General features: G+C 44.1%; 6 protein-coding genes across 14 annotated transcripts in view; 4 read left to right on the top strand and 2 right to left on the bottom strand.

Moving 5' to 3' along the window:
* The first annotated feature begins 14,960 nt into the window (after positions 1 to 14,960).
* LOC309438841 (uncharacterized protein C4orf54) lies at positions 14,961 to 28,844 on the top strand. Of its 2 annotated transcripts, none has more exons than XR_014183882.1 (2): positions 14,961 to 20,036; positions 25,057 to 28,844. XR_014183882.1 is itself a non-coding variant. In XM_082050758.1 (2 exons), exon 1 carries the CDS (start codon positions 15,519 to 15,521, stop codon positions 19,920 to 19,922), a length of 4,404 nt encoding a protein of 1,467 aa, XP_081906884.1. In that variant the 5' UTR covers positions 14,961 to 15,518; the 3' UTR covers positions 19,923 to 19,931; positions 25,057 to 28,844. The 2 variants fall into 2 exon arrangements, 1 of the variants encoding a protein (XP_081906884.1); XM_082050758.1 differs by having other exon boundaries at positions 14,961 to 19,931.
* Positions 28,845 to 31,679: 2,835 nt separating this feature from the next.
* On the bottom strand, positions 31,680 to 62,384 carry MTTP (microsomal triglyceride transfer protein; the record flags this gene model as incomplete). The annotated part of the gene is made up of 18 exons (XM_082051200.1): positions 31,680 to 33,322; positions 34,251 to 34,421; positions 34,710 to 34,834; positions 38,799 to 39,026; positions 39,748 to 39,869; positions 39,971 to 40,068; positions 40,705 to 40,916; positions 41,565 to 41,777; positions 42,745 to 42,852; positions 43,257 to 43,425; positions 44,313 to 44,470; positions 47,703 to 47,853; positions 48,645 to 48,784; positions 49,478 to 49,594; positions 50,095 to 50,202; positions 52,086 to 52,229; positions 52,792 to 52,979; positions 62,327 to 62,384. 18 exons carry the CDS (start codon positions 62,382 to 62,384, stop codon positions 33,154 to 33,156), a joined length of 2,679 nt encoding a protein of 892 aa, XP_081907326.1. The 3' UTR covers positions 31,680 to 33,153.
* A 31-nt stretch (positions 62,385 to 62,415) lies between these two features.
* Positions 62,416 to 88,252, top strand: TRMT10A (tRNA methyltransferase 10A). 3 transcript variants are annotated; one of them, XR_014183971.1, is made up of 11 exons: positions 62,416 to 62,514; positions 64,173 to 64,474; positions 65,475 to 65,637; positions 67,532 to 67,603; positions 68,080 to 68,154; positions 69,104 to 69,253; positions 70,462 to 70,567; positions 74,282 to 77,211; positions 78,009 to 78,494; positions 82,005 to 82,207; positions 88,158 to 88,252. XR_014183971.1 is itself a non-coding variant. In XM_082051817.1 (8 exons), the coding sequence occupies exons 2-8, from the start codon at positions 64,254 to 64,256 to the stop codon at positions 74,458 to 74,460; spliced, it is 966 nt and encodes a 321-aa protein (XP_081907943.1). In that variant the 5' UTR covers positions 62,416 to 62,514; positions 64,173 to 64,253; the 3' UTR covers positions 74,461 to 77,694. The 3 variants fall into 3 exon arrangements, 1 of the variants encoding a protein (XP_081907943.1); XR_014183972.1 differs by lacking the exons at positions 78,009 to 78,494; positions 82,005 to 82,207; positions 88,158 to 88,252 and adding an exon at positions 77,726 to 77,985; XM_082051817.1 differs by lacking the exons at positions 78,009 to 78,494; positions 82,005 to 82,207; positions 88,158 to 88,252 and having other exon boundaries at positions 74,282 to 77,694.
* Positions 80,611 to 85,964, bottom strand: LOC309439071 (uncharacterized protein C4orf17 homolog; the record flags this gene model as incomplete). Its single annotated transcript, XM_082051199.1, has 4 exons — positions 80,611 to 80,771; positions 81,134 to 81,255; positions 84,114 to 84,333; positions 85,865 to 85,964. 4 exons carry the CDS (start codon positions 85,962 to 85,964, stop codon positions 80,611 to 80,613), a joined length of 603 nt encoding a protein of 200 aa, XP_081907325.1.
* On the top strand, positions 88,248 to 103,175 carry LOC309439345 (alcohol dehydrogenase 1-like). 6 transcript variants are annotated; one of them, XM_082051814.1, is made up of 12 exons: positions 89,529 to 89,926; positions 90,172 to 90,265; positions 92,441 to 92,564; positions 93,304 to 93,385; positions 95,522 to 95,623; positions 96,617 to 96,755; positions 98,295 to 98,382; positions 98,491 to 98,710; positions 99,408 to 99,668; positions 100,144 to 100,279; positions 101,361 to 101,499; positions 102,644 to 103,175. In XM_082051814.1, exons 4-12 carry the CDS (start codon positions 93,368 to 93,370, stop codon positions 102,675 to 102,677), a joined length of 1,137 nt encoding a protein of 378 aa, XP_081907940.1. In that variant the 5' UTR covers positions 89,529 to 89,926; positions 90,172 to 90,265; positions 92,441 to 92,564; positions 93,304 to 93,367; the 3' UTR covers positions 102,678 to 103,175. The 6 variants fall into 6 exon arrangements, with proteins under 6 accessions (XP_081907936.1, XP_081907938.1, XP_081907940.1 ...); XM_082051810.1 differs by lacking the exon at positions 89,529 to 89,926 and adding an exon at positions 88,248 to 88,290 and having other exon boundaries at positions 92,441 to 93,385; positions 95,130 to 95,623; XM_082051812.1 differs by lacking the exon at positions 93,304 to 93,385 and having other exon boundaries at positions 89,528 to 89,926.
* A 1,329-nt stretch (positions 103,176 to 104,504) lies between these two features.
* The window catches only part of LOC309439347 (alcohol dehydrogenase 1), a 5,703-nt gene continuing 5,084 nt past the window's right edge, over positions 104,505 to 105,123 (top strand). Inside the window, exon 1 of the mRNA XM_082051816.1 lies at positions 104,505 to 104,848. Within this exon, the coding sequence (XP_081907942.1) occupies positions 104,831 to 104,848 (18 nt within the window). The 5' untranslated portion in view covers positions 104,505 to 104,830. The remainder of the gene's footprint in view (positions 104,849 to 105,123) is intronic.

The raw sequence follows: 105,123 nt of genomic DNA, 5'->3' as shown, positions 1-105,123 counted from the left end.
ATGATGTGGCACGTTTTCCCAGGCTGTGGGGAGAGAAGCTGCATAAATTCCACGTGCCACGTGTCTGTGGCTGTTTGCACTGGCATTAAATTCCAGGTTTCCTGTGAGTGAAGAGCACACGTGCAAGGGAGCAGGGTGTTGAGATACTGAAGTTAACACCAGATAAGCTAATTCTGGAGTCAGAAGCAATATAGCCACCGCACCAAAGCCCTGTGCTGGAGGTGACTGCCTTGGCCGAGATGCAGGTGGTTACAGCCCGATACGGTCCTTGCTTCTGGGGTCCGTGCTGCTGTCCGTGTGCGAGGTGTAGATATCTGTAAGGATCAAGGGGTTGGTCTCATTCTGCCCTGCCTTGCACAGCGTGGGCACGTTCTGGGTGTCCTTGCATGTGTCTCGTTACGCATACTGTTCCTGTGTCCAAAGCTGGAGCTTCTCAAATAGCCCCCGAGAGCCGTGCACACACCTTGTGCTCCTGAACCGAGACAGACAGCTGCAACTCGTCTCTCTTCCCCTTTGCCACCTACACAGCGAGGCACGGCTGGCAAGGGTTTAGCTCTCCTTAAAATTCCCAAATGTCTTCTGCCTTGAATGAATGTGACCCATGTAGACCTTGATTAGACATCTGCCGCCCCCGATCCCCTCATGCGCGGCATTTCAATATGATTGACTTAAACCCTGAGGGCTTCGAACCTACTCTTCCTGACATGGATTAGTGCTGCTAAAATATGGGCACAACAGATGTCTCTCCTATCCCACAGGTGCCAATATGCCCCTTAGGTGCCTCTAAGTGCATCTCTATATGGCATCAAGGGACTCTGCAAGGGACTCTGCAAGACACTGGCCCTGTCTTAGCGAACTACTAAAACTACATGATTAGGCATTAGCTTGTTTAAAGTGTCATTGCACCATGTGGCATTGCAAGCATTTGCCTGTAAAAGGTAAACACCTAAACTGAACGTAAGCCGTAAGGTACAGCTGGGAGACAAGAAGGTGTTGGAGAAATCTGCAACAACCTGAATTTCTATGGGAGTTCCCCATGAGGGTATCAGACCAGTTGGAAAAAGTTCAAATAAAGCACACTGCCGTCCTTACCCAGCAAAAGCAAAAGGAGCTTGGCTTTGCCAAAAGTAGCCACGCTTTTGGGCAGAGGTCATTTCTAATCCCTCAGTGGGATGCGGCACCTTCTGTCTTTGTACCGTATGGAAAGTTTTATTGTAATTGAACAAAGGACTCCAATTTAGGCCAGCACAGCAGAAGGGTTGCGACCGGCTGATGAAGGATGCTGAAGCCTCACTGGGACCTCCTAGATGGAGACATTTCATCTCCCCATCTTCTATGACCACACGAAGGACCCAAGTGTGGCCTGGCCACGTTCAGGTGGGAGAGCAAGACCAGCCGTGCTCACAGCCTTGAAATGCAAAGACGGGTAATTACGCTGATCACCGGAACAGGTCCTGCTACTGTTTACAGATGCAGATGGATCTTTCTGGATGAAATGATGGAAATGTGCAGGAAGCTTCAGAATCTGAGAAAATCGTATTTTGCCTGAACACAACGTACACTATTGCAGCCTGCTGCTCAAACCAGCAGAAAAAGCTTATTTTCTTCGAGTGGTTTAAACAAAACTGTGTTTCTTCTTTTCTTACAGGCTTAATTGAAAATGACAAAGGGAGGAACTGTGTCAGACATATTAAAGCCAAATTTAAAATAAAATGTCCTCAGAGCTGGCTGTTTGATGCCTGCAGTCCAGCAGGACATTTGCCGGGTTTACTCCGATCATTTTCTCTCCTCACCGCCTCCATCTCAGCCCTCAGAGCATTTTCTGGAGCTCTTCTGTGATGTTTGGGCTCTGGTTTTACAGCACCTGGCCTGGCTGAGACCCTGTCCTGAACAGAGCCTCTGGCAAGGACCACGCTATGGGCAAGGACCACGCTATGGGCAAGGACCACGCTATGGGCAAGGACAACACTATGGGCAAGAACACTATGGGCAAGGGCAACTCGCAGCAGAGCACCCATTCTGCTTGAAACAGCAAAGATGCTTCATTTCAGAGGTCTGCCAGCTTGCCAGTTGCTCATCTAATGTGCAGAGATACTACATGAATTTGATACGCTGCCATTCAGGTTAATAACTTGTAACAAAAAGGAACAGAAAATCGTACACGGCGTTTTGCAAAACGCCAAGTCTGCGTTTTAGGCATCACAAAACTCAGAGCTATTTGGACCCTGTCTAATGACAGAATATTCTTCTTGGTGGTTATCTGTGCTGCTCGTCAGATGTAATGAGAGAGAAGTGAAAGCACAGGCTCTGTTCTGCTCCACGTGCTAAACTGAGAGTGGTTAAGGTATCGTAGCAGATATTTCCTCCCATCTGGCAGCTCTGAGATCATGATTTCTATGGAGAGCTCCCTTTCCACGTGGAAAGGTCACCTGAACTTCACACTTACTAGGTTGTATTAGCCAATTTTTGACATCCTTCCTGATGGCTCTGCCGCATGGCTGGCTTGAATTCCTCATCCTTCATTAGCAGCGATAATTATGTTCACTTTCACTCTTTGCTCCCAGTTACTGTGAAAAACCCTTAACCCTGTAGATGCCTGGTGACTGCTCAGCCTGCACTACTTACACCTGCGTGCAAACATGGTGCATATGCTTATCCTTTGGATTAAAGCTCTCTGAAATAACTTACTGCTTAGACAGTTCACCCTGGAGATTAGGTGTCTGTAGCACCCATAAACAGGTCTGGGTAAAATAAATCCAACCTCAAAGATAAAACCAATAATCTCGCTTTTATACTGACTTTGGTGAAACTTGCCTTGGGAGTATTTTGCAGACAGATTCTCACTGGAATGTGCCTTATTTTCAAAGGGATACTTTGTAATTTTGTACTTGGTGTGCATTTTAGCAAAAACCCACAGCTTCTTTTTAACTTTGCAGTGAATCACTGTTGTATTTCAGTTTATGGGTTATTTTTCAGTTTCAGCTTTTATTTAAAAAATTACCTCTGATTTAATAGAATCTGAGAGTGACCACTGGAGGCTCCAAATCAGTACATCCATCTACACTGTTTTCAAAAATCTGATTACTTTTGAATTTTCAATGCTTGGGATTGGCAATACGATTGGTTTTTAATCTAGTGCTGCTAATTTAACATGTGCCGTGTCGTTATGAATTACTGACAGCTTTATGACCTTTGGCTGCTTTTACCACACTTTGATGTCTTAAATTGATACTGATCAAAGACAGACACTGCCCACTGCATTTGGACTTAAACAGCAATTAGCCTTAAGATTGGTAGAAAACCTCAATAATTCAGGGCTTTTATTTTGAGTTTCTGCATTATAGTTTTTTCTAATGCTCCGACTTCTCTAGTGGATTTTTTTGCAAGTAACCATTGAAGTACGCGGCTGTTTTGAAAACATCTATTGATCTTTATACCTCTTTATGCCTCTATAAATGGCCGGTGCAGCTATTGCATCCTCATCTTAATGCTTATGTCAGTATTAATATGACAAAAAATAGTGTCTGTGGACAATACCAGGTTCCTAAGGCAGAAAAATTCAGATTACTGACTTCACCTTCCTGTCTCCTACTGAGACACATTTTAGTCCTGTCCGGTTGACAAGGGCTGATGGGGATTATTGCTATGGTGCGCTGCATTAAAATTAGGATGAGGAAAGCTGTTAATATGTTTGATCAATACAAACCCAGCGTGGCATGTTGCTTAGAAACTTGAAATCCTCTTCTGTTTTTGGGGGGAATGTCCATCTGGGAGGAAATCTCCATTTGTGGCTGGTGAAGGTGCTGGAGCAGCACTGTAGGTTGTTCAGCAGGTAGAGCGAGCCTTTGATTCTGCTTTCATGCTGGTGTAAACCCGGAGATACGCTGTAAAGTCAACAGGCCAGCTGCTCCCCTGGCCAAAATGGGAGAAGGTTCACCTTGTACTGATGTGTCAGTGGCACCCAGTCAATGGGAAGTGACCAGATATGAGCTCAGGACCTGGGTTTATTTCTCTAGTTTCGCAAATAAAAAATTGGGCAAAGTTCTTGTCAAAAGGACGTTGCCTCCTCTCTGTGTGTTTTACTTCTAAATACTCAACCAATTGTGTGTTATTTTAAACATTAATTTTTATTAACAAGTCTATTTTGTTCTGCCTCGCTGACCGGCGGCTACAGCCATAAAGTACTGACAACCACCTTGTGTTAGAGAAGATCAGATAATCTGTATTCTGGTAGGTCAGCTGATTGGTCAGGAAAGTACAGCCTTGTTCTCTCGGGTGTTATTGATATTCATATCCACATGAACAGCAGCAAGGTTATACAATGGCAGAAAAAATGGTAAAGCATTACCAGGAATATTAATAGCTCTGCCGACTTTCTTATTGCTAATGGTGGGGGGTGTTCCCCCTTAAACAAAGCCACAGTATTCAACTTAAGTCATATCCAATATGATCTTACTAAGTGTTTATTCACTGCTTCCACTAAAATTTATAAACACGATGTCTGCAAATAAAACGTATGCAGAATGCAGTAGAGGACAAATATGTGTTCATCTCTTGCAGCAGGGTACTGTGACAGTACTGAATTTTCAGCTACCCAACCATTTCCTGAGTAACAAAGCCTGGGTACCAAATTAATTTGTTAAAAATGAGAATGTAATGGACTTCCTCCACACTTGTACTCAGAGACCCAGCTCAGCGAAAACCCGGTGTGACTTGTCTTCAGAGGACATTGACACGTGTGGGGGCGAGAATGATTTTGTACGTGTATCTATGTCTTGTCTGTTTGGCTTTTGTGCCAACTTCAAAGCCATCTGCTCTGGGGTGGAAAAGCCTGCCTAACAGACGAAGGCAGCTGCCATGAGAGTTTTAGCGTGCTGATCTCTCAGCTACTTCTCCCGTAACCTTGGATGACCATCTCTTCTAGGTAAAGAGAGAGAACATGAACCTCTGGGTTGGGATCTGATAAATCGTGCCTTTCCCCTAAACATATGTGATTAGTTATATCGCTCCTGGTAAGCAACAGACTAAATCGTGTAACTTGAGAGCCTGGCCGCGTACATTAGGGATTGGCATTGGTCTGCTCAGCTCGATCTATGGGCTATACTCTTTGCATCACCACACAGATCTCGGGTTGCCACCATATCCCTGTAACTGTTTTTTGTTATATGTGACCACTAAAAACAACTGTGTAGCCCAAACAGGATATGTGTTAACTAGGGCTTTATTGTCAAGTGGTGCCTGACTTTAGCCCTGATTGCTTTAAGTGCCCACCCTCTTCAACACATTCCCAGCAGGAGTTATGGAGGTTTCAGCTGAGAGCAGTTATTTGTCCAAAAAGATCAGCATGTGCTTCCTTTTATTATCCAGCAAAAGAAAATCACTGCTCTGTGTCCTCTGCCTGCTTTATGTTCACTCCATATGATTTACTGCATGGAAAATCGAGTGGCTTGGACTGCTGATGTACCAAAATAAGACCTTCATGGACTCCTCTTTTTCCAGCATGGAGATGAACGTGCACTAGTTGAACACACTCGAATCAGGGCTCAGGAGTTCGTTCAAGCTAAATATATCATTGCAGTGCTGTTCAAGGTGTCAGGCACTAAGCTTATATATAGATCATTTTTCCATACAAACTCACTTGAATGGTTCCCTACTCTTCACAAAACCAGCCCAAAGCACAAACTGGTTTTCATTTGCTTTCCCTTTCACCAAACAGGCTCAGCAAGACCACTGGTCCCAGTTCAGGTGGAGGTACCCACCTCACAGATCTTTTCACTGAAACCCAGCAGTGGGTTTCTAGCACATCACATACCTCTCCAAGTCCCTAAAAAAGACTTGGGGCAGCGGTCCCTCTGGAAACCTCACTTGCTTTTCCTCGTAAATGGGAAGCAAGGCAGTTCTGTTATGGCCAGGTGGGGAAGTTTGTGCTAAAATACAAGCCTTTATGAATCAAAGTGACTCACCTGAAGTAAGAAGCTAATTAGTGTAGGCTGATGACAGAGTGACTGGGACTTTTGGTGGGTTGGATTCCCCCTTTGCTGGCTCTACAAGGAGCCTGTGCTCCCAGTCTGAGCAGCCTGAGTTCCTGGTGTGAAGTGGGATAAATTACACACCGGTGAACCTGAACCTTTGACCAGAGAGGCACTAAAGTGGAGGAGTCTCCCTGGAGTCTTTTCAGCCTTAAAAATTGAGCTCGGAGATTTCTTAGGACATGATACCCGTTTGTTTTGAATCAGACGATTTTTGGATTTAAGGTTTGGAGAAGTGGTTGTTGTTTTTGTCTTTGTTTTCTGTTCTTCAGGTTTTGGGGAAGAGCCTTATGCTAGAAGCATTTTCTCCCATGAAAATACACACAGTCATTGTAAAGGGATAAAACTCAGAAAAAGTTTCAGCTTTCCAGTCTTCTAAAACATAGAGCAGCAGGGGAGAAACAGGTGTTGTGGAAGTCTAGGCACTTTTTTTCCCCCAGTCTTTTTCATATCACAAATGCTAAACCAAACAAATAAAAGCACTCTGACAAGGAGGATGTTGTTGGGTTTGACCCTTGAGGGCCTTCGCTGTTGCAGAAGGGACTGCAATGTGGTAATGAGACAAAAAATCCCACAAAGGTACCTAAAGGTGAGATGTCCCAGCCCAACTTCACCTCTGTGCTTTTGCAGATGAATGAATGGCCAGTATCTCAGCTAGCTAATTTAAAGCTAGCTCAAGTATCTCTGTGCTACATGGTACCCTGCAGCTAATATAGTTGTTACTCATGTCACTGCTTAGCAATCTTTGGTGTCATCTAGGCTTGTACTAATAGTATAGGAAAGAAAACAATTCTACTAGAGTGTGACCAAATGAAATTTCCAGCTGGTTGCTTGTTTACTGAAGGTTTCAGACCTATTTATTAATTTGGGTTAAATTCAGCAAACAGTTTAAGTTGGAAAAAGAGGAGGATAAAAAGTGGTTAGTGTTTAAATTTTCTGAAAGGGATGGTCTTCTGGATTGGTTTTCTCAATCTCCATTCACAGTGAGGCTTGGAAACCATTCACAGACAGGAGGGGGAAGCCTTTCCCTCTGATTTCTCTCAACCTAGAGACTCATCCAAAGCAGAAAACGATCCGTGCCCATTTGTTTGATTCCTTGGGCACAGTGTGCCACTGTGGGCAGAGGGGTAGGAGGCTGGGGAGATGTGGTGAGTGTCTGCATGGCACAGGGATCTGGATCGCAGGGATTTCAGAGAGCTGTGGATCTGAATCGCAGGGATTTCAGAGAGCAGGGATTTCAGAGAGCTGGGGATCTGAGTCGCAGGGATTTCAGAGAGCTCATCGCTTCCCGGGAAGCGCTCAACACCTCGCAGGACCCGGACCGCGGGCTCGGTGCACAGAGCCCTCCTAAACCCAGCTGAAACACCAGCCGCGCTTTCGACATACTGCGGCAAAGGGAAATAGCAGACCTAGTCACAGAACCTTGGGCTGCTTGCAGAAAAGGGAATAGACAGTTTTTACATAGAAAATATTCCTATTATTCCTAAATCACTGTCCATGAAAGGAACTGTAGGAAACATGGAACTATATAAGCAAAACCCTAGCATAGCTATTGATAGATATATACTATGCTATAACGTATCTATAGCTCTGTAAAACACAGCTACGGTATGTTTTGAAGCTGAAGCTTGGAACTGCAGTTTAATGGAAATGGCATTATGCTTTGGCATGACAAGAACTGCCTGGCTGATGAAGGATGTGTCCAAGGGCTTCTTACAATCTCCTAGAGGCTGAATTAACTCATTGCACAAAGATTAGGACACAGTCAAAAAGAACCCAAACTGGACATTGACCCTGCTTTTTGAAGAAACAGTATTAAGATAAGAAAGATTATTCCGTTGCAAACGAAAAACTACTTTTGCTCTGGTTAGATACACAAGTGTCTGTTCTTAGTGTGCGCAGCTAAAGTTGTGCAGGTTATGTTTGTATGCATCTCTGTTAAAAGGGTATATTTGGCTATAAACCCTTTTGGACAGGCTGCCCTCTCGTACTGCAACAGAGAAATGCAGTTTCTCGAAGTTAAAACTGAGTTAAAGTTTGTGTAACAACCCTTACTATTTCTGTTTCTGAGGCTATCTATTAAGAATTGATGATTCATTAATATTTTGCGAAGTATAGACTCTGAAAAGTTCATATAACCTTTCAATTATATATGCTGCAGAAAAACATGTAAAAACTTTGGAAGATAAGATTACAGAATAATGCCTCACATAAATAACCTTTTCTTGCCTCAGTTGTTCAGCTGAATGTGGGAGGCTACTTACACAAGTAAGGATTTCTCATCTCAGTGAGATTTGGCAGGATCAAGGACAAAATTAAAATTAAAAAAAAAAAAAAAGTCCAATTTAAATAAATCCCTTGCTCTAGTATTACTCGGCTGCAGCTGAGCTATCATCTTCCAACCTCATAAAACTGTCATGTCATTAGCGTTTTGGGATGGTCTCCTTATAAACCTGACCTTTACAATGGATTTTACACCTGGTGTAAAAATCTCATTCTTACTCACCCCTCCAGTTGCCTCTTGTACGGACTAAAGGGTTTGTCGGACGGGGGCTGCTTGGATTTATAACTCATAACGTAGCCAGCTTCTCACCTGGAATTGTTTAATTTGTAAGCTAAGCAAGAAACATATACAAGAGTATATACAAGAGTATGTATGTGACCTTAATTCTGGGCAGGCGTATCACTTGTGGTTCATAATGGTGTTTATTGAGCTCCCCTATATATAGAAACCCCAGGTCGAGAGAGGCTTCGCTCCGAGGGCTGCTTGATCCTCCTTTTCATCGCCATGCGGTGGGAGGCACTTTAGCTGCCTTTTACTGTAAGCCCGGGGAGAAATACCCACAAGACATCTGCCGCGGGAACTTTTGGGTGACCAAACATAGGCCCCGCGGCGGGGGGACGCGCATAACCAGCGGGGATCGCTTTTCGCGGGGCCCTCTCAGCGTTACTTATCGAACGCCGCGAGCAAATCAATCCCAATCCAGCGCTGGCTGCTCTCCAGAGCTCGGCGATTTCACCCGACAGCCTCGCCGGACCACGTTTGCAATTTACTGCTTGGGCAGGAGTTAGTCTGTAAGAGAATTTCTACATCAAGAAATTGTTGCCAGAATCCAAAACCCCTCTACAAAGCATAAAGACATGGCATTATCCAATATAAAACCCAGCCTGGCTGTTTGTGTTTCTAATCCTAAAGTAAGTAAAAAACAATGGTACCGCTTTATGTTTTAATGTGGTGGCCCCCGGACAGTTAAAAATACATTATTTTTAAATAGATTTAAATAATAAAAATAATGTCATGAAATCTATTAATAAAAATAATACAGTAATAAAATAGTAAACTATGAAAAAATAATTAACATTGTTACATATAAATAATAAAATCTATTTTAAAATATAATACAAAACATAATACAAATACAACAAAATATAATCCAGTCATATTCACATTACTTCAAGAGAGACTTCCTTTTTTTCTCATGTGCAAATACCCTGAACTATGAAGAAGCCAGGTTTTGAGCCTGAACCTTTCAGCTCAAGTCTACCTCTATAAATAATCAGTTTCATGTAATTTTCATGAATGGTCATAAATCAGCTCTCTTGTCCCCCCACCAGCTTGGCTGATAACACCTCAAGGAAAGGTCATGGTTTCGGGTTTTGTGGTAATCATGTCCACAGTTCCAATAATCAGATACATCTGCAGTTCTCAGGTTACCTGATAATACTGTACAAAGAATGGGGTCACTGCAGAAAGTTCATTTCCAAAGGCAGGCCCGTCATGGGAGGCTTGAGCAGACCCAGTGACCTGGGAGAAGGTGGTCCTGGGCAAGAGGGACCTTGCGAGACCTGGGGGAAGGAGCAGCAAAGTTGAGATCAGTTGGCATGACTTCAGTTCCTGGGGAAATACTGGCATAAACGTCCAATCTGTAGGCCCTCAAAAGATAATAGATAAATAACAGGTAATATGAGTTGGGTGACATTTGTTCTTGATGAGTCCCTCTAACTTTCTTCTAAAAGAAGGCAACGGTATTTGTAGTGAATTCATGGCAGTCAACACTGTTGCTTTTGTTCGGTATTTTCTTTAAGAACTGGAGGATGAATGGAAAACGTTCTCACAGTAGGGCTGGAGCTCAAGGACATGGTCATGCCAATGACAGCAGATGGTACTCAGGGGTGTATGAGCAGGACACAGCCATCCCTCCCCTCTTCTCGCCAGGGGTGAGGTTCCACCTTGTGTCTTGTGGTCACTTCTTTGTGCCACACACAGAGACTTGCCAAAGAAAGTCTGAAGAGCAGCAATGGGAGATCTAGCAGGTATGTCCCACAGGTAAATTGAATTAGGGCTATTACACCTAATGAAAAGATGGAGAGTGAGGGAAAAACACTAGTCACCCTTAAATATGCAAAAACTTGCAGCATGGAGGGCGGGAATCATCTCTTCTTCCAACCTGTGGCAGAAATAATGGCTTTAGAGCAAGAAGGACTCGAAAAGACCTGAGAAAGCCTCTTCTAATGGTATATGGATAACTAGGTACCAGGGAGGTGGCCTGGGGAACCTGTGAAGTCTCTGCAAGCAGACATTTGTCAGGACAGGCTGGACAAGCACCTGCCAGGATGTTAATGAAGGCAATAAAGTGTTTATAAATAGTCTTATTCAACATGTTCCTGCAGTTTCCATGTGCTATTGCCATCTACATGTAACAGCCACCAGAATATTCTCTTGTATCAGTGACACCGTAGACACTGTTTAACCTGACATATGCAAAATTCAGCAAGTATTTAATTTATTCGGTCTGAGTAGCAGACTCCCCATATAAATACACTAACTCATATTTAGACTGTATTTACAGCACGACTGAAAAGTACCAAAGAAATCTAAGCTCGTTCTGGGATTACATTCACGCCTGTTTGTTTTGGCATGAAATTTTGGGGTCTGGAAGAGAAGGATGGGTAGCGAGGGGGAGGATCTGTTTTAAAAATATATGCATCTTCTGCAGACCTTGTAAGGCGTCCAGCGGGAGCTGCTTATAGCGGGGCCGGAGGGAGCTGCGGGGTTGGGTTTTTTTTGTCATTTAACGAGCACTTGAGCCACTGATTCTCACAGGGGCTCAGTTACACAGGAGCTCACTGCAGAGCATAAGGCAACGGCCAGAACATGATCCCATCTCATCCTGGAAGGAAAAGTGGCCTCCCATTCGGAGCGCCGCACCAAGGCCTTTGACTCCTGCAAGCTCAAACACTCAGGTTGAGGTCCCGAAATCCACCCAGCTCCAGAGTTTCTTTCCTTTGAAAGGTCTGACTTTCACCAAAATGGGTCTGCCAAGAGGGAGCCCACATATGGTTTACATTTGCAGGTTGAGGGTTTAGAAGAGCCCCTCAACCTCCCCAGCAGGCTCAGGGTGGAAAAGGAAAGATCCCTGGACTGGTGTAGTCTTCTCTGTGCAGGGAGGGATTGACCTCTCCAGGTGTTGGGTTTCACTTAGGACTTTGTCAGCCAGGCCCTTGCTAAATCCCAGAAGAGATACTGGGTTAGTGCAACCTCTGAAAACCTCATTTTGTTTCTACTTGGGCTCGTTAGAAAGTTTCCATACCATAGTGCATTCGTGGGTATTATATTTTCTTTCAGTATGTCTGGTAGCACTCAGAGATTTATAATGTGTGCTGGGCTTTGCTGTTTATTGCTAAACCATGAGTGCTATTCTCCTTTACCAAGGTGGCTTTTGCTCCCCCCTTCTCAAGCACTATTCCTGAGAGCAAATCAGGGTGCTGGTTATGATTTTCATTTCTCCTTAACACACACATCTAAAGTCTTGCCAAGTCTTTATTTGCTTTGATTTCAAATACAATGTCTACCACAAAGCTCACTTTGACAATGCGTATTATCAGAAAACTAGACAGAGAAACTGCATCCAGCAGTATTCAAATATTATTCAAAGGCGAGTAATTGGCCAAAATTAAAGCTTCTTCCTATGACTGTATCAGTCTTCATCTCTCCCTGAACCTATAGCAAAATGAAGCCTTTTGCTGTGTGCACAGAATGCAGCAGAACCCTTCTGCTGTTTCCTTATTTTCTGCAAAAGTCATCATTTCTTTCCATGCAAAAAGCCTAAACCCTCCAGCAGCCCATTTTAGTTATTGGAACCATGTCTGTCCTCTCTGTGCAAATAATATTTCAATTTTCTTTCTGTATTGGCCTGATTTTATTAACTTCTTTGTGATTTTTTTTTTTCCAACTTCAGTGTTTAAAAACTGTGACCCAGCACCGTAAGAACAGCAATGTGTATCGTGGTGCTAATGTTCGTTAATGTTAATTAACAAATTAATAATTTCCCTTTCCCTAGTCAGAGAAAGCTCGACTAAATCCTTCCCCTCCTGGTATTCCTCTACCAGTTATTCACTTCTCTGTCCACGTCCTAAGTAAAGGAAAAAACTCTTATGCCTTCTTCTGCATGGTTTCCTATGCAGACTATAGTTACAGTCTCCTTAACCTCATCCTTAAGGTCTTTATTCTGCTTTTAAGTCCTTCTTCTCAAATCCCTTTTAAATCCCACTTCCCTGCTGCTTCCTTTGAGTGACATATTTTAAGGTGCACAGATAATGCAGTCTATCTGAATTTTTCCCATCACCTTTACCTGTCTGATCTAACCTTGTGTTAGCAAAAGGCAGAATGTGGTTAAACAGTGTGTTGTCATTTTCAACAGTAAGACCTTACAAGTAGAGTTCCTGTTATGTTATGGAAGGTATTCAACATACAGATTTTATACGGTTGTCAGGACAGCTTCAGTTACACTTTGCGACAGATTTGAATGCAGAAATCATAGACATCAGTGGCTTTACTGAGAGAGATTTAAAGGTGGAAAACACAAAAAAGTAACTGCTGTTAATGAATGCCTCAATGGAATATTACTAGGAGCATAAGGATGACATGCATTTGTTACCGATTTCCAACATTATTAAGTAAAATGATATTGATCTGATTATTAATCAGAGATGCTTTGCTGGAATAGAGCAAGAAATGGCGATTTTCAAGAATGTGTGATGAAGCCACAGTTTTCCTGTGTACTTTTGGTTGGGAGCCAACAGGTCTGTCACTACTATTATTTGCTGTAGGGTTTGTCTGGCAACAGTAATAGATGTAGAAAAAGAAGCATCCACACCTTTGCAAAGCTGTTGGAGAACTCCGATCCATCGCGGGCAGCTCAAGCTTTGAATACGATATATGGAGGTTATTAGGCACCTCTGAAACAGGCTCAACAAAAGCCGACACTAAGGTAGCTAAGAGGAAAGGCTGAGGAGAAGGAATTAAGGCTAAACCCCGGTGGAATTTTACACTTCGCTCTGGGCCAGACTCGCAGCAAAGCATCTCTGACGGGCTGGCACCACGTCAGGGCAGAAATTTCTGATTAAAAAAAGAGGAGGAAATCCGTCTCGGTTTTTTCCCCCCTCCTCCAACACGCGTGCAGTGATTATTAGAGCACTTAAGCTGGATATTCCAGGTTCACTGTTTTCAATGGGCGTTAGGATTTGGGTGGCTCTGTGCACCGTGGTGACATCTCAGTGCCGTGGGAAATACGCTGATGTGACTGCCTAAGGCAGGCAAGGCCTCTGGGGCCAGCTGTAACTGAAGTGGAGATGTGATTTTCTGTATGTATTATTCTCATCATAAACATAAATTCCCTGTGGTGAGGATATAGATATGATATAAACATAAATTTATGAGTGCTTCCAAGGAAAAAACATCTCTGGAGTATAGCTGGAAACTAGATCGTGGAAATAAGTAAAGAGTTAAGTTTCAGTGCTTGTTTTGGTGGGCATCTTGTCTGGGGATCTTGGCAGGAATATGTGGACAACTGTTACAACTTTAAAAAAAAAGCACAGCACTTAATTGTTGGATTTCATGAGCAAAGATTTGATTTATTGTGTTATTAATGCAGGAAAACCAAATACTATAGAGGAGAGTATGTAATGAGAGACTTGACACCTGAGACCCTGGTTTGGTGGATCAGAGGGTGGGGGCAGTGAAAATGTGGGGTGGAGATCTTGTTTGGGAGGAAGTGTCTGGTAGAAGAGAAGCAGTGCAGAAGGCAGGGATGCTCCTGCTGCTGGCGCTCACAAGGTTATCCAAGTAAAATGAATGATCAGGGGTTAAAATCTGTCTCTGCATCCCAAGCGTCTGGAAAGGACTGTATTTGAGGATCTAATCTTGTCCCATTGCCAATTAAAACCAAGATCTCTCTTTCATAAGGCATTAAAAATATTGTCTTTTTCCAGTAATGGCCTGTTTTTGTTATGGATGCTTAGGACAGAGGGGCAAGTCTAAAATGTGTGTGACACAAAACTTGGTGAAGTTGTGTTTAGGGAATGCTGGTGCTATTTATCACAGCCCCAGGGAGGACTGCACAGTTGCTGCGTGTACAGGGAGAGTAGAAGCTACATTGAACTTGAGCTAAGGAATTATTAAGGCTGGGTAGGCCTGGTACTCCCGAGAGCTGGTACCTAGTTTCTCATTAAAAGCATGCTGGATGTAGGACAGCCCCAGCAGCTGCAAATTTAGGCTTTTACCTGCATTGTATACCTGACTGCTGCTCCTCAACATTGGTTGCTTCTCTCTGTTTCTCCTCCTTGGTGCCTAACAGCTCAACTTTTCCTCCCGTGGCTCTGGGGCAGTGTTTGGTGTGGCATCTTGGAGATTGCTCAGTAAAGCCCTTGGCCACCAAAGGTCAGGTGTGCCATAGAAATGCCTATTAATAGGTCTTAGGTGCTGGTTATGTTTAAAACGGTGTTTCCTGGAAAAAGGCAGCTTGGGTCTGCTGGCTGGTGTTTTGTGGGCTGTAGCAAAGGCATGGGGTGCCCCCCTGCACTGCACCTCTTGCGAGAGGGGACATGGGGCTGACGGGGGGTGGTTTAAGGAAGAAACAAGCTGCTTAGCCACTGCTGCGTGTAAGACAAGGGTGCATTTGGTGTAGGCAAGCCTGCATGTCAGCCTTGGGAGCTGCCTCTTCCAGACGGTGCCGCTGGCCGGCAGCGGCGTTTTTGCGGGCAGGGACGGCTCTCCCCTTCCAAGGGGCGGCCGGGCGCCTTTATTCCGGCAAACACAGACGTTTAAAATAGGATTTTGTTCAACCGGCCTAAGTGACGCCGTCTCTATGAATAGTTCGTGCCTGAGGCCGGCCAAGTGACGCCCTTCTCGGAAAAAGCCGGAGCGACCAGGGACCCTCTGCTGGGCGACTGGCCACCCCCCTCCTGGCGACCAAGCGGGCGTCCGCAGTCCCGGGGCCGGCTGCGGGGCGGGAGGAGCCGAGCCCAGCACGGCCCGACCCCTCCGCCCCCCGGCGGTGATGCCCGCTCGGGCCGGGCGGAGGAGGGGAGGGAAGGGGAGGGCAGGGGGTGGGCGGCCCGCTGCCCCCCCGTCCCCGCAGCGCTGCCCGGCCCGGCCGGCACGTGCCTGCCCGCCCCCTCGGGCCACTGCCGCGCCCCGACGGCTCCGGCATGGACGCGCCCGCTCAGCCGCCCGCCGGCCCCCGAACCGGCCCCGAGGGCGCGGCGGCGGAACCGGGCCCGAGCCCGGAGGCGGCCATCGAGGAGGAGAAAGCGGCGTACGTGGAGATCCGTGGCTCGCCGCAGGGGCCGGAGGAGAGCCGCCAGCCCTCCGAGCTGGCCCCGGCTAGCGGCGCGGAGCAAACGGCCGGTCCCGCACCGGAGAGTGGAGCCGGCGGGACCGGGGATGTTGGCGGCTCAGAGAGCGGCGGGCCGCCGGGCGGGACCGCGGGATCAGCATCCTCGGACGGCGGGCGGGATCGCCCGCCCTCCCCGGGCGCGGCGGCGGGATGCGGCGCTGGCTCTGGCCCCGGCTCCCGGGGGGCAGCGGGGAGCGGCGAGCCGCCGGAGGCGGGGGGCTGCCCGGAGTCCTCCTCCTCCTCCTGCCCTTCGCCGGTGAGCAAGGCGGGCGCCTTTCCCGCAATGGGCGACCCGGTGTCGACAGAGGGCAAAACTTCCTCATCCTCCTTCGGCTACGAAAGCGAGGAGGACGAGGACGCGAGGCGCAAGGCGGCCCCCCCCGGTGCCTCCACGGGCATCCTCCCCGGCGGCGGCCGCGACGAGGCGCACTATATCAGCACGCAGGAGATCCAGCTGAGCGAGGTGGACCACGACATGGACTTTGACGCCGGGCTGGCCGCCCGCTGGGACTTCGAGGATAACAACGTGATCTATTCCTTCGTGGACTACGCCTCTTTCGGAAGCGACGAGACCCCGGGGGACACGGCGACGGAGGAGGAGGAGGAGAATAGCTGCTACCTCAGCACGACCACCAGCGACCCGAACAACCAGACGGACAGCATCGACAACACCAGCAGCACCGAGATCGTCAGCGTTACCTCCGAACACGACACCCCCGGCGGGGACAAGCGCGCCAGCTCGGGAGAAAGCCGGTCCAAGCAGCCCGGCCGCCCCGGCGGGAGCCCGGCCGCCCAGCTTCTCCTATCAATCAAAGCCTCTTCCCGGGCTATAAATGAGTCTAGCAACGTGCGCGGAAAGCAAAACACTATTTACCCTGCCAAGCATGAAGGCGACATGAGCCTCCGTGCACCCGCGGCTCCTGAACGCAATGAGAGTTTAAAACCGGACGCGGTCCGCGACCACGCGAAAAAATTCATCGCGGTCCCCGCGCGGCTGCAGACCCGGTGCGGGGCCGCCCGGGCCGGGGAGCACTCGAGCGGCGCCTCCAGCGCCGTCAGCGAGCTGGACGATGCCGACAAAGAAGTGCGAAACCTGACGGCCAGGGCTTTCCGCAGCCTGGCGTACCCCTATTTCGACACACTGCACCCCGGCTCCCGCGCCTCCTCCGCCTCCCTGCCCGACAATGCCCTGGGCATCAACCGCTGGTCCACCTACCTGGACCTTAAGTGCGGCAGCCTGGGGCCGAGAGCAGAGCCCAGCCTGCTGCGCTCCGGCCGGTCGCAGAGCAAAGCCCTCGAGTTCGTGGTCAGCAAGCTCGACGGGGAGATCGCCCACATCGAGGCGCCGCGGCGGCTGCGGGCAGGCTCCCGGGTGGTGACGCTGCTGGACCTCGGCGATGCCCCCGAGGCCGGGCAGCCCCCCGAGGCGGGCGGCAAGGAGCCGCCGGCGGTGGAAGGCGCTGGAGGGAGGTCCAGCAAGATGTCCAAGTTCGCCTCCAGCCTCCTCAAAAATGTCATCTCCAAGAAGATGCAGCTGGAGCACGAGTTCAAGATGGAGCGGGGCGAGATCACCGACACCACCTTCACGGGGCTGAGCACCGGCCGGGAGCCGGAGCCCGCCGGCGGTGGCGGCCGGGAGCGGCTGCGGGAGGGCGGCGGTGTGCAGCGGCAGAGCTCCCGGCACTCGGAAGGCGGCTCGGACAGCACCGCGGCCACGGCGGAGGAGGCGGGCGAGGGTGGCCGGTCGCCGGCCTCCAAGGCGTCGACGCCCCGCGAAGGGAGCCGCAGCCTGGACCAAGCGCTGTCGGAGGAGATGTGCGAGGTGAAGCGCAGCGCCTCAGAGGCCATCAAGGCCACCTTCCTCCGCAGCCAGAACAGCGCCTTCAGGTCCTGGAAGGAGCGGGAGGCGGAGAGGAAGGAGGAGAGGGCGCCCATCGGCAAGCTGAAGCTCTCCCCCAGGCACGACTGGCGGGCCAACCTGGGGGAGATCTCTGCCGGCAAGTCCACCAAGATGTCCCGCCTGTTCGTCCCCGCCATCCAACACACTCCTCGGGAAAAGGAGCCCGGCAAGCAGGCGACGAAGTGCTCCGCCGCCGCCTCCTCGTCCTCGCCCCCCGCCGCCAAGCCCAAAGCCCCCGAGATCAAGATCAGCCTGGGCAGCCTGCAGCAGCCCCGGGACGCCGCCTTCAGCATCGCCCAGCTGCTGACACCGCAGATCGCGGGCCGGCCGCCCGAGGACACCAGGGGCCAGCAGCCCAAGCCGCTTAAAGCCGGCGACGGCCCCGACAAGGTCCCGCAGTTTCTGGTACGCGACGTGAGGGAGGGCAAGCACAGAGCCCAGGGGCCGCTCCACCAGGTGCGGGACGTGCGGAAGCTCATCAAAAGCTCCTACAGCTGCGACTCGGGAGATAACAGCAGCGACAAGGGCAGTGTCGCCTCCGACCAGGGCGGCCCCGAGCAGAAGCCCCGGCAGCAGCTCGTCATCGCCGGCGTTCCCAGGTCCCTCTCCCCCGTGGTCATCACCTGCCAGGCGGTCGGCCAAGCCAGCACCAAGCCCACCGAGGCGGGGCCCAAGGCGGCGGGCAGAGCACCGGCCTGCCCCCCGGAGGGCACCGTCCTGGTGCACCGCACCTCGGGGAGGCTGCCAGTGGCCACCATCGCCCCCAACAAGAGTGACCCGCGCCAGCCCGCCGTGCTGAAGATCGTCTCCAAATCCGCCGCGCCCTGGCGGCACCAGCCCCCGCCGCCGCCTGCCGAGAGGGGCCGGGGGCCCGAGGAGGACCCGCGGGAGGAGGGCAAGGCGGCGCCGGTGCAAAACGCGCTGGAGAAGCTGACGGCGGCGGTGCGGAGCATGGAGGAGCTGTACAGCTTCAACAAGCGCGAGTGGAAGCGCAAGAGCGACCCGCTGCCCATCACCGACAGCCACGTCCTCTCCCTCATCGCCAGCCAGGAGCGGGGCGTCGGGCCCCGGCCGACCCTGCCCGCCACCGCTCCACCCCCGCCGCCGCCTGCGGATAAGGCGGAGGAGCCGTCGGGCAAGGGGCCAAGCAACGAGAGGCTGCCCCGCCGCCCCTCGAACAACGCCGCCGATAAGGTCTCGGCCAAGGCGGCCGCCTTCGAGAGCCTAGCCCGGCAGCGGCAGCGCGGCCCGCCCCCCCGCACCGAGCCCGCCGCTGCCCCCCGCGCCCTCCTCACTCTCCGAGGAGCCGGAGGAGCCGGAGCTGGAGCCTCCGCGCCGGCCAAGGCCGCCTCCGAGGGCGGCCTGCGGGGCCAGGCGGCGCCGCGCTCCTCCCGGCTGCCTGCGGGTGGCAGCGATGCGGAGCGCGGCCCGGACTGCGGGAACTACCTGGCCCTGCCCCTGAAGGCGGCCGCCGAGCCCGGCTCTCCCCCCTCCCCGGTGCCGGTGTCGGGGGCGGCCGGCGGCGTCCGCCCCAGCCAGGTGTCGGCAGCGGCGGCGGCGGCGGCGCTGTGCAGCCTGCAGCCCTTCGGTACTTCCAAGCGTCCCGGCAGCCCCGGACCCCCGCCCGGACCCCAACCCGCCGAGGAGCCACCCGCCGCCGCCCCGCCGCCCACCGAGGGTCCGCCCGCCGCTCTGTACCGCCCGCCGCTGCCCTTCGCCGCCCTGCCCGGCACCGCGCCGCCGCTCTTCTGCTTCTCGCCCTCCGTGTCCGCCACGGCCACAGCGGCCGAGCCCTTCCCGCAGACGCAGCGCAAAGTGCTGCTGGACGTGAGCACCGGGCAGTACTACCTGGTGGACACGCCGGTGCAGCAGCCCCTTAAGCGGCGCCTCTTCGACCCTGAGACCGGACAGTACGTGGAGGTGCCGGTGCCCCAGCAGCAAGCCATCGCCTCCGTCCCGCTGCCTCTCTCGCCCCTGGCCCTCAACGCTGGAGCCTATGGCACCACATACATGCTCTATCCCGGCCTCCTGCCCGCTGCTGCCATGCTGCCTGCCGGTGCCCTGCCACGGCCGCTGTCCCACCCGGGGAGCGATGCCAGTGCCCCAGCTGAGCCCAGCAGCCCCGCAGCAGCAGAGGCGGCCTTCACCGAGAGCCCCTACTACGTGGCCACCGGCAAGGGCCCACCGCCACCGGGACGTGGGGCAGCCGAGGCAAAGCCGGTCATCAGCATCACGGCGCCAGCCACTGGCCCACGGATCGTCGCGCCGCCCTCCTTCGATGGCACCACCATGCGCTTCGTGGTAGAGCACCGGTGAAGAGCGTGGGTGAGTGAGTGCGGGCTGTTAGGCGTGCCGGTCGCCGGTGATGGTTAAGGGCCAACCAGGTTACCTGCCAATTTAGAGCTATGCCACAGCTTCTCCTTGAGGGGGGTAAGTAATGGGCTTGGGGCCACAGGTGGGCCCTTACCAGGACTTAAAATATAGGTGTAAGAAATGCAAACGTTACACAGACCCGTTGGTGCAGTTTGGTATCCCGTGGAGCAGGTAAATAACTTGGTTTTTTTACTAGGAGCTGGTTTCGGTAGAAGCACAACTTAGTTCCTTGTCGTGCAGCCTGTATTCTCACAGCCCTGTCTCACAGAATCACAGAATGTCAGGGGTTGGAAGGGCCCTGGAAAGCTCATCCAGTGCAATCCCCCCATGGAGCAGGAACACCCAGATGAGGTTACACAGGAAGGTGTCCAGGCGGGTTGGAATGTCTGCACAGAAGGAGACTCCACAACCCCCCTGGGCAGCCTGGGCCAGGCTCTGCCACCCTCACCATGAAGAAGTTTCCTCTCATATTTAAGTGGAACCTCCTGTGCTCCAGTTTGAACCCATTACCCCTTGTCCTACCGTTGGTTGTCACCGAGAAGAGCCTGGCTCCATCCTCCTGACACTCACCCTTTACATATTTATAAACATTAATGAGGTCACCCCTCAAGTCTCCTGCAAGCTAAAGAGCCCCAGCTCCCTCAGCCTTTTGAGTGCAGCCAGGAACCTCCTCTGGACACACCTTGCAAGCCATGAGCCAGTTTCTCCACCTTGGCAGCACATCCCCTCTTCCTCACCTCTCATCTCTTCCCTGCAAGGGGAGGTAAGCACCCATCTTTTTGCTCTGAGCCCCTGTTTCTCCTCATCCTTGGGAAGAGCACCCTTATTTTGGGTGCTTCTTGTTGGTGGGAGGAGGGAGCAGGTTGCCATCAGGTAGACCCCGGCGTGTTCCCCTGATGCCGTGGGGCTGTGAGCAGGGGCGCCGCAGCTGCCTGCGCCGCAGGAGGGTTGCGGTGCAGCCTGCGGGCACCGCTGCAAATCGCGATTTTGCACGGCTGCTCCGAGCTTGGCCCGCTGCAGTCTCGCCAGTGTCTGGTTACCCAGGGCTGGAGCCTGGGGCTGGCCTCCAAATTTGGGGATGTGCGTGTGGGGGCATTGAGTGCTTGGTCTGGAGCAAGGAGGAGGGCATGGTGCAGGGTGCATGGCACCCATCAAAACCAGGGTGCAGAATGTCTTGCGAAAAGTAACCAAGGAACAATGATATTTCATTTAAAAATACCTGAAATTAAGAAAGCATCTTCAGGATCAGTGTTGCGGCTCCTTTTGCCTCTTGCATTAAAACACGTCTCCTCTTTATCGAGTGCAGTAATGCATAGAGCTACTAAGATCTTTCATGGCTTACCAAAGGCTCATGGAGTTTGTTCTTGGTGTGTGTCAGGAGGTGAAGAGGAACAGCAGTGACAGTTGGAGGTCTGGGTTTGTCACCAGTTCGCGCTGAGTTTAGTTCCATTGTGTGCTCGAGGGTAAATATTTTCTTCCAGCGTTTGGGTTGTCTTTCTTTGCTCCTGCAGTTTTTCCAATTTGCATCATCTATGAGCCATAGTAGATTATTTATTCATTGAAACCTTACTGAAATGATTTATGCACTCACTTCTTCTCTGTTTGTAAATATTTTCTCTTGAAAGTGCTATTCTTTTACCACGGATATAAATGAAGTTGTTTTCATTGCCCCTTATGGGGTCACTCAGGACACGCAAAGTACCAATTAAGTTGAGCTCTGCTATGCTACTCAAGTTGATTTTGTCAGTAAAGTCTTCAAAACAGAGGACTAAATGGAACAGAATCTAGATAACATGGCAAAAGCAGTTTGATTTTTCCGTTTGCTCTCAAGGCTGGATTCAGACTGCTAGTACAAGGAAATCAGTCCTTTGTGAGATTCAGTTAGGCACTTACCCTTTTAAAAAAGGAGATTTCTATCTTACAGCAACTATTTAAACAAAAAGACCTAGTTTCTCAATCTTATTGCACTCTTTAAAAGTTAAAACCATCATATTTCCCGGTGTGATTTGCCCCTCGTTTCCCAGGGGTTCATCCTGCCGTGGCGCACACCCAGCTCTCCTGCAGTGCTGGTGTCGCTCTGGGGCTGGTGACGCTCTGGGCAAATCGCTCTTTCTTATCGGTGACATTAATAACTGCATTGATGCTCTGCTTCTTTTTGCGTTATGTCAGAGCTCTACTGTTGCTTGCAGGTGTGAAAGCTCCCCCAAAATATCAGTGATACAGAAACTTTTATACTCGCTACAGAAGGTCATCCAGCAGTTTGAAGACTTTAATCTTTTACCATTCTTGATGCCAAGATGCGCGTTGTCTGATATGGACAGGGGTGCCCCCTCCCTGCCGCCTCAGACCTGCTGCGGTGGGTCCTGCAGTATATGATGGATGCGGTGCAGGGGTTTATTTCTCGAGCTGTTCTGAAAGTCAGTGAAATGAATCATTTTAACTGTGTGCTGCAGGATGCATGTAGCTTCTTAGCGGACTTGGGTTGTTTGTATAGTTCACAGTGGAAAATAAGGTGTATGCCAGAGGTGAATCACATCTGCAGCCGCCTTAGAATCATAGTCACTTTGGTTGGAAGAGACCCTCGGGATCATCGAGTCCAACCACAACCCAACCGAACTCCAGCACTAAATCATGTGCCTAAGAACCTCGTCTAAACGCCTTTTAAGCCCCTCCAGGGATGGTGACTCCACCACTGCCCTGGGCAGCCTGTTCCAATGCCCAACAACCCTTTAGGTGAAGACTTTTTCCCTAATATCCAATTTAAACCTCCCCTGGTGCAACTTGAGGCCATTTCCTCTTGTCCCATCACTTGTTACCTGGGAGCAGAGCCCAACCCCTCCATGCTCCAACCTCCTTTCAGGCAGTTCAGACAGCGATCAGGTCTCCCCTCAGCTCCTGTTCTCAGGCTGAACAGCCCCAGCTCCCTCAGCCGCTCCTCATCACACTTGTGCTCCAGCCCCTCACCAGCTCCGTTCCCTCCTCTGCACTCTCTCCAGCACCTCAATGTCCTTCTTGTGATGAGGGGCCCAAAACATCCTCTTATCCTGTTCTGTCTGTGTACCTACTTAGCATTTTCATTCCTGTACATAACTTTCATGTCCCCGTGGATAATTTTTTCTCTTCTTCTTTTGTTATCTGCTTTTTTTGTGTGTGTTTTCTCTTCTTTTCCTATATCTCTTATATCTTTCTTTTCCTAATTAAATGTGCATCTACTTGGGATAGCTTTTTATCCCCTAAGTAGGACTGGAATATAATTTCATACACATCGGAGGGTGAACTACTGGTCATTTTCCATTCCAGTTGCTTTCAGATCGGGTTTTTTTGTGATTGCAGCAATGCTATACAGATCCTAAAATGGATTTTAAAATGGCAAGATCTCATCACATGAGCACGAGTTTTGAATAAAATACTGTCCTTTTCAGGTCCCATTTTCTCACTTGCCAAAATAAACTGAGTGAATGCTATTTCTTTCCACTCCTGTACTTCTTTACATACTGCACATAGGCCCCCACTTCTCTCCCAGCGCTTCTTTTTGTGGCTGGTGCTCTCTTCTGCATAGTCAATGAGATAAAATGGATAAATGAGATAAAATGGACCGTATCAATTTGGGTTCTGGCAAAATCCAAGGTGTGATTTCTTAGCAATCCTTAAATTTTTGATACGCAGCAAATATTAGAGAATGAGAGATACCACAAGGTCGCTTTTCTCCCTCCTCTTCTTCACTCACAGGAGCTTTTAGCAACGCAGTTCTTGCCTGCTGCTCTTCTTCCTTCATATGGAAAGAAAAAATGATGCTAATTTTCATTTTTAGTAAACTTGCTAATCTGCCCGCATGCAAACTTGGGCAGTGCCAGCCTGTAATGAGCGAAATGACTGAAAATGTTGGGGTTTTTAAACTTTTGTATCTATTTCCACGTTATACTCTGGGGAGACTGAGGGGTGACCTCATTACTGTTTACAGATATATAAAGGGTGAGTGTCAGGAGGATGGAGCCAGGCTCTTCTCGGTGACAGCCAATGGTAGGACAAGGGGTAATGGGTTCAAACTGGAGCACAGGAGGTTCCACTTAAATATGAGAAGAAACTTCTTCATGGTGAGGGTGGCAGAGCCTGGCCCAGGCTGCCCAGGGGGTTGTGGAGTCTCCTTCTCTGCAGACATTCCAACCCGCCTGGACACCTTCCTGTGTAACCTCATCTGGGTGTTCCTGCTCCATGGGGGGATTGCACTGGATGAGCTTTCCAGGTCCCTTCCAACCCCTGACATTCTGTGATTCTGTGATTTCTGCCTTGTGTTAGGTAAAGAAATTAAAAATAACATGTAGCAAAGTCGAAAGTAACCGTAATACATTGCACTGCCAGTCCTAGAAGGATATTTTTCCTTGCTCTGTTCAAATGTGTGCCTAAATGCCACCTTATAGCTACAGGAATATGTGGGCCATTTATTTTTAAGTAGGCTGATTCAAATATGAGCAATTCTGTCACTAAAGTATGCAAAAATACTTACTGGTTGTGTTTCTTCCTACCTGTTCAAATCCATAGCTACTTAGGAAACGTTTATAGTGCTTAACCTTATACCAGTGAAAGTTAAGTGTGAGTTTAATTACTGTTCTTGCTGAGGATGCTTTGCTGGGCCAGTGTTTAACCCCACAAATCCTGGAGCACGTGGTTACGGGTTGTTTTCCTTACATATGCCTTGGTAAGTGAAGTGCTCAGGTCTTTCACTTCTGCATGGATCGCTTAAATCCCGGATGGATCGCTTAAATCCCAGATGGATCGCTTTGCCCTCTTTCTACCTGTGTGCGTGGGGTTCCCCAGGACCAGTTTGGGGTTGTAAGGCACCGCACATTTCGCACCTTAAGCAGCAAGGATCGATTCTGTTCAAAACACAAGGCTGCCCAACCACTGACTCGGTTTTAGAAGTCCGGTGCTATTGTTTCATTCTTGGCAGTAGCTTAGGAAATTAATAGCAAGAATAGAGTTATAATGAAGGAGATACTACACGTTTCCCTGCACTAATAAAGATTGCTCCCTAAGTATCCACTTTGTATTAATGATGCTTTTCTGTCTGTTTTCACAGGGGTACGGAAGAAGAATCGCACTCCTTTAATCTGAAATACACTCGGTAACTCTAAACATTCATCCTAAAAACTGCTTCTGCAGCTTTTTTTTTCATTTCTTTTTGCTTCATCCTACAAAACAAGCGTGTAAGTTTCTCGTTTTCTCCTGCACACCCCCCGGTTTCGGAGCACGCACACACCTCCCCGTGCCAGCCGCGCTCAATCACTGCTCGATTTTCTGCCAAGCTGGTTTTGTATTGAAGCTTTGGGTGATGGTGGCTGCGGTCTGTAAAATCGCAGGGAAGGAGGCTCTTCCCCATCGGTTTCGGTGCCAATTTTGCAGTCAGATGTCTATTTTGTACGAGATCTGTCGCGCCAGGGTTATCTCCGGTGTTTAATTCTTGGCGTGGTTCAAAACGGATCGTGTACATGTCGGGAAGCGCATTCGATCGCTTTCGTTTTCCGTTTGCTTCTCTGGACTGTGTTGAACATCACAAGTTGCCTTAACTATGGCCGTGTTTAAATACCGAAAGGCCAGAAATTGAATGTAATATTTCAAGATCCTGGTTCTAAAGGAGAGGACGGCGTTTATTTTTCTTTGAGATGGCAGACTGTTCTTCCTTAAATTGCAAACATTGCTCAAAACATACTCTTAGTGATTCCCATGTGAGAGGAGTTTTTCCATGTTACAGCCCCAATTATATGTAGTAATTTCTATGGTCTGTTGTTTGGCAGGTTTATCTGAGGGCAACATCTGTATTTTCTAAGAAAATATTTCTCTTTTGAACAAGAAAATATAATATTATTCAAAATGCCATGATATATACATCCAACTCTACTTAAACTGATTATTTTGTTGCCAGCAACTGGTTCGTCTCAGCAAAATAAAATTGTTATAATGGCAGTAAAACTAAACTACAATAGTGTATTCCCTGCCCAAAACTTCAGCTCAGTGTGGCACTTTGGGCAGCTAATAAATGTAAGATCAAGCCTAAATTATTTAGCATAAAACTTTAAATGCAAAACCCCAAAGTCTGTACTTAACCATTTGCTTGCAAGCAGGATTTTCCTCTGTCTGTTCTCAAGGTTTCCAGCTGCTAAGGAAGTTTCAGGGTTTTCTATTCATAAAGAAAGCCCCAGGTCTTCATTTCCATTAGTAACTCCCAAGATAAAGAAACCTCAGCTGCAACTGTCTTGAACCATACATGTGAGACTGTATTTCAATGCAATTTATGTGTTTACAGGCACAAATTGACATTGTCCTCAGGATGAAATGCGCTGCAGGTGTACAGATAGCGAGTGATTTGTGTCTTCTCATTTATCTTCATCATTGTGGAAAAACAATGGAAAAATACTATTCTAACCCTTTTAAAAGAGCTCAGCTCACCCAGCTAGAGCGTATAACATGTAAAATTAATGCTCTTCGGTTGCACAGTCTACACTTACAAGCTTTATGTTCTTACCAGGCTGAATGCCTCTTAAAGAAAACTAATGCTTCTTCACCATTTTCATGATTGATGAGCCTGTAGACATCACGACTAGAGGATCAGCGTTAAACAAGACGCTATTTCGGACTGCAGGACAGTGCAGGTACCGGAGTAGCTCATCCCTGTGACATACGCATGTATGGTACACACAATATAACACTAGCATCCACGTTTAACAATGTTCCTGTTCTACCTTCTCCTATATCGGTGCTCGGAGCGCAGTTTCACGTTGCAGTTTACAAGATATAGGTTTGCACACACAAACTCAGGGTTTACAGTTTCACCCGCTGTACTTGAAAGGGAAAAAAAAAATGCATAGGAAACAAGTGCCCAATGTTTCAACATTTATTTGTTGGAGGAAAAAATTGCAGGGTTTTTATTTAAACTGCCTGTGGAGATGAAAGCAACGAAACGAGGCAATACCAACAGCTCTTTATTTGCTCAGGGGAGATTTCTTCAGTGGAATGTGTCCCTTCTCATGTCAAACAGTGGTTGCTTCATTTTGTGTATTACTAACGAGCCCCCGTGTTCGCATCAAGGGGTCGGTTTCAGAGCTTCACTTCACGGACCCAGCCCAGCAAAGCCCTTGTGTGCATCTCTAACTGCAAATACCGGAGGAAGTGCAGTTTCTTTTGGTTTGTTTGGGGTTTTTCTCTTTTTTCTCCTTTTTGTCTCACCTGCCTTCCTTCCCGCCTGCCTTCCCGCCTGCCTTCCTGCCTGCCTTCCCTTCCTCCTTCCCTCCCTTCCCCCTTCCCTCCCTTCCCCCTTCCCTCCCTTCCCTCCCTCCCTCCCTCCTTCCCTCCCTTCCCTTCCCTTCCCTTCCCTTCCCTTCCCTTCCCTTCCCTTCCCTTCCCTTCCCTTCCCTTCCCTTCCCTTCCCTTCCCTTCCCTTCCCTTCCCTTCCCTTCCCTTCCCTTCCCTTCCCTTCCCTTCCCTTCCCTTCCCTTCCCTTCCCTTCCCTTCCCTTCCCTTCCCTTCCCTTCCCTTCCCTTCCCTTCCCTTTTTCATTTTATTTCTTCCTTCCTTCTTCCTTTTCTCTTTTTCTTTTTTTTTCTTCTTTTTTTTTTCTTCTCTTCTTTCACCCATCAACACAAGGTTTTGCTGAACTTGGCCCAGAGCGCTGCCTGCCTTGCAGACATGAGTCCCGAGTTCTTCACTTTATATATATATATACACACATATATATATATATACATAACGCAGAGCTCAGGGCTCAAGCCTAGCCGGACCCAGCAGACAGCGCCACAAAAGGTCTCCAGAACAAAACCCCAGTTCTATGGTGCTCCTCCATGTACACCCAGCGGTGAATTTCTCCAGCTGATGGGGTGATGTGTAACCACGTATCTTGGATCAGAGTCGAGCCCTCCGTGTCGGGGTGCTCAAGCTGCTAGTATTATATGTTTCGCTATAGGGCACAAGCCTCTACGCAGCACTCGAGTTCCCTCCCAGCCCTGCCATCGGGTTTTGGGGTCTGCAGCAGCCAGCCCATGCATTTGAGGTCAGGATGCACTTAGGAGTGTGAGCGGGACTGGAGTGATGCACAAATGTCGTCCTGGGCTTTCGCAGCAGGGTCGGTTTCGCTTAGTTCAATTTAATCCTTGGTTGATTCGCTTGATGAATGATTTAAAATGTATTTATGGGTTGTGTGGTGGTTTGTTGTTTCTTTTTTTCTTGTCTGCATTCAAAGCTGCCTTTACTCTCTAGTGTTGATGGCCAAAGTGTCATTCCTTATGCTTATAAACTACAATTAACTTGTGGCTACCTGAACACATACACTACTTTGAAAAGGCTTGTGTTTTTTTCGCCCCTTTTTCTGGTTGTTTTTTTTCTTTTTCTCCCTTTTTTTAAAGGGATGGCTTATCAGTGTCAAGATATTTAAAACTGCAGATGTGAAGTAAGAATAACGATTGTTAAGAGGATGTGGGTGGTGTGTCTGATGAGAGAGCGGTGGGCTATGAGGCAAAAGGGAAAATGTGGCGATGACTGTGGCGGGGTGGGGGGAAACTAATTAAAAAGACATATAACTGGAGAAAAATGAACTCTTGGAGCTGCTCTCAATGTAGCCGACGCTGTGGCGAGCGCGGAGCCGAGGTCCCAGGTGACATGGAAGGGCAGCACTGGAATTGCACTAGCAGCGTGTTGCACGTCGGCAACGCTCCGGCGCGTCACGGCCACACGGAACGGACTGTCTGACACCGCTGAGTGCCAAAGGTCGTAGCTGAATAAGTTACCATTTGTATTACGTTGAGTTTTCTTCGTTTTGTTGGCGTTTTTTTTTTTTTTGAATGTTATGATAAATAAAATATGTATTTTTCAGTAAAAGACACGCCGCAAGTTACGCCTGCAGTTCCCTGCTTGTCGTGTGTTTACGAGCTTCCCTTCGCTGTTGTGCAGAACAAGTGGTGACGTTACTTGGTTCAATGTGTTAAGCTAACAGAAGAAAAGAAATCACCAGAGATCAGATCCAAAGCCCCGCAGGGTCTCCCCAAGTTTGTCCCAGTGTTTATGTCTCTTTCTGACCTGATCTCACTGTTTATTCCGCCCTCTTAGGACAAAGGGAATTCGGGGGCATCGCTTTGTTTGACTCTCTTTCATTAGTATTTTTTTTAAATGAAAAAAGGACTCCTCAGTTTCAGTGGACTGACTTTGCTATATGGGTTTGGGTATCTAAAGAACTGCGTCTTTATCTGTTGCAATGTGTTCAGAGAGAGCAATCGATGGGGTGAATAACTTCTTTTCTGCTCATTCTCTATGTTATTTTCATTGTCTAATATTTTGATACAGCCAAAAAGAGGATTACTTCATTAGTGGTTAGCGGTATTTCTTGAGTTATTGCTAAGAAAAACCTTTTGCTGCCTTCATGTGTTCCTTCTACCCTGATGGTGTGCCAGCCCAGCTCTGCCACTGCCCCGTTTTCCATTGACCTCTGCTGGACGAGCCACACGGTTTGTGTTGAAAATGGGCCTAAAAACCTTGCTCAACCAGGGCTTCTGTTGATTTTGCTATTTTGAACAAATCCTCCTGTGTTCTAAGGTACAATTGCAGCATGTTACATGGGCTCATGGCTCCCAAAATGTAGCCGTACTCAAGCACTGCAGTTCCTTCTGTGCTGTGTGGCCAGATATTCCCTCTCAGATACTCTCAATAAGTCAGAGTTGACTTTATAAGTGACTTTTTCACTGGAAATCTGGGCTAAGTATTTTACAAGTTGTTGCGTGTGTGTCAACCCTAGAACGTTCCACCAAGTATCGGTTCATTTTATTAAAAGAATTAAAATTATGATTTTTTTTTCCACCAACAAAAGGAAGGGAGATGCTTTCAGCATGATATCAGGCTGTTCTGAGATCATGCTGATTCACACCCATGCAGCTCCAGTTTGTATCTGTTATTGGTAGGGAAGAATGCATTTACACTGACTATTTATGCAGCAGTTATTTATAGTCAAGTGTTACAAAAATAATGATGTTTAGTCCCCGTATCTGCTAACCTGTACTGCATGCATGGCTTAATTCGTAACCTGATGAGAATCTCTGCCTTCCACACCATTGATCTTTATATTCCCCTGTGCTTTCTGCACCACAATATGCTTAGGAGTGGGGTGAGAAAATGAGTCCTGTAATTTGAATATTTTTTGAAGAGTATATTAAAAATACTTTGTAAAATTAGCACGCCTTGAAAGTTTAAGGCAAAAGTTTCAAAATCTCATTTGCAAGCGGGGTGCTTTTTGGACTCAGCTGAATTATCATTGTACTTCTCTTTCTGTGGCTTCCAGTTAGAAACGACTGAGCATTTGTTTGCTCCTTTAAACTTCACGTATGAAATATTGTTTAATTGCTACCATTGCTGGTTATTTAAAAGTCTGCATAATAGCCATTTTTAAAGATGTATGTTCCGTATTTCATAGATCACGGAATCACAGAATGGTTTGGGTTGGAGGGGACCTTAAAGACCACCTCATTCCAGCCCCTCTGATTGATCCGCACTGATTTGATAAACGCTCATAGTGTTTGCTTTGGTTGTAACCCCACGTGTGTTTTCATTTCAAACGCAGGCTTAAGTAATGTATTAATTTCACCTTATTTTTAGAAGATTGTTGGTCTTGTTGTTTCCGTAGCTATGGAGCCCACACAAGGAAGCCGTGGCCTTCCATCGCCCAGCTGTTGGACTTAACCCCTCCTGGAATCCCCATTATGTCCAGCTGTTGGGGAAATATATCGCTTCTGAAGGAGCAACACAGGGGCTCTATTTGATTTAGTTTCCAGGGATGTTGTCAAAGCCCCAAAATTACCCTTACAGGCTGGTTGTCCCGGTCTGAAAGACCAGTTTTCAGTAGTGCAGATAGGTATGTGATTTTACTTAATGAGCTGTGCCAGGGCTTGACGAGTAAATAGAAAAGCAAATTACACAGAGCAGCATCTCTGTGAGACTTGACGTATTTATATTAAACAGACCTGCGCGTTTCATGTGAAAGAGAAGCACACCTGGTGTCATTGGCCAGATACTTGGCAACAGCCAGATTATCTTTCATAATTGGAAAATATTTTATGTTATACATTTTAAGAAGTGAGCACTGATGTTACGTTGGTTTTATGTACCAAAGGGCCTCGTTTTACAGGTGCGCATCCTGCAGGTTTTTAGATTTGCTAAACTTGAGAAGGGTAACCCTTGAAGGTGGGTCTGCTGGTATCAGACACAAATCATAAGGATACAAACTGCGTTGTCTAGAACCTTCTCATTCTGATTTTGGGTTGTGAAGTCAGAGCCTGGCACACTGTTGATGCTGTTAGGATGTGGAGTTGACGTCGTCACCTGTTGATATCTCCACCAACAGGTGAAACAGCGATAGCAGCTGTTTCTTTGTGCCACTCTTTGTCCACCTTCTATCTCAAGAGTGTCAGATCACTACAAGAGGAGACTCCCTATTTCTAGGTGTGTGAATACTTTACTCTGACCTTATTTTTGTTACGGCTTGCAGACTAGAGGAGGAGCCCACGCCAAGTGAGTGTCCAGTTCATGTTATTGGTTCCTATGTGTTGGTGAATTAAATGGTTCTTCTTGCCCCTATCAATACCATTCCTTCCCCAACAAGAGGTTTTCCCAACCCAGAAGGTAAAGGACAAAAACCAAGACCGAAAACAAAACAGTTTTTTCCCCCGCTGTATTTTCACCTGTTTATTTATGCTTTGACTAGAAGTGTGTCAGCATTTTCAGGTAAAACAAGAAGAGTGTTTCATCCCATTGATAGTTTGATTTTTGCAGATTTCTGCGCTCTTGTTTTTTAATAACACAAAACAATTTGGAATTAGTTTATTCTTGTAATACATTTTTTTTTCCCTTGATAATCTATGAGGTTTTCCTGCCTGGTGTTTTTTAAAAACAGAACAAAAGAAAACCGCACCAATTATTCCTGGCTTTTTATTTTACTTGTTTGTGACCAGCACTCACCCACCTTGTCTTATAAAAATTAAATCAGATCACGTCAGAGATCAGCTGAGCCAGGATGAGGTATATTCTTTCTTAATCTGCAATGCTGTTGTAAATATAAAATGTATATTTTTCTTTACAGTTACTATGAAGATACTGCTTGAACAAGCAGAAGGGTATAAGTCATTTTAATTGGAGGACTTGTATGAGTAGTGATTACTTTTTTGCCTTTGAAGTATGTGCCTAACTTACCTAGAGGAAAATGTTTGGGCTCTGCACAGGCTTTGCTAGGCTGTGCATTCAACGTGGGTTTATTTCAGGACCTTTTCCTTTAATCGTGGTTCAGAATTGCCCTAGTGGGTGCTCATTTATAGAAATACACCTGCCTTGATGACACACAAGGACACAGATTTTCAGGAGGCAACGTTGAAGAGCAACCAGTGTTGGCTTAACACTACTCTTGGTGATAACTACAGAAATTATACCATTGATTTCAATGGGAACAGAATTAAGGCAACTGTAAGTACTTCTGGAAGTGTCACCCTGCGTTTTTAATGAATCATATTTAACTATAGCAGTTAATAAAAAACCCCAAAAGATAAATAATAAAAATAGTCACACTCTGACTGCTTAAAAAAGGGGAAAATCCTTTAAAATCATGTAAAATAAAACCTGCTTTTTGTAAACAGGCAATACTGAGTAAGCAGGAATTCATGGTCCTGTTTAGATGTTAACTGTACTGGAATATTTGAATGAGGATTGATCATAGGCCTAAAATATGCAAATACTTCAAAATATGTTCATAAATAATCATTCTTTATACATCATAATTGTTCTTACTGCATGTCAAAAACACGGACTTCTGTACTCCCCAAGAAAGAAAAATGAGGGATTATTTTTGCTTTTGGCACAAAAAAAGCAAAAATAAAGAGCTGGCACCACCCTTAAGGGAGTGCGTGGAATCCTACCAAATTAGTCTTTATCTGCCTTAGCTTTATTTTATTTTTTTACAAAAGTCTTAAATATAGGTTAATATGTAAACACTGTGCACGCACTGAGAGTTTGATCCTGGCCTGTTGAAATCAATGGCAAATTTCCCATCAACCGCAGTAGTGCAAGATCAAGCTCCCCGTTAGGATGGTACGTACGAGCCTCGAGTCATTGAGGGAGCCTCGGATTCAGGAAAATCAAAGCTCAGGTGCTTGTTTTAAAACCAGTTGCTGGATGAATCAGACTTTGCGCCGAAAACCTTCCTGCACATGTCGGAGTTTTCTTGATGGAGAGGGTATTCGTTACCTGCCAACAGTTCTGCTTTGCCCCTCCGCGCGGTGTAACGTTTGCCGGATGGCAGGCTCTCATACTTGGTCACGTGGTGCCTGTAACAACACGATGTGGGGGTCTGGCGTTAACAAATTTATGCAAAATCTGTACCCTGTGTGTGGGACTAGAGAGGAACGCTTTACATACAGGTGAGGTTACACTTCCACAATGTGTAGGTATAAGCAGAAGGTGGTTTAGTATCTGCAGAATAACAGATGCTGTTTTCCTAGGATTTCCTGGAGATCCTGGAGCTCTTTAATTCCCGTCAGACTTTCCATCTTTTGGAGCAGAAAAGCCTGAACGGAAATCTGGCACAGGCTCTGCAAATGTTATCACCCTTAGGTCTTAGCAAATAGGGATTAGAAGGGGCTAGTAAATCTGGCTTCTCACATGGCAATGCAATTACTGCGCTTTGCCTACCAGAAAGCATCTTTTTAACCTTATTTGCACCTTGTTTAAACCTTGTTTAGCTTTCAGGAAAGTTGGTGCCTTAATAAAATATGATAGAACATGACGGTTGCAAGAACTTTACACGCCAGGTACTTTTGTTGACACTAGTAAATAGCAGATGAAGAAAACTTTCAACTTCAGCTGGTTTATGTCTACAAACTTCCTCTCGTGAGAGGGTAAGAGAGAACTACAGCTGGCAAAGGTTCAGGTCGCCGTCAGAACTGACCATACACAAGAGGACCGGTGTCTTGCCACTTCACTTAGTTTAGTCGCAAAGCCAAATTAGAAAATTGGACTAAAGTGCACATTCAGAGCAAGTTGTGATCTTCAAAAAGGTTCTTTCTGACCCTCAGGGGTGAGGGACGGAGAAGAATGGGTTAGCAGAGAGTTTGGTGTGTGTAACAGCCTATGCTGCACCTGACAGTGTTAGCCTGAAACTTGTTGTTAATCTCTCATGGCTGTGAACACCACAAGTTCCAGATTCAGCAGCTGGCAGGAAGGACACATCATAAATTGTATGTTCTTATATCTTACCTGAATGGAGACTCAGCTCTGTCCATCTGCATACAGACTAGAAATGGGTACTGTGAAAACTGCACCGTGGAGATGAAGTCTAATGTCGTTTCTACTTCCAAAGTGGTTTCCATACCAGTTTTCACAAAGAAGGAATCCACCTCAGTGTTGCCAACTGTAAACATAGCTACCCTGCAAATAAATGCAAGCATTACAATTAATTCAAAGCACATTAAGAGGAAAATAAATTACAGTCATACCATCCGTATATAAAAACTGCCCTGTTCTTCAGGTAAATGTATATAAATTCAGATGAGATCAGTGGGATCTGGTATTAGCCAGGTGGGAAGGAAAAGAGAAGCACAAATGTTCTCCAATGTACGTTAACTATTATTTAAGGTCTTTAATATTTAAATTCTTCTCATTGGGACTGCTGGGGCTCAGAAGCCTGAGCTACAGCACACGCTGGGAGTATCTCACCGGTTCTTGATGTTGGTTTTGGATTCCCTGTACCACAGGCTGAACTCCATCCCTCCCGAGATGTCGATGGCCAGGCCACCCAGGAACTCCGTGCTGGCCCTCGGCCCGGACTGCAGCTGGATCTCCTGGAGCCATCAGAAAGCACAGGTAACCCCGTTACTGACCGCACACCTCGGGGGTTTCCTCACCCCCCCTTGCGCTGCTGTCACGCCACTTGTCATTTTGCAGAAACAAAAAGGAATAGAGGGCTTTTCTGAAAGTCAGATTAAACTCCTCACTGGAGCAATGTGGGCCAAACCCATAAGCTAATACACCTTAACTGCCACTGTGAAGTTGCATTTAATGCATTTTATATCAACCATCAAGCGTGCTCGTAGTTTCTTGAAACCTTTGCGGCTGGACTGGAAACGCACCATGTGGAGTCTGTTTCGGAAGTGATAACGTAGCTCAGGGTCATGGCAGCTCATTGCTTTTGACACACAGCCAAGATTTTAAGGTTCACTCAGCTTGGCAATCTAACTCACTTCATATAGTTGTCCTGCTTCCCTAAGAACAAGCGGATTACTTCATTCTTTTAAAAGAACCATTAATTTGGGGAAAGTGTATTTTTATCATGTCCTTTGTGTACGGGATGCTCCCTCCTCTTTCTCAGGGGGTTTTCTCCCTCCTCCCGAGTTTCTGTGACTGTGGTATTCTTGGCACCTGTAATGCTGCAGGCATTTGTAGGACACATGAATACCCAATTTCCTCCCCCTTTTTGGTGTCTAGGTGCCTTAAAAGCACAGTGGTTCCAGCTAATGCTGTCCCAGGATTTAAGAAATAAGCAAGCAGAGACAGTCTGGTTTCCTAATCCCTATGACAAGGAGCAACATTTGGGGAGGTTTTTACTCAAAGCATTAAAGTTATCCTGCCGTAATTGAAGACCTGGATAATTACGGTGGCTGTATATGATTACTTCATCTTTTAGGGTAAAGAAACGATCTGTGAAACAATCTCTTTGGAAGAACCAACTTGGTAGTCAGTTGCTGCTGAAGAGGGCTTAAGATTTAATGTAAGAATGCAGTGGGCTGGCTGTGGCTTATAAATCCAGCACGCCTGCAGCCAGTGGGGTTAAATTGTGCTCTGGTTTCTTATTTTCACCCAAGTAAAAATCATGTGTTGGAATTGTGGTCTTTCTGAAATCAAAGGGAGTTTTTCTACTGATTGCAATGAGGCAAGGAATACTTTCCTTGTTGGCCTGTTTAGGTGTGGAGGTAAAGCTTATTTTACTTTCTTTTACTTTGCTTTTAATTGGGACTGCCTTGGTGGGTAGCTGATAACAAGCGAGAAGGTAACAGTATACGCTCTGGCAGAGACATGTACATGCAACCAGAGGAGCAGATATTTTTAGATGCATTGTCAAATTGCACCTAATAATATTAGAGTAGGCTTGGTTTCCAATGGCTGCACAGCTCAAGGATTTAAAGGCTACCTAGAACTAAGGCAGGTTGGTCACACAAACCAGCAGAGAAGCTAAGGAGCACTTGTCTTGTGTTTTACTAGCTCATCTATTTCCTTATTTAGCGCTCAGTCCTGTCCTTGGCCTCGTGTGCAAATCCAGTGCAGGCTGATGGGAGGTGTAAATCACAGCGACCCAGCCTCCTCAGGAGCAGTATTTTGCTTTCCCTTCCTATTTTAAGCTTTGTGTGTCACCTGCAGTGGCAAATGTGATCTGAAAGTTCAGAATGGGTAGTTTTGTCACTGTTTAAAATGCTGAAACATGCTGTAAGTAAAAAAAGTTTCTTTATGTACTGCATTGACAGTACTACTGTAATGTAACACAGAGACAGCTGAACCAGGAACTTCTTTGGGAACTGGCCATCTTCCACTGGGCTCTGGCTTTCAAATGCTTTCTCTGAACTATTAATACAGTATTTGATTTCTCTGTGCTTCTGGCAGGTGTGTTGCCTAGGAGAAATATTAACACTGCTGAACTTTAATGCAGGTGATTTAGGAGTCTCCAAAACGGTTTCATGAGAGCTGTTTATTTTACAGAGGGAATTGTAACTTCTGGACAGTTATTCTTAGCCCTCAAACACCACTTTGAGAACTGGCAATGGCTGTAAAATACACTCTGATTTCAGTTTGTGGAGTTATGCAAGAAAATAGTTACACGTGGTGGGTGGGAGTTTAAGCTTTGGAGGCAATATTATTAACTTGGAAATCACTTCTCGAAAATGTGGCTACTGTGATTACTGCAGTTGTTAAGGAAAGGAAGCTATTTTCAAGGCAGGGGGTAGACTTGACAGCACTTTGAGTGTGAATCAGCTTTGATTTCTCTGTGCAAAATGATCCTTTCAAACAACAATAGGGGAGCAGAAGTTTTCTAGTATTTAAAAATCACTTTTCTCAAAATCGGGCCGTACCAATGCAAAAACTGCAACTCAAATATTTCATAAGCTCTTTGCTGACAATTCATTTGCCCCGTTTTTAAGCTCCAGTCTTGGCTTCCAAGCCATCCTTTCGGTGTCGGATCTCAGCTGCGCTGTGTGTATCTCATGTTTGGTTTTCACCTGGTATCACAGAACGGGCACTGTTTCCCATGCCTGCTCTTCTTCTTTGACAGAAGATAAATCCACGTTTGGCTTGGTTGTCTACGCTATGAATTTGTAAAGGGGCTTATGTTCTGGGAAAGGCCGGTGCATGCTGGCCAGGGAAAGTGGAGGTAGTACTCAACTATTGAGAAGCTTGATTAATTATGGCTCTCTTGCACTGTTTTTACTCAGTTCCAGTGTTATGCCATTCACACTTCCATTCTAACCGTTTTCTGGTAGAGTCTGAATCACAATTCAAGAACTTGACAAGTGAAAGCATTTCTAATGACGCTTAACTGGGTTATGTGGAAGTGCCCAAACCGTGTTGATGTTGCTGTTGACCTGGAACGTAGCAGTAAAACCATTCTTAGAAAGATGTGATGTGTTTAAAAGGCAGCTCTGCCTGAAGCCGTGTTCAACAGCACTTTAAACAATTTTTTGCCTTTCTGGGGTACAGAAGTAAGAACAAATGCCTTTTTGGTTGTGAATAGACACTTCTAGTCGTGTCCACTGCTTGAGGCCCAAGGAGCTTTGCCAGTTTGTACGCTACATGGGAAGCCCTCTAGGCTTATATACCATTATAAAGGGGCTGAGTTGGGTTCAGGATGGGGACAGCTGTCATGTGCAGGGAGTCTTTCTGTGTAATTTTGATCAGAGTGGATTTTCTCATCATCTGCTATTGCCATTTTCTTTCGCCAAGAATTAAAAGGGAAAAGTAGAAAGTAAAGTTTGAGCCTGCAGATGTTTCATGACCTGACTGCTGCTATTAAACCCACAATTTCGGAGGAGACCCCTGATTGGGAAGAACAAAAATATCAAAGCAAAAGCTGACCCTGCACTTTCAGAGAGACATCTAGATTTTTAGTCCTCCAATAATACATTATGTAGCTGTTTATATTAGTACATGAGTCTATACTTAAGCATAAAATTAACAGGCCATTTGGGGTGACAGTTGCATATAAACTGCGTAATCCTCATTTTAATTCCTGGTTCTGCCAAGCAACAAACATGTGAAATTTGGAGCTCTTAGCATTGTTCCTTGAAGGTTAGTTATCTGGGAAAGCTTGAGTACCCTGTGATTCATTCATTTGCTACCTGACAGTTATTGCCTAATTGGATGTAAGGTCTCTGGACAACTTGTGGAGAAGAAAACTTAGGTGGTCGCATGGGACAATACTGCATTACAAGAAACTGTGGGAGGGGAGGCCATGGCTGATAGCAATATGAGTTTTCTGTAGGAAACTCAGTTGGATTTGCCTTTATTCAGTGTTACCTAGTTTTCTACAATAATATCTGTTCTCATCTTTGTTCTAGATTACTTTTCATGTAATTTCATTCTGTTGTTTGATACCTGTGACACTCTATTGCTCCCACAGTATGAGAAGCCTGCGTAACATTGGTCAGGCTTATCAGTATTGAAAAGAAAGAAAATAAGATATCCTACAATATTGGTGTGGGGGAGGGAGCATCTGTGGTTAAGAGACAGAAAAAGAAGCAAACAGTGTGCTATTAGTACCTGTGAGTAATCTGTCAGGAGGATAAGTCCTTTCACCACGCTAATGAGATCTCCAGTTGCTGAGAACATTTTAGACATTAAATCACCGTACCCTTCGAAAAATGTAACTGGCCTGAGCTGGACATCGAACAGAATGGCTGACATGCCAGCAAAGGAGTCCAGGTTTTCCTCGCCTTCATCAGGAGTCGCAGCTATTATGGACTCTAGACCTTGAGCTTCAAGCACTACCTGAGAGGCAACAGAGATACAGAATCAATTAAAAAACTCTGCCTGATCCAGGCTGTTAACAACCCGACACATTTTCTTAATGTCTAAGGGTCTAATTTATTAAGTTGTAGATGAAAAAGCATGAGGTTAAGACTTAAGGGAACTAGGTAGAGCAGCTAGAAAAAGGGAAACTAAAATAATATCACAATGTTTTTCTTCCTTTTAGATGCAGGCAGAATTTGCCCATACGCAGCTCACAATCCTGAGCCTACTTCAAACAAATTTTCCTTTATTCATATGACTATTTTCCACAGGCATTTGGGAAGAAAACCCAAAGATGTTCCACTGTGCAGTTTTTGTCCTGCAGAAACTTAGGAGGGTTATAATATTGAAGGTATCTGTGTACATTTGATCTACTCCTTTTATTTCCATACTACATTATACCTGAAACACAGGACTTTATTTTAAAAACTCACATAGCTTTTACTGCTTACATCAGATAAATGGGGATAGGCTTTGGCCAGAGACAGAACTTGACAGGTGATATGGAAATAAGCACCTGTGTTTTCGGTTAGGGCAAACATGAGCCTCACTGGCTGTTGTGGATTTCTTTTTCCCATTATTGGCTTGTTCTCTGCCCAGTGCAGCAAACCTTATGGTCTTAAGCACTAGCTGAATTGATTTAGAAGCTGTAAGAAGAGGAGCACGTACTGGCTTAATTTTTGTACCATGTGGCAGTTACCTGGATGGCATGAAGTTCAGAATTTCTGTCAAAAATACGGATGTTCATGTTACTTCTTCTTAAAATGCCGGAGCCTGAATAGAGGATGTCAAGGCCGTATGTGGATGATACATCAGGACCACCTTAATTAAGAAAGAAAGAAGGTACCTGTGACTAAACTAGTGGATGAATCAAATGTTTGGGAACACAAACAGGGTTAAAAGGCAGTTTCATGGTTACATACGTGTAATATAGCCAGAGTAGGCAGAGGAGGAGCCTGGCTTGGAGAAGCGTTCATAGTTATGAGCACGCATGTCCTTCAGAACTTGCCGAACTATTTTGCTGTGGTATTTCAAAACAAACAAACAAATGAAAACACAGAGACACGAAAGCATTACAGTACTAAATGTATTACTGGTCTGTAGAACTGCTGAATTTGAGAGAGGGTGAATGTCCCAGTACAAAAGAAGGTCTTCAAAAACCCTCACGTTTTCCCACTTAAAATCTACCCTAACCCAGAGTCTTTTTTCCAGTTTCAGCAACTGCCTGGAATCGTAGGTAGAAAGGCAAGCAAAGGTCTTGCTTGAAAATTAGTGGTGTTGAGAAGAGATATTTTCATTATTTTTATTCTAGTCCTGTGATGTTTAAAATTTTTCTGGTTCACTAGTTCTTAAAATATAAAAGCAAGGGCCCCACTGAGAGAATTAAAACCAACAGATGACATTTAGTGCAGTAATGCAAGTTAAATACCTAATTCTTATTTGTCCCTCTGAAAATGTGACTAACTATTAAATGAATACCATTGAAATGCAGAGGTTTATTCTCAAATATCAGCACTTAAAAGTGACGCAAAAGTCAGGCATACTTTTATACTCTCCTTAAACTTTACAGTAGTATTTCATGAGAACCTGTGTATCCTTTGGGTTTCTGCAAAGGAGTAAGGATGAGCTGTATTTATTTATACTGAATTTAATGTACCTTGAAGGCATTTCGAACTGAAGTATATCTTGGATCATGGAGAGCATGTACTTGGTCATTTCCAGAGGCAGTTCACCTATGGAGAGCAGGATGTTCTTCACCTCCATGTGGGATGGGTTACTGTTTAGGATGACAGCAGCTGCAGCAGTTCGCACTGTCTTCTCATGGATTTTACGACTCTGGTGGTATATCCTGTTCATTGTTTCCTTCACCTGGTCAGGAAACAGACTATTCAGTCAGTGCTCACACAGATGACTGGGCAAAGTACAGATTGGAATCTTGTTTATAATATCAGCTTAAGCGAGCTCCATAGCTAAGGCTCATACATAAGGATATATTTTCAGCACCCTGTTTTTCATGGTCCTTTTGGAATGTACAAGACATGTATATCTCAGTGACCACATGAGCAAGTGGGGCATCTGTTATGTTCTCTCAGCCACAGTCCAAATACAGCCTTCCACACTGATTTTCACAGCGGGGCTGGAAATAAGTGGGAGCGCTATGATCAAAATACTGTGGCGGTGATAAGATCAAGAGTGAGATTTTCTTCACTGCTAAGGGAAGATATATATATAAAACCCAATAAATCTTGCCATTTTAATTTTCTAGATAGTGCCTGTGGTGGCATCATGTCCCTGAGAAGGTTGTGACACATCTTTGTTACAGATAAGTCCATGGAGACCGTGTGGCCCCAGTGACAGAACGGCCTCCAGCATGTTCATGGCAGGACCTCATGTTCCACTGGTTTGTATGTGTGCTCTTACTCTTGGAGTAGCATCTTTAAAAAGATTGGGACTGACAAATCAACTCTGTGAATTTATACTTTATGTTTAATACAGTCTCTGCACTCATTTTCTTACCTCTTTGGTGAGAAAAGAAGGATCGTATCTCTGTAAGGCGGTGACAGCAGCAGTGCTGATGGGCCCTTCTTCTGACTCCGCATACTTCAGAAGCACTGGAATTGCTTCGGGAAGGAGGGCGTTCTTCAGTGCCAGCAGGTACATCCTCACGTTGTCATCTTTCTTTGCCTTCTCCAGTCTACTTAGAATCAGTCTTTTGGCTTCCGTAACAGCCTAAAGAAAATCAAGAGCATGTTTAACTGGTGATCATAAACCCACCTTTTGCCCTTGCGGAAGCAGGAGGGGCAGAGCTGCGTTGCAGCATGGTTTTGTTTCAAAGAATCGTTGCACAGGGTTAGCAAAAACTTTCATTTGTAAACTGTATGTCACTGGCTTCCTTCAAGCATAACCAAAGTGGCTATAGGCACAGTAACACTTGGTCCATAGATCTATCATTTGATAACTCCTCCTGCCCTGATTCAAGGACTTCAGAGGTCTTACTTGTGGAGCCAACATGTCCCCACTAAAAATGACAAGCGAATTGTTCTTCAGTGCTTCATAACATAATGTTATGAACGTCTGGTAATTAACAGGGGAAGGAAAAAGGGATTCCTAAGGGCCCTGCAGGTGTTCTTTGTCTTTTCAGTAGTGTGCTGCAAGCCTGAACAGCACAGATCCAGCAAGCAGCAGTGCCTTGTCTGATCATCCTCATCCTCTGTCACCGGTCAGTCCATGATGAAGGTGATAGCCTTCTTTCTATGCGCATTTGGGGCAGAATTGAGTACTTGGACCAATGAATTTTCTTCACAGAGCTGAAATAACCTAAGGTGATTGCAGATATTAAATAGATCCTGAGTCTTTCAGTGTTTCTCGGAGGACATGCAAAGCTTTTGGACAGGTGAGCACAAGTCCTGCTTCTGCTGACAGATCGGGCAGTGAGAAAAGTTCTGTCAAATGAGGGAAAATCAAGAGAAATCCACAGATTACAAGCCTAGATTAAAGCCTAAAGCTGACAAAGTAGATGTCATTATTATTATTGAAGAAAAATCCTCTCCCTATCAAACGTAGGAGTTTATGGGCTTACTTTAAAAAGGGGGAATATGCTGCCCGTGTCTCTCGCACTCTCCCAGTAACATCAGCAGGGATCCCTCCCGTGTGTTGTGGCCCAGAACTTGGCCAGCAGCGCACAGCAGATACTCACGGGAAGCTTGCAGCCTCCTCTGTCACACAGCTTTCTGATGAGCGCTCCCATGACAATGACAACGGTTTCTCTGATTTCTTCGTTTGCGATATCACCCTTGAACTTATCCTGTTATGCAAAAGCAACGCTGTTAGTCTCTCTGTCTAAATATGACGAGCCACAGTCTGTAAGAGGCTGAATACCCTCCCTCATTTGTTGTGACCATCGGTGCATCGCAAAGGCAGTGATGACCCCACTCAAGCTCAGCAGAGCACTGCTCTGTCATTAAGTATCAAAACTGATTGCTGTTTTCCCCTTGAGTTACATTCGGCGTTTCAAACAGTAGTTTCATTTTGAAGCTATATATATTTTTTTATGGCTACAGGACTTTGATAAGGCTTTTCATCCTCAAACTGTTTTGCTAAGGCTCAGAATGCTGTTTGTTTTCTCAGTAGTAGATTTCTTTCCTCCCTTGACAGGGATGAGGCTCAAGAGTATTAAGTCCATTGCATTCATCTTGTCCTTTGACTTACAGTTAAGGATTTCAGGAGCATTTCACTGGGGTGAGAAGCAAATCCACAGGCATACAGAAATCGCTCCTGCAGGACAGAAGTGCTTGCATCCTTGAAGTCAAGAAAATCCAGTATGGCCTCGAGTGATGCTGGGGTCTGAGCGGAGGTTACAGCATCCACTATCTGCGGACTACAAAGAAGTGGAAATGAACATATCATTGTAATGAGCTAGAAAATATTGGAAAGGCTTTGCTGCATATAGAAAGAAAGTAGCTAATGTGCTGAAAGAGCTGTTTGTTGCAGGTAAGAGACAGAAATTATTACTCTCGTTGGAAAAAACTGTGTCCCTGAATTCTTCTGCTTCAAAATGGTAGATGAACTGCAGAAATTAATCATATCCATGGATAGTAATATTTGAATTTATGTAAATATAGGACAAAAATGTATTAAAAAGCAGAACTAATCCAGAATGTCTTATAGTTTACAGGACAAGGCTGTAAATGGAAAGAAGTGTTTTATTTCTACATACACAATGGCAACCAGGGAACAGGCTTCTACGCTACCTGAGTTACTCTCGGTTTTATCTCTATTGTTAACAACTGCTATAATTTATTTGAAAGGTCCTGATTCTGAAACGCTTTCCAAGCCTAGGCGTGCATGCTGTTCATATCCAAACTATAACATTAGGACAATATCCAGGGATGAACCATGCGCCGCTTTGCTGTGTTTCCATTTGAAGGAAACAAATGGGCAAGTCAAGAAGAAGTTAAAGAGGCTTTCAAAACAAGCAACGGGGATGAGAACCTTTGGGTAAGCTACAAACCATGTTTGCCTTGCATTGCAGACACAACCTTGGTGGCTGAACAATGTGCTGCAAATATATGACACTACAAAAAGAAACACAGCTTTACCAAAAGAAAAAAAGAACGAAAAATCCTTTTCCTGTAGACAACACTGAATACCTGGCTTTGCATTGCTAGGACATCACCAGAAGAACTTAATCTGTTTCCATGCAATTTGCCCTTCCGCAGCTTTAAGTAACTTAAACCTTTTGAAAGCTTGTTCACGATGACTTACAGAAGTTCTTTATTTTCACTTCTAATAATCTGCAGTATCTCCTCTTTCGTAGCTTTTCTGATGCTCTGAATAAAGGACAAAAAGCTTCTTGCCGCTTCAGCTTTGGCAAGTTTTTCAGGGTTCATATGTTCTCTGATGCTCTTCCAGTGTTCAGAAAGCTGCAGAACAATGCACATTATGTCAAATCTCTCAGATTGTGGCTTCAGTTCTCAAAATCAGACTTAATAAATACAGGTATGTGGGGCAGCTATTGCTTAAATTAGCTGAAATCCAATAGATTGCTGATCCTTTAGATAAGTATTATTTAATTTATGATATCCCAGCACAAATATCTTTGAAACTTTTCTATAGCTGTCTCTCTTCAAACACTTCAGTATTTTCCTACTAATGTACATTATCTTAAATGCAAACTATTTTTTAACAAAACATGGTTATTTATACTGTAACTTGAATAAGGTGAATTCTCTTCTCTAGCAAATATACTGTGCTTTTCTGGTGAATATGGTTTTTGCCTTCTGTTCTGATTTTCTCCTAAGTCAGTTTTTTTTAAAGTGGGAGATGCACCATCTCCAATTCACAGTTTCATCCTGTTTTCTTAAAAGATGGTAATTTTTAAGCAGTTAGTGTGGAACAGTCATAAATGTCTGATAAGTAATTTCCATTTCTTATCCATAAACCTGCATAAGACGGGGAGGGATTTGCGATTATTGTACCAAATGACAGGTAAGATGGTATTAGAACAGGTGTCGGCTTCTTCCTATGTTGTTGCTGTATTTATTCAGCACATCACATTTTTGACCTGACTGAGCCAACATGGTACCAAAGCACATTTATCTGTCCTTCCAGCTACACTCCCATAAGAAACTGCTGCAGGTATTTTGACCTTTTGTCTCTCACTTGCCTTTGACTCTATTATCTCAAATTATCAAGAACATTCCTTGGTGAAAACTCAGCTGTTCTTTGCAGCAGTGTTTACTGCAGTTTTCCTGAGTGGGAAATAACAGTAGCACCCATTTGACCTTTAGGAAAATACTTCCCCTCTTCATGGCTTTTGTATTAGGCAATCACACTTGAACCTGCTGGCAAATAGAAGTATCATTCAGCAGTACAGAGGGCAACTTCCATTAACTGTAACAAACAATAATTAGGCAACAATGATTGAGACATAGGATATTTCCTGAGGATTAATGACCAGCTGGGAGGAGCTGGTGTTCTGAGGCACAGATGGGTCTGTTAACCTCAACTGCTGATTAGTCCTTAGCACCAAGGTCAGCGTGGCTATTATAAGCTGAAATTGGATAAACATATGGGGCACTTTCTATTCCCCCTGTTGAAGTTGCGCCATAGCCTGGCAAAAATCTCTAACCTCATTAATCCTGTATTTTGCCCTGTGCAGAGCCCAGCTGTGTGGGCTTAGCTTAGAGATGAGCAAGGTGGGAGATATGAGCTGGAGCCACCTCAAGCAAAAGAGACCAAGTCTTCTTCTTCAGGGAGTGCTCCAGCCATTCCACTGCCGCAAGGAGCAGCTGCCATCTCCTGCAGTGACCGTGACTTTGGATAACAGCATTCACAGCTGACTTTTGTGTGGGGCCTCGTTCTCCCGATGTGGATGTCAGGCAGTTTGGACTGAATACCCCAAGGATTCAGGCACAGACACATGCATTTCCGCATGGCAACTCAGAAACAAATCTGTCTCTCTGACAGAGAGATCAGACCTGAGGTCTCGTGGGCACGCGAGGAAAATTCAAGCCAAATCAAGAGGTCCTAAACCAAGCAGGAGTTGGTTTTGAGTGTCAGCGCCTGACAGCTGCTCTACCAGCCTACAAAGGTTGGCTGCCCAAGGCAGAACAAACCCACCTCCATTTCAGAAGGGGCAAGAATCCGTTCCTGTGGGAACCATGAGCATAACAAAATGTAAGAACCGTGAGCTCCTCTGAAAAGAGCATCCGTGATGGTATCTACACACAGAAATCTAGGTCTAAAAGTAAGTGTAAATGTTGGCCATAACCTCACAGGAGCTGCCATCTGTGAGGTGGAGATAGTAATGGTTTATTTTAGCAAATAGTAATGGTTATTTTAGCAAATTCATAAAGATAGAGATAAGACCTGTTATGATTTTTAAAGGGTTTTGAAAATGTAAAACTGCAGGGTATACCATGTCAGCATGGCATTAATGTATACCATGATATATAAGCACCAAATGTTATGTTGCTGCTTTGGATACAGTGTTCTGTTTATAGACCCCATCTTTTCATAGCAGTTACTGTAAAATTCAGTGAGAAAGCAGGACTTCATTCTCATCGTGCCATTAGGTTTATAATGACATAGCTCAGTCCCCAGGCGGTGGTATGGAATCATACCCTATGTTTATTATCTTGGTCTGGAAATTATAACTATTAAGACTTTTTTTTCCCCTCTTCTCTGCAGCTCAATAAGCATTAGACAAGATAAGTTATTACAGTGCAATGCTACTTCCAAGTAACTAGCGCAAGTTCTAATATAGTAAGGTATTTCTGCTCATAAGGAGTATCTCTGGAGGATTAAAATCATGTGTGCTGAATAGAAGCCTATCTTGCTTATCAAAAACTGACACAGAATAATAATCTTTAAATTAATGTTCCCATTCTCTGCTAAATTCATTGCACAATGGTAATAGCATTAAAACTGTTTGCTAACAATCACTGTAGCAATTTATATTAGTTTATCATGAATAGTATCACTAAAACAAAAGATGGTACATTTACAGTTCCAAGCTCTTAGTAGTCTTTAGATGTCTTAAATATAAAAAACAAGGTTTTGTTGTTGGTTTTGGTTTTGTTTTTTTTCCAGGGCGAAAATGAGAACAGTAGTGGACTTGGCAAGAAGACTGCAGTCCCATTTTATACTTATAAAATACCTATAAAGTATTTTAAATAAAATACTGTTTTCAGGCTCGGGCAGTAAGAAGAGGCTAGATATATTACTAACAAATGTTTAGCCTGCCTAAGGAATGGCTAACTACCTTTAATTTCTCCTCTATGACAGAATTGTTCATAAACACTGGCCAGGCATCTTCAAGTCATTTCCCACTCCATCACCCAGAAGAAATAAGCTCCTGCCAACTCAAGGTTGGCAAAGATGAGATATAACAAAAGGGTCTTGTATTCTCTAGTGGCCTTGAGAAATACTGCACTGGAACTTTGAAAGGGAGCAAAAACGTTGGTACTTTCAGAGGTAGATTTTCAAACACGCCTGTGTGGTGGAGCACCTTTGCATCACTACCATGTTCCCCAGAGCATATTATATTGCTATGTTAGACCTCTCCTAGTGGGCTACTCGGACAGAAACTTCTTCCACACTTGTTCTGTTCAACTAACCCGCCTGAAGTCCAAGGAGCCCACGCTTACTTACCGAAGGACACTTCCTGCATTTGGATTTGACTGGCTCTGCTACCAGTGACATGGCAACGTAACTGGAGTCCAAGTTCTTCACAACGTTGGCTGCTTGCTTCTCAGCGATCAGCCCTGGGCCAGCTTGTACTGACTTGAGTTCCAGTCTCTGCCTGTGTGACCATACAGGGAAGACGTGGTCAGCAAAACCAGAGAACACAGACTTATCGAAGTCCTACTTTAAAATGTTCAGAACATGGCAAGTCTATGTCTTTTTTGAAGTAACAGAAGTACCTAATACCAGCAGAATTACTGCTAAGAGGTATGTGGTATAAAATACCTAAATAATAGACTTTCTAAAGTTTTATAGTACCTGGTAAACAGGCTTCAGTAACCATACACGTTCTGAAAGGTTTCATATATTTGTTCATGAGATCTGGAAAGTGAGATTTGAATGTACAGTTTTTAAACATCATAATACTAAGGAGGTGCCTGAATCATTTATCTTGTATGAGTATCTCCAGACTTTCAGTGTTTTAGAGTCTGGAGTCTAACACAGATCTAGGTTTCATGGTTCTTTCCTTTCTGTGCAGCAGATTTTGTATTCTATACTTCTGAATTTTCATATACTAGAAATGGAGAGAAATGGGGATCCATTTGAAGTCCTAAGAAGTGAAAAGACACAGAAATGGAACACCTGCAAAAGTAATGTGTTGCTTAAAATATTTTGGCCAATTCCAGCTGTTTCTATTTAATTTCTTATGAATGTCATTATTTATTATTCTCAGTATGGTAGAGACCTTAATCAAAAGAGGACTAGGTACTATATGGATGCAAAAGACACCTAAATCCTTACCTGGAGAGTTTAGAGCCTTAGATCTTGATGGTATAAGACACACATATTTGACCTGACTTGAACCACTAGTCCTGCTACTATCAGTGACAGCCAAATTACCCAACTTACTTTGAAACTATTTTGGAACTTGTTTTTCGTCGGTAATTCAGAAGCAAAACAATATTTTCTTCTGCCTTAATGGATTTAATGAAACTGTCTTCCAGCACATAAATTGTGGCAGATGTGGCTTTTGTACTGACATCTAAAATCTGAAAATAATTAAAAAATAAAGCAGAAAAAGGACCAATCAATAACAACAGAATAGGAAAAGAGCTCACATTGGGGCAAAACTCATAGTGAAACAGAGCCAGATAAGCAAAGTGCATGTGGGTTGGCAACACCTCAAGCTAAGCCTACAAAGCACTTAGAAGAGCATTTAGTAGTACTGATGGACCACAAAGGGCTTTGACCTTCCAGGCAAGCCTGACAGGGCTCCATTCAGGTATCAGCATCTCGCCCAGTGTTTATTGTGTACACTAAATGCTGTGACCTAGGAGCTGGGAAGGTGACAATTGTCACGATGACTGTGATTGTATATAGTGTTTTCCTCCAAAAAAATAAGCAGCCTTGCATTGATTAAAAATTCGGTACAGCCAGGATAAAAGTGATGTAAATCTGCATAGAAATTAAAATATGTTATGGATGAGACTCAAAAATTATGAGAAATGGTGTGCTGCACTTAATGTCAGCTGAGCCAAGGTGGTTTGCACAAGAGGAGAATCCATTCCATGTTCTCCGTATGGGTACTCCATATCAAATTTCTGCTAGTAATGCTACAAAATGCACATGCAAAATTTGCTTTCTGTAATGCTAGAAAGGACTTTGGAGAAAATTAGTAATAGCTACTAAGGATATATTTTTAAATAGGCAGAACAGATTGTATTTTGTTACAGAAATCATACCTGGTTGTGGCTGGTAAATCCTTGTTTTTCTATTTCACAGGAGTCCAGGGCTTTTATTTTAGTCACTTGATCTTGCCGCACATGGTAAGTAGTATTGCATTTACCAGATATGTCCACCTTGAAAAAAAGGGTTAAATTAGGACAATTGCTTGAATTTATCTTTGGAACCCTGGAACACCTTCCAAAGATGAACCATTTTCCCCAGTGTTGGAATCTTTTCCATGAGATGCTGCACTGTTTGGGCTTATTTACCAGTTTTGAAGGTATCGGTGTTTCTAACTACCTGCTTTGGATAGAGAGAGGTACTTTTCATTAGATAACTATAAAGGAAAGTAACAATGTTTGTTTAAACAAAAAAAGTCAGGAAACACATAGCAGCAGGCGCCACACTTAAGAATTTGAGTTAAATTCCAGCTTTGCCCATGTGGACAGTTGTGAAAATTTAACAATATAACACAGGTTAAATGGATGTGGCTAAACCATTGCTAACTTTGTGTAGATACCGGGTTTGATTTTAAACGGTCTAATCCATTGAACTGAGTTTAGGAATCAACTGACTTTAAACATCAGTACAATCAGCCTGTTTCTCTGATGACGATTATCTTGCAGCACCGTACCTCCTGGGCAGCACCGGAGTGCAGCTGTAGCTGGAAAAGGCTGGCCAGCCCTCTCTTGATGTTCTGAGTAAAAACAGGTTCATTTTGATAGGAGTAGAAGTTTTTGACCTGTAGGAATGAAAGCCAACTATATAACAAATCTGGTTAAGTGAGAAAGGAATCGTGAGGATACCCCGTAGAAAAACTCCCTTTATTTTTTATTTGGGCCTATTTAAGCAAACTGCAGGGTTTGCAGGGCCTGCCAATAACACTGCAAACGTGTTTCAGGCTTTAGCTGTACCTAAATACGGTTTCAGCATAGTGAGCATCTTTCCTGCCTGTTAATTTGAAACGGGAAACTTTACACAAATTCACAAGGGACTAATTTTTCTGCATAATCCTCAAATAATCCCTCCCCACACGCACATAATATCTGTTGCCCTTTAATCACAGATTACAAAGACACAGAATGAATCATAGATAAAACGCAGTTAGAATGATTTAAATGACGTGTCAAACACATCACAACCTTTGCACAGGGTCAACTGTTTGGGCTTGAGCCTCTCCTCTGGTAACAAGACTTTGCACCTCCACTTTGCATTCGAAGTGCTTTAAAAGTGCACTTTTTTTCAGGAACTGTAAGTACAATCAGTGTGTTATCTCGGGGCAACCCTGAAAAGTTAAATCACTGTACCAGGGATGAAAGTATCACATCACAGAGAAATCAGGAATGGAGGGTGCAGACCCTATTACCTGAGAAGAAGCCCAAGTTTTTAGTACTACATCTCAGCATGTGAACTGCTTAATGCAGTCGGAGCAGATGTATTTTGACCGTGTTCTTCTGATACCTCTGCCCTCAATAGGGATGTGTACAGTTGGGAGCCAGTGCTGTCCCGTTTCTTTTTATGTTGTGTAAAACTGATGACAAGGCTGAGTCTGAAAGCGACTGAGCCAGGCCTGGGAGCAGCTGCGGTTCAGCAGGCTGAGCTGGCGGCCAGGGTATGTGCTCAGTGCCTATTTAGAGCCGGAGGGAAAGATCCTGCCGGGATAAAGTGTCACAGCCCTCACTCCGCTCCGCAGGAGAGAAAAGGGAGTGTGACCTTCAACCTTCCTCGCTGCACATTGCTGGGGCTGGGGACCCCGTGCAACAAGCAACGAGAGGGTGAAGAAGCGTGGAGAAGGAGGCAGAAGCAACCCACGGCTCCAGCCTTGCTGCTCCCTGGCCAGAGCTGTAGGCTGAGCGCGAGGGGACGAGTGAGTGGCTCTGCAGGGAAAAACAGGGGGAGATGGATCTACTTGAATCCCCTTTGAGCAAAACTGGGGCTCAGAGCTACAGTTGGGGCCCCTGCGGTGGGACTGTGCTTTCTTGGTCTCTCAGGGCAAGCTATAAAACCCAGGCACACACAGACACTCCTGCTCACTGTCCCTTCTCTTCAGAGTTTTGGAGACAGTTCCCAGTAGGGCAACAATATGAAATGCTGTTTCAGCATTAAGCACATTAACTTGGGAGCACTGAAACTGTAGGTGATACTGAAGTAAATAAGCACATCAGAGAGGTGGGAAAAGCAGTCATGCTAAAGTATTTGCTAAGGGTTTAAAGTGATTAACACTGTTCCTCACAGACTCAGTATAACCCCCCTCATGACAGGCTGTATCTCCTTTTCTGCTTTCAGACCTTGGATAAAATCCCAGCGTCACTGAAGTCAACAGCACAAATCTAACACAGCAATTATGTGCATATTTGCATCTGTACCCATATGTTTGTGGCCAATCTGCTGTTTACGTCGATCCTGGATGGTGTTCTCAACACTCAAGAGTCTTGGGCTGGTCGGGCCCCTTGTACAGGTAAATTACAGTCTGCTCTAAACTATCTTATCTTGTATAGAAAGATAAGACATGATGGCATATCAAGAACACTGAGAGGATAGTGAGTTGGTAAATCCTCCAAGCCTGTAAGAAAAGATTTGTCTGAGGTTTCCTCAGGGACTGAACTTTGAAAGACGGGGTCTTACCTTTCCACGAACTAACTCAAGAACCATGGGTCTCTGTAGAGCGTCCAGATATTCTTTCCCGATTATCTTCTCTGTGCTTTTTCCTTTGAAGATGTTTTTATCAGCTGGACGTTCATTCACATTTTCAACTTGAACATCTCTTATCTAGCAAAGTAAAAACAAAGAAAATGCATGTAGAGAGCAGTCTAGCATGGGCCTGGATAGACTAAATCACCTAATATATCTTTTTTATTTCTTAATTTCTAGTTCTCATCATTAATATTCCACTATTACTATGTCTATGTTTTCAAAAGAAACCAGCACTCACTGCTAGGAAAATAAGTGGCAGAAAAACTCACCATAAAGCTAAATAGAAAATCTGCTTTGTATTTAAAAATTACATGATTTGCAGCTAGAACCAAATACTTCAGACAACCTGATGTAGGCGCCTGCACACCAGTTGTTTAAAACTATAGAAGCTGTACGAAGCTATTTCAAAATATAGGAGATATTCTGAAGTTCTGGCTTATGATGTTAGATATATTCTTGTGAAGTCTTATTCCACAGGGATCAGCTTATCAAGGAAGCTGGTTTCAGTTGCTGAGACTAGAGAAGAATAAAAGATTTAGATCATCTTTTGAAAACAAGTTCATCAAGATTCTATTAGCGGTTCGATAAATACAGAAAAGATTTGGCATGTTTAAAGTTATCGGATGGCATTAATTACCGTAACTTTGACCAACTGGTCACCATCATGGTCAGGATTTCTCCATAAGAGGTTGACGTCCACAGCAGAAGAAATCCGGTAGCCTGCACTTTTCTGTAGTGATGCTTTCGCCTGATCAACATACACTTCAGCTGAGTAGGCAAATTTATAGAGCTTGTCATTATTTAAGCTGGGTCCAGTAGTGTGCCCTGTTTGGAAAGCAAAAAACCAGACTTAGTGGTTTAGAATTGGCTACCTGATATAATATGTCGTTTTCCCTAAAAAACACCTTTAGAAAAATTAAAATTGTAATTGCCAACAGAAGATCTATAGGTCTGTTCCTGCCATCCTTCATTACAGAGGCTGTCCCACTACATCAGCTGGGGTTCTTTTGTTTAAGTTGACACTAATCTCATATATTTACAATAAGAACGTCCACAAAATCCTGTGTTCTAGCTCTACGCTTAAATAAAGAGAGTCAAGTTCTTCACCTGGGTATGTTAGCATCAGAAATTAATCCAAAATTATTTGGAACTCAAACCACTGTAATTAATCATGCAATTTTTGTGCTTAGCAATTTGAAATGCACTGCTGTAATATGTTGGAGCCAACAGAAATTGTCCTCTGCACCTCTTGCGTGTTTATTGGAAATCTTTCCATTGAGAGCCTTGGCCAGGGGTGACATGAATGTAATGAAGACATTGGGAAAATATTTTTTAGATTAAATAATTAAGTGCTTGTTCTTTAAATAATTGTCCCCAGGATCCTGGGGTCCTCTGCTGTTAACTGATGTATTTTAAGGGATATAAAAAGCCAAATTCTAACATAAATGCAACTTGCATAGTCCATTTAAGGTGCCATTTCTATCAGAACTAACAACAATTCAGAGAGACTGTTCCTTCCCTAGAGATTCAGTTGCAGTCTTGTTAGTGTAAATGCAACCAGTAGTATAAAAACAGCTAAGGAAAATCAATTTATTCTTGAATAGCCTTTAAATATTTTGTCATGAAGGGCACACATCCCTTTTCACTGCTTTCAAGGGCTTCCCACCTCTGGTGCGAGTGGCTACAAAGGTCTCTTCCACACAAGAAAAACTGATTAGGTCAGTTTGTAGAGGGAAGGGAAGGGAGGAGAAGCTGCCTGTACTCAAAGTGCTGTTACATCTGCAAAGTAAACACACACACAGTGACCTTAGGTGCTGTGTGTGAGCAGCACGGCACTGGCCTCTCACACCCCAGTGCTGCACCGCTGAATCCAATGGGAATTTCTCCATGGAGTTCGGGGTGTGTAGAGCAGAGACAAAAACTTCACAGCAGAGTTAATCTAAGAAAAGCAAAGTTCTCTCCTGCGGGAGATGCATCTCAGTCTTATGACAAGTACAGGGGGGAAAAGAATAAGAAAAAAATCTATCGAAACATGTCAGACGGGTTCTTAAGCATGCTGTAATGTAATCAGTGTGTCCAAAGTCCCTTGCAGAGAATCAACAGGCTATCTTGATTTATGTCACGTCCCTCAATGTTTTATTTGACTCTGCTAAATAAATTTCAAATCACTGCGTTGGTAAAAAGGAAACCCAAAATCTTCTCTTGCTTCCCTCTCAGATTTTAAATCCCAGTTGGGTAGATGCACGGTGTAGTTTGAACACAGCTGAACAGGTATATTCTGCAGTGCTCCAAGTGTCCCCAAAGCCCTTTTCTTGAGGTTTTGCTCGCTTCCTTCCCCTGGTCACTCGGATGTCATAGCGGTAGGTTAAGCTCAGTTTCAAAGAACCTTTCCCTGAGGAAAACGGTGACCCCACCAAGTTTGGGCTGCAACTTGTCTAAACTGGCAAAGCTGCCCAGAACTGAGCTGACTCACGCTTTACACCAGGTTTGGTAATCGCAGGGGAATGGCTTGTTTGCACGTGAGGGCTCAAATCTGTGACTATTGATTGCTTTGCAGAGAGGCTGAAGCATTAACGCTGGCACGGAGCTTTTCTGGTGTTGCATGTCTTGTGTGTCTGCTTCAAGAAATGTCACTAAGAGGAATACAACCCTTACTTTGCATTTACTGAGAATTTCCCAGCCATTCCCCCAATTCCCCTTACTCCTGTCGGCTTTAAAGCCTCTGGAGAGCAGAGGGTGCTCGGTGCCTGAGCCCTGCAGGGACACCCTGCCACCCTGCAGTTCCCTGCAGTGCCTCGGAGCTGGTTGCTCCCTGGTTCCAAACGTCCTCCATTTGCAGCAGAAGCATCAGTGCTCGTGATTTAGTATTGACTGAGATTTTACAAATGCCGCCCACTAGGTGCTTTCTAAACACAGAGGGTGACACAGTTCCATCTGAAGATAAAAGGTGGGGGGGAAAGCACGGCCAAGAAAAATGATATGGGTGCTGAGAGACGTGTCTAATTAGTTAAGGTGGATGTTTGTGGTTTTGCTCCCTCTCTCTTTTCATTCAAAAGCTCCTTTCACCTCTCCTTTTCCACAGCTCAACACACAGACCTTTTTTTTCCTTTTACAAGAATTCCTTCCCTCTTCCTCCCTTTCAGCATTTGCTTGTCCCCACAAACAAAAGAGCTGTTCCCTCCTGAAGGAAAGAGAGGAGCAAGTGACACAGCAGCTACTTGCAAGTGTCATGGGAGAGATTAATAATTGCAAAGCATTTCTGGGAGCTAGAAGAACTTTAGGTTCTGAAAGCTTTCACCATTTCATACGCGGAAAACGCTGCGGGAGCCGGGGCAGAAGACGCTTTTACTTGCAAAACTGGTGTCAGTGGATCACAATGAGAAACAGCAGGATGAGGCCGTACTGAAGGCAATGAGGAAGCCAAGAGAGGCAACTGGAGAGTGTGGTCAGTTTGAGAGGCGAGTGGGATATTGGTGGCCAAGGGACACAGTGTTACTGCCCAGAACCAGTATTCAAAACAGCATAATTAAATTTTCTTGACATCTTTCATGAAGAAAACACCAGCACTATTTAAAAAGTATTATTCCTGCGCCTTTCTCGTATAAACTTTCCTTACAAAACAAAACCAACAAGCCTGCCTTTAGAAGCTCTTTCCTTTTTATTCTGGGATCCTTGCTGCCCATTTATCCATTGCCATTTCAGCTGGTGGCAAATGTCCCACTGACAGAGAAGGGAGGAAAGATGGACACAAAGCCTGCAAGCGGCCTTGCTCTCTTGGGTCAGAAGTGCCTGCTTTCAAGGTGGAGTGTATAGCACATAGTTTGACTAGTAATGTTAAGTGTCTGTCATTAAGGGTAGCATGCCAAGTCTATAATTAAATCATGATACTGTATAATACAGAAGGTTACACTGCATGAGTAGAGACAGCTGTCAAGTCCTGTGCCTTTTATTAATACATATGGCATGCACAGCATGTGCGTCTCTAACTACTTGCTGGCTCTACCTTCATAAATTATATTTGCCACTGTTTCTGATACCGGATAGCTTTAAAAACCAAAACCCATCCGCTTCTTTGAAAACATTTTTCAAGCGGAACTGCAGCAGGGAAGTTTCATGTGTGCTGATCTGGCTGACTTAAAAGAATATTCCTTCAATATTTCCCAAAGGCAGCATGGCCTGGTGGAAAGGGAAAACACACATCCTGATCCCAGCTCTGCCACTGAGGCACTAAGTGGCGTTTGGGCCAGTAATTTAGCTCTCAATCTCTCTGCACAAGGGCAGAGCTGAAGGGAGGACTAATTAATGAGAAAATGCTTGCTCAGTACCCTGGGGATGTAAAGTGATAAGCAACTTCACATCAAGAAGGAGCTTTGCTTAATTGATATTAAGGAGAAGCTGAGAAGGGCAGACACCAGAAATGTGGCACGTCGATATCTAGCTGTAAACATGACTTGGCAGTCTCGTGAAATGCACTCATGGGCAGAGGAACTGCCTGCAAACTTCTCTGCTTTGTAACTCCTGTCCTAAGAGGGTATGGAGGCAGGGGGAAAAAGGTTCCTGCTCTGTGCTTACACAGATAGTGTCCTGGATCCCCTGCAGCTACCATGAGAGCACTTCTACAGCTTTTTTAAAGTTTCACTTAGGATGGTGTGCCCCCCCCGCCTTCATCATGATGAGGACATCCTCGTTAAACTAAAAACTGGGTGTATGCCCATGCTTTAAGGTTGCTGCTCCTCTAAATTTAATATCAGGTTGTACATGAAGGGCATCTACTAAAGACACCTTTCCTTGCTTCATACACTGGCACCTCAGAAGCAGGCAGTCTCCAGATTTTATACCCTTGACCTTTGTCAGGACACCTGAGTAAAGCCCTGCTCCCAGGGCTTGTGCAGACATCCAGGTTTTCATGCCTTGCTGCAGAGTGAGCTCCCCATGAAATTAATGGGATGCTTGTTATTGACTCCAGTGGTAGCTGAGTCAACTGCAGAGCCCTGAGCGCTCTGGCTCTGCTCCACCAGAGCCCTTCGGTGTGTTTAACTTCTGACCATGTGAACAGTCCCTTTCAAGTCGGTGCCCCCACAGCACGTCCTGACTAAGCAAGGTGAAGATCCCAGGTCTCCTGGCTCACACCACTCGCCCTGTACACCTGAAAACATTGTCTTCTCCACCCCCCCGCCAACACGAATGCTGCAAGCGCTTAAATCATTGCAATTCCTAAATATATTTTGAATTACTCAAGGATGGACGAGTAAAGAGGATAATTTTTGATGCAAAATAGATCTGCGTACACAGGCTGGTTATGCTTTTGCTGAGCCAAAAGCTGAACCAAGCCCGGTACAGACCTACCTTTAACAGAGGCTGAGTAGGTGGAGATGATGCAAAGGAACAGCACGGTAAGGAGAATCATGCTGGACTCTCCCGAGCTCCTGCCTGCAGCATGAAGTGTGAGGGGCGCCTGCAGAGAGAGCCGCCCGGCCGGCCACACTGTTTATCTAGATGTAGTAAAGGTCAGATTCCAAATTCCACACTCAGGTACTAAGTTCATCAAAGGACTTCCAGTTAATTATTAAGAACTAAGGTTACTGGTGGTTTCTACCCCGTTTTATCGATCCTCTCGGCTTTCATTTTTGAATAGGGAGCCCACCTCCCGTCCTGCAGGATCAGGAGATCCTGCCACTCCTCCTCTGCCTGAATGAAAGAGCAATCGGGTCTGTTGCTGCCAGGGGCCAGATCCTGACCATTGTCTCCACTGTCTTGTTTCAACTCTGTGATGAACCCCAGAGGCAGATGCTTTTTAAGGATCTTCCTGGAAGCAGAAGTACATGGGATTTATCAGCGCCATCCCAAAAAGTGATGCTACTTTGTTACAGAGACTCACATGCGATCAGTTCCTTCTATATTTTATCATACCAAACAAACTCTCTTCAGCAGCCTCAGCCCCCCATGTTACATCATTGTAGTGGCAGAGGTTCAGACTGAAAAGATGAGATAAACCAGCCATTCTGTCCTACCTCGGTGAAGAATACCTGCTTGGGTCTGGGAGCAGGGCAAACCAAGCCCACCTTTTCACCCCTGTTTTCCTTTTTTCCTATTTTCCTTTCTTCACCACCTTCCCTGAGAAGCCCATGGCCAACTAACCCAAGTTCTTTCCCATTTAATCCAAGAGTAAATCCCAGGCCGTCTTGCACTAAGCCTCGTGGCCACAGGGCTGTGTAAAGGACGTCCTCGTCCCTCAGGTGACAGTGGGGCAGCAGGTCACATCCCCCCACACACATTCTTTGTCACCATCTCCCTTGGCATACGGAGCCTCCCTGGCTCTGCGAGGAGGGAGAACTTGGTCCTGCTTGTAGAGAAGCCTGTGAGCTATCTGTGAGCCATCACTGCTCTCCTTCACTCTACTTCCAGAGGCTGCTTTAACAAGACTGTGAGCTACAAACATCCCAACTGTTGGTCTGACATCTGGAGAAAAGCAATTGTCATCTTCTTAGGACACAGGAAATTTATTTCTTCCTTGAAATAAAGGGGTTTTTTAAAAGGACTCTCTTAGACACTAGACTATCAGAAGCCAGACTCCCTGTTAAGGTATATTAGTGTATCTCTTTGGACAGCATTGTAGTAGTGCCAATTACAGAAGGAGGGACATAACCATTATGTAGAGAAAAGATGTGCATACATTCCCATGTGTTTATACGTATATACATACCCATAACAGATTCTTCAAATGTCTTAAAAATAGGAGGCCCGAGCCTCACCTCAATTATGGCTGGAGAAAATCAGCAGTGACTTCCTTGAAGTCAAATTACACCAAAGAAAGAGATGTGCCCACCAAAGTCCATCACACGCAGAGGTTGCAGGATCAGCCCCTAACGTACACCTCACGCCATGCTGGCGTTATGTACCGGGGTCAAAGTATTACTGTTGCTGCACATTCTCCAGAGTCCAAACTATAAGGCTCATATCTTTATATGACCTAATAAAACTAATGAGATTTCCTCACATTTTCTGAGGTCAACAAAGGTCTCAGTTTTCAACTCAAACTTTCAGCTGTGTGCACCAAAGCACCCAAGTCCATTTTTGCCCTGCAGCTGGTGCCGGTGGGCCCCAGCTCCCACTGTTTGGGTGAATAAGACACCCCCGTTTCTGCCATGGGGGACGGAGATGCCCAGCCAAGCTACTGCCTAAACGTGAGTTGTGCCTGTCACTCGCCCACAGAAAGTGACGTCTGTGTCCACACCTGAGCTCCACAGAGTATCCTTTATCCTCTTTCCATACTCTGCCCCTTGACCTGCAGAGCTGCTCGTACAAAATGCTTTAATATGCAGCTTTAAGCCATGGGGTGCCGAGCTTGTTCTGTTGCTGGGGGCGAACTCACCATTTGGAACGACCTATCAAAGTAGTGAAATGCACTTAGGTGGCTCTTTCTCAACATTTGCGACTCCTCAGGGCTCAATTTTGCTTTGTCACCACTTGGCAGACTTCAGAAAACATTGCATTACCCTGTGTTGGTGTTTGAGGACAGCACTGAGCAACACCGCTGCTTCGGAAAGTGCAGTATAAGGAAAACAGATTTAAAAATCAAAATGCATAAGCAGTTTCTTCATTCTAAGAAAAAGCACACCTGAATATTATGTGAATTTGTTAGATGTCTTTTTACTTTTTAAAAAAAGCAAGCAAACAAAAGGGCTTCTATCAGTAACTGATCTGCAGTCTTTTAATGCCCAAAGGAAAATATTCTTCCTAGGGACAGTGGTGCATTCAGACTTGTGTGATGCTGGCATGCAAGGCTAGATATTAATAGTAATGTGTGAGGTTTTAAATAGATGCTAGCAAAAGCAAATGCAAATCTAGCTATTTTAAAGGTAATGCAGGGCATAGGAACCACGAATGAAACAAAATATTACAGCAAATACTAAATACCAGCAGCAGCTAAAGGTCAGTGTCTTACTATAGTGACACCACAGTTTTGTGACTTTAACATAGCCGTAGTAAACCTGAAACCAGCACTAAAACTGAAAGAGTGTGTATATCTGGAACTAATGAAACTTGAGATAAACATTGATGCAGATGAAAAGGGTATTATGGTAGCAAGCACTTGTATGTTTGCTAACTTTGTGTGCCTCATTAACCAGGGGCGAACAGATATCGACATATTTAGGCTGCCCAAAATATACTTCTCTCATATAATATAATCCCGGTCTCCAGAACTGACTCTTGTACCAGGGCAGCATTCTTTCATGAAGTCATCTGAAGGCGAAATAACGTCGCCCTTCGTTGAGTATTGACACTAGTGTTCAAAAAGCTAATTGGCGGTGGCCTTTAAAAAGATGAAGCGTGAAGGCGCGTACCCCTTTTTAGGGGGCAGAGGGAACACAGCATTGCTGGGGGACCTTTGGAGCTAGAAATCTGCTCCGAGCAATGTCACCACTTAAAAATACATTGCTGGCCCCTGTGTGAACTCAGTAGTGTCATCAAAACCTTCAGATAAAAATAAGATTTTCTTACTTTTTGCTCCTCACCCACCCTGCCGCCATGGCAGCGATGGCAGCAGCAGCCGCTTCTCAGCATTTGTTGTAAACAACGACACACAAAGGAGAAACCCACCCAAACCATCACTGATCTTCAGTGTTCATTTTTGGTCCCCTCATCACAAGAAGGACATTGAGGTGCTGGAGAGAGTGCAGAGGAGGGAACGGAGCTGGTGAGGGGCTGGAGCACAAGTGTGATGAGGAGCGGCTGAGGGAGCTGGGGCTGTTCAGCCTGAGAACAGGAGCTGAGGGGAGACCTGATCGCTGTCTGAACTGCCTGAAAGGAGGTTGGAGCATGGAGGGGTTGGGCTCTGCTCCCAAGTAGCAAGTGATGGGACAAGAGGAAATGGCCCCAAGTTGTGCCGGGGAGGGTTAGATTGGCTATTAGGAAAAAAGTCTTCCCAGAAACTGTTTTCAGGCATTGGAACAGGCTGCCCAGGGCAGTGGTGGAGTCACCATCCCTGGAGGGGTTTAAAAGGCGTTTAGACGAGGTTCTTAGGCACATGATTTAGTGCTGGAGTTTGGTTGGGTTGTGGTTGGACTCGATGATCCCGAGGGTCTCTTCCAACCAAAATGACTATGATTCTAAGGCGGCTGCAGATGTGATTCACCTCTGGCATACACCTTATTTTCCACTGCGAACTATATAAATAACCCAAGTCTGCTAAGAAGCTACATGCATCCTGCAGCACACAGTTAAAATGATTCATTTCACTGACTTTCAGAACAGCTCGAGAAATAAACCCCTGCACCGCATCCATCATATACTGCAGGACCCACCGCAGCAGGTCTGAGGCGGCAGGGAGGGGGCACCCCTGTCCATATCAGACAACGCGCATCTTGGCATCAAGAATGGTAAAAGATTAAAGTCTTCAAACTGCTGGATGACCTTCTGTAGCGAGTATAAAAGTTTCTGCATTGCCAATATTTTGGGGGAGCTTTCACACCTGCAAGCAACAGTAGAGCTCTGACATAACGCAAAAAGAAGCAGAGCATCAATGCAGTTATTAATGTCACCGATAAGAAAGAGCGATTTGCCGAGAGCATCACCAGCCCCAGAGCGACACCAGCACTGCAGGAGAGCTGGGTGTGCGCCACGGCAGGATGAACCCCTGGGAAACGAGGGGCAAATCACACCGGGAAATATCACAGAATCCCAGAATGTCAGGGATTGGAAGGGACCTGGAAAGCTCATCCAGTGCAATCCCCCCATGGAGCAGGAACACCCAGATGAGGTTACACAGGAAGGTGTCCAGGCGGGTTCGAATGTCTGCACAGAAGGAGACTCCACAACCCCCCTGGGCAGCCTGGGCCAGGATTACGTCACCCTCACTGGGAAGAAGTTTCTTCTCATATTTAAGTGGAACCTTTTGTGTTCCAGTTTGTACCCATTACCCCTTGTCCTATCATTGGTTGTCACCGAGAAGAGCCTGGCTCCATCCTGACACTCACCCTTTATATATCTGTAAACATTAATGAGGTCACCCCTCAGTCTCTTCTCCTCCAAGCTCCAGAGCCCCAGCTCCCTCAGCCTTTCCTCACACGGGAGATGCTCCACTCCCTTCAGCATCTTTGTTGCCCTGCGCTGGACTCTCTCCAGCAGTTCCCTGTCCTGCTGGAACTCACATGCATTTGTTACTATTGTACCTTTTTTGTGTTTTCTGTGTTTGACTGGAAGCCAGTGCCGCTCCCCGCCCCCCGCCATTCGCGTCTCGGGGCGGCGCCCGTTGGGGCCACGTGACCGCCGCCCGTTGCTCGCCGGGATTTGAAGTCGCGGCGCTGCGCACGCGGTCTGCTGCTCCTCCCGCCCCTCCCGGCGCGCGGGGCGGCTCGCGGTACGTTACACCCCCCGGTACCCCTGGGCGGGAAGGGACGAGGGGGCGCTCGGGTTTCCTCACAGGGAGGGAGGGAGGGAGGGAGGGGGGGGCATGGCCGCCTCCTCACACCGCCGCTCTCCCCCGGCTGTCGGTGCCGCCTGCGCGGGGGTCACGGCCTTTCCCCCCCGCTCCCGTTGAGTTATGAGGTACTTTGGCGCGTGAGCAGAAATAACGCGTGTGTTTCTCTATATATAACGTGTGTATACATAGATACGCGTGTATATATAGCTGTGTGTGTGTGTATGGATACGTGTCTATATATACACGCACAGATGTACGTACAGCAGCCGGGCTGTGTGGGGCCTGGGGCCGAGTCCCTGGGCCTTGTGTCCTGATGCCCCCACACAGGGAAATCAGGCGCGTCAGCTAAAATGCGTCTGGTTTTCCCCTGTTATGATGTTTTGTGGCTCTTCCGTTACTGAAGAAGCCAGAGGATTGTTTTCTTCTGCATGTTGGCTCTGTGGATGCAGCGTCCAGAAGAGGTGAAGGGTTTGGAGGGTTGAGCGGCTGAAGTCACTGGGTTTGTTCAGCCTGGAGGACACTGAGGTGACACCTCATGGCGGTTACAGCTTCATCCCAAGGGAGCAGGAGGGGCAGGTGCCGAACTCTCCTCTTTAGTGACCAACAACAGAACCCCAGGGAATGGCAGAAGATGTGCCAGGGAGGGTCAGCTGGACATTAGGAAAAGGTTCTTCCCCCAGAGGTGCTGGACACTGAACAGGCTCCCCAGGGAGGTGTCACAGCCCCAACCTGACAGTGTTCAAGAAGAGACTGGACAACGTCCTCAGACACACGGGGTGACCTGTGGGGTTGTCAGTGCAGGGACAGGAGTTGGACTCGATGATCCCTGTGGGTCCTTCCCAACTTGGGACATTCTGTGATTCTCCAGTGGAGCAGTTGTCTTTGGAAAACTGTGGCTGTTGAGCGCAGCAGCACTACTGCTGTGAAAAAAAATGCTACTTGTCATTGAAAAGGAAAGGGTATAATTGTAAGTGATTTGAATGCAGAACGTTTTGCTGAGTAACAGTTCAGTCTATCCATCCCCTGACTTGCTGTGTTCTATCTGCTGACAGTGGCCACTGTTAGTGTTTGGCCAGTGTCTTTGATTCTCAGCAGAAATAAACATTGATTTGCAGGTGTACAGCTTACTCACACTTTATTTTTCCCTCTACGATGTATTTAGTTTCTTTAAAATTGTATTTCTCTACCATGCTGCCATAGCTATATTGCAAGATACCTTTTAATTTTTTTCTGTTTGTGTATTTGAGAATAGTTTGTGTACACATAATAGTACTGCTAATGTTTTTTCTTTTATGTTTAATCCAGTATGATTTCCCACTTTTGTGCAGTTGTGTTTTCAACAAGTTTTGAATTGGAAACTGTTAAATAGCTGCAGGTGTAACCGGCAGAGTTTTAGACATGATCTGAATACAGGTCCTAATCTTACTAGTATTTTATATATTACTGTTTGCAGAGGCACTTATCTAGCTTTAAACAAAAAAAGGCCATCTCTTATTTATTATTTTTTCTTTATTCAGGTTTACGGTAGATGTAGAGTGATATTTGTTCTAATTGAACGTCTTGTTAATACACTTATGCTGTTCTGTTTCTTACAGAATTGGTGAGAGAAGAGCTTGCTTTTGAATAAATATTTATCACGTGTTAAGAAACAAGTCAGTAAACCCAGCCCAAAGCTAATGTCGTCAGAAACGCCAACAGAAAGTCCAGAGGTATCAGCGGAAAATACCATGTCCCCTGAAATTCCTGATGTAGAAGAGAAGGTGAAGTCAAGTGACAACCCAGTAGAAGGACGGGAGGCCGGCTCAGACAAGGAAGAATGCCTGGAGCCCATGTCTAAGAGACAAAGGAAGAAGCTATTGAAGCAGAAACAGTGGGAAGAACAGAAAGATCTACGCAGGTATGGTTTCCTAGGATCATGTGTAGTATTTAGTGCTAATAATAAAGATTTGTCAGCAGAATTGCACATAGGTTGCTTTAGCAAATCAAGGCAGTTGAACGAGTTTTTTTCTGTGCCAGGTTTAAAGCAGTAGTCACAGACTACTCCATCTACCTATGAAGAAGCTATAAAGGTAAGCATCCTCTCTTCATACTAGAAATGTTCCTCAACTTGAAGAGGATATCAGGAGGGATTCATACTTGTATGTCAGAAGAGAGAAATAATGTGTGGCTTTGTTCCTTTCCGAGTGGGCTGCGCCCTCTTTCCCTGGCGCTGTCAAACTTGGTGAATCTTACAAAGGCAGTGAATAAAAAATTATTTTTGACACATTAAATGGTGTTCTATAAGTTATGGTGACTTATAATCTCTTAAAATAGTTTTGGAAGATGGTGAGCTTCTGTATCACTGTGTTGTTGAGAGAAAGCAGATCTGCAAATGGTCATGGTTTATCCTAGTCCTGTTGAATGTGAAGTGTTCCTTCCAAGGCAGTGGCTGTTAAGGTGTCTGTCTCTGAAATTTATCTCCCACTGCCCACTTCTATCAGGGGAACAGGGAGAAGAAACAATGGCTTCAGAAGCCTTTTGAAAAACTGCACTGAAACAGGAGGTAAATTGCCTTTCACATTCTGACACTGCAATTTTGGCGATCGTTTTGATTGCTTCTGTTATGAGACCTGACTGGGAGCGCCCTTAAATCCATTAAGTCCACTGTGACTCCTACTTCATTGAATTTGTGTCACATGTTTGTCTTTCATAGGTATATACAGAACTTCACAAAGACAGGGTCTGTGTTTCGTGCTGGGACGAGCCTAGCACAGATGCAAGCAATAGGATAAGTTTAAACTATCACAGTCATTAGACAGCCACCTTGATCATAGAAGCATGCATTTATGTGCCTAACATGCACCTCAGCAGATTTGGCACTGCTTTTTGAAGATTTATTTGGTTTTTTGTTTATTTAGGCAGAAACGAAAAGAAAAACGCCAGAAGAGAAAACTAGAACGTCAGTCAAAATTGGACTCCAGTAACGAAGGGAATGACAGAAAGCGTATGCGAAGGGAAGTTGTTCCTAGTACACTTCGCCTCATCGTGGACTGCAGCTTTGATGACCTGATGGTGCTAAAGGTAAAATAAACTTGCCCATCACATACAAATGTGGAAGGGTTCTCCAGTGATGGTGTTGATGCAATGTCAGAGCACAAAAACCAGAGAAACTTGTAGAGGACAATTAGTGTGTTTCAGACCGTGATGACTCCCAGACCTGCTTATGTCACTTGCTGAATTTTTTAGGATTTAGAATGTACCCTTATATAAGTTTGCCAAATATTTTGTTTGCCTTCATGGAGATGCTGCAAGTTGCTTGATTGCAAAACCAGGAATACAAAAAGTTTGTGCCATGCTTTCACTGTGAAGTTAGATGCACTTCTGCCTCAGAATGCTTTTGCTAGAGGGGGCTGCGAATGCCACATCTAGGTGCTTTCTCTTTCGAAGTGGGTTTGAGGGTCTGAACTGCGTTAGTAAGTATCTGTGGAAAGGATAATTTTTATCATTGTGAGGATACTGAGCTTTTTCTCTCAGTTACATGAGAGGAGGCAGTTGGGACAAGAGGACACTACCCTGTCTCTTTAAGATTTTAGAATGGATCAAAGAACAGGTGAGGTGATCGCAGGATAGGTAAATATGAGAAAGATCACTGTGATACACAACCACTGGTCAAGATGCTTTGTGTGGTGTTTTGAGATCAAAACATCTTTAACTCTACGAGGAAGGTACGTTAATGTGTACGAGTGCAGCCTGTGGTTTCTGAGGCAGACCTCTCCCTTCCCTGTTGCTGCGAGCCCTTCTGCTCCTGCCGGGACTTCACTGCCCTGCCAGACTGCTTCAGATTGAGCTTTTGCAAAGCCTGTCTGGCCAGTTCTTGAGTGTAATGGTCTGGCTGCACAGCATGTCTAATGCACAGCATGTATAGCACTGATGCAGGCTAGGGCTGCTCACTGCAAAATTTTGGGAAGCTCCAGTTGGCATTTTGGAACTTAGGTCCCTGAGGAGCCCTTCAGCAGTGCCCCAGAAGAGACCCCCTTGATAGTTTCAGAGATGCTGACTGGGTGTTTCCTGCTGAGCCGCTGCTTTTGAAAAACATGTTTCCTTCCATGGTCAAGCAGAGCCCTTGTTAGGCCTGATGTAAAATCTGGCACTTCTGGAGGTGTTTAGGAAGGGTGAAGTGTTCTAAGTGAAGATGGTTGTGGCCTTTAGCGATGGGGTTTCTCTAGTGTCTGTAAAAGCTTGCATTGCAATATTGTAGCTATAAAGCCTAGTTTAGGTTCAATCCTTTGGAGATATCAAAACATTCTCAAAGCATTACATGATTCGGAGCAATATAATGATATTTCATCTTAAAATGGGAATCAGTTATATTTACAAAACACTGCATTTGGGTCACTGAGAATAAAGCTATGTAAATTACCTTATGAAAACCATAATTGGCTAAAAATTAAGTCTGCTGCATTTTAAATAGTACTAGTTAACTGTTGTCCAAATTATCAGGTCTAAATGCCAGAGCCAGCCACTAAATTAGTTGCATTGTTCTGGGGGTCTTCAGGTTAATTATGCATCTTTAATTTTGTTAAATATATATTGTATTTTCTTAGCATTTTCCCTGAGTACTGTCAAAGTGATAAATCTGCTTGATTTCTCAGATTAATTTTGAGCATGTTATTACGTATCATTAAATCCCAGTGATTTTTGTTTGATTGCTTGGTTTGTTTCCTGGAATGATGCAAATCAGCCACATGCATAGAGGTGTCTAAACACACTCTTGTGGAAGACGCGTGTGTTTCCTTGTCAGCATAACACCTTCAAAATGGCTGTTTTGAGGTCTGATGTCCACACTCTCTCAGTAGTCACTTTTGCCAGTTAAAAGCTTCCTTTTTCTCTCTTTAGCTTCTGACTGGCTCATGGTAAAGCATTTTGTGGTGGTCTGTCTGAAGGACTATGTAAAAACAAATTGTGTTGTATACAGGATGTTAAGAAGCTCCACAAGCAAATTCAGAGATGTTATGCAGAAAATCGCAAAGCATTTCATCCTGTGCAGGTACGTTTAAACAACCTGAGCACTGACTGTATTGCCATGTACAAAGCATGTGAGAAAGGCAGCTGTGACCCAAGTGGTCAGAACTGTAGTAGAAAAAAATATATTTAAGCTGCCTCTTTTTAATAAGAAAATTACTTTTATTGTAATAGATTTATTTTTTCAACCCATGTTATAAAAATCCCCATATTTATGAAAATGTATGTGCATGCAGATTAAGAGTGCCAGATACTGGTCTGTCAGTAAAATACTGTTGATACTCAGTTTAATCTGTGACAAATTTAAAAAAAAAAGTTTAAGTGCATATTTGTCTTTTAAATGTATCACTAACTGTATAAATATGGTATTAGTACCACTTTCAAATAAAAAATAATTAAGAGTTTGTTAAGTTAAGAGTAGAAACAGTCTTCTACAGAGAAGAAACAGATTGGCATATTAACATTTCAGTGTTTTGTACCTGTTGTTTGTTCTTTTTGAAGTTTTACTTGACCAGCCATGGAGGACAGTTGAAAAGAAACATGAATGAAAATGACAAAGGATGGGTGAACTGGAAGGTGAATAATTTACTATGTCTATAAAAAGAAAAAAGATATCATGTTAATAGTTGCCAACAAGGTCGTTAGCTGTGAAGGACCTGTGCTTTTTCCACGTGGGTTTTCCTAACACATCAGTGCAATAGCATTTTAGTAATAGCTTGGCTCTTTGTGCTTTTAGTTAATTTAACTTAAATAAGCCAAACCAGCTTGTCTTGAATCTAGATTTGATTTTTTTGCTTGAAAAACCCCACACATGCCCATTTTCACCTGGTTTTATTGAATAGAGTCCATTCTCTGATAGACTGAGCAAGACTACTTGATTTAGGCAGTTCTGGCAGTTCTCTGTCGTGACAAGTGCTCTTCTTTTCTTGGGGAAGAGTGAGACTTTGAATTCATGAGGTGATTCTCTTGCATGCACCTTCATTTCCATTATGTTGCCTCTCAACAGTGAAGTGTTCTTTAGAGAAATAGCTTGTCTTATAGTCAAACTCATGTTGGTTTTCCTTGCTGTTAAACCAGTATTCCAACAGCTTCAAATGAAGAACACTTTGCGTAAATAAACTGTTCTACTTTCAGCATGTCTTGTGCGATAGCTGCTTGGCAAAAGCATGGCATAAACCTCTTGTATCAAGCAAGTTAATGTTAACTGTTTACTTCTGGTTTCACTTTTTTTGGAAAGGTGGATTTGGAAATTATGTGGACCCCTAGCAGAAATTGCATAAAATCACAAGATTTTTAAGGATTTGTAAAGTGATTTGGGGGTTTCAGAAAACTTCCTGATGTTTTTATGAGTGAGTGTTGTAGACATTGTGGATTATTTATGCAGAGGTCAATCTGCAATATGCTTATATACCTAAACACGAAGGAGGGAGGTGGAATGACTGCATACTGTTGGATTTATGTTTGCTGTAAAGCTTGTCCAGGAATTCCTGAGTTGAATGTAACTTCTGTTGGCTACCTTTTTGAGGATATCCAAATTAGAACAGAGCACTACAGTGAGCTAATCAAGAAAGAAGACCTAGTATATCTTACCTCAGATTCCCCGGACGTTCTCAGTGAGCTTGATGAGAAGAAAGCCTATGTGATTGGAGGACTGGTGGATCACAATCACCACAAGGTAAACTATGGATGTGTTTCTTTACAGATCTTTTTTGGTTTTTTGGCACCTTATTTGACATTAATGCTGTTCATGTGTGAACTGACAAAAATAAATAACAAGAAAACTTATGCAAAAAATACTTCAAAAAATTTTGAAGAAATGAGGAAAAAACCCAACTTGTGGTAGCAGTGGCTTGTGTTCCCCAGTGCAGACATGCTGAACTTTTTAGGATTTTATCTTTTGATTTTAAATATAGGAATGGAATTCATAACACTGCTCAGCTTACTGAGGGCTGTATTTGCAGACAGAGGGGTTTGGTTTCTGTTCATGCACTTGTGTGTGTGTGCATGCACTTGTATGTGCACGTGCCCAAATATAGATAAAGAACAGCGCTTGAATCTTGGGTGTCCTTTTTTAATAAGTTTGCTTGGCAGGAGAACTTGGCTAAGTAACAAACATGCCTGGGGATCTGGTTCCATACCTGTACATGGGATCGTGCTGTGTGGACCTGGAATGTCATAGAGAATGCAGCTGGGAAATTAAAGCACTGTTACTGCTTTTCTTCAAAGGCCCTCCTGTGTAATTTCTGGTGACATTTAAATTTCAATATGATGCTAAAAAAAGGGATGGATCTTAAGCCTTACCAAATGGTACTTCAATACTTAGTCCACAGTTAAAGGCTAGGAGGGAGTTAAAGCAGATCCTTTATGTAGTCATGGTATTAATTGTTTACACATTTTTAAAGGTGAGGGGTTTCATGTGGTTTGGTTTTGTTTTGTTTTTTCCCATCTTGGGCACAGGACTTGCCAGGTTTTTAAAAAAAAGCAAACTATTTTTTTAAATACTTTTTTTATCCTTTATATCTCTCAAAAAAAAAATACCCAGTTACTGCAATCTGAGTAACTTTGTCCTTAAGCATAAATACACCTTTTAAAACGGGCTCTGGCTGACACGTTCTAGAGCTGCAGCTGCACGAACAAGTTTTATTTACGATCTTTTTGACCATACATCACAATCTGAGGTATATCCAAAGTAGTGATTTTTCCAAAGGTAGCCCTTGAAGCCCTTGTCCAACTGGGGTAAATTTCCTTTCATAAATATCTTCTAAAGCAACATGATGGCAGCACTGCCAAGACTCTTGCCAGAAAATGATACTTGTAGTAATGTGTATGGGCCGATCTGAAATGGTCATTCTTAGTCCAGTTGTTCTGGTGTCTTTCCTACAGGGAATTACTTATAAAAAAGCTGTAGAGCAGGGAATTGGTCACGCACAGCTCCCGCTTGGAAACTTCGTCAAGATGAACAGTCGCAAAGTGTTAGCTGTCAATCATGGTAAGTTTTAAATCACACAATAATGATGTTATTATAGAATATACCTGTGATATTCAGAATCTGAACCCCTAAAATGTACACTATAGTGCAGATACCTAATTATTGTTTTATTATGTTACTATTTCTTGAATCTAGTTGCCTTTGGGATACAGTAATTGCTCTGACTTTTAAACATTTTAGATATGGTTGAAGGTAAAGGATGGTGTCCTAGCCACTGAGAATTGCACCTCCTATTCTGTTGGCTTGTCTCACAAGTATTTTTAGCATTCTTACCATCCTAGTCTTGTTTCCAGGCTTAATGTATAAGTGAATAAAATGTTGGGAACTCTCCCATGTATTTTATCGCAGGGGAGGATAAACATATGTGGACATTTTTGTTTAGCAGTAACTACTTAGGTGCCTGTAGACTCGCCTCATTTGGTATCGGCAGTACTCCATGTGTTGAGTTTTCATAACTGTATTTTTACCTGGTTTCCTGGTTCTGATTGAAGTATACAATTACTTAACCAAGGCTTGAATCCCACTCTTGTAAAACTTTTTGTTTTATTATTAGATTGTATTTTAGCGTCATTAAACAAAAATACTTGCAAAATGGAGCCTACTCAGACCTTTATGGAAATTTTTGACGTGGTGTCCAAGTCTTTCTTTTGCTCCACTTGAGTTTCTTTTATTTGATCTTACCTTGCTTTATTTAAAGTTTATTTTATTATGTAATTGTTTGATGCTAACTTTATTTTTTTAAATGTAATTGACTGATGAGGTATGTTTTTGCATGATTATTTAAATGTGGAGAATATAGTATATCATTAGTATTAAAACTTGTCAAAATCCATGTAAGATCGTACACATTTCTAAAACTTGATTTTTAAACGTTGCTTTATAAATGCAGGAATAGAACTTTGTGTTATTCATCACAGGTTATGATAGCTGTAGCTTTCTGATGGATTTTTTCTGCAATAATCTTATACTGACCTCTAGTGTCAACATTTCTGCAGGCTGTCTTGTACATGTTTAAGCACTGGGTGTAACTTGGATCACATTGAGGCTTTCATTTATCTGCTTTATGGTCTTGCATGTATTTCTTCTGCCAGACTTTTATGCACCTGATTTCACTGCGGTTTGGCAAGATTCATTTTGTGTGAGCTTGTCTTCCCTTGCCCTTCTAAAACATTTTCAAGTTGTGTTTGAAAGGCTCTTAATAGATAGACCCTTTTTAAGGTAAAGATTATTGTAGAATAATAGAGTAGTTTGGGTTGGAAGGGACCTTCAAAGCTCATCTAGTCCAACCCCCTGCAATGAGCAGGGACATCTTCACCAGTTCAGGTTGCTCAGAGCCCCATCCAGCCTGGCCTGGGATGTCTCCAGGGATGGGGGATCCACCAGCTCTCTGGCCAACCTGTTCCAGTGCGTTACCACCCTCAGTGTAAAATTGTACTTTATCAGTATTTTGCTTAAGGTTTTGGGGCAGGAAAATAAAACCAACTCCACCACCAAAAGCAGAGGTACATTTAATATTTGTAATTAAGTCTCTGGTGTATATTGTAACCCTACTAGCTCACCACCTAAACCCGAAAAGACAGCTTTCATGAGGTGCTACTTGGCATGAGTAAGGTGGACAGAATCAAGATGCCTCTCAGATCTCATACTACACATTTTGTGTAGGTGAGAAGGAGATTTGCACTGAGGTTTTTGTATATTGCTGTGAGTACATCCACCTCACTGCTTTGTGTAATTGCTCACCCTTTCTGTTTTGCTCTGGGTTCCCACCCTCAGTGCAGCAGTTGAAGCTCGGAGAACACAGTACGGGCTCAACAAATGAGACTCTGGGACGTGCCTGGTCCCTGTGGAACTACTTGTGATAGGTGTGAATTTGCACAGTCCTGTAGAAGAAGAAACTATTTCTGAACTGCCTTGTCAGTCCTCGAAGCGCTTTAATTAAATGGGCCCTCTGGTGGTGGCAGATTGACTGCGTTTTTAACAGTGGAATTCGCTTGTTTCTTTTTATTTAATAATTTATAATCTTTCTCTCTTGGGATTGAGTCTCTATATATTTCCACAGGTAGTTCAGTGGCTGCATTGCCATGTTAAAATGGCATGAGGAACACACGTATGTGTGAAGTATTTGATGCTAGAAAACTGAAAAGCCATAAGGTGATGGTTTTTTTAAATTCAATCTGGAATTTTAAAACTTGGAAGATTTGAGATCGATGTAAAACGCTGTATGCAAAACACAATGGCAGTGGTAGCTGAGAGAGTTTGTTTCCTGCTGTTCAGGTTTGTATCCCACAGCTAATGCTTTGTAGTGTATGTCACAGGACCATATTGCTCCAGTCCAGTCTGCAATGATGTCTACCAAGTGTTCTCGCTGCCTTTTTCTGTCCTTGCCTAATATTTTTGTTGCTATTGCAGCCCATCATAGACACCTTTCTTCTCCTGTGGAAGCCACTCTCCATCAGTTCTGATTCTACTGTGCAGATAAAGGAAGGTCCAAAGCAAGGGAGAAGAAATGTGTTTCTTATACTCTAGTCATCTCTTAAGCCAGATGCAGAAAGCATCTGCAGCAACGTACAGTGCTATTAATATAGTCCTTTGAGAGCTCATACCTTCACAGTACGTTTCAGGTGAATAACCTGCTTGGTGAAATGGGCAGCTCTTCAGCAGCAGTGGCACAGAGAGCAGCCGGCTGTTCAGTAAACCTGGATCCAGGAAACCTCTAGTAAATGTGACACTTCTGTAACTTGACTCTGAGCTCTATGCTGCTTCTCCCTTTCTGAGCGCCTGCCTAACCCTGTGGGAGGTTGGTTTTTTTTCCCCCTCCACAGCTCCTTTGATCCTTTCTCATATGCTGTCGCTTGGCATCAAGAACACATGTGCTGGGTGCATTCTTCGGTGCTGTTAGCACTATTCCTGTAGCCCCAAGCTTGAAAAGCCACCCTTCTGTCCTAGATTTGTCATCCAAGTCTGGCTTACCAGTCGTAGGGTCTCCTCCTGCCTTCCCTGCTGCTGTTGAGCCACAATCTGTGTTGAGAGGTGTTTTGGATAGCCTGGGATTTTTCTAAATAAGAATTTGCCAATTTATTTTCTATGTAATGCAATTTGGAGCTATTGTCAATTAGGAAAGTTTTAGGAGCTGAAATAGGAGTAGGAAGGTGACTGTATGGTTAGCATAATAGAAGAAGCAAGAGAGTGTCACAGAATTGGAGAATAATAAGGATTTTTACCATAATCTCAGATGGAAATGAAAAATAAAGCTAATTATAATAGGTTTTAGGAAGACTTTGGGCTGTTGTCCGTATGTTAGGGAAGGCGATGAAGTCATTGTTGAAGTGCATCCACAGCAGTATTCCTGTCCAACATGGGAAAGCATTAGTGCCTCTTCAGAAGGCACTGGTGAGACCTGAAGTGCTGGGGGGACATTTCTCTCTGTCTCTGAAAGAAGTTGATTCAAAGTGGCCACTGCAGCAAAGCACTGCTGCAGTAACTGAGAGAACAGAGGGTTTGCCTGACAACTGCACACCCAGTGCACTTGGCTTTAAACCGCAGCAGTAGCAGAATTGCCTCGTCTGCTTCTGCCTGTACTTTATCGGCTTTCCTCTGACAATGCCACAACTGAATGCATGTAAACCTCTGTAAAGATGGATTTGGGGCTGTGTTCCTATCAGCAGTTCACTTATCTCCCTGCAAGAGAGCTGATGGTCTTTCTTGATGTTGCAGTGTTTGAGATCATCCTTGCATACCTGGAGAAGAGAGACTGGAAGGAGGCCTTTTTCAGTGTCTTGCCACAGCGGAAAGGGGCTGTTCCTTTGGGAGAAGCCAATGACCCGTCCAAACATGCTCTGTCTGGAAAAGAAGATCAAGACAATGACTCGGACAGCAGCGAGGCTTCAGAATGAGAAGATGGGAAAGAAGAGACACACGGTTCATGGGATGAAACTGGGATGTGCAGTAATTACACTTCAAAGACCATCTGCTGCCCTTGTGATACTGAATTGTCTCAGTACTCATAGTTCCACAGTTGGCCCAGAGCTGTTTGTGGACACAAAGGGTAAAGATAAATGCAGGTTTTTACCCTGAAACTTCCATATTAATAGCTTTAAACAAACAAACAAACAAAATTAATGGTAAATGCAGAATTTATATTGTTTCCCAAGGAAGCTTTTTTTTTTTTAATATATACCAAGTTGGGTGTATTACCCAAGAGCAGTGGTAGTTACTATTTTAATGTATGCATTCTCCATTTCTGCTCTAAGGTTTCTTAAAAGCAGTTAATGACAAGCGTTCCTGTGACCTCAAAACCTGCTACTGCTAGTGCCTGTTGCAAAGTGGCCATGACACTCAAAAAATAAAGAAAAAAAACCCATCTGTTTTTTCTGAGCATTTCAGCAGGCGGTCACAAGCAACTGAACGGCCTTTATCAGCTGAGCCACACTGATTTCTGTACCATGTTTAGTCGGCCGGGGTCAGTAGATAAAATACGACTGTGGAGTTAAGCCAACGCTTACTTCGGCTTGAGTAGGATGGAAGTCTGCACAAGTGCCTTGGCTGGCACGTGGTGCACGTTGAGTTGAGGTGACACAATCCATTTTGATTACTCCTTGATCCTCTTAGCAAAATTTATCACACAGCCTCAGAACAACACCGGGAGACAGGAACTCTTTCTGACAAGTCACTTGCTCAGTTTCTGTATACCTGTTTTATCATATGATCCTCCATGTATTGTCTCTCAAATATTTTTCCTTTTAAAAAAAAAAAAAAAAGTCATAGTCTCCGTCTTGGCTGGATATTCTGACTCAGCTTGTTTCTAACTGACTTAAGTGCTTTTGCAAGCAGTTTTGAAGCAAGTGCAGCTTTCACATAGGTTGGCTGAAGAGTGTAAGAACATGTCATCACAGCTGTTGATCTTTGCTGAACTGGAATCAGAGGGTTGATCCTGTATGATTTGGCTTGTATCCATTTTTATTCCTCCCTCTGTTGCGACCGCTTTCAAATGGAAACTACAAGTGGGATCCATGCAGGTCCCTAAGGTCTGTAAAGGGTTGGCAACCAACCGGTTTTGACTCTATGCACTCACTGCACTTCTCTCTATACTTGCCAAGTAACTGTAGAAAGCTGCTTCTGGTAAAAGTATGGATTGTGGTTTGTTGCTCAAGTAATGTGGGGGTTTTTATATAAAAGTATTGCTGTTTTTATTTCTGTCACAAAAAGTGCAGCATAAGTATACCCACCGTGTATTACACTGATTCTCGGATATAAATGTTTAAAGCAGTGAAATTACAAGGAGTTACATCTTTACAGCTGAGGTTCTGCGTGTTAATGCACATAGCACCTATTAAACCTGAACTAAGACTCTTCAGTCTCTTTAAGGTTTTCTTAAGACTATTTCATACATGTGCCTCATTTACTCAGGACTGAGAGTGCAAGAGCAGACAAACTGGGGGCTTTGGAGATCTTCTGAAAGAAGCCAAAAGCATCTTATGGGATTGTTTTGTGCCTTAAAACACAGCCTGAGCCTGTCTTACATCTTTTCCAGTTAAATTACATAAACATGTACCCCCATGTGTGTGCACTTGTTTTTTTTAAGTCAAACTGTTGCAAATCTGAAGCTTACCTGTCTGTGGAGAAATAGAATAAAAGGATGGTCTGGTTTGTTGCTCTTGGAAGGTCCTAGTGCTAACTCCACCAAGTCACAGCAGCTTGGTGAGTAGCTGTTGCCTGTTCACCTGTGTTCTCCCAATCAGCTGGTCTCAATCAGCTTGTCCTCACTGCTGCCTTAACCAGTAGTCATCATTGCTGCTCTTTATCTTTTCTGCTAACCTGATGAGGCGATAGGAGGCTGAAGCAAGCCTGTTGCCACAAACTGTGTCCACAGGATGCTGTCCTCAGGATGTGGTAACTGGTGGGGTTTTGATGGGCACAGCCCTCTGACTACTGCTGCAGTCCTCAGCCTTTCAGTATCCTACAGTTCTGCAGCCATCTAGAAAAGGCTCTTCTTGGCAGAAGTGGACTTGTACTGATGAGACTCCAAGCTCTTTTCTAAGAGCTTGAGATGCTTGGCTGTTCATTGGTGGAATTACCAGCACTAGACACAATCATACGAGAGTACAGTGGTGATTTGCTTTCAGGCACCTGTGTGGAAGTTGTCAGGGAGAAGTGATGGAGCGAGGCACCCTGAAGGGCCATTCTTGCAATGAGTTCAGTGTAAAGTTATTGATGAAAACAGTTGAATTGGTTGGAGAACATGAAAATCACTCCAGCATCAGATCAAGTGCGAGAAACTGAAACTCATTTGTGAGAGGCTGAGAGAGTAGCTTGTGAAGGCAAGAGTGCTCGTGCAATTTGTGACACCTCCAGTCCCTGCCAGGATGCCACAGCTCATGGCAGACCCCGAAGGCAGATCTCCTGTCTTTCCAGCATCTTTTTGCAATGAGAAAACAGATTTCACCCCGATCCTGAAATACATACTCTGAATTTCACCTGCTGTGTCTTTTTTTTTCCCTCCCCACCCCTGAATGTTCCTGGTTGTCCCTGTGAAGCAGGGCATGGACTTTCCAAGTAGTACCTCCTACCTCTGCAGCAATGGACAGCTGTTTGAAAGCGGTCAAGTGACCAGGAATCTGTATCATGGCATTTGTGAGAAACTACAGGTGTGTGGCTTTCATGTTCATTTAATTGTAGTGAGGGACCTCTAGGCATCCTGCATCTGGCATTTGGTTTTCAGTATTTTTAATCTATCGTGGTGCAGGGAATATGTGTTAGATATTTTTCGCTGTTGTTTAATATAAAACTGGTGCACGGTGGGTTGGGGAAGACAGTTCAAACCTGATTAAATTGTTTAGTCCAGGCGTTTGATGTGATTTTTTTCTCTCTGGACGATGCTGTTAGTGTGTTTCTCCTACCTTCCTTCCATCATCAGACAGAAACAATGTGTTTCTTTACTCACCTACTGTGAAGAAGTTATACCGTAGAGTTGATAATATTCAATGTTATTCTAGTGCTTTTTATTCTTTTGCTTAACTGCTTGCTGAAATTGTTTTAAATGCTGTACAGCTACCTGAGCTCAAGTCCAGGGTGTTTTTCTGAAAGCTCTGAAAACGTACTCACATTTAGTTAAAATGATAAAGCATATAACTCATACTTATTTGTGTGTTCATTGAACAGTGCAAAGATTTGACGTATTTATTAAGTGGGCCAGATCTGCAGTGACAGGGTAACCTCTCTGAAGAGCAGTAAGTAAATACTTGCAGACAAATATTGGTTTTCAACCTGGGCACTTCACAAAGCATTTAGGAATACTTGGCATGGCTGCGTGCCTGTTTAAATTGGTGTGGTATCCAAACCTTCTCAGTAACGGCAGACCGATCCTAAAGACTGCAGACTCCCAGCTGTTGGGGGTAGAGGGACAAGTGATAGTTCAGAGATGTGGCATCTAATTTCATTACAGGACATTACAAGCTGCCTCACCAGAGTAGTCTTAAGAGTTTTTCCATCTCTGCTGCACCCTGTCGTGGCTGTAAAATCTGCTTCAGCTCCTCCTGCTAGAGAATCCAGATCACAGATGAAACAGACAGGTAGGACAAAGTAAGGAGTCAGAGGACATGCACAACTTAAGTTTAGGATGAAAACTTGACGGGGCAACAGCAGAGCTGGGTCTTGGGATACTCCTGCAGCGGGAAGTGGGAACGGAGCTGGTAGTTGTTATTATTGTAGGCATGATTTGAAGACAGGGCTTTTGGAAAGAGTACACTGAGCTCTGCTCTGAGCTAAACTCCCCTTAACACTGTGCTAACAGGATTTTTCTCCTTCCCCCTCAAACAGCCAGAAGTTTTGAATGAGCCTGTCTGCACTGAATAGCCTTGCTCTGGAAAATAAAAGGAAGTAGGCTCGATTTATCACCTTCCTTTGGTTTTGTGAGAATAAATTGACAGAGGTATGTTTAAAACAGATAAACCCCAATTCTTCTACTTTCACAGTTCACTCATAAGGCCTGAAAAAGGGCCAGATGCGTCTCTGTCATTGTTGGCCTCTTTCAATGGCTTGCGGTTTGCATGGTGGTTTTAATGTTCGTTTGGTGGTGTGCTGTCCATGTCCTGTCTCCCCCCAGCATTGGATACTACAATTTGTGGTGCTTCTCTGCTAATGACGAGAGCTATGGAAGCAAACTGTAGCTTGCTGCAAGGCAGACATCTGCAGTCACTTTGCAAGCCAGATTTTGAAAATCCAAGGTCTTTTTTTCTCCCAGTGCCTCGGGCTTGACGTGCATCTCTGCAGACTGTGTGTGTGTGTGCCCCTCTTTTTACCCCAGTATAGCTGTGACCACACAGTCAAGTCTGTACACAGCAGTTCTTTGTGCAGGCCTGGCCGAGTCACACACAAAGATGAATCTGATGCCAAAAAGTGTTGCCTCTGTCCTTTATTTCATTTACCTCACTTCTCGTGTAACTGCACAGCATGGTTTGGTTGAATCACTTGAGGACTAAATATAACAAGCATTAAATTATTTTAATGGAGAGTCTGAACAGATATCTTTATCTATATAAGTGCTAAGATTACATATTTCTCTACGTGAAGGGGACTGGGAGATGATTCAGTGGCTCTGAACAGGGGGCTCCAGTGAAAGGGTGTTTGTGTTGTCTGGGGGTGGCTGTGGCACAGGTGAGACTCAGGCAGACTGTGAAGCAGCACGGTCTCTTGTTTCCATATCGCTTTCTCAGTTGCAGTTCTTCCCTGGGAGCTGTGGGGCTGCTAGCGCTAGACCTCTGTTTCTCAATGTTGAGAGCAAAAGACACTGTTTCTCCTTTGCTGGAAAACATTTTGAAAAAGAAAGCTGTATATTATCAGGCTAGACTTAGCATTATGTTAGACTGGTTTTGCAGCTGAGAGTATGGAAGCGCATCGGCTCTAGCAAGGAAGCCTCCCTGGACACCGCTTTGAAAAGCAGAGATTGTTGCTTTGGAGGCTGCTGCTTTTTCCTTCTTGTTCTTATGTAAGATTACTTTTCACCCACACCTCCTGTAGAGTTATAAACAATAGTAAATGCTGGTAGCATTAGAGCTGGCATGACTGGCTTTGTTAAAATGATAAAGTACTCTGGGACTGGCTTTTGTTTCCTCTGTGTGCCTCAGAAGGGACACAAAGAGGTGACAGTGGTGTTTCTTGGCAGTACCAGTTGGTGTCTTGCCCTGACTGGGTAGAGGATGCAAAAGTGGTAGCTGAAAAAAATCTGAGAAAGCCTGATTTAGCAGGCAAAGAGTGAGGGACATAGATTAGGTGAGAGCAGATCCCAGAGTTCATCGGCAGATGGAGTTTCAGCTTGTGTATAACTTACAAGAGCTGATTTTCCTGAAGAGATGAAATCAGTACCTCTTGCTGCTATGTATTTTCTTTCTAGCAAGAGGCAGATGCAGTTGTACACATGTCCCTCACCTTGCTGTATTTCTGAGGAGAAGGTTTATATTAATGTCATACCAAGAGAAACCAATGGAGTGGCTGCAAGAATAGAGTGTCTTGGGTATCTAACTTTTAGACAACTTATTATAAATTCAGAGTTCAGATGTAGTTTGTCATATTGTCACTGAAGTCTATGATTCTAATTTGGGTCCTGCTGCAAAGATAAAAGTTAGAGCTTCTGAATATTCACTTTCCCTGTGCTGTTTGGTGACTACCATGGTGTTTTAACATTTACAGTGTCCATTACTCACAGTTTTTGTGTTTTGACTTGCCACTGATTCTCTCGCCGAAGACCTGAGTGAAAAAGAAAGAACTTCTGTCTGTACAACTAGTATAAACTGTGCGCTGCAATATACAGGACAGCACCCCCTTTTCTCAAAGAGGTTTCAAGTGCTCCTAAAACTTTGTGATGTTCCTATAATAACTACATTTGTATCAAAGAGTGTGAAGTTGTTTGTAGTGAGGAGCATTTTTTAATTAAGGCTGTACATGATAAACTTCAATTACAAAGTTGCATTTTTCACGGAAGGAGAAACCAGAACTTTGTGATTATGAGGTTTAGTTTATCCCTAATCCTAGCAACCTCACTGCAGGTTTTACCTGGACTGACTCCTTATCCCTTCTGGACTTCTCTGAAGAGGAGATAAAGGCTTTTGCAGACTCGGGCTCCTCACGGTCTCTGCTGTACCTTCCTTAGAATTCAGCATGCCTTCGTCAGTTGGTTCTGAATAAATCAGCCTGAATATGTCATCTTTCTCTGAAATGTGAAGATAACAGAAATTTTATTAAAGTTCCCACTTGCTGATCTGGATGTTTAGGGCTGAATTCGGGAGCTCCCTTATCTCAAAGGGCTTAAGGACATAAGAGAGACGTGTTCCGTTGGCTTTCTGCCTTCCCCCAGCAGCCCGGAGCTCTAGTGCGCTGAGGTCTGAGTGACTAATATCTGTGTGCTGTCACCTCATGGATCAGCATGGCCACAGCTGGGCCAAGCACACTTCACTGCATCCTGTTCCTTTCACCTCAGCAACCCCACTCAGTTCAGGTCTATGAGAATTCCAGGGCTTTACACAAATGTACGAGAGTGTGTGCTTTTCAGAAACAGATGCAGATGTTTGTTACCTTTTTCACTTGCAGTTGCGAACCATTTTTGGATCTTGGTAAGCGAATCTGTCTGCAAAATTTTGCTGAGTTTTCCCAGCACCTGGAAGATGTATATGATAGTTACCATGAAGGAAGAGAAGCTGATTGGTGCCACTTTACACGTTTGTTTTAGTTTAGCTCTGGCTGCATGAGTGCGCAGTTTTCCAGCTGTGCCAGTTGCCCAGCCTAAGATGTCCCATCCGTTTTGCCGCAGTGTGAGCTAAGGATGCCAGTCTGCAAAAGGTGATGTTGAGTGAGTGCTGTGTACACGGCACTTGAGAGATGCAGGAAGGAAATCCTAATCAGCAGTTACTGTACATAAAGCCCCTCATGTGTGACATATGATATTTGGAGGCTGTTTTTTGGAGAACAAGTTCCAGCCCGTGTGCCAGCTGCATTGCTCCCCCAGTGGCGGCCAATAGCAGCTCCCAGTTAGATGGAAGGAACTCAAGAGGAAATGCTAAATTCAAAAGTCAATAGATTCCAAACTGGGGCAGCAGTGGGAGGGAAATCTGACCACTGAAGTCCCACACCATCCTCAAGAGCAATAAAAACGTGTAACATTGTAGGAAGCCATATACTGTAGCACTCATGTCTTACTTTTCTTTCCTGATCCAGGGAGCTGAATTCACGTTCTGGATGTGAGGACTGTAATGCAGGTTGATGAATGGACACAAAGACTGGATGTGAGGTGTGATGTGCATTCCCTGTCTTATTTGCGGGTTGTGCAGAGGCTTGGAATTGTTTTTTCAAAAGCTTTTGCAAAGTAGAAAACAATGTGTAAAGGAATGGCTGGACTCCATTCAAGCAGCAGTTAAACGTGGTGTAAAGTATATGACTGTCATTTCAGTGGCGCCGAATGACAGGATGAAGGGCAACAGGCATGGACTGAAGCACAGGAGGTTCTGTCTGAATATGAGGAGAAACTTCTTTACTTTGAGGTGCCAGAGCCCTGGAACAGGCTGCCCAGAGAGGTGGTGGAGTCTCTGGAGACATTCAAACCCACCTGGACACCTTCCCGTGTGACCTGCTCTGGTGACCCTGCTTTAGCAGGTGAGTTGGACTGGATGATCTTCCAACCCCAACCATTCTATGGTTTATTCTGTGCTTACATTAGTCCCCAGCAAGGTATGCAGCAGAAAACACATCTAAAACTGTTACTCTGTTGAAAATAACCACCTATAGGTTAATTTTTACAGCTTTTAATGTGCAGCCACTGATAATAATAACAGATATCCATGGCATAATATGTAACATTGAATGAGAATGAAAGTGAAGCTAGGTAGCTACTAATGGAAATCAGATGAGGAAGGGATTAAATCTGGGCCTCTGTGGTCTGTTTGCTCTTCCATTATGGGTTTGTGGTGTGCTGCTGAGCCACAACTCTTCAGTTCTGTGTGCAGTCTATTAAAAGCCCAGGAATCAAAATGTGATTGGCAGAAGGTTCTGTTTTTAAGTACAGAGAAAGCACAAAAGGCAGCTAACAGCTCTTAAGAAACAGCAGTTTTGTGAGTATCATGGCAGTATCTGTCTGCTATGTAGTTATTTTGCAGCCAAACTACAGTAAATACAAAGAACTGTGTTCTGTGTGTATAAGGGAACAGTAAAAATAAAGCATGGTCTTTACTATACCCAGCTCAGGAACCAAAGAGCGACATTTAGACAGACCTCAGCTACCCAGTTGAAACAGAAAAGTTAGGAGAGAGTCCTCATTTTTAGCATCTTTACTATAAAACTTCTTCATAGTGCCCTCTGCTGTCCAGTACCAGTGCAGCAGTACTTGTGTGCCCTTTTTCTCAAGAGCGTGCAGTGCAATACTATTTTAGCCCTCAGGTCTTGTATGGTTGCAATAGGGAAGAGAAGTAGCTAGACAGCCTGCAGCTTGAGAGCTATTGCAGAAAGAATCCTCTGCTGGAATTCATGAACACAGCTGCAAAATTGGATCTAAACCCCAGTGTGCTGCTAGTACAAAAGAGTGTCAGCAGAAGTAAAGCTGTTGGCAGTAACTAATCTAAAGAATCTTTGTGTTATGAGGCAGGAGACTTCTCTGCTTGTTTGTTGTATATTGTGACGTTTTTCCTGAGCAGTTTGAAACAAAGTGATTTTATTTTTCCTGTTTTCATTGGGTTGGGCTGTTTTTCTTGCTAACAAATCACAATGACATTACAGAGCTGCAAGTGATACAGTTTAATTATCACCCTGCTTGACAGCATCTCCCTTCCAAGCTCTCCTGTTCTACACAGGGGATCCTCACGTTCCTCTTTTTGGTTCTGCTCTGTCCTTTGCATCCTGAAACTGTCAATTCAGGTAAAGTGCAAGAGTGTCAAACTAAAGAGCTGTGCCTTTTTTTCCCCTTACCTTTTCAAATGAAGGGGTATTTTGAGTCATTTCAGGAACATGCGCACGTCCTTCTGGAAATCAAGAGGCAGAGTGTTTTCTCAAGTAGAAAAAAAAAAGGCCATAAGATGTACCTTATGTTATATCAGGGTGGGGGGCATATTTAATTACAAAAATGCACAAGCTGTATTTTAGGTATCTCTAAGGGGGTGTATTTCTTTTGTTTGTTTGTTTTTACTACCTCACATAGTACAATAATTCAATTATTTGCCTAAGAAGTCTGAATAAAATACTAGAAAGAGTATTTCATAGATATATGCTTATAGTGCTGTGTAACCACTACTGAGGAGTATTTTTTATGGATGTAATAATTGCTTATAATTGTGAAATTATTAGATATAATCTCTAAAAGCTATAAAGATGCAAGGGTAATTAGTAAGGAGAAATCTTGTAAGATGGGGTGACTAACACATATAGAAGGGAATAAATACTTGCGCTTTAACTATATGTTCATTGCCCTGTGGTCCCTTTACCCGGGATGGCACAGTGCCCTGGCTGAGACCCAGCTGCACCTTCAGCAGCTTGGGTTCCTCTTCTTCTGCTGTATCATAGGGCAGTTTGCAGCCTGTACTCACGTGTCAGGGACTCTGGAGTGCGTAACTCCCTCCGCACAAAGCCCTCGAGCTTTGGGAGGCAGCGGTTGGCAGATGTGTTGCTTGTGGTGTTTCCAGTTACCACATGTACTTGATGAGCTTCTTGCTTGGGGACGCCTGTGTCACCAGCAGATGGAGCTGCTCTTGAAAAGCCGGTTCTTACGAAACAGATCAGAGCATTGTTTATTCCTGTGCAAAAAACAAAGGATACAGTCTTTACTGCGATAAACACATACCGTACATTTTGCAGGTCATAATACAGGGCTTATGGAATGGTGTGTAAATAGTGAATAAACTTGGCATACTTGAATAGATGACAGAGGGCTGTGAGCAGTCTGTTACAGAGGATGGTGTGATCAACCACAACCTGAACAGTGATGATGTTCTGGATCAAATCTGGAGAGCGGCCAGATAAAGTGAAGCGCACTCATTTAGCAATGCCAATCAGGAGATTAAGTATCATTCTTCTGCCTCTCTTAAAAAACATGTGGTTTTCAATAAGAGTCACAGCATTTAATGAAAAATTAGAATCCTCCTTCCTTAGCCAGGGTAAAAGAACTTTTATAAACAACCACCCTTTTTTAATCATTAATGTAAGTCAGATTGGATCTAACATTATCAAGAGGCAGTGCTATTAAACAGCTGATGAGGTTTTTCAGAACCTTGATTCTTTTTAGTATCTGATGTAAGAAAAATATTAAGCAGAAAGTAATTATAGCTAAACATTATGTTGCTGAGAGTTCAAAGATATCCACCAAATTAATCTGGCTAATCTGTGTAAGACTTTGGTCTTTGCTCTTTGTGGTCAGCTTGTCTTTTTTACCAGGTTCTACATAAAGAGAAGGATACAAACACAAATACGTACTTTATTTTGTATGTGTTCTACATTTTTACTTTAGGGACATTATACATATATACATATGGGACATTATACATATATATGCACACATAGACACACAGAATTGTGTATGTTGTATGCTGGGTGGTCAGTCTAAAAGGAAGAGTCCTGCTTTGTTCCTTCAAAGGCATCCCTTCTGAGAGGCAAGCAATTCAGTTTTATTCAGAACTGATTTGGTCCTGCATCACCCTTCATCCCTTATGACAAAAGTTATATCACCAATTCATCAACTACCAATCCCAACCCTGATGCAATATCTACTTATTCTAACAGTCCCCAAAGAACTTGGTAGAGATATTTTTCTCTGCGTGACCCTTCTGTGCCTTGTGCAGTGTAAATCTGTCCGTGTTTCAACAGTTTTCTTTCAGCTGCTGCCAGGAAGATGTCTTTGTGCAAACATTCAGGGTCCCTAGCAGTACTGTTCCTTCTGCTGATGCAGACGGCACGCTGATTTTGGCTGTATTCCTTTCAGGGGTAGGCAGAGCAATCACAGCGAGATGTAGCACACAGCACGGTGGTTTTAAACCACCAGGTTTACTTAAATGCTGCATTGTGTGATACGTTGCTTCTGGAAAGGTACAAGAGTTATTTTGGTGAGAGTGAAATAGAGAAAATCATAGTGACAACGTGTCTTCAGTGTTTACAGTACAGTTGTGAGCACAGAAGAGGAAGAAATTATTTTAGCTTGAAATAAACTATTTTAGCTTAAAATAAATCCCAAACAGTTGTCTTGGTGAAACAGTTTCAGTTCACTCGCATTTCTCTTTGTGCTTGCCAGGGCAGTTGCCCAGGCCAAGCGTGTGGCCCCTCAACAGTTCTCACCTCTGATGTGACGGACCATCTTGGGATGGGGGTTGTTCCTGGAGTCGTAGTACATTTCTGCCGAGCAGCCGGACTGAGAGTGCTGCTGGTCCTCCCACATGTTGCGCTCGAACTGAGGTTCATACACTGACTTGAAATGGGTATCTGCGTGTAACCTGCCTTACTCTCTTGTGGCGTGTCTTTCTGCAGAGCAGGTTGGCTCTTCTGCTGATTGCCCGAGGCCAAACGCTGGAGGTGAAGTAAAGAACATGAACTCACATAGAATGAAAGGTAGCAGAAACTTCCAGTTACTGTTTTTCCTGTTATTTTTCTCCCTTCCACGTACAATTTGGAGAGGCTCTAAGCACAAGAGAGTGGAAGCAAGTTACCTGCTGCTCCATTCCTAAGTAGTTACCTTGGGCAACTAGTGCTGCTCGTGGGCACTTCCCAGCTGTTTTTATTTCCTTTTCTGCTCTGGAGCTCAGCCGCTCATTGTGGTGCATATCTGAGACCTTTTAGTGGTAACAGAGTATATCAAAGCAGGGGGAGTGAATTGCCTTCTGACTTGTGACAAGAAGTGCAGGGACAAGTGACGATGGCAGAAGAGACATCCAGGCCTTTTTAATATTTGTCTTTACTAAGGGCTGTGTATGCAGAGAGGCAGTCCCATGTCTCAATATTTGGTATCTGTTATAGATTTTGGTTTAGATTGAATAATAAACTAGTAGCTAATATTACCATTAACTTAGTTGGTTTTTGTTGGCTTGGTTTGGTGGTTTTTTTATTTGTGTTGGTTGGTTGGTTTTGTTCTTCCTTTCTTACAGTAGCTGTCGCTAATGTTCACAGTGTTCTGTGCCTCTGGCACTTGCTTAGGATACTCAGTACCATAACGTCTAAGACTGGGAACAAACCTCCTAAGAATGGCGATTTATTGAAGGCACCTTGCACGTTTCACGCAGAGGATTTAGCTGATCTGTTTCTTGATTATCCAGAATTAATTACATCAAACTAAGAAATTCACCTGTATGAGCTGCTGGCTGTAAGAGCCTGGATGGGCTGAGAATGGAGTAAGCATTTATAGCATATTATATAGCCTATGTGGAGAAAAGAGGGCTGGGGAAGGACAGGACATCTTTGGAAGCAGCCCTTAATGTTCTGCAGGGTTATATTTTTATTCCATAACTATGCCTGACCAGGGGAAAAGCTCAAGTGAACTGACAGATTTCGCAATGTGCACAGAAAGTCAACAGACACGATGAGGCTTGCCCATCTGAAAACAAAAAGTATAAATTCCAGAGTTGAAGGCCTTTTGTTAAGAACATCCCATGCCCTGGCAAACCAGCCAAGGCAAGGTCAGTGCGTGTTGTCCATGAATTATCACATTTCAGTGCACGAGGAGGCAGAGTGGAAGCTACAGGTCATAGAAATGGTTTGTAGCTTATGGCAACCTCATCCTTTTTTTTTTTTCCCAATTTAAAATACCTGTATGTCCTGATATCAGAAGTAAAAATACACATCTTCTGATTTTGGTTGTAGTGGATTGATTGAATAATTGAAATCATGAAAACGGCTATTTTGTGTAACATCCTCATTGCATTTGTGTTTCTCAGCCAACTTTTATAACTAGCTTTTCTAAAGCCCTATGATTTTTTTAAGTGTATAGTACATACCGTAAAATATTCTCTCCGTATGCTTAAGATTAAATGCATACTCAAAATAGTTTATAAAGTAACTTGTAGGAACAGAAAATACTTTAATGTTTTTCTGGGGCTTCTGATTTTCTACATAATCCTACTTATGTTTTTATGTTGCTTATCTATAAATGACTAACTATATCTAACAGGTTTTTAACAATGACGTGCATGTGGGAGGGTGCTGCTCTTTACTAAATTGTTTAGTGGATTTTCTTTGTTAATTTAAACTGCTTTATGAAATGTACTTGTAGAATCTCACTAAGTTATTTAGCAACCTCAAAGAATTATATACAGTCATTGCTGGTACTCTATGTTTTGGGGATGTTAGGGGTGTTACTTTACCAAAATAGCAACTTTCAACATTGTTAATAGTTAAATCAGTAAAGTTAAATGCAGCGATACCACAAACAATTGGACATTTGGCAGGTATTACCAGCCAGCACTGTCATTTTTATATTGTAGATAAAATCACACCAAAAATGTTATTACAGTATTCAAAATACTTAAAGACTTCCGAACAATGTGTACGGCAGTTATTTAGAGTAGTCTTATATCTGACCGTGCTAACAGGCTCTCGAGAAAAAAATGTAACTTGTGGTGTTTCTTGTTTTTTTCCCCAGTTCTCAGTCGGTACCCGGAGAGCGCGTAAGTGTTGGTGTGACGGACAGCGAGGTCTCGCTACCTGAGGAGCTGTAGGTGATCTCCTTCCGGGCAGGACACCGGGTCGGCAGCACCTTTTTGCTGGTTGCACAGGTAACGCTCTCCCTGTTGTAGGGACCCACGTCTTTCTGGGGGTTGGGGTCTGTAGCCAAGCGAGGGGTGGCCCAGCTGGTCTGCTCTGGTGATGCAGGGAGGCTCTAGAACCGCTCCTGTTGGTACGGCCGAGCTGCACATCGCCATGGCAGCCGCATCTTTCCCCTGGGAAGAGCTTGTGTGCCTCCGGTTCATCCTTTATGTTTTTTGCACTCCTCTTTAACGTGAGAAGAATACTCTGATTTCTGTAGAGAATTAATATTTGCATGTGGACACAGGAAAAAAAAAAAGGCTGTGCATAGGACTATAAAATCACTTGACCTTGGGGTGTTGTGTTCAAGAAAATTCACACTTTTCGACAAGATTTTAGGGATGATTTTTTTCTAGACTACAAGTGCTACATAGTTTCAACAGCTAAAATTGTCATCATCAAGTAGGGTTCATGGGGTTAAATGAGTAAGAGTCAAAATGCATTTTTGGGCAGGTACCAGTTAGGATCTTAAATGTAGCCACGCAATTGCTGTTTGAATTTAGTAACAGGCAGAAACTCTAGAAATCTACATTGTGATGTGGCCACTGGTTATTGCTAGAGATGGATCCAATGGTGCTTCACCCACAAAAGTAAGATTCCTGCTGTACTGAGGCTGCAACACTTTTCAGGTCTCCTTAGAAATCCTCCAAGCTTATAAGTGTTATTACATAGACTCAGTCACTAAATCAGAAGATATTTTGGGCGTCTCAGTTTCACAAGCTCTTAATTCCTTACCACTGCTCATAGTCCAGAAAGCCCAGCTATCAGCGATGCCTTTTCTGTGAGCGTGCACCAGAATCAGTACTTTTGGTCCCACCGTAACAGTTCCTTAGCTTGTGGTCTCCAGGCCAAACTATTTCAGGACATTGTACCTGCAAGTCACTGCTACTCATTTAATTTTTTGTCGGTTTTGTTGGGTTTGCAAGCCATCTTGGGAATAAAGAGGAGGATAAAAGCTTTGACTCTCTTTTTGTACTCACTAGAAGTGGGAATATGTGACATTGTCCAGAAGAAGCTGGAGAAAAGCAAAAAGTAGAAGTGTGGGGAGGTTTTTTCGTACATGGAGGGGAAAAAGAGGAGTGTGACTGGTGTGACTGTCATTATGACAAAACTTACAGGTTAAGATGCTGTTGAACCTTTTCAAGAAGAAGAGGCAGCTGACAGCAGAAGCTCTAAGAAAGGGTCCATGCAGCTGTGAGCTTCTGATCCTGCTGCCCAGAATGGGCTCTTACCATTTGCTTTGCTTTAGGGCCCATGCAGAGAAGAGGCCGTTAGCACGAAGGCACAGAGGTAGCATGAAGTGTGGGCTTATTCTGAGTTGTCACACAACACCACAAAGCATCAGGCCCCCTGGGGCATGTGTTAAGATGTATATTTTGTTTCTAAAAGCACTTTTATCACTTCTTTTTAAACAAAGCCAACAAGGTTGGCATGAAATGGTGGATCTGGTTCCTCATGAGTCCTCTGTGTCTATGGACAGGGGAAGAGCACAAGAGAGCCAGAGTTAACAGAAAATACCTGCATCTTTGCTACGTGTAAGAGACATCAGGGCATTGTTGGAAGGAGGAATTCAAGAAATTCAAAGAATTTGAAAGGGACTGCAAGGTAGAAGTCTTTAATATTGCTGTTTAATTAATTTTTGAGTAAACTATGACAACAAAATGGCTTCCTGGGGACCATGACTGTCTGCCTACAGGACAGAGTGCACGGTGCAAACCTTGTTTTTCCAGTTAAGAAAGAGATCTTGAAGGTGGCGTTCCTAAATTCTTAGTGCTTGAGGATAAGATTGGAGAAACTTGAAGAAGAGTTTCAGCATTTCTTTGATTTAAATAGAACTTTTTTCTTGCTAGGGATATGTTGTGGATCCAGCATGCAGCTCCTGAGGTAACCATGCTGAAGATCAGAGGTTTGCTGCACTGTTAGTGGTATTGGTTCATGTTACTGGTGAGTAGCCACTTAGTCTCCATGGAAATTTTAAAATAAACTTTGGGTAAGAGCACATTTCTCTTGTGATCAGTTGCTCTGAAAGGTAGAGGTGGACTTCAGTATGACTTCCCAATCTAAGGCTGACTAAACCTTGACCCGTCTTTGCAATGTATAGCTTCATTGTTTCTCTTCCAATAGGTGGCTCTGTTAGCTGGAACAACAGCATCTATTACTGGCACTCCTGAAGCCAGTAAATAGTAAAATTGTGGATTCATACTCATTCCTTTTTGCTCCATTTTTATTTCAAGTGGTGTAAGATGTACTTTGTTCTTCTTGTGTATTTTGTCACTTGGCTGTGATTTTTCGGAGACCTAAAAGGAAGATAAAAGGCATTATTTTAAAAAGAGGGTTCCATAGTTGATTCAGTACTCTCCTTAGGGATTATTTTCCTCTTCAAGTTCTTTTAATACTTATTCTAAGGCCACAGTGTTTATCTAATTGGCAACTTCCACCTTTGGCTTTTGTTCTTCAGCTTACTAAAATGAATAAGGCATTGTCACATGAGCAACTGCCTGGCTGTGTGTTCTTGGAAGGCATTGGTGTTTATTTCTGAAGAACCACCTTCCACTACCAGCGCCTGTTGTCACAAACTGTCTGAAATCTGCTGAGCATGGTCAATGTTTCGCATGTCCTTTGTGCAAGTTACAGTCCCCAAGTAAAGATGACCTGGAGTTGCACGAACAGGCCCTTGTTCGCTGCTCTCAGGTTCTTTGTGCAAGCTCACCAGCCATTTAAAAACTCCCAACGTGTTATTTCCCTTCTGCCTCTGTTGCTACGTTTCACTGGGATCTGCCGAGGTTAATAAATAACCAGAGATAGAATATTAGTGCCACAGTTCAGTTGGATGAAGTAAGATAAAAACCTGATTAAAAAATGACGTGTCATGTTTTAATTGTGTTAGAAGGAATATGTAGCTAAGCATAAAGAAAGATTCTTTTCATGGTGAACTGCCCTAAGAGGGAAGAGGGTAGTGTCTAAGCACCACTTCTACTTTGAAGGCCTTACTAGGAGAATTGAGAGGGTTTTTTTAATAGACATTATTTTTTCGTTGACTTTTTGTGTCACACTACTGATCTTTTAAGAGGCCCACACCTCACAAATTTTAAACTTGACAAGGCATCCTCTGTGATAGGGCTATTGCCTACACTTTCCCGAGTTAAACCGGCCATTTTGTATAATAAAACAATATATTTTGTCAGCTCAGTACTGTTAGCAACGCACAGGAGAAATCACTTGTTACTTCCATCAGATAAAATCCACGTGGTTAGAGGCACGGTGTCCGCATGTGAGCTTGGCCAACACAGGGTTTATCTGAGAACAGGAGCTGACGGGAGACCTGATCGCTGTCTGCTACTGCCTGAAAGGAGGTTGGAACATGGAGGGGGTTGGGCTCTGCTCCCAAGTAACAAGCGATGGGACAAGAGGAAATGGCCTCAAGTTGTGCCAGGGGAGGTTTAGATTGGATATTAGGAAAAAAAATCTTCCCAGAAAGGGTTGTCAGGCATTGGAACAGGCTGCCCAGGGAAGGGGTTGAGTCACCATCCCTGGAGGTGGTTAAAAGGTATGTAGGCATGGCACTTAGGGACCTGGTTTAGTGGCAGGCTTGGCAGTGTTAGGTTAACGGTTGGACTCGCTTTTAAACATCTTTTCCAACCTAAATGATTCTACAGAAAGTCTTGAGGGTGTTGGGGAGAGGAGCTTAATTTCAAAAGAGCAGAGTAAACTCTATGGCTGAACAGCCTGAGGTCTCCAATTGCCCAGATGGGAGACAGGTCACCATCCGTGGGCTCTGTTTGCCTTTTTCCATAGGAAGCCTCAGGCCAGACTCTCCTTTTGCTCTGTGGGTCTTTGTTTAGTAGGGGCTCTTGACCGCTGTTTTTCTAGCCCTGGCCAAACACAGCTCACGTCCTTGGTAGGCTGGAGTTGTGTCTCTGAGGCCACTAGAATGCCCCATTGTCCCTGAAGTACCTGCCTTAGGTTACATTCATCTACCGCGTTTCTCCCTGCTTCCTTGTCCTGCACCCCTTCTTAAATTAATTACAGTTGTACAGGTGACACTGAGAGAATGCTATACGTAGTAATTACTAGTCAGGTTATATGCAGTATTTTCTCTCTTTTTTCTTGTTTCTGAAGGAAAAATCTTAATTCCAGAATGCTGGGCATAACTTGAAAATAGATGAGGCTTGAAATCCACAGCAAAGCCATACAGTGGCTCCTCCACCCAAGCCCTCGCTCCAGGACATGCTGCCAGGAGAGGGTAAGTATGTGGGCGCGTGAGCAGTGAAGGGGTTGATGGAACCAGTGGGTCAGGCAATCAATCACTTGCAAATGGAGCAGGATGTTACACATGGTAAAAAACATGCATCCTCGTGCAGCCCTTCTTGCTGACTTACTGATTTTTGTTTTCCCATCAGCACGTTGTCCTTAGTCACTGTTCACTGAAAGCCATTCCAACAGATCACTGAGTAACCAGACTGTAAAACTAAGGATTGAGGAGCAGGTACAGCTGCAGCTGGCGTAGGTTTCTTAAGCAGCTTGCACAATAGCATGCTTTAATAGATGAGCTGAGCTCTCATCGGTGTCACCAAAGTAGTTCAGCAAAGCCTTCATGTTCTCACTGTGTCCCTGCCCCTGTGAACTGAGAAGCCACTCTCCCCTTCTCTTGCTCCTGCAGGGCCAGTGGGTTTGGAGGGCAGCCCCCCGGGCAGCTGGAAAGAGAGAACAGCACTTATGCATTCTTCCCGTGATGCTGAGGGCAACCACTGGGGAGATGCAGAAAGGGTGGCAAAGGGCATGTCAAAGGAGTCAAGAAGACAGAAGTTCTGTAAAGAGGGAGGTTCAGCAGATGGGTCACTTATCTCAATTCTAGTGCTTTGGCTGCCTAAGGGGTGGGACTCTGAGCTGGGAGGCCTGGTCAGAAGGTCAGAGCAATGCACTTGGAGGAGCACTTCACAAGAGCAGCTTCCAGCGTATTGGACAGGACTTGTGCTTTGCAGCTGACTGAACTCCTGGTGCAAGAGACCAGTGTTGGCAAGATTTGAAACTGACACACCAGTCAACATGAGCACAGCAGGCAAAGTAAGCGAAAGTTTCTATTTAAAGAGTTTATTTGTTGTAGCTGAGTAATGCGTTTGTAAATGCGGTTTCTTTGCAGGGACCCCATAAGTTTAGGAGGAAGCTGGTACAGAAGAGCTGCCTTTACTTGCAGGCCACTGTAATCTCCTAGGACATAGTTGTTACACTCTTCAAGGCAATAATTTATTTATTCTTTTAAACAAAGAGGCAGCATAAGGTAATAGCACCAGAATAAGAATAAGCTTCCCTCAGGGTTTTAATCTCTGACTGGAGAGTTTAAAATATGATTCAATGCAGTAAATGTTCAGCTTAAGGTATTTATCAGCTCTATCAGATTCCATTCTGATATCCCACAATGTTTTAAACTATTTTTAGCTTCTTTATAATTCATATCTGTGGGGGTTTTTTTCTAAAAAAAAAAACCCAAAAATACAGAGTGTTAATACTGTATTAAATTTCAGGGTGTAATTGCACTGATGTTAGGATAGTCATTAAATTTTAATATGCATATAACAAGTCTGAGCTTAAGTTAATGAAGACCAAAAGTCAGTATACATGCAATGCAGTACTGCGCTGGGACTGAAATGAGTATTCACATCATTGCTAGACAGTAAGTGACGAGAAATGTAGATTAGTTCCACTGTTGCTTCTTGCATGACCTGAGAGATGTTGACATACACCCAGGGACATGCAAGGAGGCAGATGGACAGGAACCCAGAGATGGGCTGCAGGCCCTGCTGAAATGTGCCTTATGAAAGTACTGGGATCATTTGCCATTACTGCCAGCTGTCTGTGCTATTCTAAAACCAAACAAAACGAGAGGAAAAAAATAGTGCTTTAACTCCGAGACAAGTGCAAAATTAACCGTAGGTTAATTTGTGAAGTTCAGTCTTCCAGCCAGCCTAGGACTGAGCATGGTCGATGAAGCGTTATGATGGAACTCAACTGCCTTGTTTTCACTGCGTTTATCTTGGAATAATAATGTGAGCTGCCAAGCAGTTTATATGCGACCGAGCAGCATAAGCTGTATGCTCTGTACAAGGGTGTTTCTGCACTTACTGTCCCTCTGCTGCAGTAACTTGTAAGGCTGGTACAACACACGAGCGGAAGAAACGCTGTGACTTCAGTTAGTGCTCAGCTGAATAGATAAACTGGGCGATAGTGTGCTGGTGGTGCCTCTGTGAGACCCTGTTATTGGTAAAAGTTCACAGGCACTCAGCCCTCAGAATAATAGAGTTAACCAGTGCCTAGTTGGAGGAGAGATTTATTTGTTCTCAGCAATCCACTGTTCTAGCTACCTTTGCTCTTACAAACACTGTGTGTGCTTTGCATGTGCAAGTTGTGAAATCACTGCTATGCTATGTGGAATACAGTATAAGCCTTTTTTTTTAAGTTTCCTTGAAATTATGACCCTTCTTAATGAGATCCTTGGCCTCAGTTTTGAATTTTTTGCTAATCACGCTTGCATTTGACACAAGAAATGTTAAATTTAGTGCAAACCTCTCTTGAGTCTTGTCTTTTTCAAAGTGTTGTGTTCATTCCTACTTTAGGTCTGGCTGCTGAAACTGCACTATCTCATTTCACATGTTTAGTATTTCCTAATAATTCTTTTCTTTGTTACCAGTTGACGGTTTGTTGATAATTAGATGTTATTATTTCTACTTCTGCTTCAAAAGCTTTGATACTAAGAAGTTGCTATATTTTGGAAAATTCTATTCCTGCATTAGGCTCTGAATTCTGTTTTTAGCGATCCTGTCAGTTCCTGACACAGGCAGTTCCAGGCAATGCAGACTTGGTCACAACCTGATACATGGCATCATTCAGTGGGCCATCTCCAAGACACAAATACACACCAGTAACCCAACAAATGATCTTCCAAAGAAGTTAGAAACAGAGAAGGGGCAATGAGGATCATCATGAACAAAGTCAGACGTGAGCTCGGTGGTGGAAAAAATGGGCTTACACTGTGCTTTGGGTTTGATTTTTGGTTGGTTTGTTTGTTTGCTTTTGTTTGTTTGTTTTCCCTGCAATTTTCTGTCTCTCCCAGATAGGAGGAAGAGTTCCACATGCACAAGTGTAAGAATCTGTCTGTGTGGTGCTTTGCAAATGCCATTCCCTTTCCCTTTGCCCTGCTTGCAGGTTATTAAATGTAAAGCAGCAGTACTGTGGGAAGCCCATACACCATTTTCTATTGAAGAAGTGGAAGTTGCCCCACCAAAAGCACATGAAGTTCGGATAAAGGTAGTAAAAACTATTATGACTTGCATTCTATTTTGCAGTTTACCATAATTATTTCTGTTGATTTTTAAGATCCAGCTATTAAATATTTAATAGGTGAGTAGTTACTATTCAGTGAGCTCCTACAGAACAGGCTTCAAGTCCTAAATTTGATCATGAGGTTCTTTATTTAAAAAAAAAAAATTCAGGGTTGGGTTTTCCTATAAGGCAAAAATCCAGATCTCTTATAGCGTGGAGCAAGAACTTCTCTTTTAATTTGTCTGAACATGTGCTAGGAAATAGCTCGCTGGGGCTCGGAGGTTCCTTTTTTAACTGGTCATTGAGCAACGATTCTGTTTCAGGAACTTCCTCAGTGGAATTTAGTGGCTGTTTTCATGTTAAATCAGATTCAAGTTACATAAGTGAGGAGAAACCACTTATGGGATTGATAACTCCATTTGTCAAGACATGCCTGAATGTTTCAAAAGAAATAGGCAAAATGTGATGTGAAATACTATGTGTAGCCTAAATTCTGGTATACGTAACATATACTTCAATATATAAATAATATGTAATCATTATAATGTAGTTATATATAATAATATATCATTGTATAATGCATATTTTATATAACACTTATTGTAGGATATATTGCAATAGAATCTAAATATAAGTAATATAAAATATATAAAATATTTCTACGTTTACAAGTATGTGATCGTTAAATCATATTTATATAATTTTGTAATATTTCTGAACTACCACCTTTTTCTATTATGTATTTATATATAGATACTAGGAATAATTTATTCCGTTCTTCATATATATTTGTATTGCGAGAACACTGGTTCTACCAGATAATCAGTAAGACTCCCTATAGAGCTCAGTAGATTTATTGTGTCCGTATATGATTTTGGAGGGAAGCAAGTGACTTCTCCAAAGAGCTGATACCATTTCTTTCACATATGATGTGACGCGGTTAAAGGCTGACATGTTCTTGTCTTTCCTGTAAATCAGATCGTGGCCACCGGGATCTGTCGCTCTGATGACCACGTGGCAACTGGCGGACTGGTCTGGCCCTTTCCAATAATTCTTGGGCATGAAGCAGCTGGTGTTGTGGAGAGTGTTGGGGAGGGAGTGACTTCGATCAAACCAGGTATAGAATGGCACTGAACACAAACCTTGAGCTGAGTTTCCAGACCCCCGTTTATGTCAAAGATGATGGCACGCGTGAGCACTTGTATTGCAGAGGAAAATGTTCCCACGTTGAGTTTTTTCAAGGATACTTTAAAGCACACTGCATGTTGTTTATACCTTTCTGTGTTACCAAACTTGATCTATTGTCAGATTTTCTGTTCAATTTCTTTTGGTTTTGGTGAAAACATCTGCAGCTTGCTTTCCACCTACATAGTGCTTTTCCTGCCATGGAATTAAGAACATCTATTCTTTGGTGGTAGTCATAGAAAACCAGGTATTAGCTACACATTCTTTAAGCACAGTTTACACAGCTGATCTCTCTCAAGAATAAGGCAGAGCAAAGCATGGTCTGTGTGTTCAGTTAGTTCACTTTAAAAGTGAGTGAAAGATGCTGATTTTCCTCCAACTGCTGCAAGATGAGACAGGATTTCTATACGCTTTGATGGGACTGAAAAAGTTCTAAGAGCTGTTATTAAGACAAAATATGCAGTGCACAGAATATGCTTAGAAATACTCAATTTTATGCAGGCAGTTTGTTACAAAACCTAAGTAGTTCACTTTTAACACCTCCATACTTCCAAGTCTTTGTACTAGCAAGAACTATGAAGTCTGTCCAAAGCAGGTTGTTATGTATGATACAAAAAGATTTTATTAAAGATTTTTGCTTTAACTGCAGAATATATATATAATATATAGCGCATTTCAGTGATAGCTCTAACTGCTTTTTCTCATATGTCCTGGTTCATAAATCACTCTGTTGTCTAATCCGAGCTGCCACATGTTTCCTGGTGACCCACACACACATGCACATACACACAGACACACACAAAATCATATTTCTCAGATGTTGCTTAATTTACACCTTGAAGTTCTAAAAAAGGCTCCAAGAAATGCAAAGTTTCTTTAGCAGAGTGACTATTAAACCCATGTCAAAGTTGTAAGTTAACAGAGGGTGGGGGTGATGGTGTCATTTCATGTTCTGTAGGCATTTTCCAGTTTTTAGTGGAAATCAAAGATTTCTTTTGACTTTCAACATGTCAGGGATTAGCCACATTTTAGAGCTGCCAAATCACAAATCGATCTGTATTAGGGATTACCTGTTTGTAGATTATTAGGGATTTACCAGTCAGTTTTTATCCCAGTTTCTTTACCTGTGTATTATTATTTTCCTCTTAGGTAGAAGATGCAATAAACTGCTGATCGAGTACTTTGGGAACGTCAATAGCTACCATGGTTTTATGACATAGCTCAGACTCAGTTCTATGAAAGACACCTGAAATTTTCTGTATTGAAATTATTTATAATAATTTTGCCCTCCTGATGTCCTTTATAACAGAGAGAGGTGGTTTCTCTTCGAAGAGTGGCAGAAGGAGATAAAACCAGCACTGCACTACTAGTGCATGTTTGCCTAGGGATTAAAAACACTTGCTTCATGTTTTTACCTGCATGCTTCTTGTTTACCTTGTTTAATCCTCTGTCATTACTGTTTTCTTTCTAGGAGAAAAGGTTATTCCATTCTTTGCTCCACAGTGTGGGAAGTGCAACTGTTGCTTAAGCACCAAGGGTAATCTGTGCATTAACAATGAGTGAGTTTTCCTGGGTTACCTACAACCCTTATTTGATTTTTATGTGTACGAAACTGATCGCATTCAACAAACCTCACTTGACATTATTTCTGGTTGTCTTTCAAACAGAATTGGCTCAGGTCATGGATTAATGCCTGATGGCACCACTAGATTTACCTGTAAAGGAAAAGCAGTCCATCATTTTTTTGGTACAAGTACCTTCAGTGAATACACAGTAGTGCATGAATCTGCTGTCGCCAAAATTGATCCTGCCGCTCCTCTGGAAAAAGTTTGTCTACTTAGCTGTGGATTTTCAACTGGTTACGGGGCTGTTGTGCAGACTGCCAAGGTGAGTATTGCGGTAGCGATTCTGGTGTCTCATGGGGTCTGTTCAGGATTGCGTGGCCTGTGAGCAGGCGGTCAGCACGGCAGCCAGGAGATATGAACTGTTGAGTTCAGGGTGGAAAGAAGATAGATACTAGTTCTTTGCCTACTTCAGTTTCTCTAAGATACTTAGAAATCTTCAATTCAAAATTCACTAAAAATACTTATTACCATCTAGTAAGTTTTCTCTCATAGCCTTATCACCCCAAGAAAATAAATGTTACAACAGAGCTGATTTGTTTTATTGTAACTTAAGGCTAGGAATACATGGAAACCTATAAATGGAACACTCATCATTTGTAGCAATACATGAATGTGGCTTTTACATCTGGCACTCTCTCCACTGGGATGACAGTATGGATCTTAACACCACTGGAATAGAAAGCATCATAAAAAAAAATGTCTCTAAACCTGAAGCTGAAACATGTAATGAAAACCTGGTCTCACAAATGTATTTTAGGGACCATTTACCTTAGTCACATGTAGGATTATAACAGTATGGCTGGCTACTACACTAGTACAGTGTGCATGAGCAAATTCCTTCTCAGCAGGTAATCTCTCAATTACACAAAGTGGCTTAAGTGAAAACATGTTGATAATAAGAAACTGCATTGTACTTTACCTAGACTAACAGTATGCCATGTTTCTATGGTTTATTATAGGTGGAACCAGGCTCCACCTGTGCTGTTTTTGGTGCTGGAGGAGTTGGCCTCCCTGTTGTCATGGGCTGCAAGGCGGCTGGAGCTTCCCGCATCATTGCCATTGATATCAACAACGAGAAGCTGGCCAAGGCCAAGGAGCTGGGAGCCACCGACTGCATCAATCCTCAGGACTTCAACAAGCCTGTTCACGAAGTGGTAATTGAAATGACTGGCCATGGTGTGGACTACTCATTTGAGGTCGTCGGCCTTATCGAAACCATGGTATGGAACCAAAAGATGTGGCCAAATGAGGGGTGAGCTTGTTAGTTCTCTCTTTGCTGACCCACTGAGCACCAAGGGTGAGCAGCTGAGAACTTGGCAAAACGTCAAGCTAACTTCAAACCAGCTATCTGCCACTGAGATGCAGCGATAGGAGCATGCTCAACAATTTAGGAAAGGCAACGTACTCCCCTGGCCTAACCAGGATGGCTAAATTTCACATAGCCCACCATCTCCTTTCTAACAGTGGCTTATCTTTAATGACTAAGACAAAATGGGGCAGCGGAACAAAGCTAGGACGTAGCTAACCCGGGACAGCAGAGACAGAGTGAGTGGATACAATGGAAATTGTTTGAAGGGGTTTCAGTTACAAAAAATGAATTACAAGCTGAGCCCTGAGAGGAGAAGGAATTCAAACTTTGGTACCCCAGGGACAAATGTTGCATGACTCTGGGGTGTCCCTGTGTTTCCAATGCAGACTGCAGCCCTGGCCTCTTGCCAAAACAACTACGGAGTCAGTGTGATGGTGGGAGTGCCCCCCGCGGGACAAATGATCACTTTGGACCCCTGGCTCATCTTCATGGGCCGCACCTGGACAGGCTCCGTCTTTGGAGGTAAGGACTTGGAAAGATGTGATCTAACTGGTTTGGGAAACCTGTAAATCATCTTGAATGAAATGGGATATATCTAAATTCATTGCTTAGCTTGTCCTATTGCAAGTAATATTAATAGCACAAGGGGGAATTAATTGTGGGAATTGTTAGTTAATGGCAAGAAAAGGAGAAAGAAAGAAAGAGAGGAAGGGGGGCAAAGAAGGAGGAGAGAAGAAGAGCAGAGAAAGGAAGAGATAAAAAGACCAAAAAAATAGAGGAAAAGAGGGGGGAAAAAGGGGAGAAAGAAAATAAGAGGGGAAAATGAGAAAAAAAGGGAGTGAGAAAGAGTAAAAGGTAAAAGAGAGAAGGGAAGGGGGGAGAAGAAGACATAAAAATAGAGAAGAGAAAAAGCAAAGGAGAAAGATAAAAGGACCAAGGGAGAAAAAGATAAAACGAGGAAAAGATTAGAAGGATGAGGGGACAGGAGAGAGGAAGGGAGAGAAAGAGACCAAGAGCAAAAAGGAGATTGAGAGGGATAGAAATAAAGAGGGGAAGAAAAAGAGAGAGCAGTAGAGATGGAGAGTCAGGACCCTCAAGGACACCAGGGGTCAGACCCCCTGGATTTCCACAGAGGTCAGAGCCCAGCTCAGCCCCTTGCCAGCTGCCATCCGCCCCAGTTCTGTCTCTTTTCTGAGCTCTCCCAGGCAGCAAGCCCAGGCTTACTCAAAACAGAGCTCAAGGCCACAGAATACTGACATCCTACAACAGGTTTTTTCACTCACAACCAGTCCCTCTAATGTATTCAATAGATACCGAATGAAACAGCAGAAACAAATCAGGTTTGTGGAGCGGCATCCTGCTATTTGAGGCAGCTTTATCTAGTACCATTTGTAAGAAAAAAGCACTTACTGTGTTTGCCCAGTGTAAAATAGCTGCTCTTTGTCCCTTGTTTCCTGCGGGCATTCTGTGTTACAAAGGTAAAGACAATTCATTATGGTATACTGCTGTACAAAGTTTATTTAAAAATTTAAGCTGCCATGAGTTTTATCTATTTTCACAAGCATTTAATGTTTCATCATCCATTGTCTGTGGGTTTTTTTAGGCTGGAAGGGTAAAGATGCAGTCCCCAAACTGGTTGCTGACTACATGAAGAAAAAGTTTGTTCTGGATCCATTAATAACCCACAAGCTTCCTTTCAATAAAATCAACGAAGCATTTGATCTGCTAAGGACAGGGAAGAGGTAAACATTGTTTAATTGTAAAGGTTCTATTTAAATAACCTAAAAGAGCTGTTTGGTAACATGGAGTAAGTCCCTGCCCACCAGCCACTGGAAAAGAGCGCACAGCCAAGGGAACACAGAAATAGCCTCTGTTTACTGGAAGGGCGGCTCACCATTCCTCTCCTGACTTAAAGAACAGAGGCCGAGTGCAATTAGGCCTCAAGACACTGGGCGGTTTACCTTGAACTTCAGAGCTTTTCAAAAATTAAAGCACTTGGTGTATATATACAGCTAGTATTTGCAGACTCGGAATTTAGCTCTCATGCACGCCTCAGACTGTTTTCATAGGGTGTTGGAATCAGAAATACTGTTTGCCAGAGACATTTGACAAGATTAACGATGTGAATAAGTGAAAATTCACCTTGGCAGAAGTGGGAAGTAGATTTGTATATCTTAGTACATGTGGGGACTACCCTTTCTGAAGGATTTAGCTGTTTATAACTTAGACAGTCTGGAGAATTACATTAATATTTTCTTTCCATTGTCATTTGCTAGCAGTTATTTTAGGTGCTACTTGCTCTAAATACAAAAAGCGTGTAACAGAAGAATTTAGCCCCTGAGATTTGTTCTCAGATTCTAAATTTGCAGCACACATTCATTTTTTGACTGTCCTTATTACAGGCATGCTGTAAATGTGGGTTTTAAATTTTAGTGTGACAAACAGAGAAGCGGTGAGGACAACCACCAGCTGTGCTAAAATACTGACAGTCAACCTGAACACAAAGGCCTCTTGCAGCTGATCATTTTTACTAAGTGAAACACTTCAGTGTTTCAGCACAGATTAAGCTTTACTGTTCTGAGCTTACCCTCAGAGCCATTTGTAACCGGAAAGCTGTGTCTAAGCACTCCTCCAAGGACTTCCTGGACTATATTTGGTGATTAATTGACAGCAGCCCTGGGAATCCTGAGTGAAGGCTTTGCAGTCTTGCATGGATTTTGTTCTCTGCATCTGCATCATTTTGCTGCGAGCTTGGGCTGGAGAGGGGCAGGGAGGGAGTGCCCTGATTGACAGCTACAGCCTAGATTTTCACATCAAACAGCAGTATTTGCTGATGTTAGCATAGGGGCTTTTTTACACTCACTAACTTGTCATTTTATATTGCAGTATTCGCAGTGTCCTGGTGTTATCGGATTCCTAATTGTTAAGTAGCAGATGGCTTAGCAGCAGTTCAAACTTAATTATCCTCCAATACAACTGATATGAAATACAAACCAAGACATTTTCAAAAGGTCTGTCACCACTACCACCCTTGAATAAAAGGATCAGACTTCAAGCACAGTGATTATAAATTAAATAATCTTTTCCCTCTTACTTCCTTCTCCTGATTCTTGCTTTAAATCCTCTGTATTACGCTGCAATTTTCTTTTAGTAGCCAGTTATGAATTACAAGACTTGCTGCTATCACAAGTGTTATGAAAGGTTTGGATTGTTTTTGAATGGCTTTTAATATGCAATCTTTTAATAAAATGAAAACAAAGGAAACTGTTTCTTTGAGCCTTCATTACAATGAGAGCTCAACAGATTAGTGCATGCAGCTCAGCACAGAAAACCTCTAGGTCAGACCTATGCATCCATCCCGAATGATCTGAGCATTCCATTACCTGATAGACAAGGAAATTACTGCAGAGATTAAAATTTAAGGTCAGCATGTGTCTGAATTTTCAGTAAATGACATTGAAGTAAATAACAGACTTCGGTACTGGAGAATGTCTCACCACTGAATATCTTACCAAAATAACACTTCCAAGCATTTTATAGAAAACAAATGTGTTGTGATTTGTTTTTTCTTTCACTTTGTATCTCTCTCTTGGGGATGTTTTAGTCATTTGTCAGTATGGGTTTAGATCTTTCGCCAGTTTACACAAGGCCATCTGATGCTTGGGAAACAATATGAAGAAATATGAACACGCATCAAGAAGGGTTAGTTGTTCCCATTAAAGAAAGGGAAGGTTTGGTAACCTTTAAGTGTGAATACAGAGTAAATGGGAAGAAACAGGCAACTCCTAACAGCTTGCACAAAGTCAAACATAAAGCATCTTACTGCTTTCTGCACTGGTAACGTGGAAACAGGAGCAGAGGCTCTTTCTATCTCAGCAAACATGGGCAACATTGACTTATCTTTTACAAGTACTAATCAGAGCTGGCAGGCTCTCACGTGCGTGGGGGCTGGGAAATAAGGGGACCGTGTGCTACTGAAGACTTGTTTGTGTCAACAGGAAGAGACATTGAGCAGCCCAGCTATGTTAATGATTCAACGAGACGTTTACCAAGAGGTTAGACTTTAACATAAAAGATCCTTAAACACGTGTGTGTATAATCAAATCAGTTTGCAAAGCAATTAAGCCCCAAACTTCACTCATTTGCCTCTGGGGGGTTACCTTTGCAGACACGTCTGAAGATTTCTCCTGGACCATAAAATAATTCAAGTGCAGCCCGTTTGAAGACTTCTGATCTCCTTCAAGGCAGGCTGTGTGTGAACTGGATCACTACTCAAAACTGAGGGGGTTTGATTCCACTTTATTGATCTCACCCGTACTAGCATGGATTCAGCAGAAACAAGAACATAATAATTTTTCCATTCTCAGAGTATTCTAACCAAATGTTTTTGCTGGAGACCAAGCTAATTTATTGTAGCTGCTAAGGTACATTTATCTCCTGACATAAACAGAAGCCAAAGAAGGCCTGTTTAAAACGCACTTTTGAAGACAGAAAGGAGTACAGGGCGGTAGAGTATCCTTCATATACCAGATACATTTTTTTTGCCAAGGCATTCACTGTTATCTGAAGGGTGGAGAATTTAACAACAGTCTTCAGACTTTCACTCCTTTCTCAATTACTTGGGTTGACCCACTGCCAGGTGAAATGCTAAACCTTGACAAGGACACCCGAGCAGTGCCCTGAATCTCCTCCCTCCACATTCGCTCAGCCAGATTGCTCTGCTCTGTTTGGCTGCCTGTCAGGCAGGGAGGGCAGAGCCACCAATAAAAGCCTCCCGGGAGGAATTCTGCCCGCTCCAGTGCAGAGCGGCTGCCACCCATTGCCGTCTCCCTGCTGACACCAGCTCCTGCGCTCAACACTCCCTGCGCTTCTCGCGTCCTGCATCAGACACGGATTAACCACAGCCCTCTGGAGACCGTTCCACACCAGGACTCCCCACGCTCCCTGCGGCTGCCCAGGAAGGCTCCAGTTCCACAGCCAGGACACTTCGCAACACGGGGCTTTGGCCAGACAGACGGCAGCTTCCCTCCAGCCTGCTGCACAAACAGCAACAGCTCTGCTAACAGAGACCTCATGGCCACTGCGGGAAAAGTAAGGACAACTCATCTCCCTTCTTCTTTCCTCAGGGGGCCTGTTCTTGGGGAAATACTCTGCAAATGGCTCAGCCTGTGCACCTCTACTGCACACCCTCTTTCCTCTATCATTACTCCACTAACCCCTCCAAACTCCTCCAGTCACACCACCTTCTGCTTTCATACAACCGCACATGTCGGTACCTGCCTTAGGCAATGCCTTCCTCTCCCGTTCTGCCCAGCAGCTCAGGAGTGGAAACGCTGGATCGTTCTGTCCTGAAAAACACCCTCCTG

Source organism: Streptopelia decaocto (genome assembly GCF_964273445.1).
Source record: "Streptopelia decaocto genome assembly, chromosome: 4".
Classification (NCBI taxonomy): Eukaryota; Metazoa; Chordata; class Aves; order Columbiformes; family Columbidae; genus Streptopelia; species Streptopelia decaocto.
The sequence above is the reverse complement of the archived record's forward strand: the minus strand, read 5'-3'. Positions and strand labels throughout refer to the sequence as shown.

What these genes read in the sequence shown, in the direction of transcription:
- LOC309438841 (XM_082050758.1), top strand. Translation starts at nt 15,519, where the DNA reads ATGGACGCGCCCGCTCAGCCGCCCGCCGGCCCCCGAACCGGCCCCGAG.
- TRMT10A (XM_082051817.1), top strand. Translation starts at nt 64,254, where the DNA reads ATGTCGTCAGAAACGCCAACAGAAAGTCCAGAGGTATCAGCGGAAAAT. An exon ending in GAACAGAAAGATCTACGCAG is followed by an intron (nt 64,475 to 65,474) that starts GTATGGTTTCCT and finishes TTGTTTATTTAG; the next exon opens with GCAGAAACGAAAAGAAAAAC. An exon ending in ATGACCTGATGGTGCTAAAG is followed by an intron (nt 65,638 to 67,531) that starts GTAAAATAAACT and finishes TGTTGTATACAG; the next exon opens with GATGTTAAGAAGCTCCACAA.
- LOC309439345 (XM_082051810.1), top strand. Translation starts at nt 95,336, where the DNA reads ATGGGCTTACACTGTGCTTTGGGTTTGATTTTTGGTTGGTTTGTTTGT. An exon ending in AATCTGTGCATTAACAATGA is followed by an intron (nt 98,383 to 98,490) that starts GTGAGTTTTCCT and finishes TCTTTCAAACAG; the next exon opens with AATTGGCTCAGGTCATGGAT. An exon ending in CTGCTAAGGACAGGGAAGAG is followed by an intron (nt 101,500 to 102,643) that starts GTAAACATTGTT and finishes TTTATATTGCAG; the next exon opens with TATTCGCAGTGTCCTGGTGT.